General features: G+C 36.9%; 6 protein-coding genes across 7 annotated transcripts; 3 read left to right on the top strand and 3 right to left on the bottom strand.

Moving 5' to 3' along the window:
* Positions 1–24,773: 24,773 nt before the first annotated feature.
* LOC306874064 (NEDD4 family-interacting protein 2-like) lies at positions 24,774–41,529 on the bottom strand. Its single transcript, XM_079423786.1, has 8 exons — positions 41,295–41,529; positions 34,322–34,484; positions 33,005–33,135; positions 30,777–30,864; positions 28,997–29,121; positions 28,775–28,841; positions 27,852–27,957; positions 24,774–26,430 (listed from the first exon to the last, which is right to left on the bottom strand). The coding sequence occupies exons 1-7, from the start codon at positions 41,328–41,330 to the stop codon at positions 27,854–27,856; spliced, it is 714 nt and encodes a 237-aa protein (XP_079279912.1). The 5' UTR covers positions 41,331–41,529; the 3' UTR covers positions 24,774–26,430; positions 27,852–27,853.
* A 5,718-nt stretch (positions 41,530–47,247) lies between these two features.
* LOC306874165 (tubulin alpha chain-like) lies at positions 47,248–61,102 on the top strand. The gene is made up of 4 exons (XM_079423992.1): positions 47,248–47,539; positions 58,580–58,802; positions 59,846–59,994; positions 60,076–61,102. Exons 1-4 carry the CDS (start codon positions 47,537–47,539, stop codon positions 61,048–61,050), a joined length of 1,350 nt encoding a protein of 449 aa, XP_079280118.1. The 5' UTR covers positions 47,248–47,536; the 3' UTR covers positions 61,051–61,102.
* A 980-nt stretch (positions 61,103–62,082) lies between these two features.
* LOC306873593 (serine/threonine-protein kinase 16-like) lies at positions 62,083–70,592 on the top strand. Of its 2 annotated transcripts, none has more exons than XM_079423009.1 (8): positions 62,083–62,135; positions 63,838–63,971; positions 64,738–64,957; positions 65,080–65,213; positions 65,749–65,869; positions 65,963–66,058; positions 67,605–67,726; positions 68,573–70,592. In XM_079423009.1, the coding sequence occupies exons 2-8, from the start codon at positions 63,886–63,888 to the stop codon at positions 68,712–68,714; spliced, it is 921 nt and encodes a 306-aa protein (XP_079279135.1). In that variant the 5' UTR covers positions 62,083–62,135; positions 63,838–63,885; the 3' UTR covers positions 68,715–70,592. The 2 variants fall into 2 exon arrangements, with proteins under 2 accessions (XP_079279135.1, XP_079279136.1); XM_079423010.1 differs by having other exon boundaries at positions 62,094–62,349; positions 68,573–70,307.
* An 8,109-nt stretch (positions 70,593–78,701) lies between these two features.
* On the bottom strand, positions 78,702–88,543 carry LOC306874343 (uncharacterized protein; the record flags this gene model as incomplete). Its single annotated transcript, XM_079424308.1, has 5 exons — positions 78,702–79,054; positions 79,116–79,507; positions 84,537–84,904; positions 85,808–85,968; positions 88,114–88,543. The coding sequence occupies 5 exons, from the start codon at positions 88,541–88,543 to the stop codon at positions 78,702–78,704; spliced, it is 1,704 nt and encodes a 567-aa protein (XP_079280434.1).
* Positions 88,544–105,568: 17,025 nt separating this feature from the next.
* Positions 105,569–116,961, top strand: LOC306873937 (bifunctional purine biosynthesis protein ATIC-like). The gene is made up of 15 exons (XM_079423523.1): positions 105,569–105,700; positions 107,864–107,990; positions 108,188–108,331; positions 108,806–108,894; positions 109,670–109,821; positions 110,666–110,822; positions 110,913–111,038; positions 111,146–111,253; positions 111,370–111,455; positions 111,553–111,642; positions 112,244–112,369; positions 112,622–112,714; positions 112,827–113,009; positions 113,573–113,728; positions 115,809–116,961. The coding sequence occupies exons 1-15, from the start codon at positions 105,685–105,687 to the stop codon at positions 115,926–115,928; spliced, it is 1,773 nt and encodes a 590-aa protein (XP_079279649.1). The 5' UTR covers positions 105,569–105,684; the 3' UTR covers positions 115,929–116,961.
* A 139-nt stretch (positions 116,962–117,100) lies between these two features.
* On the bottom strand, positions 117,101–138,221 carry LOC306873935 (fibronectin-like). The gene is made up of 45 exons (XM_079423514.1): positions 137,919–138,221; positions 137,518–137,643; positions 137,148–137,285; positions 136,905–137,036; positions 136,457–136,594; positions 135,727–135,888; positions 135,023–135,220; positions 134,713–134,895; positions 134,285–134,461; positions 133,543–133,695; positions 132,733–132,861; positions 132,370–132,510; positions 130,921–131,033; positions 130,400–130,568; positions 130,113–130,289; positions 129,764–129,892; positions 129,351–129,440; positions 129,031–129,225; positions 127,997–128,275; positions 127,595–127,858; positions 127,397–127,491; positions 126,600–126,768; positions 126,279–126,365; positions 125,631–125,822; positions 123,998–124,186; positions 123,804–123,893; positions 123,430–123,696; positions 123,234–123,350; positions 122,968–123,141; positions 122,710–122,865; positions 122,472–122,585; positions 121,930–122,229; positions 121,635–121,822; positions 121,418–121,505; positions 121,139–121,321; positions 120,718–120,807; positions 120,401–120,589; positions 120,203–120,292; positions 118,721–119,205; positions 118,477–118,615; positions 118,218–118,379; positions 118,011–118,136; positions 117,827–117,933; positions 117,600–117,689; positions 117,101–117,439 (listed from the first exon to the last, which is right to left on the bottom strand). The coding sequence occupies exons 1-45, from the start codon at positions 138,076–138,078 to the stop codon at positions 117,362–117,364; spliced, it is 7,218 nt and encodes a 2,405-aa protein (XP_079279640.1). The 5' UTR covers positions 138,079–138,221; the 3' UTR covers positions 117,101–117,361.
* Positions 138,222–144,179: the final 5,958 nt, after the last annotated feature.

Genomic DNA, 144,179 nt, shown 5'->3' with positions numbered 1-144,179 from the left:
TCTAAAGAATGTCCGGAATATTTTTTATTTATTTAGTTTTTCAAATGCATCACCAGTATAAAAGGGAAATGAAGAGTGTAAAAAGTGCTTGTTTGCATTTCAATGCAACTTTTATTTCAGTGTCCATATCCTGCTGAGTTAACTTTATCTATTCAACATTTCAGTCTAACTGTCACCTTTATTGTTTTTGTATATAATATCTAAGCAGGTTTAAAATGACTATAGAAAGAGAAAAATTAATTGTACTTTAATTAAATCTGAAATTTTAATGCAATCCAGATTTCCTCATTTTGGCTAAACAGCACAGTCACTGATTGGCATGAAGTTACAAGCAAAAAATAAATAAAATAGAATAAAATAACAATTCAATGTCTCAACTGCTGAGTCTATCAAAATGAGTTTCCTACCTGCATTTCTGACCTGTTGAAACTTTACCTGCATCATATTCTCTGACTCACTTATTTTGTCCTCGGTTATTTCCACACTTCCACAAGAAATCTGGTCTAAATTAAAATGACTACATATTATGTCAGAGGCTCTACAAATCAAGCAAGCAATAAATAAACCTTAATGTTGATGTTGTCTGGATCTGCTAAACCTCATCATCTCATCACAGGAAACTGACACAACCCACGCACACTATGAAAGGTCATGGCATTGTCTTTTCTCGTGATAGTGACAAACAATTGTTTTTCATAAAATGCATAATCAAACTCTGATGCAATAATGGCAACTAGCAATCAGACTTACATGAAGTCAGACTTGATTAAATAGTATCACATTCAGCTTTTAGCTAAACATATAAACCCCCAAAATGGACACTTTAAAATTGTCTTAATGTCATTTAATTGCATTGCACTGTATAAGTAGCATGCATTAACACAAGCACAACATTTCACAAAAATGATTTGGCTTAACTAGCTAAAGATAACTAATTTAAATGGGTCATATAATGCGATTTCTTTAGTGTGTTATGTAGCTGTTTGTGCATAAGATCTGCAAAGTTGCAAAGCTCAAAGTCACCCACAAAAGGATTTATTCTATCTAAAAGAGGAAGGCTGATCCAGACCGGGCTAAAACGCTTCATTCAAAGACGCCTCCACATGTCTACGTCACAATGTGGAAATATTTGCGTAATGCCGCCCAAATGTGCACGCAAAGAAAGAAGGCGTTTTTTCAGTAACAGCAGTAGTGTTGATGCAGCCATGTCAGGGAGACGCTGTGTGTTTCTATGCAAAAGTAAAATCACTTTTTTTAGCCTTTCGAAAGTAGATGCAATTAGGAATCAAGATTTGTTTACAACAGAACAGCACAAGCAAATGTTCGAATTTCCGACTTTGCTATGACAATCTGGCGCTTCTGAATCAGCGACTGTAAGTATGTTTTGTTATTAGTTTAAGTATTTGCTATTGACTGTTCAAATGCGGAGTTTTGCGCAGTGTAGAATAGCGCGTTGTGTGTGTGTGTGTGTGTGTGAGGGGAACAGGGTCACATCACAGCAGAGTGAACAGCCTGTCAGAAATCATAGCACGTCAGCTGTCTTAACCACGGCTTGTGTACTGCAAATACATATGAGCATCATCACTGTGTCACGTGACTCTGTTCCCCTTTCGGCTTGTACTGATAGTAAAACTAAGGACATTATTAACTGTCTTTATATTTACTTAAAATAGCATCATATGACCCCTTTAAGATACAGTATCAAGTAAAGTATGCCTTGTGGTATAGTCAAATGTTAGTAAATGCCATTATTAATATGTCTACCAGGACACCTGTGTGAACTTGAGAACAACTGACTTAATATATTCACTAACATTCATAAACACATCAGTGAATTAAAAGTCATGGGAAAACTAGTTAGAAAAGTTAGTGTAATCATATTTTGTCTACAGGGGGCAATTGCATTAGTTACAATGTTAAGACTGTGTATTAAGAACTAGTTTGACTGACTAGCAGTTAACCAAGTGGTAATCAGTCTTACTTTTCAGATTCAAATTAGACCAATAAACCATTTACGTAACTGAATTAACTTTTAAGACTAGTCTAGTAGTTTATGTAACTGGCCACAGGTGACACTCACATAATTCTATAAATCCATGAAATGTAAATAGAAATTTCTATGATGCCCAGAGGTGCAATCTGTGACTGATTGGACAATAAAGTCAGGACAGCACACTATCATACACAGCACAAAAAAAGTGACGTTCCGAGAGGTTTCCTGTAATGTTATTATATCAAACCAGCAATTTCCGAGAGGATTTGGGGCTGCTTCTCTAGGTCCTCAGGCACCAGGGAGGTCCAACCCATCCTACCAATATGGTCTGCGGGGAAAGCTGGTCCCAATATCTGCACACATGAAAACATTCCTCTGTTGATTTATTTTTAGACCTAATATCAAACAGATTTCCACATTGAGCAAGTCGGCTGGGACCGAGAGCGGCTGCACCCAATCCATGGAAGCATGGCCCCTCTGAAAATGAATGTCATTCTGTTTTTCTTCTAGGGATTTGAATTCTGTCACTTTCCACTCGTTTGGTGGTAAGCCAGCTAAGCCTGAAAAAGCTGTAATTTAAGGGACAAGCAAGCAAAAGATTTGTTTGTGACACAGGGAAAAGAGGATTGGCGTGTTGGAATGTGTAAAGTACTTTATTATTCCCACAACCCCATGAAATATCCTTTCACAGCCTAGTGTCGGATTGTTTAACGCACAGGACAGTAAATTACTTCAGACACAATAACAACATTTTTATAAAGAAAGCGGTTCTTGCTTGTGCAAAATGTGCCGGCACTGTTCTAGGGTCTTCTGGGTGGTCGCTCAGTGGTTCCTTACTGATCCAAGCCCACCTTCGTGTCACTGTGATATTCTGATCCTTAGATACGCCTCGGGTCCCTGCTTCAAAGAAAGGCAGTGGGTTTTCGCCTTGTTTTATCATCCGCCAAACAAAAATCATAAAGTCATTCTCTCCTCGACAAGCCACGTGATTTGAGGTATCATTCATGCCTATAGCTGAAACAGTGCAGTATGAGTTATGCACAAAATTGTAATACTTGAGGCTAAAGGTTTGTTCACATAAGTTTGAGCAAGCAACATTAATAATAATTTGCAATTAGAGGTGTTAAATACGACCCCAGGTACCCTATGTCCTTTGTCCCTCCAGGCTCACCTTGTCAGCCTCCCAGACTTGGAGTCAAAGCCTTGTCAGAACAGCACTCATGTCTCCAACTAGAGGAAACTGATCTCTCAAGTCTGTCACACAACTATGAAGGGGCCAGGGGCTCAAGTGTCAGGTTACCGGAGGCAGGTGCAAACCCACCACTGGGGCCACGAATGGCAAGTTAGGTGAGGAAGCGTGACTTTCCTGGTTAACATTCCCCACTAAGTGTCTTAAAACCTAGTCAAACCCCCTAAACCCTACCACAACTGGTGCGGTATTCACATAGAAATGTCTGTGCAGTATTCCCACAGGGTCGGCCCTGCAGAAAGAAAGTTGTAAATAGTATGAAAGATGGCCAACATGCCTTGGATTTCTCCTTATACCTGAAGAAAAAAAAGGACCCTCTCCTGCCAAAGGTATCGTCTGCGAAATTAGCACAGGTGCAAGGTTTCGCACAACAAAGGGCTCTTTGTGAGTAGCCATGATCATGTTTTGTGACTGGGTTTCAATTTGGGAAAGAAAATATAATATCTCAGAGAACAAACATGGTTAGTTTGAAAAGCATGGTTGCATTATATGGGTAGTGATAGACTACAATTAACACCGGTTGTTAAGAAATATGTCCCGGCTTACAATGTCATCCGCACATCGGGAACAGAAGCATGGGCATTTCTGGAGAGAGGCCAATCCAAACAGAATTCCTTTCGCTTGGCATTCCAGCTTGATTAATATTGAAGGTAGGGTCAGGCGGTAAGGTTTACTGCGCAAATAAAGTTACGCAAATGGCAAGACATTATTTCAAGTGCATAAGTGTGGTTCTTTCCTCGACAAATGGTGCCTGTCAGCATCAGTTTTGGGCATGTAACAGGACTCTCTTTGATTGCGGTTGTTTTTACACTACGCTACAATCAATAGGCGTGCAGCTAATTCAGCCAACAAGTGGTAAGTGTTCAATGTTTCTCCTCATTGACACACGTGGACCAGAGTTCCATGATGTGGCTTCTGCGAACAGCTGTCTGCAGCCAAAATAGGAAGTCCCTGTGGCCAGACAGCCCCATGTGCTCAGGCTGGAAAACCTCTCAACAACATCCTGTGGTCACCTGGACACTATGACCCAGAAGAAAGGACTCCTTAGAAAGCAGCCCCAGCAGCGGAGTCCTATCTGTGGGCCCCTAAGGAGGAGAAGACCTGCTATTCGGTGCGTGGAAAAGGAGGAAGGCTTTGTAAATAACATTCCTGGAATCCCCGAGCGTGCTTGCTTTGGAGTGCACTCCCCCTTACCAAAAAGGCTGAAGGGGAAGAATTGGATCACAGGCAGCCTTGGGTTGTCACCTGTCTGGGAAGTGAGGGGGATGAATGAAGACTTAACAGAAAATTAAAGAGAAGGAAGAAGGAGCGAGACAAAGAGAGAGAGTCAGAGATGGAGAGATAGAGAGAGAAAACCTCCCAGGTACTCTGGTACTTAATTACTTCTCAGAGGATAAATATTTCTTTAGTTACAGGGGTAGAGAGACAAAGAATGAAGAGCGATCCAGGAGTGATTATCTCTCCGTTTCAGGTGTTTTTGAACATATTAAGAGCTCTCATGTTACTGCTGGATAGCTCCCAGAAAAAACACACTACTGTATGTTAAGTGGAGATTAGAACAACAAACTGGCCAAATGAGGATACAGAGCCCTTTGGGTCTTAATTTTCGAGGAATTGCTCATTCAAAAATTAAAAATCATCCACAGTGCTGTGTAAAGCTTGATTCAAACGCAACAATATTTGACACTCTGAGAATGAAAGCATAGCGCCTGGTGGTCCTGTCTGTTTAGCACCGTCACAAAGCAAGTGAACGTCTATGATTAAATTTAAAGAACAACATTCTCATCGTCTGTTCATGGTAGCGGGCCCTGTGAGGGACGGGCATTCATATGGAAACTGTATGCAATTATTTACAATCCAAACCTATTCAGACTTGGCTGGAAACCATGTGTTGCCCCCCCATGGTTTAAAGCTTCCCCTTCCTGTCTGCACTAATAGCCTATTCATGGCAATGTGCACCTCAGAGACTGTTGGCTGGGCTGTTATTGGCCTTTATGAAAGTTAAGTGAACAAGGCGCATAGGAAACTATAGTGGGCTGCCGGTTTGCAGAGGTCCAACCTCATTGTGGCTTTTCTGTGCAGGATGGAAACATTACTCTGTGTGAGAGGTTTCATGTCTTTATTTGTGATAGTCAGCAATCTTCACAGCATGTATTGCTATGTTGCATGTTTTAAGAAAATAACAATTGTACAATTTTTGAAAATTGTAGGGTTTTTTTTTTGGGGGGGGGGGGGGGGGGGGGTTAGTGTAAATAGTTGCTAAGGCATTCTTGGTGGTTGCTCCTTGGTTCTATGGTGTTTTTAGCATTTTGCAATGTAGTTTGGTGCGCTTGGTGGTTTCAAGGGTCTTGAAATAGTTGCCAGAACATTGCTAGATGGTTGCTAATATCATGTTATATGTGGTTTTTAGTGCATTGCCATGCAGTTGCTAGGATGGTTGTGCACGATTCAGAAATTAATAGAGAAATGCATGTAAAACTCCAGTTCTAATCCTAAATTTAAATCGAATTTGAATTCATGTGGCAAACTGAATACAGAATTGCAAATATAATGTGTTAATGTAATTCGCTAAAATTCTAAGAAATCCATTCTAGTTGAAAAGCCAAGTTTTTAAGTAGTTTTAAATGATGGCATGTCAAAGAATCATAACAAAATTAAACAAAACAAAAAAGCAATGGTCAAAGGACTATAAGAGCTATGTTAAAATTCACCCCTCTGTGACAAACTTGACATTTCTCTGCACTGTGGGCGCCAACACAAGGTCCTCAGAAAGCAGAACGTCTGCTGAACCATCTTTACAGGACAAAAGGCATTCAGAATCATTAAAAAAACAGACCAGAGTAAACCTTTTCTCTCCTCTTCAACTCCCTGCACTTTTTTGGACGTTCCGAAGCGGCTGCCTTAAAACGGGGACACCAGATGCCGGAACAAACCGGCCGCTTCATTCTCACAATGCCACAGATTGTTGGTGCCCATTGCTTGAGAGGAGGAGTAAAAGGATTGAGAGAGGGGGGCATTGGGTGGCAGAGATAGGACTCTGCCAAGTGGTAAGGCTGCCAAGTGTTGGTCTGGTGATGGGCGGAGCTGGTCACAAAAGGGGGGCGGGGGACGTGGTTGCAGTGTGGAGAATAATACTGATTTTCAGAAGGCCTGTCGAGGCCATCGGTGGCATTTGGGAGCATCTTATTCATCACCGCCGCTCCCTATACGCAGAGTACGTAGTTTGCATAGGGCACCAACTCTCAGGGGGGGGCACCATCCCAGTTGCTCAAAAAAAAAAAAAAAAAACCCTTTCGTTCTATATTAGTATTAAAATTAACATATACATAAATAAAAATCTAAACATTAACATATATGTAATTATTAAAAAAATGCATTTTGCGGTGAACGCAGACGCAATGGGCAGTAGGCTAATCACACGTGACACAGCATTCCCACATCCGTGACCGCTCGTACCTCATGTTTGCAGCTGAAAGCAAATGATCATAATTGATGGACAGCTATGCCCGTGAAAAGACATCAGCAATCCAGCGCTGAGAAAACAATAAGAAAAAAAAGATGAAACCCATGCACTTAGGTAGGCTACATTCATAATCCTGTGAAACATTTTTGGCTGTTGACATTAATAACGTGTTTTAATGTCGGTAATAATTTAACCACCAACAACGCATAATATTCTCTCTGACTTTCCATGTTCCCTTACGAAAATCATCCATGGTTTTACTACAAATAAAACCAAAAATCATGGTTCTAGTAGCCATGTGTGGCAACCACAAATTAAATATGGTTTTGTTACTTCAAATACTAGTATACAAAGAAGTATTAATTTAATATTTTTGTGGTTATTAAAAACAGACCTAAGCCAACAACAGCCTTCAAAATGACTTAAAATACACTATATAAAAACAATGAGGCAATAATGATTGGTTAATTAATAATGATATGGTTTCATTGAAAAACACTGTTAAAATACATAATTTAATACAAAATAAACAATTTAGATATTTACATAACATATTTTTACAAATGCCTGTAAAGGGAGCCAAAGGCCTGGTAATACATTACAGAATGATCAAGTCCTTTAATATTGACCAAACATTTACGCTAATTCAAATATCCACTTAATCTTTCATATTTGGCCACCTTTTTGCCATAGAAATGCGACAGCCTCTGTCTTCAAAACATGTGGACATCACAACTCTTACAAAAATTAACCATGGTTTTATGGTAGTAAAACTGCTCAATTTTCTTTAGTGTGATTTTTGAATGCTTGAGAGTAAAAAAATCAATCAGACAACTGTATTAATAAAATAATAGCCAAAGGTAACTGTCTAGAGGTAAAATTGTAATTTGTAAATAATACAATTTAAATGACAATTTATTTATTTATTTACTTTTATATTTTTTTAAAGTTCTATTTTGACCCCTATAGTGGGTGTTATTTTATTTTTTATTTTTTTACATCCATAATATTTTGGGGAGGGGGCACAATAATGCAATTCTGCTTAGGTGCCATTTGGCCAGCAGCGGCCCTGATCTTATTAGAATGTCCACAACAACATAGTCTCAGACTAAAGGGATGTGCAATCTTTTGCAATAACTGCAATTAGAAATGTGTTACTAAAAGCAAAAATAAGTTGTGTTTTGCTAATGCAAGCATCACTATTACTAATGCTCACATACTTTAGGATTTGGGATTTTAATAACTAATAACTAACCCTAAGTATTGAACTTTAACTTGGGAGTGGGTTCTTTTTACTTGGGCCAGTAAGCTGCCTCCTAGCAACACACAAGGTCACCCTAGCAACCAAAGAAAAAAACAAAGCAATTAAATTGCAGCATCCCAGCAACCACTTCAGCTGAAAGTTTTTAATTGATTTTATTTATTTGTGCAATAAACGTTTTGCCAATTGCCAGGTATGCCATTTTTTTAAACTGCATACTATAATACATTTCTGTAAGAAAGCACTGATGATTTTGAGTTAAAGTACTACATAATAGCTGCAAGTATTAAAAATATATTTTTTAATTTAAAATACCTTGACGAATTAATATGTGATTTCTTTCGATGGAAGAAACCTTTTTTTCCGTTTATTTATAAAACCATTTATTTTATTTTTACTAAAATAATTGCATAAACTATGCCAATTATGAAAACTATGCAAACTATAATACATGTAAGAAAGCACTTTTGATTAAAAAATTTGCGAATGGCCACAAAAAGTAGTTGAAATGTATCTAGCCAAATGGAAACACCAGGTTCAGTACGCTGAAGCATTCTCTCTTTGTACATTACAGCGATGGCGCATAACACGAAGGCTAATTCCTCATCTAAATCCTCTGAGTGGATCTGAAAGGCGTAAGCCCAGACCTGCGGTACAGTGGGACTTATGCAAACGGAGGCCCTGTTCTCTTCCACCCTGCCCTCCCTCCCCAGCAGCCGTTCAAACCTCTCCATGCTTAGGAAGTTACTTATTAAGAACCAGCGTCAGCATGCAGTGCCAAGCTCCTTTTTTCTCCTCTGCCGCTTTGGCTTCTTTTCCCATTTCAATACCCACTGTCGTTGCCTTGTGTTTTTTGGGTTAGGAGGGGCGGTTGAGGGGGGAGTGCATGCCTGGAATGTTAGTAAGCGTCCTATTCACGCTAGGGGAGTGTTGTAGAGCAAAAAAGAAAATGAACGGAAAAAACCAAGCGAGAGTGGGAGAAAGACAGAGCGAGGGAGGACAAAATGCCCACAACAGACTTGATGTTGATCGCATTAATGCATTGGAGCGCTGGGTATGGTGTAAATGATTGAAAGTGCTTCCAGAACTTTTGCCGTTGGCGTTGACAAAGCCGGCTCTGTTTCCTCCCGCTGCACTGCAACCCCCTCCCCCTAACACGCATACACACACACACACACATTTGATGGTTGTTTTCTCTTCAATGTTTTTTTCAGGAGGGAATGGATGCAGTGCACGGAGAGGGAATAGAGCCAGGGTCTGTCCGCCAGGGATCGAGCCAGGGGCCTCAGTCAGGGGAGGGTGTGTTGGGGGACCTTTTCGAGATGCTGAAGAGTGAGCAAATGAGGCATGGATGGGTCAGATGGGTTGAGAGAGGAACCGGGCTTGACGAGAAGGAGGGGAGATTACAGGTCAGGGCAAAGAGTTGGTATAAATTAAGTTCTACCGTGGTACAGAATGGTACATTGTTAGTGCCAACAGACAGACAGCGGACGAACAATCCTAGCTTTGTGTCCGGTACTGGCAGAAGGCAACCTCTCTCTTTTTCCCCTGATTTCACTCTGGATGAATCCACTTTGGGATCCCGCTATCTGTGGCTGCATTTCAGAGTTATAGAAGAACCAGCTAAACAGGGAAGAGAGAGAGTGGAAAAAAAAAAAAAAAAAAAACCTTTTGATTAATGTGCAAGGGTTTGGCTCATCAAATTTATATTTAGTATGATTATATATATCTAGTTAATGGTGTTTGCAAAGGCAGCATCATTCTGACTGTCACATGACCAAATTAGACTCTTAACCATGAATATCAAACGGGTTAGTTTACCCTAAAATGAAAATTTATCTTTATGTTGTTCCAAACCTGTATGACTTGCGTGGAAAAGTAGAATATTTTGTTGATTGTTGAAGTCCAAACAACTTTGAACCCCAATGACTTTCATTGTATGGGCAAAAATATCTTCTTTTGATGGCTCAGAACATCCATCTATCAATTGCATAGCAGCACCAAGGCAACAACCCAGAACTCTTTTGCAATTTTTTTTTGTAAGTTTTGCACTGGAAATGCATTGGAAATGTACAAAACTCAAGCACTGCATCTAAAAATACTATGCAGTAATGTATTTTGTTAACGTATGATTAGATTTGCATGGCGTATGCACACAGACCGCAGGTTTGGTTTCTGAAAACTGAAAATGATGTAAACTACAACCAGTTATTGTACACTGTCATTTTTTCCATCCTCTAATATGATAACCATCACCGCCACAGCTGTTTTTGCATACCATATGCAAAATGCGCACCAACTGTTATGCCACGCATGTTTGCATGGTTGCTTTCTCGACCTAAGAACAGCACCTTTGACACACCAATTCATTTGCATTATGGAAAATAACTCGGTGGAATCAGGCTCCTCAAACAAATGTCACTTCAAGGCTGTAGTATGTGTGCGTGGATTATGCTACCCCTTCTGTATAACACACATTGTGTCCTTGGGCGCAGACTGCATGCTGTGTCTAGGTTCGGGGCAAATGGCTTCACCACGTGGAGTCAATATCATTTACTGGGGGCTGTTACTCAAGGAAGTGGTGTGGAAGCCCATTTCCACCACCGAATAAACAGTAAAAAAAAATTAAGGTAATTGTGACATCTCGCTTTTTTTTCTTTTTTCTTTTATAAAACAAATGTAAGATTATAGCTCAGAATTCTGATTTTGTAACTCACAATTGCTCGTTATAAAATTAAAATTGTGCAATTAAAAAAAAAAAAGGCAGAATTGTGAAACAAAACGTTTGTTCTTTTTTTTTATTCAGTGGAGGAAACAAGCTTCCATAAAGTGGAGATCCTTCTTAGAGGAAAAAAACTAAACAACATTATTAACCAAATGTGCACTAAAGACGGCCAAATTTTATGTGATATTGTTCCTGTCTTTCCCTGTTGAGAAAGATCATGGAGATAAAGAAAACACATGTTTGTACAGTTCTTAAGTTAAGAATTTGTGCTAATCAGTGGATTTATGATGGGCTTATGAGTCCAAATTTCGTCAAAACCAATTTGGATGGACAATGTGCAAATGGAGTCTTGACAGTGGTATTTCTAAACAAGTCTTCACTATTTTTTTTCTCAAATGCACATCTGGTTAACACATATGTTCCATGTTCATTTGTTGCACAGATGAGGCCCTCTACATAGCACGTGACAGATGCAAGTCTGAACGCAAATCATAGTTCACACATTATTTATTGCAACCAGCCGCTGGCATATTTTTGCACTGAACTCACTCACATGTGCTTAACATGCATGAATACAGCACACACAGTTCCCACACTGATTATAGAAAATCTACGAATGAAATTTCCGACAGAGGAAACCGTGCATTAATAAGTTGGTTGGCCCAGGTCAAAAGTATATAAGGAAATGCCCAACAGACAGTAATGTTGAGTACATTTTACATGATTGTGACCCTATGACCCCTCCAGTGTTTAGGAGGGCAAAAGATCATGAAATATTGTCATATTAAAATACATTCATACAATAAATATCTGCAAAATCTGATGGTACACTCTTAAAAATAGGAACGTCTTTTTTTTTTTGCAGCGATGCCACTGAAGAACCATTTTTGGTTCCCCAAAGAATCTTTCAGTCAACAGTAAACCGTTTTTAAGAGCCTTTTTCCACCATAAAGAGCATTTTGTCCAGTGGAAAGTATCCATGGATGTTAAAGGTTCTTCATGGAACCATCAATGCAAATACAAAACCTTGATTTTTTTTTTATTACAGACTCGTAAAGTTATTTCAACATAAACTGTGTAGCCTATTTTCCTGTCATGAATCTCTTTGGAAGTAATTCATCTGAACAATATGTTCCCTTTATCTTGACACTGGTGGAGATTCTGTTATAAAACTGATAACCCTTTAGCCCTTTTTAGGGCATTTCCCTTGTCTATTGTCTTAGGCTTGCGTAGCCCAAGGGAATGCTATTGTGTAGACGAGTACAACAAAGAAAAATCCTGCTGTTAACCTTATTCCAACCCCAGTGTGATGAGCACTCTAAGGTCATCGCTGGTGTGTAACTAACCTTTGAGCTAAACAGACAGATTTTTATCAAAAACACTGTGTGACCAATGTATTGCTCCTCTTCTTTGACTTGGTAAAATAACTTCCATTGATCATCTGATAAGCATGTGGTTGTGTTTCCAAATTAGACACTACAAGCTTTTCTTCATTAAGGGCTGTCAACCTTTTGACCTCGGCAGTACATGCTGATGCCTTTCTCACCAAAAGCACATGTTGTACTAGAACACATCCTTAAGCAGCTCTAAGCTCTGGGTTTTGTAAGAACCAATAAAAAGAGGGTTTGTAATCTCATGGTCCACAAAGACTTACAAGTAACTGAATATGGGAATCTTGAATATATTTTTATATTGCAGTAATATAGTGTGTAACCCTGGACCACAAAACCAGTTTTAAGTCGCTGGGGTATATTTATAACAACAGCCAAAAATACATTGTATGGGTCAAAATGATTGATTTTTCTTTTATGCCAAAAATCATTAGGACATTAAGTAAAGATCATGTTCCATGAAGATATTTTATAAATTTCTTACTGTAAATATATCAAAACTTATTTTTTTATTAGTAATATGCATTGCTAAGAACTTCATTTGGACAACTTTAAAGGCGATTTTCCTCAATATTTTATTTTTTTTTGCACCCTCATATTACAGATTTTCAAATAGTTGCATCTCAGACAAATATTGTCCTATCCTAACAAACCATAAATCAATGGAAAGCTTATTCAGCTTTCAGATGATGTATAAATATCAATTTCAAAAAATGTACCCATATGACTGGTTTTGTGGTCCAGGGTCATACAGTATATACATATATATATATATATATATATATATATATTGGGTGCTGGGGCTGTTTTGCTGCTTCAGGCAGGACCTGGAAGACTTGCTGTGATAAATGGAACCATGAATTCAGCTGTCTACCAAAAAATCCTGAAGGAAAATGTCCGGCCATCTGTTCGTGACCTCAAGCTGAAGCGAACTTGGGTTCTGCAGCAGTACAATGATCCAAAACACACCAGCAAATCCACCTCTGAATGGCTGAAGAAAAACAAAAGGAAGACTTTGGAGTGGCCTAGTCAAAGTCCTGACCTGAATCCTATTGAGATGCTGTGGCATGACCTTAAAAAGGCGGTTCATGCTCAAAAACCCTCCAATGTGGCTGAATTACAACAATTCTGCCAAGATGAGTGGGCCAAAATTCCTCCACAGCGCTGTAACAGACTCATTGCAAGTTATCGCAAACGCTTGATTGCAGTTGTTGCTGCTAAGGGTGGCCCAACCAGTTATTAGCTTTCGGGGACAAGCACTTTTTCACACAGGGCCATGTGGGTTTGGATTTTGTTTTCCCTTCATAATAAAAAACTTCATTCAAAAACTGCATGTTGTGTTTACTTGTGTTATCTTTGATTAATATTTTAATTTGTTTGATGATCTGAAACATTAAAGTGTGACAAACATGCAAAAAAAAAAAAAAAAAATCAGGAAAGGGGCCAACACTTTTTCACACCACTGTATATATATATATATATATATGTATATATATATATATATATATATATATATATATATATATATATATATATATATATATATATATATATATATATATATATATATATATATATATATACACTGAACAAAATTTTAAACGCAACACTTATTTTTGCCCCCATTTTTCATTAGCTGAACTCAAAGATCTAAGACTTTTTCTATGTACACAAAAGGCCTATTTCTCTTAAATATTGTTCACAAATCTGTCTAAATCTGTGTTAGTGAGCACTTCTCCTTTGCCGAGATAATCCATCCACCTCACAGGTGTGGCATATCAAGATGCTGATTAGACAGCATGATTATTGCACAGGTGTGCCTTAGGCTGTGCTCACTAACACAGATTTAGACAGATTTGTGTATATTTGTGTATAACAATATTTGAGAGAAATAGGCCTTTTGTGTACATAGAAAAAGTCTTAGATCTTTGCGTTCAGCTCATGAAAAATGGGGGCAAAAACAAAAGTGTTGCGTTTATAATTTTGTTCAGTATATATATATAACAGTAACAACTGTACAAAAGGCTAAAACAACCCTTCATAATAATCATTTCCATGCTTTTGCAAGTCTCAAGATGCTATTCCCACCAAGCAATATGTGGAAGTTAATTTTCAAGCCATTTCTCCAAAAGGTCCAGTTCAACTTGATCTAGGTCTCTTCCCAAACAATACAAATGTTTGGAGGAAGCCGGGGTGGATATAGCTCAATGACAACAGGCTGTGCATGTCTGTGTGTCTGAAGGGTCACAGAGACCCCTCTATGACCAGTCAGCCTGGAGAGCAGGTGGTTCTTATCATCGTCTTTCCAGTTTGACTGGGACACTCGCCACATTGTGCTCCGCCAAGTTTATAAACAGCACCTGTGGGATCGCTGGCCCCCCGGCTCAAACATGTGGTGGTGGAGTAGACCTTAGGGGAAGTTTCACAAAAATGTTTTGGAGCAGTTGTGCTTCAGCTGAACTGTAAGTGGACCAAATTAACAATAACTCAAACAAAAAAACAATATTGAATGTAATTTAAAAGTCATATGTCATTATCTAGAATCAGCTGTATCTTATTTCTTGAGTTTAAATTTATGCATGTATTTATTTATTTTTCTTAAAATGTATTTAATTTACTTATATTTAATTTTAATGGTTTTAAATTTATTTAAATTTAAAATAAATTTTTCATTTATTAATTTATTGTGGCCCTTAGAACACCATCTCAACACATTCACAGATTTGGAAGCATCATCATGAGTGTTTGCACATCTTTGCATAATTACCTAATTTGCATATGACACCTCTGTCATGGAACAGGTTCTGTGTATCACGTTGCAAGAGAGCGTGTTACCAGCTCAGGTCAGCAACATGGAACAGAGCTGTGGTGTAACTGTTATTACCACATGTAAATACAAACTGTCACTCAAAGATTTAAGAGAGTATAACATCCAGCACATATCTGCTTTAATTCATTGCACTAATTCTTAGTGTTAATCGTGCATTTAGTATTTTCACTTTTCACAGAAACACACTCTTTGCAAGAATGTTGTGTAATGTTGTGCATAACAGGCATTCTTGCATTCATTGTCACAGCAACAAATCTTGAGTCTCTAACTTCCATTAAACCGGATGTGTTCTAATTCAGTAGCTGCAGAAACATGTACATTTTAACGCTGAAAATACAATGCTGCATTACAAATTGCATTCAGGCACATCTCTGAATGCAATGACATGTGAAATTGCATAGCAATTTTGCATAGCAAGAACAATTGCATGCATGTTTGCACATGGTATGTTTCAAGCATAAAATGTTCTTTATAATTTTACCCAAAGATGAACAATTGCTGAAATTTAGGCCATCCATGATGTAAATGAGTTTGTTTCTTCGTCAGAACAGAAATGTAGCAGTACATCACTTGCTCACCATTTTGGATCCTCTGCCATGAATGGGTGCCGTCAGAATGAGTGACCATACAGCTGATAAAAACATCACAATTATCCACATGTAATCCACATGACTCCAGTCTATCAATTGTCACAATGGCTTCACAATGTGAAGAAGAAAAGCTGTGTGTTTGTGAGAAACACATCCATCATTCTAATTTTAAACCATCACTTCTGGCTCATAATCCATAGTAAAAAAAAAAACAATGCATGTGACTGTTTTCACTTGTAAACAGTGAAATATTTTTATATGAAATTTGCATATTTCCCTTCTGATTCAGACAAGACAACTATTTCACTGGAGAAAGCAATATTATGGATAGAGGACTCATATTTTAGCCTGAAGCGACGGTTGAAGTTAAAATATCTTATTGATGTATTTGTTTCTTACACACACACAGTTTTTCACTACATAAGATGCTAATTGAATTTATGTACTGGAGTGTATTGGATTGCATGTGTATAGTTGTGATGTTTTTATCTGCTGTTTGGACTCTCATTCTGATGGCACCCATTCACTGCAGAGGATCCAAAATGGTGAGCAAGTGATGTAATGCTATTTCTCCAAATCTGTTCTGATGAAGAAACAAACTCATCTACATCTTTGATTGCCTGAGGGTGAGTAAAGTTTAAGCACCGTTTTAATTTTTAACTGAACTATTTAAAAAAAAAATGTGGATTTAATCAACTTTGGTCCCAACTTTTGGTCACAGTCTGCCTTTTTAGATACCAACTACACTGATATGCTACCTAATCATCTGTTATCTCAAAGTGTTGCGATGTTAAAGAGCTAATTTTCTCCGGAAAGTATTTTGCATACTTCATATCATCGCCACACTTTAAATGTCACACTGTACGGAGACTCTAATGTCGATCCAAATGTGCCTCGCTCGTTCACCTCAGCCCTCTGATAAGTGGAAAATTGAGTTGAGGAAATGAAGCCCAAGTTGATTTTGGGTAGTTTAGCACCACCATATAATTGGTGTTCATTTGGTACCATAATTATGCTCAGGAAAGGACAAAAATAGTCATACTTGTCAAATTAGTAATGGCCCTATAAGTGGGAAGATAAAAGTTCCCCTGTTCAGACTGTGTTTATTAAGAAAACACAGAGGTGGGTTGTGAAGGGTTTAGCCACCAACACCACGGCGGTACAAGCGAAACTTGCCACGTGTTATGTTCTGCCTCATAAATATTGTTACAAGCCAATGACCAGCATTCAATTTTCAACGTGAAGTGCGAGTCAATAAAGGAGGTAAACGGAATGGTTTTCATGTGTGTTTGTGAAATATCACACCCGATAAAAAAGCAATTCATAAACTTTCTGGGAAATGAATGTAGATGTTGGCCATAATAACGCTCACCATTGGAGCGCTGTGTCAGCAAGAGTCCATACACTGAAATACAATATTTCAATGAATTAATCAATAAAATATATTTTTTATATTATAACGTTTTATATTATATTATTAAATTGAATATATATTTTTAATTATATTTATATATATATATATATATATATATATATATATATATATATATATATATATATATATATATATATATATATATATATATATATATATATATATAGGCACGTGCACACGCACACACACACACACACATACAGTCATGGCCAAAAATATTGCCACCCTTGGTAAATATGATCAAAGAAGGCTGTCTGTGAAAATTAATCTGCATTGTTAATCCTTTTGATCTTTTATTTAAAAGAATTCACAAAAATCTAACCTTTCATTGGATAAGAATTTAAAATGGGGGGAAATATCATTATTAAATAAATGTTTTTTCTCAAATATACGTTGGACACAATTATTGGCACCCCTAGAAATTATTTTGAGTAAAATATCTCTGAAGTATATTCCCACTCATATTCACAATTTTGAGCATTTATGAACATGAAATTATTCAGCCATGGCTTCCTGTTTCACAGAAATATATACAGAGGGAAAACAAAGCCCAAATTCCCTTAATCATCCATCACAATAAGAAAAACCAAAGAATGTATTTCTGATGTGCAGCAAAAGATAACTGAGCTTCACAAATTAGTGAAGTGGCTTTAAGAAAATAGCTAGAGCAGTGAAAATTCCCATTTACACCATCAGGGCAATAATTAAGAATTTCCAATCAACAGAAAATGTTTCGAAACTGCCTGGAAGAGGACATGTGTCTGTATCGTCCTAATGCACGGTGAGGAGGAGAGTTTGAGTGGCCAAAGACTCTCCAAGGACCACAGCTGGAGAATTGCAGAAAATAGTTGAGTATCGTGGTCAGAAAACCTTAAAAAATATTGTCAAACAGCCCCTACATCACCACATGTTGTTTGGGGGGGTTTCAAGAAAAATTCTCCTCACTTATCCAAAAACAAACTCCAGCATATTCAGTTATCAGACACGACTGGAACTTCAAATAGGACTGGCTTCTATGGTCAGATGAAACTAAGAAATTAGCTTTTTAGTAGCAAACACTCAAGATGGGTTTGGTGAACACAGGGATAAAAAGTACCCCATGTGTACAATAAAATATACTGCTGTATTTTTGATGTTGTGGGCCTATATTTCTGCTGGAGGTTCTGGACATCTTGTTTAGACGCATGGCATCATGGATTCTATCAAATACCAACAGATAAATAAGTGACTGACTCTTATAATGAATCTTATAATGGGCCATGTTTGGATCTTCCAAACGTACAATAATCCAAACACAAACCTCAAAAACAACACAAAAATGGGTCACTGAGCACAAAACCAAGCTTCTGCTGGCCATTCCAGTCCTCTGACCTGAACCCTGTAGAAAATGAGTGAGGTGAACTGAAGAGAAGAAGCACCATCATGGAGCTGTGAATCTGAAGGGTCTGGAGAGATTCTGGATGAAGGAATGGTCTCTGATCTCTTGTCAGGTGTTCTCTAACCTCATCAGGCATTATAGGAGAAAATTTAGAGCTGTTAAACTGGCAAATGGAGGTTTCAAAAAGTATTGAATAAAAGGGTGCCGTAATTGTGGCCAATGTGTGGAGAAAAACATTTATTTCATAATGATATCCCCCCCCCCCCATTTTAAATTATTATTCTCCAAAGAAAGGTTAGATTTTTGTGAATTTTTTAAATAAAAGATCAAAAGGATTAACAATGCAGATTCATTTTCACAGCCTTCTTTGATATTTACTAAGGCTGATATTTATGGCCATGGCTGATATATATATATATATATATATATATATATATATATATATAGTTTAGTCAGTACTATGCCCATTTGATTTCCCAAATTTTCCTTTAATAAAAAAAACTGTACCATCAAAAAGAAAAAGAAAAAAAAATTAAAAGCTTCCAGGCAGCATTGGACGAACATACAAATGATGTTGACTCTTTTTGCATATCGTATGCGCTGAACCAACCAAACTGTTGCCATTACACTGCTTACAAACAAAGAAAGCATGTTAAATGAGCTACAGGATTGTGGTTTTTACTGTGGATTTGGTCTCCGCCGGTGATTCATTGCTCCTGTGAACATATACCACACCGCTAAGTTGTTATACAGCCTTGGACACGTTCCACAATGATGTCAAACAATATGCATTTGTCCTCTTTGTCAATACCATAATGCCTGGCGAGTGGGAGGTTTGTGGCAAAGGTTGGCCAGGTGGCGTCTTCTAAACAGAGTGTAAATGTTTACAGACGTTACGGCCTATTCGCTTAGCATTATTAGAGAACGTACACTAAACCACACAACGGCTGAATTATTATTGTATTATCGGATTATTTCATGTCACTATTTTGTCCTAAAGTTGACCCAGCTCGACCCAAGCGCCTTCGAATCCCCAGAAGTCAGAGAGAACTAATTGAAGAGAGACAGGGAAAGTTGTTTTTCTTGGGACAGCTGCACCGAGCTGGTCTGCACTGTCTGTATCAGATGTCCCCCCACACATCCTAATACAAATATTGTGCGGCAGTTGCCATGGTCACGACCAGGCAACAGCTGGCGGGATTCAGTTCACCTAGAACCTGTTCCTGTTGGCGTGAGTCCAGGCGCTCCGAGCTGGAGCTTCTTACCGCTGAATAGGAGATGCCACAGAATATTTGTTCTGCGTTTTAATTTTATTTCTTTTTGAGACCAATCCTTATATGATTATATTTTCGCTTACTACCAACATGCATCATTTTTGTTTGTTTGTTTTGTAATGCAGTTATTTAGAAAGACCATACAATTCTGTTATACATAGATGAAACCCAAATAATTGTTTAATTATTATTATTGTTATTATTATTGCTAGTTAGATGAAACATGAAACCTTGACTGCAAAAAAATAAATACAAATATTAATAAATAAACAAAATATGGCAACTTCCACACAATAGATATATTTTTTTAGATGATGGATAGATAGATAAAATATGTATATGATACTTAATATTGTATAATTTATATATTTTAATTATTTTAAATACTGTTATATTTAAATATTTTAAATAGTGTTACATCTGAAATATGCCTCCCAACAGGCATTATTTTTTATTTGTATTATTTATAAGTCATAATATATGTGTGTGTGTGTGTGTATACAGTCAAGGTTTCGTGTAGTTTGCAATAATAATAATAATAATAATAATAATAAAACTATTCACAAGTTGTAAATAGCGACTTATATCCATTCTTTATCTAACCAACTAACAACACTGAACGTACACGACGTGTACACTTTTTTATTTCCACCAGTCCAAGTAATGAAAGCATTTGAGGAGGTGCGAGCGTTCCTAGCTCGCGCGCAGGGTTCAGGTTACGGTTATCGGAAGGAATCTGCGAAAAAAGCGGAGCCAAGCGCAACTGCTCATCATCAGGACATATTAACCTTGTCAAGTGGGGGTGTACCAGGAAACGAAGGAGAGAGAGAGAGAGAGAGAATGGCTGGCAGGCAGGCAAGCTGGCTCCACTGCTAACTCAACACCACTGAGGCCTTTCCTCGCTCCTGAGGGAGTGCAAACACGATTCTCCTTTTACAGCCTCTCCTGTGCCAATACACGCGCATATCCTTGGCGTCAGTTTGTTGATGTCTTTTCACGAGCATAGTTGTCCATCAATTATGATCATCTGCATTCAGCCGCAAACATGAGGTGCAAGTGGTCGCAGATGCGGGAATGGCTTGTCACATTTTTTTTTTTTTTGGAGCAACTGGGATTTGTGCCCCCCCTAGAAATTCAAATGCCCCCCTGATGGAGGTGCCCTGGCGGTACCACAAGGGCACTTTAGCATCGGACCTCAAAGGGGAAGGGGCAGGTCTTTGATCACATTTCTCACCAAACTGCAGAAATCTTGCCAAAGTAACAGGATGACCCTCAGGTCAGAGTTGTAAAATCTCTGGCTCTGGGAATTGGCCTCTACAGTCTCCTGTCGAGCGTTGGAAGCTTAGAAACACACATAAGCAAAGCTTCGCATAGCAACAAGACGAGTCTTTATCACTAGCAAAGCTGAGGTGATTTATTAAATCCAACAGCTGCACTGCCTGTGATGTCGACCACATCTGTCCAAAAACCGTAAAACAATAAATTTTTATTTGTTTGCAAAATAGCACGTTCCTCAATAGCTTTGAAAATAGCGCTGGTGTAACATATGGCCGGCGTATTTTTAGACATATGTCTGACAGAGCACATTATGAAACTACTGTAAACATGGACTTTGAGGCACAAGTATAGCAAATTTGGTGGGAAATATGATTCATAATAGGTGACGAGTCCAAAACTCCTCATGTGCACTTGACGTTTTTGACAGTTTTAAAAAAAATGGAAATAAAATTCTTTAAAAAAAAAGAAATTCTCTTCACGCATCTCTGAAGATCCTTGGAGTAAAATTTAACTTTGCTGATCTCCTACTCATACCGAAAGCAGGCATACAGCCAAAGTGTTTGCAGTTTTCTGTCAATGGTCTAGAAAAGGCACGGATGTTCTTGCCAGAAAAACAAGTGAAAGCCAAGCCACTGTGGTGCTTTTCTTGCCCACTTGAAAGGCAGTGGATCTGCTCTTCATCTCCACCCCGGTGTTCCCTGAAGCTCCGAGAAGGCATGAAGGTGTCAGGGTTGCTTAGTTGCGAGAAGAAAACTACAGCTAGACAGCAACACATTTAATGTGGTTTACTATTTCATTTGTTCCTAAACCTATATACGTTCTGTTATTCGTCAAGATGATAGGTTTTGTTTTCAGCCTGTTTTTCATTGAACGTGCCGTTGAATGAGTCTCAACGAAAGCCTCTTGCGAGAAGCGTGTTGAAAAACACAGGTGGAAGTTTTTCGAAGCATCTGACAGGCCGTTGACAACGTACAAGAGAGGTGTGGCACCGTGCCATGCTGGCCCCGGGCGGCACTTACCCTCAACCCATCAACTGTGGCCAAACGCCTCACGCTGCATTCAACACACACACACACACACACAGACACAGAGAAACAGAAAGAGAGAGAAGCAGAGGCTTACGTTAAAGGGATAGTTCACTCAAAATTGAATACTCACCAGCCACTTTATTAGGTACACCTGTTCAATTGCTTGGTAACACAAATTGCTAATCAGCCAATAACATGGCAGCAACTCAATGCACTTAGGCATCTAGATGTGGTGAAGACGACTTGCTGAAGTTCAAACAGAGCACCAGAATGGGGAAGAAAGGGGATTTTAACGTGGAATGGTTGTTGGTGCCAGACGGGCTGGTCTGAGTATTTCAAAAACTGCTGATCTACTGGGATTTTTTCTAGGGTTTACAGAGAATGGTCCGGAAAAGAGAAAATATCCAGTGAGCGGCAGTTGTCTGGACAAAAATGCCTTGTTGATGTCAAAGGTCAGAGGAGAATGAGCAGATGGGTTAGAGATGATAGAAAGGCAACAGTAACTCAAATAACCACTCGTTACAATCAAGGTATGCAGAATACCATCTCTGAACGCACAACACGTTGAACCCTGAAGCAGATGGGCTACAGCAGCAGAAGACCACACCGGGTGCCTCTCCTGTCAGCTAAGAACAGGAAACTGAGGCTACAATTCACAGAGGCTCACCAAAATTGGACAACAGAAGATTGGAAAAGCGTTGCCTGGTCTGATGAGTCTCGATTCCTGCTGCAACATTCAGATGTTAGGGTCAGAATGCCAATAAATTCAACAACTAATTTTATGCAATGTAATATTTTGCTTGTTTTATGGAGAAACAACAAAACTAAATAATTATATATTTAAAAAAATGTGTGTGTGTATGTATGTATATATATATATAGAATTAATAAAAGTCATCTTGGTGGCTTTTTTACTTTTATAAATAAATATAAATAATTGTCATTTTTTTCATGGCTTTTTTAATGTTTTTATTTTAATGCACATAACTAGTATTACAAAGCAGCAACTACCAATACTAGCAAGTATGTAATATTTTACATTTTATGAAAGAAAAATAATTATACATAATGAAATATATATTTTTAAAAGGGCATTTTTATTTTACTTTATGCAAATGAGCAGCATCTACCAAAGAGTATAGCATTACTTGATGGCAACTTTACAACAATTAATTTTCTGCATGAATGCACATAAACCACTGTCTTGACCAAAGGGGAGAGATGAAAGCTGCTTGAATAAACTCCTTGACAACTCTCATGGAAAACGAATGACTTTGTCAGTTTGTCGCTATAAGTCACTTTGAACATCCGTTAACCCTCTGAGATCAAACAACGATGTGTTAATTTTGTATGGGATTGCTTTTTTTTTTTATCAATGAGTCTGTCTGCATTGCAACTGCAGTGTAGAGTGGAAGTCATCCTTACAATGCATCTACACTATAAATAAAGGGTGCAATGTGACCAAGATAGATCTGTTCATTTTGTTTTGTTCCATACCTCTACAGTGTCAAGGCCCAGCAATTCAGAGTGAACAGGGGAAAAACACATGCAGGCTGTGAGTGCAGGTTGAGACCCAGCCCCTGGCATTCCTCTCCGTACCTGTGCATGCTGAGGAGTGAGTGGAGGTGTGCCCGAGCTTAAGAGAGCCACTATTTACCCGCTGGGCCGGAAAGCCTCAAGGAGGAGGAGGAGAGGCCAGTGGGTGCATTACTCTGTTTAGACGTGGCCAGGAACAAAGAAAAAAAGCCCTGAAAATGCTCCCGACAGCAATTGTCAGCATGGCCCTTGTGCTTTCTGACACACATACTGCAGTTCACACATACATTCATTCTCTCTCTTTTTTTTATTGGATACATGTGACAGGATTAGCTCTGTATTGCGCTAGAGGGAAAAAAACATAAAAAAAAATCAACTTATGATACTGGATGTGGCATCAGGATGACAGCATATTTCTTTAAACAGCAGTACCATTATATTATTTGACCTACAATGAAATTAACTTTTCATTGGGAGTATTTCTAACCATATAAACACATTGTATGTCTCTCTTTTGCTTCAGATATTTAAATTAAATGAAGTCTGAGCATAATTATATACACTAAAATATTTTGCATATTTTATTCGAGATCACAAAATGTATTCCAAATAAATAATTAAATAAATCACTAAATCTAAATAATAATTAGAAAATACAAATATGTAAATCTAACAAAATTTATATAAAAGAAAAAAAAAAAATTTGTTGCAGTTTTGCCCTGAGCCCCTTTTCATTTCTGACCTTGACTTAAAATAATTTACATACATCAACGGTATGCGAATATAGTAATCTGTCAGTACCATGGTGTGTGTACATATTTGTGAATGATTGTGAGCAGTGAGCCATCCATCCAGAAGAAGGGACCGGAAAATTGCAGTCCACAACAGTAGTACCATGTGCCGACCGGAAAGACGTTATGTAAATGGATCACTCATTAAAAGTTTATTAAGAATAATAAACTCTGTCTTTGTGTGCGTGTACTTGGCAACGGGTAGAAGGGAAAAAAGTGCCACTCCGTGGAGATGAAGGAATAGCCTTGAGAAAATCTGTACTGTGGTGGTATTGTGGTACAAAGATTGTATCAGACAGTGATACTTTGATATATGTGACCTTGTACCACAAAACAAGTCATAAGGGTACATTTTTCGAAATTGAGATTTATACATCAACTGAAAGATGAATAGATAAGCTTTCCATTGATGTATAGTTTGTTAGGATAGGACCATATTTGTCTGAGATACAACTATTTGAAAATCTGTAATCTGAGAGTACAAAAAATATCGAAATACTGAGAAAATCACCTTTAAAGTTGTCCAAATGAAGTTCTTAGCAGTGCATATTACTAACCAAAAATGAATTTTTAATATATTTACAGTAGGAAATTTACAAAATATCTTCATGGAACATGATCTTTACTTAATATCCTAATGATTTTTGCAATAAAAGAAAAATTGATAATATTAATATAAAATGCAACACAATTCTGAATAAATTGTTTTACTGAACAATAATAAACAAAAGCATTTTGGCTTGTAAATTATGGTAAGGGTGCAGTTCATTTGTCATAAAAAAAATAACATGTAACAAGCAATCACAAGACCGATTATAAAATTACTATTTAGTCTGTAAATGCTGTATTTCAGAAGGATATGGACTATCACTTTAAGAAATATTATTACTACTTAAGTGTAATAATTGGTATAATTTACAACCAACCAATGAATTAAATACTCATAATTACAGTGGCATTATAAAAGCTTCAATAAATCAGAATAAAGAATGAGAATAAAGTCAACATGAAATGGCATTCGCAACCAATTATCCACATGACATTTTGGATTGAAACGACATAAATAATGGCTAGGAACAAAAAAGCATGAAACAAAAAGGTCCAAAGAAATGTATCTGGGAGTTCAAATTTTATTGGCATTATGCAAGACAAGAGAATAAACATAGCACACAATCATCTCTGCCGATCAGAGAATATCCAAAAGAATTATTCCAACAAAAGTTGGTTGGTTGTTTTACATACATTTAATAAATGTAAGTTGCCTTTTTTTTCCCCTAAGGTTTTTTTTGTTTACTGGATTAGTCGTTTAAACTGCTGTAACCGATTTAACCATGCATTTATTTTAATATCTGATATTGCTAAAGAGGCTTGTGATTAATAGAAACAAATGACAGTTGCATTCAAGTAACTAAAGTCATCTAGGCAGGTCACAGCTTGAGCAAAGTCACAACTTAAAACAACCAATAACCATAAAAAACAGGAAAAAATGAAGGTGCAAAAGGCAAATATATATTTTAGGAGAAGTACAAATTCCATTTCCAGTTTGAAACACATCAATGAAGTTTCTTAATCATTTACTATAAAGTTAAGCGAGACGCAACTTAAGAAGAAGAGAAACTGTGCAATTGTACTTTACATCGCCGTTAGCTAAAGTTATGCGTCAAATTCTATCTAAACTTATATATTAATACTGCAATGCAATCAAATTTGCCAAGGCCTTGGATGCAACAAAGCAAAGAGAATTAAACTAGTCTAGTTTCATTCGTCTAAGACTGCTAACTCGGGTTTGGTAAAAGACATTGCATAGATGTCTTGGCTGCATATTTCTAGCGATCTTCTGCAGTTTTTCCGACCCAAGCACACTAATCCATTCCTCTGCATGCAGTGTGTGATTAACCGTTTAACCGTAAAGGGACTTTTTTTTTTTTTGTCTTGTCCAAATCTAGTAATCAACCAGAAGTTTATGGGCTGACGCCAACTGGGCCGTTACGATGTGAAAACTGGATATTAAGAGCTGATTTGCACTCGTTGAGAGTGCAGAAAAACCTTCCGCTTCTACCGAGTTCAGTTCAGAACGTTTGGCAGAGATACTCCTTTTATTTTTTCTCCTCTTCCTCTTCCCCTCAGTGGGATCCAGTCCAGTTCATTTGACGGGTTGCAAATCATCAAGGAATTTCACATTAGGAAGGAATGTTTTGGTGAGGCGACCTTGAAAGAGACAGAGTGAATGAGAGTGAAGCTTGTTTTCTGGAGGTTTGCCACCATGGCCTTCATTGTGCAAACTCCATATAAGCAAGGTTATGAGAGCCATTATCAATGAAGCAAATTACATCCGGCTTGCGTGGCCAAGTGAACAAAAGTATAATCAGTTCTTGTGTTGTTCTGGAACAAATTCAAGCCAAGAAAAAATGTTCAACATGCTTAAATCTGTTTTTTCAAGACACAAATCTCATGTTATTTTATTGTGAGACCAATTACTAGTTTCTAATGTAGGAATAACTTTGCATGATAAATGACTTGTTTTAAACAAAAGTCTCACCATACCACAATGCCATTATAAATTTATATTCAACAAATTGTAAATTTGTATGACCAAAAATATCCCACATATCGTAAGCAACGCAGTCGCTGCACAAAATCATAAAATTGCAATCTTTTTAGAAAATAATCTTTTTACATTTTACACAAATTGTAATCTGCATAAGTCAAGTACAAACATTCAATCCTGCTATCAAAGTTATTATAAAAATGGTAAAACATATGTTAGTGAAGTTTATGAGAAATATTGCTTTGCTGTTCACAAAGACGGACTAAATAAAAGAATAAATAAAATGACTTTTTGTTCAGTCATTTGAGACCAACAACATATACATTGAGGTAACATATATGACATATCAAAAGGTCTTTTTTTTTTGGGCTATATCGCCCAGTCCTAGTCACATGTCCTTTCCCAGAATGACTGAAATGCACATGCGTTGCCTTCTATTTTCCTGCTTGGTTCAACAAATAACATGACAGCCACAGTAATTAGGTTCACCGCAAAAAATAAAAAAAGTGATCGAGTTGAAGTCTTGAGTAAGAGCAGAAATATTTAACCACATTTAGCAAAAACAAATCAGATACTACTGTAACAGTAGAAACATAAGAGTGCATGCCGATTCATCAAACCAATCTATAGACTGATATCAAAGAATAGAAAATGCAATTATTGCATTAAAGTATGATGGAATCTGCAAATAATTTCATAACTTTACAATCTTTTAATGCATGCACGTTTTGACAGAACAATGGCTGATAGGGGAAAGCCTCAGTACAGGCACTTTTCACAAAGATTTCAATAAATGAATAAAATGACCCTTTTTATTAAGTTACTTGAGAGCAATTACACAAACACATGAAAAAGTTGTTCTTGCTATTTGGTTTTCAAAAATTGCAATGCACCTCTAAAAATCAGGTATAATTAATATAACAAAACCTAATCAACTACACGGTCATTTTCTTTCCTATATACAATTCTTGACCAGTTTTCTGTTGTAAGAATTGTGGGTAAATAATTACACCTCTATTCTTGACAGAATCATGATTTTGGTTGTGTTCACATATATGTGTGTGTGTGTTGCCATCCTCACCTCTAATACAGGAGAAAGAAGCGGGTTCGGAGTGAAGACGCCATGCTTTCTGACATGTTACGCACTTTCAGGTAGTTCACGAACCCTCTGAAGAAGAGCAGGAGTCCTGGAGTGCAAGACAGACAGGTCATAGGTCAATAACTAGTTGCTCTAAAGCAAAATGTGAGGGGCGCTTCCCACTCACATCCATCAGACAACAAAAAAAGAAAAGTAATTGTACACCTAGCTGGTCTTAGGAAACAGCACTAATTCAAAATTCACAAAGAGAATATACTGCAGTATAAAGGTTACTGCAGCCATATTATTTCACAGAATTACAAGATTTCCAGATTTTCCAAAAGCCTCATCACAGCAGCAAGTACAATAATGCAAAGATTGTTGTTTATTAATATCATCTACTCTAATTAACAAAACGCATTTAGGTCATAATGCATTTATAAATGAAAACCAATGTATTTTGAAGTGCATTTTGAATCATGCAGTCATGCAGTCAGTCAACCAGCAGGTAGCACTAGAGTACTGCAAATTAATGACTAAAACTTCTTAGTAACTATTTTAGAAGGATTGTTCACCCAAAAAAGTCACCATTTACTCACCCTCAAGCTGTTCCGATCCTATATTGGTTTCTTTCCTCCGTTGAGCACAAAAGAAGATATTTCAATAGCACTGGTAAGCAAACACTCGCTGGTAGCCATTGACTTCAATACTATGCAAAAAAAAAGTACCTACTCGATTACCAATGTTCTTGAAAATATCTTCTTTTGAGTTTAACAGAAGAAAGTTACACAGGTTTGGAACAACTTGAGGGTTAGTAAATAATGACAACATTTTCATTTTTGAATGAACTATCCCTTTAACACTCATCCGGATATTATCAGATCATCAAACTATAAAAGTCCTACTTAATATAACATGAAACTCACCAAGAACAAGGAAAATCCACCAGAGCCAGTACTGCCCGTTGAAGTATCCAGTAAAGTAATCTGAAAACTGTAAAAGAGGAGTTTAATAATGATTAAACTCACATTCATAATATTTTTTAACTGACTTCAAGATAACCCCTGAGTTTTTGTAATAATTTAACTACGGGGATCTTATCCTCCTGTGTGGTTTGGAGTTAATCGATTCGTTACTAAGAGACTCACCCTCACAATGAGGATCCATTTGATTAGAGAGAGGCCAAAGCCACAGATGGCACCATATCGGCCAGCAATGGTGTTGGTCAAACAGAAAGACAAGCAAAACCCGATCCAGTTGAACAGAAAGGCCACTGGTTACACAAAAAGAGAGGCAACACTGCATTAATAAAGAATGACTGTATTTTAAAGTACATGTAAATACCTTCATTCCTAAATACGGATACTATTCTGTATTTTAATGTGCAGACCAACATCTTGAAAAACTGCTTACATGTCACAAAGATGGTGATACATTGTTAAAGTGTGACTAATCATTTATTAAACATGACTGGACTATGATCGACTGCACTGCAATGTGTTATGCTACTGACTGACCATAATATACAGTGAATAGAAAAACTTGAAGTGCAATACATCACAACTTCACCAGATGGCGCACACACATCATTAATGGAGGAAATCAACATGCAATGACCAACAAACACACAAAGGCTGTGACTGCTTCTGGAATCACATACTTCTCTACTATATAGTAAGTGAAAAACAATGGTTGGCAGAGTTAGTGTGTAATAATTCACAGTACACATAAACGAGTATGAAAAAAAGTACCTGGATGACCTACTACTTCCAGCGAGATTCTGAAGTGTGCATAAGATGGACACTTACTATCCTATGAAGCCATGGCAGTGAAGCCATGCAACCGACACGGATAGGTCACATGATAATGACAACATGGCATGTCCAGATTACATTCATACTACACACATACACTATAGACTTTCCCTGGAGGGCCAATCTGCTGCAGAGTTTAGCTCCAACCCTGATCAATCTCACCTACCTGTGATTTTCTAATGATCTTGAAGACTCTGATTAGCAGCTCAGGTGTGTTTGATTAGGGTTAGAGCTAAACTCTGCAGGAGTGGGCCAGATTTGAGGATCCCTGCTATAGACCATACATTTAAGCGGTTGCAGAGTAATACCTCCACAAGAGAGCATGTGATTTCAGATGCATTTCAGATGTTTCTAATGGCATACTAGTTCACTTGCACACTACACACAGTATATGCTGTAATCTGCATATCATCCAAAACAATTATGTCTAAGTGTATGCATTAGGAAATTCTATATCTTTAACTGCTCATATGCTAAAAGGTTGGTGAAAGCGTAGTAAATTGCATGTTTAATTCAGTCTAGTCTTCATTTAGTAAATAATGTGACCCTGGACCACAAAACCAGTTTTAAGTCACTGGTAAATATTTGTAGCAATAGGCAAAAATACATTGTATGGGTCAAAATTATCCATTTTTCTTTTATGCCAAAAACCATTAGGATATTATGTAAAGATTATGTTCCATGAAGATATTTTGTAAATTTCCTACCGTAAATATATTAAAACTTCATTTTTGATTAATAAAATGCATTGCTAAGAACTTCATTTGGACAACTTTAAAGGCGATTTTCTCAATATTTAGATTTTTTTTTGCACCCTCAGATTCCAGATTTTCAAATAGTTGCATCTCGGCCGTATATTGTCCTATCCTAACAAACCATACATCAATGGAAAGGTTATTTATTCAGCTTTCAGATTAAATAATTCAATTCATAATTCAAATTTCGAAAAATTGACCCTTATGACTGGTTTTGTGGTGCAGGGTCACAAATATGGTATTTTGCATTTTATGCCCAGTTTTGTGTAAACATGCCATTTTTATTATGATTGTAATAGTATGCTATTCTAAACATGCATATGAGCATAAGCATAAATCAAGCATTCTGCATGACTTACTGAAAAAGGCCAGCATAAAGATTCCATCATTTCCCACCCTCAGCTGATCAGCGTCACTGAAGTCATCCCGAACTGGAAAATCATCATCCTTTTTAACAAGATGATGAATAAAGAGAAGCATTTAGGAAGCAACATACACTGGCTCACAATTCAGCTTGGTTGTGATGCAACCTCAATGTTCACACATCAGCAACCGCACCAGCTACATAAACAACAGTGTACTAGATACAAAGATGTTAGCCAATCACAAACAAAGTCACTTTCTTATAGCAGATACAGTAGCACAAGCTGTGTGAATAATGCTGCATGCATTCAATCCTTGACAAATTATTGCAATTTTCTTTGAATTTTCTGAAAGACATCACTTTATTAAAATCACTTATCAAAATAATAAAACTTAAGACAACAGCATGGTGATATAATTCTTAAATCCATAGCCAGATTACTCACTTTAAGTACACTAGCAGCAGAGACAGGCTCTTCAGAGCAACCTGAGGTTAAGCATCTAGTTTAAGGGCTTGCATCAATAGATATTCTGTGCAATTATTGTTATTGTTTTGCTTGTAAAGGGAATAGTTCATCAGAAAAATGAAAATTATGTCTACTACTCAAACCTTATGTTGTTCCAAACCCATATGCTAAAGAATTATTTTGCATAATGTCTGTCTTTTCTATACAGTGAAAGTGAATAATGACCAACTGTTACGCTCCCAGTGCATTTTTACACCAGCTTCAACATCATTCATCGTTTGGTTCTGACATAAGTAAGTGTCGCATATAAAAAAAGATCAGCAAACAACAGTTGACTGCCGGACAACTTTTATGCTAAGTTTTTGAACTGAACTGCTCTGTAGACATTCACTTTCACTGTATGATTTCACTTTTGCACAGCATCAACTTTCTGCACAACATGTTTGTGTTCCACGGGTTTGGAATGACACAAGGCTGAGAAAATGGCAAATCTTCATTTTTGTGTGAACTGCTCCTTTATGATCCAGCCTACGCCTTTGGTAACCCAGCCCAGCTCCACACTGATACTCACAACAGAGCTGCTGAGGTTGTATAACAAGTAAAAGTCTTGAATAATGCTCTAATTCATTCTTTGTTTCTGAAGTGATTTCATAACAGAGCTCCAGCACTTGGGTGCTTGCACTTTCTCTCTCTCTCTCTCTCTGCATGTCCTCAATTTGCAATGGAGCTACTTTCCAAATATATATTTTAGAATAATTAAAATATATTTTTTAAATAAGTCTCGTGTGCTCACCAACGCTTCATTTATTTGATCAACAATATAGTAAAAACTGTAATATTGTGAAATATTATAACAATTTAGAAGATCAGTTTTCTATTTTATTATACATGTAAAATTTTAATTATTCCTGTAATACAAAGCTGAATTTTCAGCATCATTACTCCAGTCTTTAATGTCACATGATCCTTCAGAAACCAGTCTAATATGCTGATTTGGTGCTTAAATCATATTATTCATTATTAGTGGTCAATTATTAATTATGGTATTTATTATCAATGCTAAAAAAACTTTTTTGCTGCTTAATATTTTTGTGATACATTTTTTTTCAGGATTCTTTAATGAATACAATGTTTAAAACAATGGCATTTATTTGAAATAGAAGTCTTTTGTAAACATTATACATGTTTTTGCTGTCTTTCTGTATCAATAATGTATGGTGTCCTGAATAGAATTAATTTACTTACTTCAAACATTTGAGTGGTAGAGTATCAGGGTTTCCACAAAGATATGAAGCAGAACAACTGTTTTCAACATTAATAATTGTAATAAATGTTTCTTGGACAGAAAATCAGCATATTAGAATGATTTCTGAAGGATGACACTAATAGCTGCTGAAAATTCAGCTTTATTTATTTATTTTTTTCATCTTAAGAGTGTCCAAATACTTTTTTGTGGGCCACATAACATAACACTTATCTGTGGGATTCTCTTTCTAGGTCATGGCTTTTATGGCACACCACATCCTCAAAAAGGCTATCCTTATGTTACTGCTAAAAGCTAAATCACACATGATTTTAAGAGATGTCCCATTTCATTTTGGTCGTCATTAAATCATAGCACCATCACTACAGCAATTTATTTCCTTTGAGGGAATGTTTTGGACTGTACCGAAGCCGCAGTGGAAAGTTGTGCGAATCGAGGGCTTGGCGTTTGATTTTGCAGAACGTGTGGGTGCGTAGGCCGATGAGATACTCACTCGTGGAATGACCTCCACCGCTGAGACAGCCATGGCTGCCGCTTTGGCCTTCTCTGCCTCATCATAAGTGGGCAGAGACGTGGCAACGCTGTATGGTGGAGGAACGGGAAAGTCCCCCGGAAATGTGCTCTCTGAAAAGCAATAGAAAACACAGGTCAGCCATACGCCACACATTTCTAGCTATGAGTCTTCTAAACAATGAGTCTTCCTAACCGAAGTCAAGCATCACAATTACTATTGCCCATATTTAGAGATCTGACTAAAACCCATAACGCAAGCACCAAACAAAAACAGAATAGCCTGACTTTAGCTCAGTGAAACTATGCTATATAAAACATCTGCACAAAACAAAAGCAACAGATGTGCTGCATGACAACGCAAATTCATTCTCTGACAGCAGGTGGCGCTTATGGAACAGCAGCACAGTGTTTACTTGGTTACCGCTGTAAACAAAGCAGAGCTGCACTACTTTAATATGTATCATACAGAGGCAAAATGAAAAGAAAATATCATTAAACTTTTCTGAAGACAATGTTGACCTCAGAGATTCATTCACATAAACTCCTGCCCCTGACTGCATCACGATTCATTTAACATCTCAACTTACTTGATTCAACTGTATCATCACATATTTATAGATTTTTGACCGGGTTGGGGTGCATCGTTACATCCCTACTTAAAACAAAAGTTGAAATAATGCAACAAAAGCATATACCATTGATTAACAGCCATGGCGCTCACAGTAGGTCTGTCTTTAGAGCTTTGTAAGTTATTGTTAAAAATCAATTTCCCTATGCAGAAAATGAATGACATTTTTCTTCTGGAAGCAGACTGTTGCACTCAATTATCAATGTTGAAAACAGCTGTGCTTCTTAATTTTTGTTGAAATTGTGATTTTTATTTTTTCATAATTCTTTGAGGCATAGAATCTTTAAAAGAACAGCATTTATTTGAAAACTAAGTCTCATGTGTGTCTATTGCCATTTTTTATTCAATTTAATTCATCTTTGCTGAATAAAAGTATTAATTTCTTTGAAAGAATCGATGCTACTGACCCTAAACTTTTGAACAGTAACCAGCGGCAATGATGGTATTGTAATATTTGCATACTGAATTGAACAGAATCCGCATTGTGTTTATTTTCATACATAACGACTAGAAATAAAATCTTGAGTGCCATGGCAGCTGCAGCTGATGCATCATTTTATTTACGCATGTCGAAAACTTTTCTATTTTTACTGCAAACAATATCAATTTGTAATCTAGTAGATTCCAGCTCTTACTCTGGAAATAATAACTTTTTCCAGGTGTCTGTACCTGGTGCAGCTGTTGCTCCGAGTGCCAAGCTGGCATAAGGAGGAGGCGGAGCTTCCGTATCCACCGCGGGGTTGCTGATGCCTGCGATGGAGGCAGCGGCCTGGGAGGATGTGGACGGCTCTGCGCCAGCGGCCCCTTCAGAGGGATCGTCCTCATTGTGCAACTGAGGAAGGATAGAATCACAAAAGTTCAGACTGAAGAATCTTGTCGTTTAATTTAAGACCAATCTGACGAGGTCTTGTGTCTTGCGCTGGCTGAACTGACACCATGATTTACTCAATGAAGGAAGGATATCATCTAACGCTGCAAGGAACACGTCAACAACTTGGTCTCTTGGGACGCTCAACTTCAAGAGGGAAGGGTTGAAAAGTAGTACTGAATAAAACATTTAGTATTAAAAAGGAGCCTTGAATCTCAATCTGCACAAAGTGACCTGAAAATGTCTTCTGAGTGCTGAGGCCTCATGGTAATATGACAGTTTAAGATTGCAGGGAACGCACTTGGCACATCACAACGCAGTAAGATGCACAGTTGTCTGCCAACAAAGTTAGCTAACAGATTCACACGGTAACAGGAGAGCGGCGGTAATGCGTACCACGAGACCGAGGCACAAGGCTGCACCTGTTTGATGTGTCGTTAGAAAGCAATCGTCCAAACAGATATGAGCGATTCACCAGGATGAAATTAGTCTTTCATATTTTGGGCGGTTAGTAGTAATCCTCATAGTAGTTTTTTCACAAAACCAAAACGTCTGTAGTTCACACCAATGCTAAAATGCATGTGCTTATCTGCATGTGCTTTTATTCAAAAAGCATTAATATCAATATTTCCAAATTATAATTTTAATAGTAACTTTAACAAATTATAACATCAATTAACAAAATAGCTACTTCAACTCTAAATATCAATAAATGCCTATTAATATCAAATTGAACCAGATCGCTCTGAATTCTAATAGTTTTAAACTAATTAATTATGAAATTATCTCTGGGTAAGGCAATGGCATGGTTTTGAAAACAAATTTTAGGTACTGGCTCATTTCTAATTAACTAAATAAGTAACTAACTAAATAAATAAATGCTAAACTTATGTTATATTTCTTAAATAAACAGGAAATTAGATTTTTCAGATTTTAACAGAAAAAGTAGCTATTTTTTTTTTTAAACTCCTGAAGCTGGTTGCCTTAAACTTTAAAGTTAAAGCTGCAGTCCGCAACTTTTTTTGTTTAAAAATGTTCCGAAATCAATATTTGAGCAAGAACATAACCAGCCAGTGTTCAAAACTATCGTCTTACTTTAGCCCGATTCACAATGGTTATCTTACAATAATTTGAGTGGTACAGGTAGGTTTTCGCAGGAAATTTGAGCATGGCACTGTGTCATTACGTCACGTCTGTAAACATAAAGTTGTTGTCCCGGCTAGTAGGCTATCGCATGTGAGGATCCTGCAGTGGTGGATCATTTATAGCCTTTTCTCACAGCAGCTAGAATAATTAAAAGTATTTTTCATTTTGATTGTGGATTGTAATCCAGAAAGGATTATATGTTTATGAAACACATGTGAATGGAATTAAATTATATTCCAGTTTTAAATGTGCTTCTGATTACAGCCTGGGATTACACAAGATTTGTATTTTAAAGAAAACCAGTTCGAAGGGAGCATAGTTTGCTTTTTTGGGTTAAAAGAATTTCTTAATATGAAATTTGAATGGTATGACAAATTAGAGAGACTGTACAAAAAATTTAAATCTACATGTTAATACACCCTATACTCAGTCACGCAATGCTGATGTTGTTAACATTAATAATTTGAGAATAAAGTATAACAATAATAATAATTTGCACAGTTTGATGTGATATGTGCTAACCGATCTTTAGATTAAATCAACATTGGAAGAGCAATTCATGGTACTGCTTTTTTCCTCAGTTGGTCAGAACAAACATGGCAGACTTGTTACTTGTTCAGATGACAATATACGGTGAAAATTCTTATTTGGGTCATATATTCCCCATACAGCTGCAATACCAGGTTTTCAAACAGAGATGGCGACAAAGAGGCAAAACTCACGGACTGCAGCCTTAAAGTCTTTTCAACTTTTGATTTGTTTTTTTTTTGTTTTTTACAGTGCATCAAATTAAACCCCTGAATATATATATATATATATATATATATATATATATATATATATATATATATATATATATATATATATATATTTTTTTTTTTTTTTTTTTTTTTTTTTATTATTTAATTATAAAATCATTATTTTATGCTTAGCAGTGACACAGGAGTATAAGTCAAGGACATATTTTTATGTAGTCTAAATAATTTATTAAAAAAATTCAGCTCTGCTATCCTCTATGAAAACGTGAACAGAAACAGGATTAGAGATCCAGTGAGGGACAAAGTTCACATGAGAATGATTACACTGTAACATCAGGGCCACATCAAGGACAGCAAGAACACCAATGGTGAATAGTGCTCTCACTTTGCACGGAGGACAACCAACAGACAACCTGGATTGGCATTACATAAACACAACAACTGGCCAGAGACAAAGCAAGCATCTCCAGTGGTTGGCAATGGACTGTTAGAAGCGATATCATACTGGAGATAAATTGTACATATTATCTGTGTTATGGCTAAGACTGCACAGAATCAGATTGCAAAAAACTTTAAAAAGCCCTCACTTTGCCTCACTCAATGGCATTTAAAATCTTCACAGCAGAAATATTTGGACCGATTATTAAAATGTCACATTTGTTAAGAAGTAACATAACAAATAGAGAGATGCATTTGGATATACTGGTACAATATGAATTTAGATCTTTATATTAGAGGGTTTTTTTATTTATCGGTAGACATCGAATCTATATCAGCCGATACTTGATATTTAATTGTGCATTTACCCAATTTTTACATTTAGACTATATTGGCCATCTAACATTCATTTAGTCAGTTTTTAACTTAATTCTTAACAGTGTTACTAAATAATTAATGCAATATTTAGCAGAAATTAATCTCAATCTGAATATTTTTAATACTGTACATTATAATGTTGTGATGCCAAAATTAATTTCAAATGATTTTAGTTTTTAAATGTAATTTAAAAATCCATTTGTTGACACAAAATAGTGCAGAATTTCAACCAGCCCTTTATCATTAAGGCCCATAACATTAATTAATTATCGGTTTATCATATTGGCCACCATTTTAATATTGGTGTATCCATAACAAATAATTACATATTATATTACTTTTTATTTATAAGTCCAAAAAAGTCAGTTTAACATGTTGGTCACTATTGCTGAATTAATTGAAAAAGAAAAAAAAAGAAAAGAAAAAAAAAAAAAACATGAATAATAATAAAAGGCTATGCGATTTTGATTTTAGGGAATGTCAGGAAAGTCTTTCCTGATGAAAATGTGTTTGTTTATTTGCTTATTTAATGAGGAACAATACATATTCATAATACATAACATGTAAAATTGATCAGATTTAGCCAAATTGGCTCATTTTCATCCGTAGTCCCTTGGCAGATTGATGTAAAAGACAAAACACTGTCTACAAAGCTTAAGAGCTTCATAATTCCCAAAGTCGTCACACCACATTGGTCTAACAAAGAAAAGATTTCAAACCTCGCATAACTGCTGAACAATAATGAAGTCCAGTTTAAAATTGCACAGTTGCATAAAATTGCATTTCTGCTGTGTGCTGACTAATAACGAGTTCAGAGCAACAAAGATAAGTGGGAGACAGTGATATCATGGTAAAAGTATAATAAAAACAGATAAAGATGAAGGAGAACTCGTGCAGTGAGAGCTGAGCTATGAAATCATGCAGGAAGAGACTTCTGAGAATGGTTCATGTAGTAAAACCACAACCACCTAAATATCGATTTACCTTAAAATGGAAAAAGCAGCTATTCTTACTTGTTGACACATCTAAGAAGCGCTATTCTGCGGTGGTTGCTATAGCAACATTGGAACATGCAGCCAGCTCAAAAAAGTTTGTGCAGCTAAGCGAGCTGGGGTTTTTTTTTCCTTCCTAGAAATGATGAAAAGACTTCGAAAACACACAGAGGCCTGCTGGATGAACTACTCAACACTCCAGGAACATGCAATTGCTGTGCTCTTCTTTGAAAATATATATCAGAAAGTTCTCCTTGTTATTGACCGAGACCTTCAGAACAGAAAATAACAGAGTTTTTGATGAAGCATACAATAATATTAAGGCTATACAATATTTTAGCCTTATTCCCTGTTAGATAATAATTTACCAACAACTTCTGAAGCTCAAATCCAAAGTCTACAATCTGTGCGTAAATACTGTGATATTTACATAGCACTACAGCCCAAAAAACATGTTATTACCATGGTAATTCTTTGTAAGGGATATCATTTGTATTGTATGTTTATAAAAGATATTAGATTCTGGGATGCTTCACATAACGCTTCCCAGCTGAGCCACCAGATTTCCACAATAAACAAAAGGCCCCGGATCCAGATCACTTACGGTCCAGGCCTGCTCTATTGTTGAGAGTGGAAAACACACACACACACACACAAACCTGTGATTATACCACACTTGTGTTGTTTATGATACAGTAGAAGGTTATGACTCCAAACCTAACCAAGTGTCATCCAAGAGGACAGGACATTTGCAGCCAACGCCTCAAAATGCATTTCAACATTCCGCAAACAGACCTGACCCCATGAAATGCGTTTAAATATCCCAAAGACATCTATGATGCATCAAAATGCCTTTGAACCCACCTAAACGTACCAATAACAACACCCAAACACGATTAAAATGCTTTAAACGTTGTCGAGCATACCAAACACACCTATGATGCCTTCAAAGATAATAAACATGCCGATCATGCCTCAGAAAGTGTTTACATGATCTAATGGCTCAAAATATATTTTAATGTTTAAATGTTACACGTGGGCCTATGATGACGCCCGACATGCATTTGAAACATGCCTATAATGACTAAAAAGTGTTGCCTTTTAGCTGATGACTCAAATTGCACTGGAACACCACTGATGCTTTAAAATGTGTCATAACGATTGCTTCACGAAATCTGAGAGCTCTCTGACCCTTCATAGACAGCAAGGATCCTTACACGATCAAGGTCCAGAAATGTAGCATGGAGATGGGTAAAATAATCCATGTGACATCAAGGGTTCAACTGTAATTTTACGAAGCTAAGAGAATACTTTTTGTATGCAAAGAAAACTAAAATAACGACTTTATTCAACAGTTCATCTCCTCTATGTCACCCTAGCACCATTTTGGAGAATATCCGCTGGACAGAAATGGCGTACGCTTCTCTGAAGTCGTTATTTTAGTTTTCTTTGCATACAAAAAGTATTCTCTTAGCTTCGTAAAATTACAGTTGAACCCTTGATGTCACATGGATTATTTTACCCATCTCCTTGCTACATTTCTGGACCTTGATAGTTTATTTAAGGGTCTGAGAGCGCTCAGATTCCATCAAAAATATCTATCGGTCTTACGGGTTTGTGGGTGAGTAATTAATGACAGATTATTTATTTTTGGGTGAACTATCCCTTTAAAACTTCTCTCTATTCCTTAGTAAAGGTTTGTCTCAGCAGCTTTGTGAATAGGTTTTAAGAGACAACTCTTAGCTAAAAACTTTTACTGCTACTTAGGAGAACTCTTAGTGGTAACATAAAATGTTTTGTGAATGCGGGTCCTGAGTTGTTTCAACTGAAAGAAACTTGCACTGACTGATTTTAAAATCTTTTGTTTTAAGATGAACACCATTAATGCTTTTTTTCTAAGGCATGTTTATAAAAATGACTTAAATGTCTTATCTGAACTATGGCCTGTCTATGAAATCGGGCCTACATGTGATGTGAGCCACTCAAACTGTGTTGGAACGCCCCAGTGGTAACTCAAAAAGGAATGCCAAAATGCATCCAACTTCCCATAGGCCTATACGTCTGTGACAACTCAAAGTACATTTGAACACCGCTGAAAGCATAAAATATTCTGAGTGTACATGTGACAACTCCAAATGTATCTGGAACGCATCAGTGATACGTCAAAGTGCACCCAACGTCCCACACATGTCCCTGACGCTTCAAAAGCCATTTGAACCCCAAAATCTTAAAAGATTCTGTGTGTGTACCTGTGACAACTCAAACTGCGTTGGAACACACTAGTGATGGCTAATGGTCTAAATGCGTCTAGTGAACATTTAAACGAATCAACACTTTCTGTAAAGCCTCAATACAATGTGCAATATATATTTCCAATACGCCTATGGTGCCATAAAATGTTTTAAACCTTTTTATTGGTACAAAGCAGTCTTAGTACAGTATGTTCTTAGAAAAGCAACATTGTGTTTCTATGGTAAAACTGTAAAATGAGATTTTCATAACACAGTTTAATAAAACAAGTTCACCAAATAAGCCAGGCTTATTTCAGTTAGACTGACTTATTTTGAATCAAATCAAGTGACAATAAGTCAGTGTAACTGAAATAAGCCTGGCTTATTTGGTGAACTTGTTTTCTGAAACAGCCCTCAGATCTCCGGCTTGGTAATGAACTGTTCAAACAAGACGCGCTCCAGAGCTATTTTTCGTTGCGTTCTTGCGTCTCCGTTATTCGTAGACACATTTCATATGAACGTTTAATAAATCGAGACTCTCTGGTTTATTTTTAAGGGAAGGGAGGATGGCATTTTTTTAAGTTAGGGCGACAATATAACATGAGTTCGGCTTTGCAATGTTTCCATTTAGTCGCGCGCAGTTTAGCGGATCTGAACGCGTTCTGTGTGAACTCACGCGCACTTTGTAGCGGTGAAGATGCGGAAGTCATGAATGATTAAAGGAAATTGGATACAATGCCAGTAATCAGCAGCTCGGATATGTCAAGTCTATTGTATGTCATGGGATGTTTGATCGTCTTATATAACGATGGATGGGTGAATTAGACTTACCACTTGGTAGCGGCTCGCCGCCTGGTCCATTTTCATATACGGCCAGCCCAGCCAGCGGCGAATAAAACCTGAAGATCCTTGATTAATTCAAATTAAAGACAGCCCTCGATCATATGGCACCGGTCAGTCATAAACGGAGACGCTAGTTTCTCTCATTTACACAATATGTATGATTGAACGCGAACGCGCATACAGAGACAGTCACGAGAAACAAAGCGAGTGGGAGGAGATGTCCATGACGCAAGCGTGACGCGTCAAACTCTTTTTATTTAATAATATACAGAGAGATTTGAAAAATAATTATAAGTAGCTGTTACATTCTCACCAGGTATACCCAAATGTTTCATTTTCATGCAAGATAGGCTATGTGACAGACGAAAAAAAACAGGTTATTTTGATCGTTTGTTATTTGTATTTATTTATATATTTTTCAGTTTATTGAATGGAGTTTTGGAAATATAAAATGAGCCGTTGTTGTAGGGGTAGGCCTATATATTTATTATTCGTTTTATGTAATTCGAACCCTGTGTGTTTTTGGAAAACTGACAAAAGTTTACATTATTATTATTATTATTATTATTTAGTCATTTAGCAGAAGCAATCAATTGTAGTATTGAAACAACTAAAAACAGATCCAAAACTAATAGCAAAAACTTAATAAATACTACCTATACACATTTTAAAAATAAAGAAATTAAATAAAAATGACAAATGCATAAAACAAAATTTCAAGACTTAACATTTAAATGAAAAAAATTAAAAAATAAAGCTAAAAACAATTCAAAATATTAAAGAAAGAAAGGTATAAGAGTATAATAATGATTCTAACATAACACTAAGCCAAACACCAAAAAAAACCAACTATATATATATATATATATATATATATATATATATATATCCATTTAGTTTGTTGAAATATTAAAATAACTCAAATTAAATAAAACTAAAACTTAATAAAAGACCTATACAGACATAATAAATTCAGACATTATTTAACTAAAATTAAAATAAATAACAAATACAAATCACGACAGTATAGTTTATCAGTAATCCTAAGAAATAACACTACCAAACACACATGTTGAAAACAACAACTTAATTACACATAAGAAATGGTTATACAAACTGAAACAGAAGTGAAACAAGTAGTAGAAAAGAGGAGAAATAAAAAGTGATACTTATTATCATACTTATTATAATAATGCTTATTATCCTACATCCTTTTCCACTTGAATATTTGTCCTTGAAATGTACTTGCTCTTCAAGGTGACCTGATTATAAATGTTGTGTAAACACTGTCCTGTATTAATTTGAGCATATTGATGGCACCGTTAATTCACTGAACAGTTTCAATCCCCATGTGTTTATATCTTATCTGTCAAATTATAAAGGGAAGGTCAAAGTGACAGTGCAGTGATCCTTCAGTCAACAACTACCAGATTGCAGTTCTGAAATCAAGCATGCATACCTCCATCTACTGGACAAATAATGCCAAAATTGTGTACTGTAAGTTAAATATGACAGGATATTTTGAAATATAAATAAGTATATATGCAATATAATAATAATTATTATTATTATTTTATTTTTTTAAGATTTGAAGTTCGAACAGACTTATTTGAAAGACAGAGAAATGCTATCATATACAAAAAAAGTAAGGAACAGTAAGGAACCATAGATGAATATAAATATGTAGTTTATCTAAATATTTTTCAAAGTGGAGTATTACTTAATATAATTACCCCATCATGTGTTCAGACAATATTCTGTGATGTAGCAGTATGACACAAGTAAGCATATTAATGAAATGTAACAACATATAAAGATTCAAAAGCAGCTTAGCTCGTAGTTTTTAGCACACTGTTGATGTGATTTCTTTTACAGGCACTAGAGGGCCACCTTAGGCAGGGCCATAAACACTGTTTGTTGTCATGCAATGAAACGAGAAAGCAGGAAGACACGCACGCCAATCATCGCGTGATGCAATGACTGGTGATTTTAGATTATAAGAAAAAAAAAAACCTTTTGAGTAGGCCTACTTTTTTGGAGATGCTTATAAATAAATAAAATGAAATTATTCCTAAAGTAAATGGCCTTGGATGTTTGTAGCCTATATACTGTATATTATGATATAATCCTTTAAAAACACATGCAATTTAATCATTTTATTCCATTTTTAGGGTAATGTAGCTTACCATAATTGCATAAAAATAAATCAACTGCAAAAAACTTAATTTATGTGGCTATAAATATAGCCCAAATGTGGCCCATATGGGACCAACAAATAAACAATAATGGGTAACCTAACTGGGGCCCACATTCAGCCCATCAAAGTGCCCACTCTGAGCCCATGCCCAGGACATGGACATGTTGGCTGGGTGGATCTTTGTTCTGCACTGAGGAGCTAGTGACTGCAGCGCCTGACCTAGGCGGCTGGTCTCGTTTTGCTCTTGCTGTACTTTGATGGCACATGTGATCGTAAGGTGGCCGATCAAATGCCGTTTCTCAAACCGGAAGGCTGCATCCTCTAGAGGTTGCAGTTGTAGGCTGCATACATCATCAAGCCTGGTTTATTTCAGTTAACTGAGCATTACATTTGTGAATCAAAAGCATATTACAACAATGTACACTTAACTAAGAATAATGGTCAAATTTATAACTGTTAATTCATATTCTAAAATAAGATCTTCTTTATGACGTATACAGCCTAAAAATACGACCTCCGGGGGATGTAGATGCTCTTTTTTGTTGTTTATTAATTGTATATATTGAACAATTAACATTCAAAAGTATAAAAAAATGTTACAAGCATGGTGTTAATTTTTCCTGGAAGAAAAGGGGAAAAAAAGGACTACAATAAAATAAAATAACAAAATAACAAGGAGGGTAGGCCTATATATCAATAATCACAATAGGCTTGCTCGATTTCATGCGGCTGCCGCATGACAAAACCAATTTGCGTATTAGATTAAAATATCTGGATTAAGTTGTCTAAGATGACTGTGCGTTCCCGTGGTCCCTAAAAAGGGCAGATGTATCGATACTCGAAACCATGATCAGCAATGCAGCGATTGGCTGGCGGCAAGACAACAACGTAATGACATCATATCATTAAAAAAGACACCTGACGAAAAACTTGACAAATTTCTGGACCTTTATAAGGAAACAGCCAAGCAAACAAAACTACATAAATATTATAATAGATAAATGAAATGTGCACTGTTTTTAATTTATTTGTATTTTTTTAAAACTGTAGTTTTAGTAAAACTGGCTGTGTCTATAGTATTATAGACTACACAACATTATATATATATATATATATATATTTTTTTTTTTTTTTTTATTATTATTATTTTAAATTATTGCGGTGGTTCAGAATTAAAATATCCAGGAACCGTTGCTAAAAGTTAATGCTCTATCGTGTTGGAAATATGCCCTACACCAAACCCAACCCTAAACCTACCCCATAGTGTTAACAAATGCAAAACTGATATAAAAACGCATTTGTTGATGCAACCGTGGTATGTGAACTTCCTTATATGCAGATTTGAACAGTTTTGTCGAACTATTTCGCACCTGGTTTAGAATTTGCTGCTCTCCTCCTGAACTATTATAATTGTATTTTTGGTATTATAACCACTGCTCTAAATCATCAGCAATTTCAACTGCAGCCTGAAGGCTTTGATATTGTCTACTAGATATTGGCCTTGTCATAAGATAAGGAATCGTTTTAGACTAATATTATTAATTTGTTTTCTATCCCTTTGAATGGAAATAAATGCATTGATTGATCTAATTCATTTTTCGGTCAGAAATCTTGGTGTAATCTTTGATGACCAGCTGACCTTCAAAGAGCACATTGCAAAGACTGCTCGTTCCTGCAGGTTTGCACTACACAACATCAGAAAGATCAGGCCCTTTCTGACAGAGCATGCTGCGCAACTTCTTGTCCAGGCCCTGGTTGTTTCTAGACTGGACTACTGCAATGCTCTTCTGGCTGGTCTGCCATCAAACGCAATCAAACCTATACAAATGATTCAGAATGCAGCGGCACGACTGATCTTCAACGAGCCCAAAAGAGCGCATGTTACACCTCTCTTCATCTCCTTGCACTGGCTACCAGTGGCAGCTCGCATCCAGTTCAAGTCACTGATGCTTGCGTACAGATCTACCACAGGCTCAGCACCCTCCTACTTCCACTCACTATTACGAACCTACATCCCCTCCAGAAGTTTGAGATCTGCTAGTGAGCGATGCCTTGTGGTACCATCACAGAGAGGCTCAAAATCACTCTCCAGAACATTCTCGTTCACCATTCCTGGCTGGTGGAATAATCTTCCCACCCCTATCCGGAACGCCGGATCCCTGGCAACCTTCAAGCAACAACTGAAAACTCATCTCTTTCGGCAGTACTTGACTTCATCCTAAACTCAAAAAAAAAATAAAAAAACTTTCCCTCTATCTTTCTCTCCACCTACTAGCTTGTACTTATTTGAACAATGACTGAGACTTGGTGTTACGAGCACTTCCTCTGTCTGACTGCCTCTTCAAGATGAATCGCTTTTTGTATTCCCCAATTGTAAGTCGCTTTGGATAAAATTAAATGTAAATGTAAATGTAAATTTTTGTAACTGTTGTTTATTGACAGTATAGTTTTAGATAGTTAATTTACATGTAAGTTTAACGAACAATTGAACATATATCAGTGTGATAACAACTACCTTAAATGACCAAAATCATATTTCGGAAAATTGTATTGGAAGTGTAATTTATTTTTTTATTTTGACTGAAGTCCCATTCGTTTACATGGAGAGGGCGGGGTTTATGTCCTGTACTGCAGCCAACCACCAGGGGGCGATCAAAGAGCCCGCAGCTTCACTTTTAAGGACGAGTGAGACACACCCGGTTTGGGACAACATAAACATCTCTATCCCTTTAACCCTCCGGTACTGTTCTGTTCAACAGAGTTGAGTTTGTGGCAAAACCATTTACGGTGCATGTATTATTTTATTCTATGCTTGATACTTTTTTCCCCACAATAACTTGCATTTGGGAATGTGGACAAAACCATACATACATTAAAAACATACGCCAGCAACACATGAGAATGCATCAATATATTTATAAATATGCAAATAAATGTTTAAGGTTTCAGAATAAAACTTTAACTGTTGGCTGTAGCATTTCTATCATAAATATGAGGCCAAACATTACAGATTAAATGCAATTAAACATTAGATAAACAATGGTTTGCTCGTGATGTAAAGTGTAACAACAATCGTCAGGCCACTAGCACCCTTTGCTGGCATTTGTTATAATACATAAAATACGTAAGTTTATTGTATATACATTTCTTAATGTATTGTAATAGTGTTCATCAGTAAAACAATATGACTACTTACTTTTGATACTTTATTTCAACCAATTATTTTTGCCGCATTATTACATGTATTTAATTTGTCCTAAAAGCTATTGTTCACTTATCTTAATTACCAAAAATATACAAATGAATGAAATATTTAGCAGATGATTAACAAAATAATCATTACTGACAGCCCTAGTTAAAACATTTTAAAATGTGCATTGTTTTTAAATTTGTGATTAGAACAGTATTTTCCATATATTATTATTTTCCTGTCATATATTATATTTTAATTATTATGTTTGTAAATAGTACAGAGATGACATTAATGACATACAAATTTGTATGCAATACACAATTTGTATCAAGGATATATTCAATGTCATCAGAACACAGGGAAGTAAAATAAAAAATTTAATGATTGATAATAAAGATAACAAAGAAAATAAGAAAACCTAGAAAAAAACACATGAGGGTAAGATATTAATTCATTGTGGTGGCCATGTACTTCTCTACTGCGTTGGTGTCATGCGTCTCCTTTGGAAGGCAATCCGTGGCATGATCCACTCGCCATACTTTTGTTTCCAGGCGGAACGTTAAAGAACGCGACACACACACCTCCCGGAAATCCGACACTTCTGCAGTGTTTTCACTTTTGGGTGCCATTGCTCTATGCGCCAGACGTTTAGCCAACGTTCCGTGGGCGTGACATGTGAGGCTGAGACCACCCCTCCTCTCTGCTGCTGTAGTATAAAAGCAACCTCCTGTCAGTGCGACGCTGAGACTGTCTCACTCATACCACATTGCAGGTGCGCAGTGAGAAGGCAAGTGATCTTCAGACTATTTCCCCGGCAAAAAATCCCAATTCTAAAGCAAAATGGTGAGTAGAATATTATTTGTTAATAGTTAATTGTACTGTACTCTAATTTTACTGAACTTTTCTTTGCCTGTAAGTAAACCTATTGAGCAATCACACACATATTAGGTCACACTGAGCTAAGGATATAGTATGCACATTTGATCTACTTCATTGAACTAGTGATGGCGAAGCTTTCATCACAATTGACCATATGCACCATTACTTCCTGGTTTTAGATAAACCAGCTCAGTCATTTCCGGTCAATTTTACTGTGCCGAAAGGTTGGTTTCTCTACGTAAACCACGTTAATCCAGTCTAAGAGGACAAAATATCCATGTATACTGTATCAGGAATGACAAAAGTGAATATTAAATTTATGTGGTGAGTCATTGCTGTGATTGACAGTGGCAACAGAATGAATCACCTGACGAGCCGATGTTAAAATGGAGCTGTGCATTAAGTGATTTAGACTAAATTCAGACTAACTAAACTACAGCAGGAAGTCTGTGTTGGATAAAACGATGTAAACATTTCAAAATATTCAATGCATTATTGTTATACCATCTTATTTATTTTGTATTTAAATAATTCAGCATTATAGGCTGTTGTCTGGCCTTATTTATTTATTTAAATTACAAGTGACTGTGATTTCCTGCACTTGCTATGCTTTATACTTCAGTGCGAAAAAGTACTAAATTTGTTGTAATATTTATTTTATAGACGTGAAAAGTGAAAAAACTAGGCAGTTGAAATGGCAGCTGCAGCCAATGATTGATCCTGTACTTCCAACTTCTGGTTATAATGGTAATTTCTAGGGATGCACATTATTATCGGACTGATATCGGAATCGGCCGATAATGGCTTTAAATGCAAATATTGGCATCGGCCAGATATGAAAGATGATGCCGATATGTCTTGCTAATAAGAGGAATATGTAAACTCGCATGTGCGCAGGGTGTGCTAGTGATACGATCACAAACATAACACTTGTAAATTAAATACATTTTATATATACTGATTTATTTATTAATGTGTAATGTTTTATTTTTAAAACAAATCATGAGCTCTAAAAGCTTTTCAGAATTTTTACAACTCTTTTGTTTTATAACATCTACAAGTGTTAAATCTTAAAATAAAATGTTAGTGTTAACACTGCATCTTTCTGGGGGGGGGGGGGATGCAGCGATTTATTTATAGTTATTTTCAATGCTTCAATGTACTGACAATTTTGTACTTCAATTCAATGTACTGGCATATCGGATATCGGCAAAATCCAATATCGTGCATCCCTAGTAATTTAATTTTCTTCTTAAAAAGTTTTTATTTATCGCCAAGACACGTTTTTGGCACATTTCTTCATGTCGTCTTCATGAATGAAAAGTGAACTTTTAATAATGTGAATTTTACTGCATAGAGTTGAGAAACAAAGGCTTTAAAATTTTCAAGGTTGCGCTCGCGCCGCGGTCCCGGGGCGGACATTACCACAAAAGCCCTATTGGTGCCACACTTCAGCTTTGTACACCGAAACGAGAACTGGAACAATTCTTTCATCCTCTATTACTGGCAGCGAACTATATTAACGCTAACATTAGTGGAGTGCCCTGATGCTAGTATTTCCTGTCACTGTTTAAGTTTAGAGATGAAGACTGATATCTAGCGGTCGGGATATGAACTCAAAATGAAACAACTGCCATGAATCTATGAATTTTTTTATCGATATTCCGTTTTGGAGAATCGATACAGTATCGCCAAACAAAATATCGCGATACTCGCGTGTATCGATATTTTCTTACACCCCTATTGATTATCGAGGATACAATTACGACGTCTTTTAAGAGATTAGCTTAACTGCCTAAACAGTTACGATAGTGTTTATTTGTCAGCATTTAAATGTACAGTTACGTGTTTTGGTACTTTCCTGGGATTACAAGACCCTGCATATAAAATATGTTCTTTAATAACATGAAACTATATGTTAATGCCGCTGTCATTATTTACGGTGTCGCAATTATTTTTTTTCTCAGATTCTGACAAGAATGAGACAGGAGAGGTTTCTGTCAGAGTCTCTACCTATATAGCACACATAAAGTGAGCTTCACTGGAAGATTATGAGCTGGCTTACCTTTATACGGAAGTTCTAAAAAGCGCTTCTCAAAACGGTTTATGCTGACACCATCTAGTGGTCATAAAAATGAATAACTTCCAAAGTGTTATGTTCCATTACAGCCTCTGGTTTCACGTCTGGTTCTACTGATTCGTTGACAATGACCATTATTTATATAGAATATAAAACAAAGTCATTCATTTGTGTCGGTGTGTACTTGCACTAAGTAAAATAGATAAAACATAAATTCATAAATTAAATCTATGATCTGTTAATTTGAACTCTGCCTCAGTCCTTAGACTGTTATTTCATGGCCAAAGTTCATTTTTGAGCCCATTATATACATTTTGATTTAAAAAAAAAAACAATGCTAACACATAAAAATGTAACAATGTAAGGAAACCGCATTGAGGTTCGCTTCGTTTTAACCAGATACTGAAGCAGTCACGTGGTTTTCAGGCGAATGAAGCTTCGGACGTCATAGATCATGTGCTTTTCTCAAAACGAATCAAGCTCAGAGACCGTGCTTCAATGTGAAATGTGGTGATTTTGTGATACAAGCTTCGGAGCTTCCGTGTTGAACGAAACATCACTACATTGAACTTTAATAATATATTAACAAAAATAAGAATGGGAAAGAATTCTAATGCTCTTGATGACTCATAAATTATAATTGCATCCATTAGCAGCAAAATAATGTGTAACCTTTTTAGAATTATTGTTAAATGTTTATACAATATATTCCTGGGAAATAAGCATTTATGCAACTGGACTTTTGAGAACCATTGTGACTCACTACTAGTCTCTTTAAAGCTGCATTCCGTAACTTTTTTTTTTTTTTTTTAATTTAATTTTTATTATCCGAAATCAATATTTGAGGAAGTACAAAACCAGCCAGTGTTCAAAACTATCGCCTTACTTTAGCCCGATTCACAACAGTTAGTTTATAATAATGTTTTCTAATTTGAGTGGTACGGGTAGGTTTTCGCTGGAAATTCAAGTATGCTGCTGCATTATTACGTCACGTCTGTAAATCTAAAGAATTTGTCCCGGCTAGTAGGCTATCGCATGTGAGGATCCTGCAGGTGGTGGATCGTCTCTAGCCTTTTCTCACAGCAGCTAGAGTAATTAAATGTATAATTTTGATGGCGGATTGTGATCCAGAAAGGATTGTTTATGAAACGCATGTGAATGAAATTAAATTATATTCCAGTTTTAAATGTGCTTCTGATTACAGAGAGCCTTATTGCACAAGATTTGTATTTTAAAGAAAACCATTTTGAAGGGAGCATAGTTTGCTTTTTGGGTTAAAATAATTTCTTAATATGAAATTTGAATGGCATGACAATTAGATTAGACCGTACAGAAATTGAAATCTACACGTTAATACACACTATACCCATATACTGATGTTGTTAACATTAATAATTTGAGAATAAAGTAATAATAATTTGCACGGTTTGATGTGATATGAGCTAAACGATAGTTAGATTTAATCACCGTTGGTAGCACGATTTATTGTAATGCTTTTTTCCTCAGTTGGTCAGAACAAACGTGGCAGACTTGTTACTTGTTCAGATAACAATATATGGTGAAAGTTTTATTTGGATCATATTTCCAAGACATAGGCTAGAATCTGTGATTGCAAAGTACAGTAAATATCCACACCGGTGCAGTGACTGACTGCTACACATACTCCTCAAAACATTAGATTCATCCGCGCTGAAGCCGTGCTGGAGTACAGCCCACGTAAAAAAAGATAATTCCCCATACAGCTGCAATACCAGGTTTTCAAACAGATGGCGACAAAGAGGCAAGACTTACGGACTGCAGCTTTGAAAGTGGCTACTGAAATGGATGCTTAATGTTTAATTTGACTTTTATATGCCATATTATTTTTTTATATACCTGTGTGACCATACTTTACCACCACTTCATATTTACAGTATGGAAACTACTGAGAGCTTTATGTCTTAAGTAGTGCGGTTATGGGTGTGTTTGTCATTTTACTGAACGCTGATGTGGCTCTCAGCATATCTGTGTGTGTCCCATGATCCAGAAAATAGTCACGCTGGTTGAAAATATGTGGAATAATAATAAGAGAAAAGTGCATCTTACTCAGAGTAACATTGAGCAATAATGAGCTGTTGTTCCGAATTCCAAGGACAAATGGTTCTCGCATTCTAAAGGTCCTAAAATCACACCCCTGAGGCATTTGTGTTTGTCTTTTGGGTGCTTTGGATGCCACCATGACCTTTAGAAACATTTCATAAGAGACTGATTGTCATCAACATTAATATTTTGCAAGCTGGCTGTCTAAAACATGTTTGTGACATGAAATGGCTAGTTTATTTTATTTATTTTTTTATATCTCATGAAAAGCATTTCTGTTCTCTTCTTTACAACTCATGAGGTAATGCCATGCACAGTAAAGTTAACAATTAACAAACTTTAGTCTGTCGGATCTCATTTGTAACCACAAGTCACTTATTTGCTTTTTTGCAATCATTATACAGAATAGATTGAAGATGGAAACAAATGTCGAATTCACTTATGTAAATGAGTGAATTTGTGAGTTTTAAGATAATTATTTCCGTTTAAGTCAACATAAATTGACAATGTTAAAGTAAATACTAAAACTAAATGATAAATTTAGTTGTTGTTATTCTAAAGAAATAATCATTTGTAATCATTCACCAAAATAAAATGGCTTGCTCCACCCTTTAAAATAATTCTATGACAATACCTCGGACAAGTCAGTTATGATGTCAACAAATGGGCAAACAGCTATTTGGGCGTTGTTTTACTAAACTCCTTTTTAGATATGACTCTATTCTGAACAATCCAAACAGTTCCCAAAGAATAAAATCAGAGTAACATGGATGCATGCAAATACTGTTTCATGTGTAATTCTATGCCACTAGCACAACCTAATGGAATTGCAAAAATAATTATTGTCTCCAAACATGTTTCCCAAACACATTTATGGCATATTTCACTCGTGAGGTTTTAAAAAGTCTGTGGCCATACATTTCACTTTCCATATATGTTGAGAGAATAAGAAATTGAGTCAGCAGAATTGGTAAATTAAGAAAAAAAACAAAATTGGAAGACAAGATATCAACTCGCTGTGGGGTCAAAAGATGAGCAAAAAGGGCTCATGGGATGGTGTTGAAGGGTTAGGGGGGGAAGAAGAGCTAGTGGGGAAACATGACTTGTAACAAACCATAAATCACTTCTAACCTGGCTGCCATGCCCAAACTAGGCAGTCCCATATGCCTGTGTAATCTACCATCCCCCTCCCCACTGACTCACCAATAGACAGAGAGCAGAGTCTGGATATTTTTTCTCTGGCTGATGTAGGACACCTCTTTGCAGCGCAGGCACAGATTTAGGGGCCGAATCATTACAGAGCACTTTTATTGCCACCATGTGACTCTTATTTTTGCATTGGTGTCTTCAATGCTTTCATTACATTTTGTACTTCTACCCAACGTCATTTGCATTTTATCAGTCTATGTCCTGGGAATCAAACCCATGAGTAGGGATACAGAATCATACCTTCACATACTGTATACAGAATATGTCAAGGAATATTTGATTCTGGAACTCTAATATTTTATTTATTATTGGCCAATCACAATATTCTGTCATCAAATCTTTTGAATGACAACCAGTGCTTCTTTCATCACTCCTCACACTTTTATTTTTCTTGCATAATGAGATCCATTTATTTATTATTTGATGTGTATTATATATATAATCACTTTGCATCATGGTTTATTATTTGTTTTTTTTATATAATAACTTCTTCTATTTTGCAATGTTAATGTTATCGTGTTTTGGAGATTGGTATTCTGTAAGTGTATTTTATTATATTTTATTTTACACTTTCGTTCAGAAACCTGAGGTTGGTTTTTATGTTTTTGAGTTTCTTATGCTAACCAAAGCTGTTTTTATTTAATCTAAATTACAGTAAAAACAGCAATTTTATTATATATTAGGCCTATTACAATATCAATAAATGTTTTGCATTTTAAAATGTATTTTTTGTAATGCAAAGGCCAATTTCCAGGCTTCAGGGTCACATGATCCTTCAGGAAAACGTTCTAATATGCTGATTTGATGCTCAAGAAACATTTCTTCTTTCCCGTGTCAAAAACAGTTGTGCTGCATTATATTTTTTGGAAACATAGAAATAGAACTTTTACTTTTGGTTAATTTAATGCATCCTTGCTGAATCAGTGTTTTCTTTTTTTTTTTTTTTCAACCCTGTTCTTTTGAATGGTACAACCCGAACTCCGGAAATGTTGGGACGTTTTTTAAATTTGAATAAAATGAAAACTAAAACACTTTCAAATCACATGAGCCAATATTTTATTCACAATAGAACATGGATAAACATAACAAATGTTTAAACTGAGAAATTTTAAATTATGCACAAAATGAGCTCATTTCAGATTTGATGCCTGCTACAGGTCTCGTAGTTGGGACGGGGGCATGTTTACCATGGTGTAACATCTCCTCTTCTTAAAACAGTTTGAAGACATCTGGGCATCGAGGTTATGAGTTTCTGGAGTTTTTATGTTGGAATTTGGTCCCATTCTTGCCTGATATAGGTTTCCAGCTGCTGAAGAGTTTGTGGTCATCTTTGACTTATTTTTCATTCAATGATGAGCCGAATGTTCTCTATAGGTGAAAGATCTGGACTGCAGACGGGCCAATTCAGCACCCGGACTCTTCTACTATGAAGCCATGCTGTTGTAATAGCTGCAGTATGTGTTTTTGCATTGTCCTGCTGAAATGCACATAGTCTGGAGGGGAGCATATGTTGCTCTAAAACATTATATACCTTTCGGCATTCTTAGTGCCTTCCAAAACATGCTAGCTGCCCATACCGTATGCACTTATGCACCCCCATACCAACTGAACGTTGATAATGCGCTGGAAGGTCTCCCTCCTCTTTAGCCCGGAGGACACAGCTTCTGTTATTTCCAACAATGTCAAAATTGGACTCGTCTGACAGTAGAACACGCTTCCAGTTTTTTGTTAACAACTGTTTGAATTTTATTTTGTGGAGCAGTAGTACAAAACAAAAATCAGCTGTACAAATTTGAAACCCACCCCTTGGTAGACTTTAAATAAATAAATAAAATAACAAATAATAATAATAAACACATTTCAATTTATAGTTTTCACGTCAGATCCATGTATATGAGAAGTAGAGAGTTCCATTGAGATGTCCAACAAATACACAGTCCAGGTTCGTCTGTCCATTGTGTGAGGAGGATTCCAATGGTTGACCAGCAATTATTTTGCTGCTGTGAGAGCAGCTAACAGTAAAGATCTTTGTTGGACGGACAAGCTGAAGTCCCAAAAGTCATTCATGAAAAAGTGGCATGGAGTCAAACATATCTCAGTACGCAACAAATATGATGGGTCCTGTGAGAGCTGAGTCCAAAAAAGGTGAGAGAGAAAAAAAAATGCAAAAACGTGCCTAAAATTCATTGGGAACAGAGATTACACTTAGGAGAAGACGACAGATTCATAAAATGTTTAATGTCTGGCAAGATTCTGGAAGGATTTTAAACCACTATAATCCTAGCTATCTCCAGAGTGTTTACTTTATTATGAGTCCATTGCGGACAATGAAATGGAGTACTGCCTGACAAAAGGTTATTATTGTGGAAAATAGGCGAATGCCTATGCCATTTTGTACCTAGTTGTGAACGTCTTTCAACAACCCTCCTTGTGGAGAGGAGATGGGTTACAATGGGACCAAACCGATATTTACACTGCCTAAGCGGAACTCCCGAAAAAACAAGATGCTTCAATTTATACGGATAAACAATAGATTCCTCAATTGCTCTAAGACACCTAAGCGTCAGAATCAAACCAAACTGCTAAAGGGCGGAGGGAAAAGGCTTGAGCATACAGTCTAAAATTAGGGAAAGAAAGATCTCCATGTAATCTACAACGTTGTAAGGTAGTCAGTTTAATACGAGGACGTTTCCCATCCCATATATCCGTGAAACACATGCATCTAGTTTATTCCAGTAGCCAACCGGCGGAGCGAGAGGAATCATGGAAGAAAAGAAATTGATGCGCAGGAGAACATTCATTTTAATCACTTATATACGGGCCTGAAAAGAAGTAGGAAGACGAGACCAATTTTCCAAATCTGAGGATACTTTGGCTAGAATATTTAGACTATTTCCAGCAGCAAAGGAGAAACATCTATCCCCAATTACTTAAAGTTTTGAACCAATGGAATAGATATAGAATGGGACATGGAATCAATTTTAGAATTGAGGGGAAGTAAACATTACTCCAATTAATTTTAAACCCAGAGAGAGATCCAAAATGGTCAAATAAATTCAACACATGAGGAATAGAATGTGACGGCTTCTCCAAAAACAATAAGATATCATCAGCAAACAAAGAAATATGATGAAGAGTATTCCGTATATTTATGGGACAAATAGTTTCAGATTGTCAGACCGCTTGAGCTAAGGGTTCCAAGGATAGGGCAAATAACAGAGGAGACAGCGGGCAACCCTGACGAGTACCTCGATGTATAAAGAATGGGTTAGAGTGAACAGCACCTGTGAGAACAATGGCTGCTGGATACAGAACTTTTATCATATTGATGAAATTCAATCCCAGACCCAGATGCTGTAGAACCGCCCATAAATGGTTCCATTCTAGCTGATCGAAAGCTTTCATCGCATCTAGAGATAATACTGCGCAAGGGGAGGATAAACTATTATTTGAATTAATAATACAATATAACATGCGTAAGTTAACCGAAGCCGAGCGAGATTTAATGAATCCTGTTTGGTCATGATGAACTAGCCTATACATAAATGTATCTAGACGACGAGATAGTACTTTAGCATATAATTTAACATCAGTCCCTATCAAAGAAAGTGGCCGGTAACTAGAACAGGAAGTCGGATCTTTATCTTTTTTTAACAAGAGAGAAATAACAGCTATATTAATAGATGGGTGAAATTAGTCTTGAGTAACTAAAAAATTTATCATATCTAACATGAGGGGGCCTATATCCGACCAAAAAGTAGTATACAATTCGATTGGAATGCCATCTATGCCTGGGGATTTCCCCTTGTTCATAGATCGAATTGCTGACTCCAGCTCCTGAAGAGTGATCGGTTCAGCCAGGTATTCCGAATCTGAATCTGACAGCCTGGGTAAATCAGACTCGTCTGACCGTAGAACCCTCTTCCACTTTTTGAAACGGTCCATTTTAAATGAGCCTTGGCCCACAGGATATGACGGTGCTTCTGGACCATGTTCACATATGGCTTCCTTTTTGCAAGATAGAGCTTTAGTTGGCATCTGCAGATGACACGGCGGATTGTTTACTGACAGTGGTTTCTGGAAGTATTCCTGGGCCCATTTAGTAATGGCAATGACAGAATCATGCTGATGAGTGATGCAGTGTCGTCTGAGGGCCCGAAGACCACGGGTATCCAACAAAAGTCTTTGGCCTTGAGATTTCTCCAGTTTCTCTGAAACTTTTGATGATGCTATGCACTGTAGATGATGAGATTTGCAAAGCCTTTGCAATTTGACGTTGAAGAACATTGTTTTTAAAGTATTGCACAATCTTTTTACGCTCTTTCACAGATTGGAGAGCCTCTGCCCATCTTTACTTCTGAGAGACTCTGCCTCTCTAAGACAGCCCTTTTATAGCTAATCATATTACAGACCTGATGTCAATTAACTTTAATTAGTTGCTAGATGTTCTAGCTGTTCTCTAGATATTTTCGTTTTATTCAAACTTAAAAAAAAAAAAACACAAAAACGTCCCAACATTTCTGTAATTTGGGTTGTAGTTTATATAAACAAATTTATTTTGAATGAAAATGTGTTCGTTTTTAGTTCATAAAACTAATTTTCCATTTTGTCTTCTCCTTCATTTGCTTTTTCCCTCCATTAATTTTCAACACTTTCCAACACCCTTTTAGAACACATGCTATAAATTCCACATTAGGGTGTAGCTCGCTCTCTCATCTGATATGAACCTGTTGGGGCTGTTGTCGACACCTCAAGCCTTTTCATGCGTCTTCAGACTTGCAAGGGAGTGTGTGTGACGAGCAAGGGAACATAGTGTTTGTGTAGGGTCTCTGGTATGTGTGAAAAGAAAATAATGGCTATGAGGGTTAGTAGGTCTGTCTGCCATATCTGGCAACTGTCACATCATAAACTCTTCCCAGGACGAGTCTTTCAGGAAACTCCCTTTTCAAACAAACAGAGGTGTTTAACATGCTATAATATTAATTCAAGCCTGGCTAGGACTTTATCTCAGGGTTGTCATCTAGATAAGCACAGACCCTGACGACAAACATGTTTGGGGGCTTTGAGAGATTGAGCCAACACTCTACTCTGTCCTGTCAGCTGCAGATGTCAGCGGTTGGTCCATTACAGGACAATTTGTTTTGTTTTTTTGGGGGTTTTTTAGCTTCTGCCCCCTGGTGGGCAAAATGAAAGTTTGAAAATGGGAGACTTTTATTTTGAATTTGTTATTATGCGGTTAAAATCCTGTTGTTTATTGTTTGTGTTTGACATTTTTGCATCTTTAGATATGGAACAGAAAAGACAGGAAATTGAATGTGTATTATGAAAGTAAATATAGGGTTGATTTTGATTTTAATATTGACTTGAACCACTAAATGTTCTATAAAGGTAACAGGGAATGTTCAAAATATTCTGGCAAGGTTCTGTTAAAGTTATGAATAAACATTGAAAAATCTGTACATTTTGAATATTCTGAAATAACGTTTTCATAACTTAATGGGAACATTCTTCTAATAGGCTTTTTTTTATTTTTTTTCGCTATAGCTGTAAGAGGAACACTGTGGAAATGACCGTCACCTAATATGTTATGCAATGCCATGCAACATGGTTGTTAATAATCTGTTTTCTCTCCACAGCGTGAATGTATCTCTGTCCATGTTGGCCAGGCTGGTGTCCAGATGGGGAACACCTGCTGGGAGCTGTACTGTCTGGAACACGGTATCCAGCCCGACGGCCAGATGCCCAGCAACAAACCAGTGGGTGGCCATGATGACTCCTTCACCACCTTCTTCAGTGATACTGGAGCTGGCAAATATGTACCCCGTGCCATCTTTGTAGACCTCGAGCCAACAGTCATTGGTAAATATCATAATGGTGTTTAATTTGTATTTGTCATTTTAACATTGGGAACGTAAATGAGTAAAATCATTGCAGCATTTATAGTAGAAATAACCTTTTCTGGCACACTGTAATAATGCTCTCAACAAAAGGGTAACAAAATGCTGTGATGGGTCCCAATTAGTCACAGGTTTAATTTAATAATTTTTTTATTATTATAGTCAGATAATTTGTAGTAATAATAATAATAATAATTTATTGTAAACCGTTTTCATTTTTACATAAATTATTACAATTATTATTTTATTATAATAATTATTAAACTAAATAAAATAGTTTATTATTAGTAGTATTGGTATTAGTATAAATCGCATTACCTTGAGAGAATCTGGTTTATATTACTGAGGATTAAATGTTACTCGTTTTTAGGGGTCAGATCAGTATTAATTAATATTTTGAATTGGCTTTTTATTTTAATTTTAGCTTAAGTTTTAGTAGTTTTTGGAAACTGATATAGTTCATTTATTCTCATAACGGTCAGTGATATTGTATATGTATATTTTATAATTTAATTTGAATTATTATAATAAAACTCTTTTGTATATAAATAATTTCACTTAAATGTAAATTGTTTTAAATTATTTTTCATAATAAAGTATCATACTTTTGTTTATTATAACACAACTTTCTTTTCTTTTTTTCCGGGGGATAGAGGTCAGGATCAGTGTTTTTTTTTTTTTTTAGTATTATTCTTATGTGATTTATATTATTTTTTTTTTGAGTTGGCTTTTATTTTATTTTTAATGTTAGTTGAAGTTTTAGTTATTTCTAAGTTTTTAAATATTTCTGTTTATCTTTAACAAGTTGGCAATGTTTCCTTGGTAGCTAATTGAAATAAAAATAAATTAGAGTTGTGTTTTTCATCTAATATTTATATTTTAGTTTGCAGCTTTGTTTAAATTACTAAGAATGGTTTCAATAGTTTTTTTTTTTTTTTTTTTTAGTTAACAATAACGGCACTGGTCAGTATTTGGTTTTATGGTATTATCTTGCTATTCTTTCAGACGAGGTCCGCACAGGCACCTATCGCCAGCTGTTTCATCCCGAGCAGCTCATCTCAGGCAAAGAGGATGCAGCGAATAACTACGCCCGTGGGCACTACACCATTGGCAAGGAGATCATTGACTCTGTATTGGACCGCATACGCAAACTGGTAATTACTCTTACATTTACTTACAAATGAGCTCAGCATAACAGAACATAAAATGCAACTGTTCTCCCTTCTTCCACACAGGCTGACCAATGCACAGGGCTGCAAGGTTTCCTGGTCTTCCACAGTTTTGGTGGAGGCACCGGCTCAGGCTTCACCTCCCTTCTGATGGAGCGTCTCTCTGTTGACTTCGGAAAGAAGTCCAAGCTGGAGTTTGCCATTTATCCGGCTCCACAGGTGTCTACAGCTGTGGTGGAGCCATACAACGCCATCCTTACCACTCACACCACCCTGGAGCACTCCGACTGTGCCTTCATGGTGGACAACGAGGCCATCTACGACATCTGCAGGAGGAACCTGGATATCGAGCGTCCCTCCTACACCAACCTCAACCGGCTCATCAGCCAGATCGTTTCCTCCATCACCGCCTCTCTGCGCTTCGACGGCGCCTTGAACGTCGACCTAACGGAGTTCCAGACCAACTTGGTGCCCTACCCTCGTATCCACTTCCCCCTGGCCACATACGCTCCGGTCATCTCCGCTGAGAAGGCCTACCATGAGCAGCTCTCAGTGGCTGAGATCACCAACTCGTGTTTCGAGCCCAGCAACCAGATGGTGAAGTGCGATCCTCGGCATGGAAAGTACATGGCCTGCTGTTTGCTGTATAGAGGAGACGTGGTGCCAAAAGACGTCAACGTCGCCATCGCAGCCATCAAGACCAAAAGAAGCATCCAGTTTGTGGACTGGTGTCCCACTGGCTTCAAGGTGGGCATCAACTATCAGCCCCCAACGGTGGTTCCTGGAGGAGACTTGGCCAAGGTGCAGCGAGCCGTATGCATGCTTAGCAACACCACAGCCATCGCTGAGGCCTGGGCTCGTCTGGACCACAAGTTTGACCTGATGTATGCCAAGAGAGCCTTCGTGCACTGGTATGTGGGTGAAGGCATGGAAGAGGGAGAGTTCTCTGAGGCCAGAGAAGACATGGCAGCTCTGGAGAAGGATTATGAAGAAGTGGGCATCGATTCATTTGACGAAGATGGGGAAGGGGAAGAGTTCTAAAAGTGTTGTTTTTTACCAAATAAAAACCAAATAAAATAAAGCTTTTAATTTTGTTGTGGTTCTTTTCATAATTTGGTGTCTTTGTCACATACAGGCATTTTCTAAAATACATCGGTCCATAGACACTTGGTTAAAAACCCTGCTTATGAAGACATATTACTACAATTAATCATATCATATTAATGATTAAGATACTTATTATTATATTAACTATTAGTAATGATCATGTTAATATTTAGGCCTAATAACTGTATTATACATAATTATATAATATTAAAAAGCCATAATTTAATAATTTGTTTATATGCTAATATTACAATTTATTAATAATTATTAAATTTAAAAGGTGTGTAGCCTATAATATATTGAACTGTAAATCATGCTAACGTTTTATCTAGCCTACTAGAAGAGCCTTAATATGACGATATATAAACCACAATAAATTAAATGAGAAACATTTACACAAATGTTTTATACCTAAACTCGTGAGTAACTTTTTATAGTCCTACACACTTACATATTTAATGTGTGCATTACAAATAATTACGTAATATTAAAATATAACATTGCAATTATTTCATAATTATATTTATTTAATTTGAACTGTAAATTATTCAACTTTTATCTGTTTAATTATAATTAATTTAATTATAGACCACAATACAGATAAAAATGTTTTGTTTTTTTTTACCTAGATTTATTGCAATAACACTAACAGAGCTCAGATTAGGCCATAGTTCAATTAGGACATTTAAGTCATTTTTATAAACATGCTTTAGAAAAAACAACATTACTGGTGTGCATCTAAAGACAAAACAAAGGCACTGATATGTTTTAAGATCAGTCAGTGCGAGTTTCTTTCAGTTGAAACCGCTCAGACATACTATTTAGTCTAGGACTAGGCTTAAGCCTTTTTTGTGGAACCGGGGGTAAAAGCAATAAGCCCTTTTCCTAAATGGGGATGTTCTTGGGGATGCACTAGCACTGTATGGGTTAAATAGGCGGTCGTAAGGATGCATAACGCTGACGTTTTCTTTGTACCCGGAAGAAACCGGAGAAATCAGCGGAGGAGAGCGTCTCAGAAGGTAAACCGAGTCTCACTTTAATCCTTCTCTTAGACCCATATTAAATGGGTCGATTACAACAACAAATAATGAACTAAAAAGCTAGTCTACATCTGAATGGCTCGGGTCTCGCTCGGAGAATGCAATGCTGTTGTTCTGGAAGACGCCACGTTCACAGCAGACACGAATTCACGAGTCCATCGAGGTTTACATCAATTATCGTAACGAATTCACGGTAAACACGTTACTCTATCAAGCGCCATCTGTAACATTTTCGAGGGCAACAGCTAACGTTATAAAGGTAAAATAGAAGGAGCCAATCAGAAAGGTCCCTTCTTCACCGTGAATCATTTATTTATTTAATAATTTATTATTATTGTGAACAGTATGAAGGAGTCTTGTGTGAACAGAGGCAGTATTGAGTCGACTTGACATGTTGGTCTAAATTGGCTTGCATTTAATAAATAATTTAATTAATAGGCTTTTGTGCCTTTTTCATGTCGCTTTACAGAAATCAAGACAATTAAAAATAAAAACGTGTATGGTTTTTATAACCAGAGTGACACTGATTTCCAAAGGGCCATGCAGTTAAATAATGCAATAATCCAAAATAACCTCACATTTCATCAGCAGATAATGTCATTGATTTGCAGTTGATATAATCAATTAAAATGTCACATTTTAATGGTTGAATATAAGCTTTTGTGCTTGCAATAATTATTATTTAATAAATGTATATAAATGCATCATAGATAGATATAATTTCCTACTTAAAACATGCCATACAGAATTAAACTGTAAACCAAAAGAGAGAGAGAGAGAGAGAAACTTAAATATTGTTATACTTTCCCGTTCATACTTTCATATATAATTTGTACATTTTAACATTGTGTAATTTATTTATAAAAATAAATAATAATAATAATTTTTATACTAACTTGCAATTTACAGAAATCAAGACAAGAGGATATGCTTAACCCTGTTACAGATGTGTGGTTTTTGAAACCGCTGGGATATTGAACATTTCTCCAGACACATTCCCATAGGGTCATAGAGTTCTGTATTAATAATGCAATATTTATTCCAACATATGCTGAAATTAAAACAAATTGTTACCAACACATATGTGAGCCTGGAGCACAAAACCAGTCTTAAGTCTCTGGAGTATATTTGCCAAAAATACATTATATGGATCAAAAATATTGATTTTTCTTTTATGCCAAAAATCATTAGGATATTAAGTAAAGATCATGTTCCATGAAGATATTTTGTAAATTTCCTACTCTACATATCTCAAAACTTCATTTTTGATTAGTAATATGCACTGCTAAGAACTTAATTTGGACAACTTTAAAGGCGATTTTCTCAATATTTAGATTTTTTTGCACCATCAGAATAGTTGTATCTCGGCCAAATATTGTCCGATACTAACAAACCATACATCAATGGACAACTTATTTATTCAGCTTTCAGATGATGCTTTTGAAAAATTGACCCTTATGACTGGTTTTGTGGTCCAGGGTCACATATGCCATTGATTTGCAGTGGACCAAAACAAAAATGCAACGTACTGAATCTTAGCCTGGTGCATTGCCAACCTTTCAGTTACAATCTTACACATTGTTCCATTCTGAATATGGAAAGGACAGAATAAATGAACAAGGAATAGAATAAATTCTGAAAAGAATATGAATATAAGTAATCAAGTCTTGATCTCTTGCAGTGCCTCTCCTCCATTCATGGTGGATTTTAATGCAATGCTCCAGAGAAGATGGGACAAGCTCTGTGTATCTGCTCACGCAGTGCCATCACCATTGACAACAAGAGATACTACTTCATCCAGAAACTAGAAGAAGGGTAAGACTAGTCAACTGGACTAGCCAGTCCTCAAAACACTTCAAAGCTTACTGGAATTGTATGAGCCCAACAATAGGAAAAAATATGGTTGAATATGGTTTTACCATTTAAACAATGCTTAAAGTTATTACCATTTATTAGATATAATTAACAGACACTTTTATCCATAGCTGTTTACAAATAAGAAACATCATGTGCAGTTTCTCATGATTCAGATTATACATTATTGCAATGCACAAGCAAAAAAAAAAAAAAAAAAAAAAGAATAGTTTAAATAAAAAAAACAATTGTTTGAATAATTTTTATTTTATTTTTAATATGCGTTTTAATTTTAGCAAAACTTCTGGTAATAACAGAGGGTCTTTAGTTGAGGAACAGAGAGAGTAAAGATTTTTGGAAGTGGCTTGGTGTCTCATTGTGAAGAAACAGCCATGTTTGTTCATTAACTAAATTGCAGGAGGAGCTAATTTTGCATTTTCATTCATGCATTTTGACATGCTTTTATCTAAAGAGACATACAAAAAAGAAACAAAGCAACTGGTCAAAGAGCAAACAATTGTTGTAATATACAATAATGCCAGGTTTATGAAACAACTAGATAAGGACATATGGATAGTTTTGTGTGTGTGTGTGTGTGTGTGTGTGTTTTCATGATTATACATGTCAGTTTTCATGATAGTTTCCTCAAGTGAAATGTATTAGATAAAGCAACTGGTCTCATAAGAAATAAATGTCTTTCATTCTCTTCATTCTTTGCTTCTTCTAGAGGTTTCAGCTATGTAGATCTGGTTGAAGGTGCACACGATGGCCGCTTCTACGCTCTAAAGCGAATCCTTTGCCATGACCGCGAGGGCCGCAAGGAGGCTCAGACCGAGATGGAGATGCACCGCCTTTTCAACCATCCCAACATCCTCAGCCTGACCTCACACACCTTCATGGAGCGCGGCGCCAAGTGTGAGGCCTGGCTGTTGCTCCCATACATTAGTGTAAGTGGACTGTGTTTTGTTTTTCCGTTCCAGGCCTCTAACAAGTCCAAGAGTCCAGTGACTTCTGAGAGGTGCAGTATGCCATTTAAAAGTGTTTCATGTGCTGAATTGTTCCTGTGCAGAAGGGAAGTCTGTGGTCTGTTCTGGAGAAGCTGCGGGATAAGGGGAGCTCTATGCCCGAGAGCCGCATACTACACATTCTGCATGGCATCTGCGAGGGCCTCAAAGCTATTCATGACAAAGGCTATGCACACAGGTACTGAGAGTAAAATTCAACTTAAACCCAAATTTGGTAAATTATGTTATTAGTTTTGTCTTTGTTCTGCATTGAAGGTGAAATTTGGGAAAAAGAACATGTTGCTTAATAGTAATTAATGTAATTGGTAACACTTTGATTTTTAAAATAGCAGCAACAATATTTGTGGTGAAAGATGCAATGTTCAATAAATAAAGATTGTATTCATAAAAATAATCATCAAAGAGAGAGTGAAGTCAAAACTTTACATACACCTTTCAGAATCTGCAAAATGTTAATTATTTTACCAAAATAAGAGGGATCATATGCATGTTATTGTTTATTTAGTACTCACCTGAATAAGATATTTCACATAAAAGATGTTTACATATAGTCCACAAGAGAAAATACTATTATAACTATTATTTTCTCTTGTCACATTTATATGTAGTGTTACTGATGAATCAGTTTTAGACTCAATAATGCCGCTGTCATATCAGTTTGTTTTTTCCTGTTGGTATTATTACTCTAACATGAGCTGTATTTCTGAAAACAGGGACTTGAAACCCACCAACGTTTTACTAGATGAGAACGATCGCCCTTTGTTAATGGACTTGGGCTCCATGAACAAGGCCAGGATTGAAGTTCGAGGGTCACGGGAGGCCATGACAGTCCAGGTTAGATCAGAAAATGGTTCAGCGGCACTTATCAAAAAATTATCCACAAATCAAAACAATAAATGAATTATGTTTTTACACTTTCTCTATCAGGATTGGGCCGCTCAGAGGTGCACCATCTCCTACAGAGCACCAGAGCTCTTTAATGTGGAGAGTCACTGTATCATTGATGAGAGAACAGACATTTGGGTAATTCTCTTTTTTCAGTCCCTCCAAGATTTTTTTCGATTCTGCGATTGCTGAATTTATCGCAAAATCAAGCAAACTACGCAATTTTCGCAAGAGCTCTCAAAATTTCGTAATTGCCGCAGATTTTGGGCTAGACGTCACCGTGACGTCATCGCAACGTGCATTCAGTCAAAGGTTGTTTTTCAGTTTGAAAAATGTAATAAACAGTCTTGCATTCTCATCATGCCTGGTTTACAAGAGCTACATTGGACAAACAAACCGAAAGCGGAACGAACCTGCTCTACTCGTTTGGGCTACGCGGTACAGACCGTTTATCTGCTCGGGCCGGAGCCCCGGGCTGGTCTCGATCACGCGGCACCGTTACACACAGCGCTGGGAGATGCAGTGAAGAAAGTAGTCGAATTCGCCGCACAATCAATAACATCTCTGTCAAATCTTGTGAGAAGTATTCAAATTTGGTGCAGAATTCTGTTAAAGCTAAGGATATCGGAACAAACGCCACTGATGTGGAAACCAGGAAAAACATTGTTCAATAAACACATCTCCACCATTCACCATAGATTTAACATAACTACTGGAACAACTTGTGGCAGAAATGGTCTAATGTTTTCGAGTGTTTTTAAATGCTTCACACAACTTTTCCCAGCACTTCAAAGCTTTATTACCAAAGTTATTTGTAATGTGATGACATTATTTGTTCATCCTTTATAGGTTGCCTCCATTTATAAAACTAAAAGTTTCATAATGTAGGAAAGCAAACACTGCTGCTGCTATAATAAAGACCTATTTTGAATGTTTACGTGCTTTTCTTCTCTTTCTGCTCTCACTTGCTGTGGTGGAGCAGTTATGAAGTATTGTTCTTTTAAATACTTTCCAGCATTTCAGAAATAAATACAGTACAACAGTTACGTACGGTGTTTGGGAGTGCTCAAAAAGGGTCTAAACGCTGAATTTTAAATCGATTTCGGATTCGGACGGCTATTAAATTACCACATGACCTTGGTGTTTGTCAAAAAACAGTAGGTAATTTGGCTGGGGATTTTTACAGGGGTGGTGAGAAAAACACCGGCATCCTGGACTCGGACGGCAATTAAGTCACCAACTACCCCCTGTAAATCGTGAAAATCACTTACGTCCCCTGAGAAACAATTGCTGTCCGAATAGGGATTTAGAGATGTATTGCAGATGAGCAAACACCCAAAAAAATACGTCTTGCATATGTAAATGCAGACATCTTGGGGGGACTGTTTTGTATGTGTGTGTGTGTGTGTGTGTGTGTGTGTGTGTGTGTTGTACGGGTGTTATAGTTTTCCCTTTTCAGCTCTTCTTTCTCAAAACAACATGCATTACAGAATTCTGCAACAATCAAAACCAACCCATGCCATGTTGTTTTATTGCTGTTCAGTGTGTTCAGTTATGTCTGCGCAGGGCTAATGTTAGCAAACTTTTGTCCTTTCATATCTCTACTCCTTCAGATCAGCATAATGTTATGTCTATGACAGTCTGTTGTGTCTGCTGTAGGTAACCTTTGTATTTTCTGCTCTAGTCACTAGGTTGTGTGCTGTACTGCATGATGATGCTGGAGGGACCGTATGACTTGATTTTTCAGAAGGGTGACAGCGTGGCTCTCGCCGTTCAGAATCCAGTCTTTATTCCACAGCCGTGCAGGTGAGCTTGAGGTCTTTCAGGGCCATTATTGTGTCAAATTCAGCCTCTGTGGACCTCATTGGAAAAGGCAGCACTTTGCAATATCAATTCAGTGTTTTTGCTCATAATCTTCAGTCGAATGTCATGAAACATACTTTAATGTAATATCTTAAGTTGTATTATAATATTGTATTTTGAACAAATTTTCCCTTCATTAAAAAACATTGCTTAAATGTAGAATATTATTTTTTTATATTATGTACTCATTTCCCCTCATTATATAAAAGCACTTACTTAAATGTGAAATGTTGTATTTTAAATAATATTATATTTAAAATATATAGTATTAAAATATATATTAAATATAGTATAATATTATTTAAATTATTATGTATGTAAGTTACACAATTTTATGTAAAACTTTAAATTAAATTAATATGAATTATTATGTAAGTTACACAAATTGTGTAACTTAAATCTGGGATATTACATTTAAAATAATATATATATTTTTTTAAATACAATGTAATACTATAGTTTGAATAATATTTGAATATTCAATTTTAAACTAGTTTTTCCACATAAAAAACAATGTCTTAAATGCGGAATGTAATATTTTTAAGTATATTAAAAAAATAAGTATATTTTGTTTATCATATATTATATTTTAAGTAATATTCAAATATATTTTAAACAAATTATAACTAATTATATTACAAACTGTCATGTTTAGATTACATGTTCAAATGAATACTAGTCACTTTTAACAGAAATCTGCTTGTTTTTGAACACTTTTAGTCATGGAATGTGAGGATAGGTGCCTGCCAAAGAGACATCCTATCTTTAGCATATTTTTATCTTTGACAGTTATTCTCAAGGTCTTCAAACCCTCCTCAGCTCCATTATGGTGACCAATCCTCAGGAAAGGCCCAGAATCAGCTGGGTCCTTGACCAGGTCCAGAACCTTGGGGACTCAAACGGTACAGACGTAGATACCAACAGAGTATGATGCTTCCACTGAGATTTCATGTCTGTTTTCCAGTGGACTCTGGACATTTTGGACTATGCACTCAGACAAAAAATAACCCACTGAACTCACAAGCCTTGCAAACATTTGCTCTGTCTTACTTCAGTGAGCTCAGCACGCTATGATTACACACTCGAACACGATCTCACTAGCCTTCGCAGCAATGTCTTGTATTTTCACCCCAGAATCCATACTGAGCAATGAAATTATGATTCTGGAGTAAAATATGAACGGGGCATGTTCCTGATTTTGTGGGATTCACTGTTATGGCATACAAACCACACAATAGAGGGCAATAGCTCTATTTGCTGTAATGGCTGCATTATCACAGGCACCGGTTATGTATCATCGAACCAGTGGTTTTCAGATTGTAATTTGGCTTATGTGTCTTTTTGCATATTTATTACCATGTACATTTTAAAGAACCAAAACCAATATATATTTATGAGGGTTTTGATTGGGATTATAGCTGTTTAAAATGACATTAGTTAGGTTATTTAAACAACAGTTCTGCTGGTAAAGCAAGACATCTGAGGTTTTTGTGGGACTTTGTGTTGCAAAGGCCCCAAGATAAAGCTGTGTTACTGCTATTGGACTTAATTTGTGAAACCGATTTCTGACTAAATGTTTAGCAACATCTCATGCCTATGTTGAAAAATAGTTCTGCTCTTGTTTGATGAAGGAAAATGGCTGAAAATTTGTGGATTAAAGAATAAGTCATTTTAAGCAACTTGTTTGGCTATAGCGCTCTGCTTTTATCAGCAAGTTAAAGTGGTGTTAGTTGTGCGATGCTCAGTATTTCTTTCAGACTTGGAGAGGATGTATAAAAAATGGTCATACCTGTGAAAACTTGTTAATGCTAGTTCACATTACTTTGCAAAAAGCATGCGTCCATTTTTCTTTTTTTAACAGGTACAAATTTGTTTCACTTAGTATAAGTTTCTTTAATGGCTTACAGTATTAAGGTGTTCTTTAAAGGAACCATGTAATATATATATTTTAAATGTATTTAAGTATGCATTTTAATTGAGAAAGAAATCCACATGCCTAGAGATAATTTCTGCATTCAGTTATTTGTTTATCATGTCTGATAAGGCTCGGCCAGTGAGGATGAATCTCAAAATAATGTCTGGGTCAAATTGTATCCCAAATATTTGCAAAATAATAATAAATTATATTTTGCATAAAAAGAAATAAAACTAATCCTGTTTGTTGGACCATTACTTTTTTGGCATTGTGTTCATATGACCCAGACATGTTTCTAAGAGATATATGCATTACATGCTCTTTCATAATTTAGGACTAAATTAACTGAAGCATTCCATATATACATAATATTCAGATTTACTGATTGCTTTGCGGTGGCTCTTCTCACTTTGACTTGGATTTTGTTGTTTCGAAGGATGTTTTAACTTACACATGAAATTCTGTCCAGGTTTGCTTCTGTTCAGAAATTCTTAATTATGCAAGCTTGTTAATTTATAGGATATAAGACTGAAGACATGTATCTTGGCATTCATTTACGTGTTTCTCTTTCCTTTTATAAATGGTGAATAAAGTGTGACTGAAACAGCGACAGATGGAGTCGGTTAGGTTTTCTTGAAGGTTTCAGTATCACCACTCGGGGGAGATGTTGCTCCAGTTGTGTTGTGATCTCTAGTGGACAGGCGTAGCAAACTGAAAACAGGGTTTGGTGAGTATTTATTGACATTTTGTAATGATATTCTTTTTGACATCTGTAGTGCTGAGTCTTTATGCCCCAGAACACTGGTAATACCATGGTGTTTTTGAAACTAATATCATGTTATACTACAATGTACTTTGAACTTTTATACCACGTAAATAAATGATGTGTTTCACAAATATATTACTCATATAGTTCCATGCATGGCATATATGAAATTACATGGTATTGCCATCTGATGCATCATTTTATAATAGCACTCTCTGATAGAGTCGTGTGTGTGTCTATATATATATATATATATATATATATATATATATATATATATATATATATATACACACACACAGTCTCTCACAGAAGTGAGTACACCCCTCACATTTTTGTAAATATTTTATTATATCTTTTCATGTGACAACACTGAAGAAATTACACTTTGCTACAATGTAAAGTAGTGAGTGTACAGCTTGTATAACAGTGTAAATTTGTTGTAGAAGTGAGTACACCCCTAAGTGAAAATGTCCAAATTGGGCCCAAAGTGTCAATATTTTGTGTGGCCACCATTATTTTCCAGCACTGCCTTAACACTCTTGGGCATGGAGTTCACCAGAGCTTCACAGGTAGCAGTGGTGGTCTTGGAGGTGTTTTTGGGGTCGTTATCATGTTGGAAAACTGTCCTGCGGCCCAGTCTCTGCTTCAGTATGTCACAGTACATGTTGGCATTCATGGTTCCCTCAGTGAACTGTAGCTCCCCAGTGCCGGAGGCACTCATGCAGCCCCAGACCATGACAGTCCCACCACCATGCTTGACTGTAGGCAAGACACGCTTGCCTTTGTACTCCTCTCCTGGTTGCCGCCACACATGCTTGACACCATCTGAACCAAATAAGTTTATCTTGGTCTCATCAGACCACAGGACATGGTTCCAGTAATCCATGTCCTTAGTCTGCTTGTCTTCAGCAAACTGTTTGCGGACTTTCTTGTGCATCATCTTCCGAAGAGGCTTCCTTCTGGGACGACAGCCATGCAGACCAATTTGATGCAGTGTGCGGCCTATGGTCTGAGCACTGACAGGCTGACCCCCCACCCCTTCAACCTCTGCAGCAATGCTGGCAGCACTCATACGTCTATTTCCCAAACAAAACCTCTGGATATGACGCTGAGCATGTGCACTCAACTTCTTTGGTCGACCATGGCGAGGCCTGTTCTGAGTGGAACCTCTCCTGTTAAACCGCTGTATGGTCTTGGCCACCGTCCTGCAGCTCAGTTTCAGGGTCTTGGTAATCTTCTTATAGCCTACGCCATCTTTATGTAGAGCAACAATAATTTTTTTTCAGATCCTCAGAGAGTTATTTTCCATGAGGTGCCATGTTGAACTTCCAGTGACCAGTATGAGAGAGTGAGAGCGATAACACCACATTTAACACACCTGCTCCCCATTCACACCTGAGACCTTGTAACACTAACGAGTCGCATGACATCGGGGAGAGAAAATGGCTAATTGGGCCCAATTTGGACATTTTCACTTAGGGGTGTACTCACTTTTGTGGCCAGCGGTTTAGACATTAATGGCTGTGTGTTGAGTTATTTTGAGGGGGCAGCAAATTTACACTGTTATACAAGCTGTACACTCACTACTTTACATTGTAGCAAAGTGTCATTTCTTCAGTGTTGTCACATGAAAAGATATAAAAAAAAATATTCACAAAAATGTGAGGGGTGTACTCACTTCTGTGAGATACTATATATATGTATATACACGTGTGTATGTATATGTGTGTGTGTATATATGTATATATGTGTGTGTGTGTGTGTATATGTGTATATATATTGGAAAAGTTCCAAATGCACACAGACTGAAGTTTTAATTGTGATGATTTAGGCTCACATTTAACAAAAACCCACCAATTCACCATCTCAACAAATTAGATTTCTTCATAAGACCAATAAAAAAATTTTTTGTGAATTGTTGGCCTTCTGGAAAGTATGTTAATTTACTGTATATGTACTCAATACATGGTAGGGGCTCCTTTTGCTTTAATTACTGCCTCAATTCGGCGTGACATGGAGGTGATCAGTTTGTGGCACTGCTCATGTAATGGAAGCCCAGGTTGCTTTGATGGCGGCCTTCAGATCATCTGCATTATTGGGTCTGGTGTCTCTCTTGACAATACCCCATAGATTCTCTATGGGATTCAGGTCAGGCGAGTTTGCTGCCCAATCAAACACAGTAACACCATGGTCATTGAACCAGCTTTTGGTACCTTTGGCAGTGCGGGCAGGTGCCACCCAATAAAAAAAAAGGGAACTGCAAATGATCCCAAGCACACAGCCTCATCTTTAAAGAATGGTGGAGGTGGTGTCATGGCATGGGCATGCATGGCTGCCTCTGGAACAGGCCCTCTCAACTTTACTGATGACTTAATGTATGATGACAGTAGCAGAATGAATTTGGAAGGGTACAGAACCATCTTGCCTACCAATATTCAAGAAAATGCCACCAGATTCATTGGGAAGTGCTTCATATTGCATCAGGACAATGACCCAAAACACCCTGCCAGTTCAGTAAAGGAATTTATAAGGGCAAAGAAATGGAAAGTCTTAGATTGCCCAAGTCAATCTCCAGATTTAAATCCGATTGACCATGAATTTCACCAGCTGGAGAGGAGAGTAAAGGCAGAAACTCCCCAAAACAAGCAACAATTGGAATTGGCTGCATTAAAGGCTGAGAAAGTATTTCAAAGGATGAGACCAAGAGTCTGGTGATGTCTATGGGTCACAGACTCACTGCTGTGATTGTGTGCAAGGGATCTGCAACTAAATAATAGCTTTTAACCTTTTATATCTGCCTCATGTTTAACTGTCCCAATACTTATGCTCACATCAATGAGTGGGATGAACTCTAAAAGTGCTGTTCTTTTTATTTGGTAAAACATGTACAGTATGTGTTGAAACGGCTAATAATAAAATGTGACATTCTGTAGTTTTGTCTCATATTCATATTTTAATCATATTTGCAAATGTCTTGACTCCACAGCCAACAGAGCAATTTTGTCTTTACTGTTCCAATACTTATGGAGGGCACTGTATATATTGCAGACGGAAAAATAATTGTTTGCAAAGAAAGATTCTCTGTATGCCATATTACTTAAACCGTGATGTATACACTTGTAATATTAAAGAGTTGCAGCATTCAATATTAGATACATAAGTGTTGCCTCTTTTGAAAAAAGACAACTGAAATTTTGAATTAATTCAGAATTAATTATAATCATTAAAAAATAGTTCAACGACAAGCATATTTTAGAATATTGACAGAAATACAATACATTTATGTTGTAGAAACATAATGGTGTCAAAGCAAGGAATATGAACATGTTCTTTAGACAGAACTTTTGTTTTGGACAAATTAATTCAAATTTTCTCTGCTGCTGACCTGAGGAGGGCATCCAAAAAAAAAAAAAAACTGTGACTGATGGCTGCTTTGCCTCTCTAACAATGTAATTTTTTTAATGTTGTTTATTCAGTGGCTGACCTTCACAAAAACAGTTATGTCAATGACCACCTACCGAAAGTCTGATCAAACCCCTGATTGGTCTCCGCTGTTTTGAACGTATGAAACAATTATTACAGGCTGTTTAAGCACCTGAATTTATGGTTCACGGGGGTTGTGAGGGTCAAAAGTGACGTTCTGACTCAATGTTCATCATAATCAATCTCATCAATGACCTTACACCACCGACGGGGAACAGAGAGGCCATAAACTGCATATGGACACACGTTCCCCTAAACATCGCAGTTTCAGACAGAGAACGCAATGCACAGACATCGATACAGTTCCAGTGGGATGAAGTACACTTTAATTAGCATTTCCTTTCATGCAAACTATCCCACTTAAGTCCAGTTGGCCCTCTCTGGATAATCATTCATTAAACATAAACGATGTTTATGGTCTGGGGAGCGTGTGGGACTGTCCTCCATTGGCCGGCCGTCTCTGCTTTCATGATCCCGCAGGCTATGAAATGATGTCATATTATAGTCCACATCAAGGTCAAATGAAACCTACCTTTGTTTTGTCTGAGGCAAAAAAAAATTTGTATGTTAAATCAAAAAGCATACCTTATATGTTCATGGTTAGGGTGATGTTTGCAGTCTTGTAGATGACTATATGCATTTAGAACATCTCCAGGTTGCATTTCACCCCAACAAAGGACAGATATTAATAGCATAAGGAATATGAACATATTCTGCATTGTAACATTATTTTCTTGATGATTAAGCATATTTTCCCCACAAATCCCCATTAATTAATATGTGCTAACTGTGGTGCTCTGTTTATAATTTTTTTTTAAAGCAGTCAATGCATTCATTTGCATCATTTCCCCCCAATTACAGTAATGACAATTTTTAAGAATTGAGCATAATGTCATAATGCTATCAATCAATAAGTTAAATAAATAAACGCAATTTTACTAATTTATTTATTTGTTCATTTAGCTATTCTGTGGTGGTCTATCATGTTGAAACTACATTCATTTGGTGGTAGACTGGCTTATTAACCATTTAAACTAGTTTACACCAGCTAATGATCACCAGCTTAAAACCACATAAAACCATCACCGGACAGGATCTAAATTATCTGGATTTTCCAGCAAGTCAGTTCACTCTTTTGTTTGATTAGTTGATGACTGGCCAAAAGAGTCTAAAGTTAATGCTTATTTTTTTGTGCTTTGTTCAAATCACTAACTCTATAATAGTCATGCTTAATACAAATACATCATCCTGGTTGCAACCAATTGGTCACCTATGCTATACCAACACAATAAACCATCTCCTGCTTTATTGATTTAGTGATGAATCAATTAGTGAATTATTTAATTAGCCAGGGATTATGGGTCAGTGTTGAGTGCCTTTGATCCTCCGGAGTTTCTCTCCTTCAGTAAATCACAGATGTGCCATAAAGTCCACAGGGAGGGGTAAATACAGTGTCAATGCGTCGCATTTGGTGAAGTTCTGTTGCATTGATTGGACCTTTTTGATTGACACCATTTCTTTTATTCCTTTCTGTTTATTTCCAAGTTTAAATTAGACCATCTTGCTTTATTGGACACCACTGGGTTGAAGTTTACGTCTTTAAAACAGTCATTGCACAATCAGCTATAAATATAGCATTCGCTTTAGGTTTAGCTAGGCCGAACATTGAAATTAGTCACTAGTGTATAAAAGTAAACATAAGCCGTTTTCTACGTGTACATTCAGAAAACACATCTCAAGGATATAGGCCGATTATTTATTGCGGCAAGGAAAAACAAACACTGCCTTTTGCTGACTCCAAGCCAATCATAATCATTGTGACGGGTAGCTAGTCGCTTATCTTGATTATTAAGCCACATTTCGCATCTGTTTGATAGATTTCCCGCAAGCATAATAAATTCCTGTCCCGAACACAAGCTTGCATTTAAAGAGAAAAGGCTGAGCCTTTTTCAATAAAGTTTATTACTAAAACTTGGCCTTTTTGTGTGTGTTTGAGCTGCGGTTAAAGTCGGGACAGATGTGAATTTATGGGGCCAGTCTCTCATTCTCTTACCTTCCCATTAGCTTAAGTGACACGACAAGGCCGAGGGAAATCTCAAGCAATAAGGGTGATTACTTTAAAAGATCACACAATCTGTTCAAATTCCCGTAATGAGTCTGATTGATTAAACTACAGGGTATAAATATTTTACGGTGTCATGTCGCTCAAGTTATTGTTGCTGATTTGCCGGCAGACAAATTGGTAGAGTCGCATTTACTTATTTCACTATGAAACTGACATTTTCATGCGGATAAAAGGGTTGGAGTTCAAAGCGGAGCCATGTATAAAGTCGGGATATCTTTGATGCTACATGTTCATGGCGTAATGGTGAGAAGATACCGGTAGTCAGCATTTCTGTCCGTCTTGTTACATATACAAGCGTACGATAAAACCACCTGAAGCATTTCATTGGATATATGTTTTATATATGTTCTGCTTAAAAGGCAGATTGAGTGTTTTGCTGTTAATAATACTAATCAAAATTTCTGACATGACTAATTATATTAAAGTGTTTGATAAGCCAAAAATCATTATTAACATTTGAAAGGTTGGAACAAACCCATTAGGTGGTTCTCCATAGTCCCATGAATTTTCTAGTTGATTTACTAGGCAACAATTAAGGACAGTGATTTAAAAAATAAAAATACCAAAAAATTATTTAATAATGTATAAATTATTATAATTTTTTTTCTATCTAGGCAGGAATCCTGGTACTTCAAAGAAAAAGAAAACAAAAACTGCTGTTGAGCGGGTAAATTAAAATAAGAAATCGTACTCTGTTACTATCGTAACCTTGGTTCCCTGAGATACGGAACGAGTACTGCGTCTTGATAAAGACACATATGGGAAAAAGCCTTATTTCTCCTGAACTGAAGCCTTATTCAATCACGCAGTGAAACTGTATGACTATTGGTTTGTGCTGTGTATAAAAAAAACGAACCAATGGGTCGGCAGTGGAGCTGCACGAAGGTCAGGGGCCTGAGTCTGGTTCAATTTGCCCGGTAAATGTGCTGCTCTCAGAAGGCACCCTACCAGAATGAAGAGGCACTGCGAGGAGAGACCTCCTTGGTGATTTATATAGGACACCACGGACATGTTGTCTGAGCGGATCAGCACATGGCATCCTATTAGGTCTGGCAGGAAGAACTGGCAGGCTCAACATACTGCTAGAATCTCCAAGCAGTTGATGTGAAAGCCTTTCTCTGCTTTCGACCAATGGCCAAAAGTCGGTTTGCCTTCGCACAGCATCTGTCGTGACAACCTTCCTGCTGCAGACCATTCCCATGGCCAAGTCCTTCTCCATCTAGCAAGGGTTCTTCCAGGGGGCCAAGGCTGTTACACAGGCCTGGCTCACCCTGATATGTAGGCGTCTGTGACACCATGCATGGGGTGGAACCCGTGGTTTCAACCAGCGTTGAAGGGGCCGCATGCGAAGCAGGCCCAACTGTAGCACTGGCGATGCTGCGGCCATGAGGCCCAGCCTCCTCTGAAACGCTTTGATGGGGCAAGCGGTGCCACTCTTGAAGGAGACCACGCGTTTCTGTATGGCCAGAGCGCGTTCTGGTGCGACCACTGCTCTCATCTAGGCTGAGTCTAGAACTGTTCCCAGGAACTACACCCGCTGGCTGGAGGACAGTGCGCTCTTGGCGAAATTGACTCTGTGCCCCAGTCGCTCTAGGTGGCTGAGGAGAAGGGTTCTGTGTGATAGTAGCTCCACCTCTGACTGGGCCAGAATGAGCCAGTCGTCGAGGTAGTTGAGAATGCGGATTCCCATCTGTCTTAGAGGGGAAAGAGCCACGTCCATGCACTTCGTAAAAGTGTGGGGGGCCAGAGACAGTTCAAAGGGAAGGACCATGTACTGATAAGCCACTCTATCGAAGGCGAATTTCAAGAATTGTCTGTGATGGGGGGGCTATCTGGATGTGAAAGTATGCATCTTTCAGGTCCAGAGAAAAGAACCAGTCCCCTGTGCGAATCTGCGAGAGGATCTGCTTTAGCGTGATCATCCTGAACGACCTCCTCATGAGGGCGTGATTCAGGCATCTGAGATTGAGGATGGGCCGGAGGCCACCATCCTTTTTGGGGACGAGGAAGTAACGGCTGTAGAAGCCTGACTCGCTCTGAGCTGGAGGAACCCTTTCCATAGGGTCATTTGCACCGAGGTGGAGACCACGCCGCTGAAACGCGGGGGTCCTCGAGCGAATTGGAGTGAATGACATTGTTTTATTATCCCCATAACCCACTCTAACACTCTGGGGATAGCCTGACAGGCCTCGGCCCGCGTGGCAAGGGGTTGGATAAACTCGAGTGACTGGCAGCACGGGGGCAGGGCACTCGTGAGGAACGGCAGAGGAAATTTGCTCTCTTTTTGAGAATGTTTTTGTTTTATTTTTCCCACTATCACAGCGTGCGGTTGCTTGGGTGCTTGTACTGGCCTTGTATTGGCATTACAAGTTTTTTGTAAAACTTTTTTTTTTACATTTCCCTCTGCACCCGGAGATGAACGGGGTGAAAAGAGGTTTAAGAGAGGCTGTTTGGTGGGCGGTCCAGCTGTGGCGGGACTTGGCCCTCTCCTCTTCCTGTCCTCTAGATCAGGAAGACGACGGAGGCACCGGGTCCAACGCTATCTTAGGTCGGGGGCCCTGGCGCTTTGGAAAGGGGTGGCGTCTGTACCACAGGTCCAAAGAGGCCGTTAGGTAAAATCGGGGCATCAAGGAAGGGGACCTTGTCTGCATTCTTGATTTCCACCAGCGTGAGCCAGAGGTGGCGCTCGAGCACCACCAGGGCAGAGGTGTGCAGCCACTGACTTGTTCAAAGGAGGCATCTTCTTGTATCCCCTTTCTTCAGCGCCGTCAATCATAGTGAGGGCGGATGAAGCGGAAGTACGGAGGCGAGCAGAGTATGGGGAGCCCCAAGTTCTCGTGAGCTCGTCGTAAACTTCAGGGAAGAACGGCGTGGATCGCTGACGAGGGGCCTGATGGCGCCCCGGCAGGAACCACTCGTCCAGACGGCTGCGAGAGGGCTCCTCTGGTGGAGACCACTCCAATCCCAGCTCTTCAACCGCTTTTGAGAGGACACGGAGAAGTTCGGCATCCAGGCAGGAGGGTGGGGTCAGTTACCGAGCCCAACAGCTCCTCTGCGTCCGAAGCTGCCAATGACATGCTGTCATCGGCCAACTCTTCGTCACTTCCACCAAACGAGACCAGATCGCTCGCGCTGGCACAGGGAAGCTGGTCAGGTTGGGAAAAAAGGACGGGAGAAACCTCTCTGTGTGGCGAGAGCGAGGCACGCAGGATCTGAGCCGCTTTTTTTCTCACAGGTCCCTGGGAGGAAGAAAATGGGAGGGCCCAAGGTGCGGAGTCGCTTTCTGAAAAGAAAGCTATCCGCGAGCGCAGAGAGGCAAGACTGATGTTCGTGCAGTGGGAACAATCAGATCCAGCGAGCGCGGCGTCCGCATGGGATTTCCCCAGGCAGCAAACACACTCGTTGTGGCCTTCATTGGCGTGCAGGGGAGACCTGCACAAACCGTTATAACGGTGTGGCATTTGCAACAACGGCGGCTCTTTTAGATAGTGTAGATCTCCGGATGGCGGCAGCAGTCCCCATTGGTTCATTTTTTATACACTGCATGAACCAATAGTCATGCGGTTTCACTGCGTGATTGAATAAGGCTTCAGTTCAGGAGAAAAAAGGCTTTTTCCCATATGTGTCTTTATCAAGACGCAGTACGAGTGGAGTATCCACAGGGAAACTGTGATTTTTATAACTTATTTTGCTTGTTTTATCTTATTTTGTCAAAAATAAGTTATCATGAGGCTCTCTACTTGAAAACCACTGCCAGAATCTTAATTAGTAAACTTCAGTGTGTAGTTTCTCCCAATAAATGGCATTTCAGACTACACACATGAATGACACCTCAAATCATGTGACTTGAGTGACTTCTAGGGTTTCCTTAATGAAAATTAACCATGGTTTTACTAAAACGTTACACTAACCATAGCTTAACCATGGTATTTGTAATTAAACTATACAAATTGCATAGTCAATATCACAATATTTACATTTTTACTATAGTAAAACCATGGTTAATTTTCTTAAGGGTGGTTGTTACTTTTCTGTTATAAGTATTTTCAGAATAAGGAGGAAAATTGTACAAGACCCACAATTGCATAGGCAATAATCATCTACAAAAAATTACCTGTTTATATTATGAAGCATTGTCTATTCTTTTTCAATTCTATCTACTTTTTTCTTTTTATTATAAAAATAAAATAAAATTGCAATGTGTACTGCATTGGACTTGTCACAGCACATATCATTGCACTTTTGTTGATTTGATTTCTTCAATTGTGCTCATTTGTAAGTTGCTGTGGATAAAAGCATCTGCTAAATGTAAATGTAAGAACTAATAACATGCAGCCTAAAAAAGTAGGTAAACATGTAAATGCATGAAAACTGTTGCACTTAGCAACACTTCGTGGTTAATCGTCTTTTCCATTCTGTGACTTCTTTTCCTTTTTTCACATCCTTCATTTCATCTTCCTTTACAAATAGGCCTATGGAAAATAATCACCACTTCGGATTATATAAAATTATCCACATAAACTGTAGTCCTCAGTATACCTAGAATCAGTTTTTGCTCACCACACTGAAAACATTTCAGGTATAGATTTTTAAAGAAAATGTAACTGGCATTTGCCTGTGCAAAAAACTTGCTCGTTCTCAGTGCTTTTAACAGGTCGTTGTTTTTAAGATGTTGTAGGTGTTTATGGGCCCAAATCAACAGCGTTTAAGTAAAAAATGATGGTCTGGTCTCAAGATATGACTTGGGTCCCTCCTTCAATTTTTTCTGCTATTTTAATGTCAGCCATGCAAGCAAAAATATTACCACTTGTGTGTGCCATACTTTCTCTCCTCTCCTCAAACTGCTCAAACTGATGCATGCAACTCAAAGTCATGTGTTTAATTCCCAGAGGATGCATGAACGGATAAAATTTATACCTTGTAAGTCGCTTTAGATAAAACTGCCTGCCAAATGTAATGCAAATGTTAATGTGCAGTTTACCTAATCAGACTGTACAAGGTGTCCTTCTCTTGACTTTAAAACCTATCCAGTGTGAAACTTTTGAGGGTTTCATTGACAGCTCTCAAGTTGTAAAGTCCTATGATCTCCCGGCAGGAAGCGTATGTTATTCACCTTACCCGGGAAATAAACCTGTGTAGTCCAATCTCTGAAAATGAGTAAACTCACTCAGACTGTCCTCGATGTCCCGGTCTGGTTGAGTTTTAACAAGGCAGAGGCACCTTTCTGAGGCCAGTTAAAAATGCATTTAATCACTATATAAACATGCTGTCCCGGAGCCCCCATGACAGCGAAGTTGTGCCATCTGCACTTGTTCTGCATTTAATCACTGCCCTCATACGAACACTCAGTAAAGTGCCTTTTTCAGTCGTATTCCCATCATTTAGCTTCTTTTTTTTCAGCTTTTTTTTGTGCATAAATGTAATATCCGTGATGACATCACCACCAAGGGCCTGATTACTTTACTTCCTCTTCATTAACTTAATTATTTGACTATCAGTAAACCCGCTTGAGTAATTCATATTTGAGAGGCTGGGCTGTAAATAATCTCTCTCAGCTGGTTTATTATGGGCAGCAGATTTGCAATTCTCCAGCATGATAATCAGCCTCATTGGTTGTGTCTGAATCTGAAGACAGCTGTCTTGCTGCCCATTAAGTCAGTGACTTAAAGGGATAGTTCACCCCCCAAAAAATCCTCATTAATTGCTCACTCTCATGTCGTTCCAAACACGTAAGACCTTTGTTCATCTTCGGAACACAAATTAAGATATTTTTGATGAAATCCGAGAGTTTCTGAGCCTGCATATACAGCAATGCAACTGGCACGTTCAAGGCCCAGAAAGGTAGTAAGGACATCATTAAAATAGTGGTTCAAGCATGAAGTTATGAAGCTACGAGGATATTTTTGTGCACAAAGAAAACTAAAAATAATGGCTTTATTCAGCTATTTCTTCTCTTCCATGTCAGTCTTCAGCACGCGTTCACAAGAGTGCCATGACGAATGCACTGATGTCACACGGACTATTTTAACAATGTCTTTACTACATTTCTGGGCCTTGAACGTGTCAGTTGTGTTGCTGTCTATGCAGGCTCAGAAACCTCTCGGATTTCATCAAAAGATATCTTAATTTGTGTTCTGAAGATGAACAAAGGTCTTACAGGTTTTGAATGATATGAGGGTGAGTAATTAATGTCAGAATTTGTATTTTTGTGTAAACTATCCCTTTAAGTAATTTGCTTCTTTCAACCACTCCATGAGATGCAATTTTGTCTCTTAAGTAGGCTATTATTCTGTTAAACATATATATTATATTTGTAAATACAGTATGTTTAGATAAAATTAATACAGATTAAGTAGGTATTAATTTGGTAAGAGTTTTCAACCATTAACCACTAAAGTTACATCATAGCACGCATTTTTACGCACCCACGCTCACAGAAATTGCGTTGTCCTGAGGAAACCACAGCAATACTTCACTTCTCGCGTATGCACTGTTGTGATTATACGTGGGGACATCGGAAAAAAAAACATAAAAAGAACTGTCATTATTTATAACATTTATATCAAAAAAATATATTTTGGATAATTAACGATCACCTTTAAAGTTGTAGTGTAGCCTACTCTTCACGCTGTACAGAATGTTACACAAATATTACTTGAATTCTTACCTCCATATAGACTACTGCCTCTGAAAGGAAGCTTTATTCAGATTTTGAACACAATCATTTCCACAGTTTTGTTTTTCATTTATTTGCAGATATTTACAGCAACAAATATAACATCGCTAGCAGTGTATCGACCTCCCTTGCATCTTTCAATGGAAATAAATTACAGACTTTGACTTTCTTAACATTAAAGTGAACAAACATTGAGCCACATATGAATGTAGAAATATACATGCCTCCAGCTCTTTTCCATCACACTAGTAAATGATGCATATATGAGAGGTGCAGAGAAGGTAAAAAATGGCATACATTTAATGCAAATAAATATTTATATGCACGTTGTACCTTTCAACAAAACAAAAATATAAGTGAATTCTAATACAATGTATTTCAAGCTGATTTAATGCCTTTTAGTTGTTCTGGTTTGACACCATGTGAAGCTACCTACATTTGAAAGACATTTTGGTGTACTATAATAAGTCTATCCTTGAATTGATTGGATTATGAAAAGTGCCTGTTTCATACCACGACCACCAGCTTTCTGACCTGGACATGGAAGCTGAAGGTCAAACTCACCCTCCAGAGAATTTCCAGGGGTAATGCATCTATTTCAGATCATTTTGTCATTTTTTGCTATTAATCTGGGACAGTAAGACAGTAATTTGTCTCAAAAAAGATGCTTACATGTACATGTACACTAATGAATCTTGCACAATAAGACCAGATATGTATTAAGAATGGTCGTTTAGATTTTCTATTCACTCTTAAAACCAGCACTTAAGAAAGTTTTAATTTACAGAGTTATTGTATGTTTAGTGGATGCAGCTACGAAGCAAAAGTGTGTTACTGCAAAAACTGCACATGTCTGATGCTATTTACAATGAACAAAAACAATAAATTAACATTTACGTCTTGTAGAAACAAGACATAGCTCTCAGGCATAAATATTATATTTATGGTATTGAATGAATACTATATACACTGCATTCAAAAGATTGGGGTTGGATATTTTAATGTTTTTGAAAGAAGTCTCTTGTGTTCACCAGGGCTGCATTTATTTTTGCTTAAAACTGTAAAAACAATAATTTTGTGAAATATTACATTCATAAACATTTTATTTTTTAATATATTGTAAAGTTTAACTAATTTTTAGTGTTAAATGATCCTTCAGAATTCATTTTGTACATCATGTAGATTTAATGAATAGCAAATATTTCTTCTTTAATATTATTATTATATTTTGTATGTTGAAAACAGTTAAATGTTTAGTTTTTGTGAAAATCATGTTACTGTTTTTCAGGATTCTTTGATAAATGAAAAAGTTCAAAAGAACAGAATAGAATTATTTGTAACACTATTCGCTGTCACTTTTAATAAATTTAATTCATCCTTGCTGATTAAAAGTATTAATTTCCTTCAAAAAAATAAAATAAAATCTTAATGACCCCATACTTTTGAACGTGTGTGTGTGTGTGTGTGTGTGTAGAGAGAGATTCTGTGATGCACTTTGTTATATGCACATTAAATATAATAATACACAGCTTGAATGTGTATTATTATATTTAATGTTTATTCTGTTTGAGTTTCATTGGCACCTGAACTTACCAGCACCATCACATATCGGTGAAAATCATTCTGTGGTTGGCTTTTCATGTGTCTTTCAGTGGCTAAATAGTTTGGCATTTATAGTCTCTGTTCTTTAATTTTACCGTTGCCACAGTCAGACCACAGCACAGGGCTGTAATGCTGCTGTGGATTTATGCAGTTTCAGTTTCGATATAAATATCTTTGCATAACCCTGCCCCAATCTTCCTGTCGCCTCCTCCCACCTCCTCCATGTCGTCCTCAGAGAACGGGCTGTCAGGGTGGTATCTTAGCACAGATGCGTGGTGCAGAAAGTCTGTGGAATGTGGTACATGAAGGTTGTCGTTTATGAATTTGTGTTGCCCTTCCTCCTCATCTTCCTCATCATCCTCCTCAAGATCGTCCTCTTCCTCATGCTCCTCCACACTCTGAGCGATGGCCCTGCGGCCGTCCCTTCCTGGCCTCTCATTGGTCGATTTGGTTCCCCCGCGTTGACGATCAACCTCGACCTGCGCGGCCTGTTCTTTAGCCTTACGACTGCGTTTCCACTTCATTCGGCGGTTCTGGAACCAGATCTTCACCTGTTTTACATTCAATCCCAGAAGGTTAGCAGCAAAATAACCATTTTCTTCCAATAAACCAATAGAGATGTATAGAAAATAATTTATGGGATCATGTTTTTTAGACACAATCATGGTGATACGGTGTAGGCTATGTGTCAATGCTTTGTTTATTTTGTTTGTCCATCCTAATGAGTAGAATTTAAATATCACAATAGTAACATGATCATTTTACTATTTATATTGGACAGTGTAAAAAGCATTGAATATTCAATGCTATTTACTGTACTGTTAATTGTACTGTTTATTAACTGTACTGTTAATATGGTAACCATTTTACATATATAATTTTTGAAAGAAATTAATACTTTTTTCCAGGAAGGATCAAATTGAATTAATCAAAAGTAACAGTAATGACTAGACAAGATTTCAATGTATCAAAAATCCTGAAAATGATTCACAGTTTTCAGAAAAATACAAAAAAATTAAAAATACACACACACACACACGCATATCTATATATATATATATATATATATATATATATATATACATATATTAATGTTGTTAAGAACTAGAAATGTTTGAGTATCAAGTAAGGATATGATTTCTGAAGGGTCATGTGACACTGAAAACTGGAGTAATGATGCTGAAAATTCAGTTTTGATCATTGGAATGAATTACATTTTGAAATATATTAAAATAGAAATCATTTATTTATAATTGTAGTAATATTTCACAATACTGTTTTTTAATCAAATAAATGCAGCCATGGTGAGCATAAGTAACTACTTTTAAAAACACTTAAAAATCGTGTTGCCATGTTTTTTTCCATAATGTTTTTTCAAGATTTTTTCATAATCTAAAACCTCGGTTTACCATTTTTTTTTTCTCTGACTTTCTCTGACTTTCACACTCCTTTACCTGTGTCTCAGTCAGCATGAGCGATGTGGCCACCTCGAAGCGTTTGGGTCTGGAAAGGTACTTGTTAAGTTTAAACTGGTTTTCCAGCTCCAGTAGTTGTTGACTGGTGAATGCTGTCCGCGGCCTACGACATTTACCCATCAAACCGGACTGGGGGGCAGCTGTAAAACAAATAGAAAGAATGAGGACATTAATAGATCCTAACATAAATTATGAACAGATTACACACAAAAGACCTTTAAATGAATGTTTCAATGTGTGGTTTTAATGCTAGAATGATTCTATAATGAGTGATTGTTAGGTGGCTTCCTGCTGGTCACATTCAGGTGATATTCTGTTACTCAGATGTGGTTCAGATCTTTAGGGTTGGGAGTTTGTTCAAGCCTGGGCACTGCTAACAAGTGCAATTATTCTGCTGTAGTTTAACATAACTATATTCTGATCTAATAATACATTTTAAACTAAAAGCATAAACGTTTAGCAGCATTTTTACTTAAAAGCCTGTACTAACATCATTGCTAAAACTGTAAATCTGTTCCAAATTAATAACAGGCCTCTTGTGCCTGTATATAAAAATTAAGCACCAGCCAAAAGGGATGCAAGGTACTGTAATCCACGTAATCCACGTTTTATGAGATTTTTGTCTCTTTTATATAATGTCAAGGGCTTGCAGGGTCAGACACACACACACACAAAAGAAAGCCCAGAATTTGCAGCTATCATTTACCATAATAGCTTTACAGCAGCTTATTGTTAAACACAGAGGAAGCAGGGCTGGGCGGCCATAAAACGCAAGAGCAAGCCATTAACTTAATGAAAATTCAATGAACGCTTTAGGGATTTTATTGATGAACTACAGTATGTTTAAGGTGTTTGTTTATAGTTTCTCTCACACAAAGACAGCTGACATTTATGGCTTTATAAAGAAGCCAAAAATAAAATGATATTATTACAGTTTGGTGTAAATCCTGGTAACACAGTGTGGACCATTGTTCAGTTAGAGTCTCAGAATGACTTTATTGTTGAGTTGTCGTTTCTTTAACTATCCAAGGATAATATAATCTTTCAATCATGTCTATGAAGAGTGTAAAGTCTGGTAAAATATATTGGCTATTCGTTTGTTCACAACATATTATTATTGTTGTTTATTTGATTATATTATGTATTTAAAATTTCTGCTTTCAGTTTGAAAAAAAAAATATTTCCCTGTATTTTAGCTGTTAGCTTTTTTAATTGCAAATAAATTTAGAAATAACTAATATATAGTCATAATTTCCTGATACTATCTTATCATTTAGGCACCTAGATTGTCATATGTAATTCAGCAAACTAATTTCGCCACATGTGACCACCATGATTTCAGTTTAATAATCCATCAAACAGGAGTTATAAACATCATAATTGCTTAGTGACAAGTTAACACCAGGTCTTTCAAGAGTCGCAGGTGTGTAAGCACATCTCTCTCTCTCTGTTTGCTTTTCCTCACCTTTGATTATGTTGAAAAGGATTTCATGAGCTTTTACAATATTTGCTTTCAAACTGACAATGGCGGTAATGCAACAAAATTTGATGTTTGACAGTAATGATGCTGTAATGATGGAGGTGTACAAATAATAAGGGAGATCTTATTCTATTTCCCCCCCATATATGTCAGCTGCTTTTTACATTTTTAATTACATAAAAACTGTAATTTGCTCATGTGAATTGGGAATTTCATAACTGGAATAAAGCATTATTTCTTTAGAAAAAAGTTCAAACCAGTTTTTGAACTTTAAGTGAACTTTAATAACTTTGAAATAATATTATAATTAAAAATAATATTATTTTATTATGTATTTCTTTACGGATCATTCAGTTATTGATATTTAAACAGGAAAATGTCAATAAACTAATATATATTTTAAATTCTATATTCGGTATAGGTTTATTCATGTGTAAATGTACATCAGGTTTTTGAATTTAGATTATTATGTTGAGTTATGAATGAAAGGTTAAAAAGTGTCACTCAGATTTCATGAACAACAAACATTATTCAATATAATGCTGAACAGAATTTAAATTCATGCATTCAAAATAGTAATAAATGTAATAAAACTTTCATTATTCTTATGCACTTAAAAAAAAGAGATTAAAATATTTTGCTATGAATTGTGAAAATTACTAGCATTTCTGAGTGAAAATTGTTACTTTTTTTGTGCATATTCGATTTTCTATGGACAGTAACTTTTGATGTGTTAAGAAATATGTAATGTTTATTAGTGACTTAATAAATTGTTACCCACTCATCTGAATGCTACCCCACTCACAGGTGTAATCGGGCAGTCGTGGTACCATGATGCCAGCTCGTATCCAGTGCTCCAGCGGTAAAGATCCGGCCATCGCCGCCGCCTTCAGCTGCTCCGGGTACGGCTGCGTCAGCTGCGTGAAACCCGAGTACGCCAGGGCAGGGTGTTGACCTCCCAAAGCTGAAATGGGGTACATTGGCGTCGTGTACATGCCTGGAAGCGAAGTGAGTCCTGGGTGTGGGAAATTGAACAGCCCTGGTTTAGGTATGATTCCGGTTTGGAGGTGTATGGTACCGGGGGTCCCACGCGGGGACGGTGTGTCGGCGCGCCTGCAGGACATCGGGCTGCCCGTCGGGCTGTCGCTGCTCAGTCCAGGTGATACTTCTCGGGTCTCTCGATGTGGTTCTTCAGCCAGAAGGGCGTCGATCCTGAAGTTCTTTGATTTTTCCATTGCAACGCTTTTAGGGTGTTTGGAGTTGCAGGAAAACACTTGGATAGCTGCGTTTTACGCACAGACACATGCGTTTTAGTCGCGATTACTGATACCTTCTTTTCTATTAAAACTAAGATATTTAGAGTTTAGTCTAACTGATATTTACCCATCTGGAACCATGAGACGCCCAGAGTAATTAAAGCAGTCTATCAATAAACTTTTACGCACAGAAAAATAAAACTCGCCCAGAAAGGATATGAGCGCTCAATCGTACTTTATATATTGGCGCTCTCTCTTGTTTAGAACTGTATCTCTGTCACCTGCTCTGCGCCCTGAACCTCCCCGCGCGTTCCCAGCTCACTCATAACGCCTGTGTGGGAGCTGATTGGCTGCAGAGGATGTCCTGTGGGAGTCGATTACTTGACATCTTTCTAATTAACTAATCATACAGTACAGACACTTCGAGCACGTCCTCGGACTGAGATGTGTTCCTCAACCAACATCAGAGCGGAGCCATATGCGAAGTTTCCAAAGTGCCTGTCATCAGGCGTTTCTCATCCTTTCTGCATGTGGCTCACCAGTAACTCACTTAATTGCACTTATTGCAACTTTAAAGGTATCCCTAAATCATCAGAAATCATAAAAATAATAATAATAATTTATTGTCGCTGTTTATTTACTTATTAAGATGATGATGCTGATATTATTTCTGAGACCTGAAACATGTAAATCATAATTAAAAAGTAAATGTATAATATAAAATATAATGTATTATTATTATTATTCAGTATCTGATAAAAAAAAATAGAATCTCACTGAGCAGTTGTCCAAATTGTATCCTAATTATTAAACGTAATATGTGATGTAATATTTTTACGACTTAGAATATTTAGACGAGAATCTCGGCTATAATATCAAGATAATTGCATTTTACGACCTCACATTAAATGTAGTCCATAAAATTGTGCATTAGCCTATATATTTGTGATTTACTCTTATCAGTGCGTCAAATATTTACAGTCTTAAAGAGTTTGATAAAAAAAAAAGTGTCCGTTAACGTCCTTTGGTGACATCTGTATCTAAAGTAATTGATTTGATTGAAATATTTAATTATTTAGAATGACTACATTTTCCAGACCGTTTTGATTTAGACATAAAATAATTTTAAATTGAAAGTCAGATCAGGTAGAAATAGCTCTAACTACATGCATCCAATATCCAATATAGCCAACATTAATAATAATGATAATAGGCGAATAATAATAATTGCATTTATTAATCTTTTGAGATATCATTGCTTTGTAAATAAAATTTGTTGGTAATTTTCATGGACTTTTCATAGCATTTATCATATGAGGGGTCTTAAGATGCCTTTAAATAAATTTAAGACAAAACAGATACGAAAAGGCGTAAACAAGAATAATTTCCGACCGCATAAACTTCGTGAAATAAATAATCATGGTTGTAGAGTAAAAATAAAACAATATAGTCTGCAATCTTCTGTATCCAAGTGCAAACACTCCGTATGCTATGCATTAGGCTATATGGGGAAAAATACAAATAATAAAAACGTTGTAGATGTATAAAATAAATAAATGAAAGGCAATCCATTCAAAACCTTCATTTCATCCATGAACTGCTTGTCGTAAACACGCAATAAATCGAGACGAAATGAATTGAAATTCGCAATTGTTATTTTAAATATTGCCTACTACACGAAACGGCAGTGGAAGGTGGATTAATAACATGGAAAACAGTCTCTACAAAGGGGACATGAGGCCGAGACTAATATATTCTCCTTGACCCGAGAAGATTGGAGCGGCCCGCCTCTCTATCCCGCAAATGAGCGCCGGTCTGAGGTCCAAACATAGCGTGTGCTCCCTAAATAGACAGCACGTTTTTTTTTTTTTTTTTTTTTGCATTAGGAATACGATTTAAAAATAAAAAAAATAAAAATTACAACACAAATGCTGTCCAGATAGGCAGCTCACTAGGTTTGATAATTTGCTAATTTGCTCGAGAGAAATCATATTCCCATGCAGCAACCTCTCCCTCCCCTCGGTCGTTGCGCTGCTTTTATGATTTAAAAGTAATTTAAACAGGCCGGCCACTGGTAAATCCGTCATTGGCACCCCGTGACAGAGGTGCGCACATTAAATTGAATCAATGCAAGCGGTGGCCCCGCTCAGGGCTGTCGCATGCTTACCAGTGAGTCAGTGCAATGACAGCCAATGCTAAAACAAGACGACATATATAGTACATAAATGCATAAATGACTGTGGTAGCTGAGAATTTTTATTTTTTTATTAAAATGTTTAACTAAATGTTTAAATGAAACTGATTTACAGTATTTTGTAAAGGTAAACAGGTGAATTTTACTGTATTTTATGATGTTCTTAATACAAAACATTATGTCTAAATGACCTTGCTGTTAGGTGACTTAATAGACATCTACCTTTTGTTTCAGTTAAGAATCAAGTTTGTCTCAGATGTTTCTACTTCAAATTTCCTTAGCTTTAAAATGAATGTAGCCCAATAAATATAGTCCAAATTATTTAGTTAATGACTTCATGAGAAATGTTTTAGTTTTTTATTGATATTCCATTTTAATTTTCAAATTGACTACAGATGGGATGTTTGAGCACAAGGCATTTTTGAGATCATAACTTTTTATTTCAAGTTAAGTTATAGTTACTATAACTATACTATAACAACATTGTAAAAAAAAAGTTTAATGCAACCAGCTTCAGCAGATTTGAATTAAACTTTGCCTAAACTTTTAAGTTGGCTCAACTTTTTTTGCAGTGTATGGTTTACCAAATAAATACTGAAGATATAGATGAGTTTCTTCATCTTAACAGATTTTATTTATATAATTTTTTTTTCAGAAATTTAGCATTACGTCACTTGTTCACCAATGAATGCTCTGCAGTGAATGGGTGCCGTCGGAATGAGAGTCCAAACAGCTGATAAAAACATCACAATAATCCACAACATCAATCCAGTCCATCAATTAATATATTGTGAAGCAAAACCCTGTATGTTTGTAAGAAACAAAGCCATTTTACTTTTCAGGGGACTATTTTAGAAGGAAGCAATGGTTTAAAAGTTAAACATTTCTTAATGATTTACATCTACATCTTTGATGGCCTGAGGGTGAGTAATTTTCAGCAAATTTACATGTTTGGATGAACTTATCACAGTGCAGTCTCTATATTCCCTTCAAAGTCAAAGTTTATCATTTAATTTTAGGCCTGTAAACTTTAGTACCTGTCAAGTTTACAGAACATTAAAGGCCTTATCACCGATTACAGGCATATTTTGTGGTCATTATCGCAGCTAAGCAAAGATATTATGACCTCTCTTTGATCCTCTGTCTGAGTCAGCGGTTTCTTTTATTTCAATGGAAATGAAACAGACGTCTGATCAGCATGACCCAAATTCCAGTCCAGTATGGTTATTTTTTATTTTACACTGCAAAAAAAAAAGTTTTGTCAAGTTTGTCTGGAGCAATAATAATATCCTGAAATAGTAATATTTGCTTGCACAAGCTCAACCACTTATATCAGAAAAAGAAAAATCGAGTTTATTATTAGATGTTTTCTTAAACGTGTGCCATTCACAAGCCCTTTTAGTGTACCAACTTTTGAAAAATGAGTGTGAGGTTTCATCTAATGCATTATACTAATTATTCCTGCTCTGAACACATCTCTGAGGACAGGTGCTTTCCTTGCATTGCTTCTGAACGCTGATAAATGTCCAGCTTTTACCCAAATGCCAGAAAATAACTTAAAATCATTATTTATCAATGTTTTTGTCCTCGATTTGTACCTTCAGTGTAATTTGTGCAGCTAAACTTAATATGCTTTTATCTGTTGCGGCTCATCGAGACTCATAAATTCATCTAGGCTGGGATTAAATGATGTGGCTTTATTATGTTGATCAGTTTTTCCATGGCTACGATGACTCTGTGATGGCTCAGGAAGTAGTCATTCGTTCAGATAAGATGACTTCAAAGATTATCATGACACCTCTTGTCCTCTCAGTCTAAAAACATGGTTATTTTTACACGGTAACTTTTTTAAATATGGTAATTTTTGCAGTATATCATACAGTATATGTATTGACTGAATATTTATTAACATTATGTATTGTTTAATTACACATTAATTAATGTTTAATATTAACTTAATTTTTTTAAGAATGAAAATTGTATTGTTGATATTGCTTTTATTACAATACCACTTTTAAATTAATGTTTTAAATAATTTCACTCTTGGTTGGAGTGGATGACTCCAGGTGCAGCGCTAACATCTGACATGACAAACTGGCAATTTATTACAAAATATTCCAAGTGTGCCTTTTTTCCCCTTCCTTAATTAAATATTTTACTCTAAACATGTTTTGTTGAGAATATTGTTTAAACTGGTCATCAATTATTTTTATTTTTTCCCTGTGTCCTCATGCACTTTCTATCCTGTTAGTCTTTTGTGAAAACAAGATGTTTTTTGGCATCATCCTCCAGGAAGAACAGAATAGAATAGAATCAACCGTGCAAGTTTGAAGGTCTCACAAATAGTAAAAGCATCATGATGTAAATAAACAGAGCAACAAGAAATAATACAATAATATGAAAATTAAAGAAATTTGTTTGATAATTTAAAAATGGCAAAAGATCAAGTTCTCATGTAAGAAAACTTTAAAATCTAGTATAATTTAGTACTATAATATAATACAAAACAATACAATATAATATATAAATAACAATAAACTGTTTTGCAGCAAATTCATGTTTAAAGGTGTTACAAATAGTAAGCATTATAATAATCTTACAAAAAAGCAAATAAACATATTACAGAAATCTGTTGGATCATATCAACATTTGAATCCTCTTGATATTCTAAGATAATGTCAGTTTTTCACTCATAAATGGCTTTTTTTATCTTGATCGTTCACTTATCGTTGTTACATAAGCAATAAAAATATAGTTTTGGTGTCTGGACCAGAGCATATTTCTGAAAGTCTGGTATTTGACTAAAAAAAAAAAAAACTTCCTTCAACGGTTCTGCAGATCAGGAATGAGCCGCCTGTTTGTTTTTTCCACGCAGGTAACAAACACACCTTACGCTTCCAGAGATGATGTGAGGTTTATGGCGGGTTTAATGGGCCGCCTTTAACAACCAGGTTTTTTTATGGCCCCACACAAGGGCCTCATTGTGTGCTTGTAGATAAACAACCCATATTGTACCAATCACACACAAGAAGACATAATTACTTTCACCCTGATATCCCTGCTATCTCAACGCACCATTATCTCTTCCCTTAAGAGAGAAGCCTGAGGCTTTGAAGTTTCCTTTCTCCCAGTGTATCCTGCTGTCCGGTTCCCGCTCTCACTAATCTTTCATTATCTCCCTGGCTAGGCACTTGCCCACAGCATATGTGCTAATTGATGTTGGTTTTGCGATGGATTACAATATATCACCTTTGAAGCTGGGCGGCAAAGTGACATATAAAGTCAATGAGGAAGTTAAAGTCATTAGCACACAGTAAGTGTGGCCTTTATTGGCTAATTTGTCTGAGAATGGCAACCTTTGGTTGGGATGGAGTCGGAACGCTTTCAACTTGTTACAGGGAAATAATCGAAACCTTATAATGTCAAATATAAATTCGAGGCAATTATGGGAAAAAATTAACCGTCACTGTAGCATAGATTCACTGAAAACGGTTGCCTTTGGTTAGCTTGCATTATAAATGACTTTAATGCAAAATATTACAAGCATTACATTTAAATTGCCATCGACTCTACCGTGCGACTCCACCGGGCAGGGACACCGGCAAGGGATAGTAGTATCGCTTTTTATTTCATTTTTTAATTTATATGTTTATTATTGAAATGTTGTTATATGCATGTGTCAATTTTATTTAATTTCTTTATTTTCTTAAATATGTGTGTATATAGTATTTATAGAGTTGTAACTTTTTAGTTTTAGTTACTTTTTCTTATTTGTAAGTCGCTTTGGACAAAAGCGTCTGCTAAATGACAAAAGTAAAGTAAAGTAAGTAAGTAAATTAATTATTGAATTCAGTGGATATAACCTGATAATCGTTCCATAATCACTGAATGACGTGGCCTTTGGTCTTTTGATTACAAGTCATCATGATACTTGATCAGTGTCATGCTCAGTTATATCATCCAAATTGTTAGTGTACTTCTTAACCATAAATAATCAACCCTTAACCATAAATAATAAAATGCGTAATAATTTGGTGTGTAACTGGTCCCACCATTTGTGAATAATACATGAATAATAACTACACACAACACACTTACAGTTATTTTAGCATGATTTATAAACATTATAGTTTTTATTGATATTTTGTATAATAATATAAATATTTCACTTTAATTTTAGTTTGTTTCAGCTATTTTATGTGCGTTTGTCAGTTGTATTATTTTTTTATATTTTCTAAGTAGATTTTAGAGTTATTTTAATACTTTTTTATATACTATTATTATATGAAATAATTTTGAATTAGCTTTTATGTTTATAATATCAATGTTAATTGTTTAACATTTTTATTATTAATGTGGTTTTGTCAGTTTTTATGTCATTTAATTTCAGCTTAATTTTATTTATATTTCAGTCTTAGTTTTAGTCATTTTCCTACTTAACTTACACTCAAAAAAAATGTTGTAGAAACAATTTTCACTCCGAAATGGCAAATAATTGGCTAACAAAGACATAACACCTTGAATTAAATGTGAAAGTTTTAATTAGAACACACTGAAATGGTATTTTCTTGTAAAACATACTCCAATAACCTTTATTTACAATTGAAATAATCTGAAATTATATTTATTTATAGTATTTTATAGTATTTTTATAGTATATTTATTATAGTTAGTTGCCAATACAACCTTTTATGATTTTTCATGTAAATTTAAGTTTGTAATCTCATATTCATATTATGTTTTATTACAGCTTTATTTCAATTTCCAAAATGATTTTTAATTGTATTAGTTAGCCATTTTCTTCAGAGGATATATTTCATACTTTTCAAATATTTGAACTCTTTATCATAAGCAGGATAATTCTGATACTAACCAATAAGATCATTTGTGTCCTAGACACAATGGATTTTCTGAGTAGTTTGACTGAATAATGCAGCTCAAGTCATTCTGTGAGAAGGGTGAGAAACATCTCCCGCATAGACATTGACCTCTCTTTGCCTCCCCAGTCTGAAAGCTTTATCTCCACATCTTACGAGAGAACAACCCTCAGAGAACAATGCACCACCAGCCCTCTCTATTCTTCTATTGTCTCTCTCACACGTTCCCTCTAATGACCTGCGAGAATTGAAGACTTCCCAGACAACAATTGTGACAGCTCACACAGCGCCTAAATGGCTTGATTAATGATATAGGCATGTTATGTTAAAATGTGAGTGTGTGTGGGCAGCAGATGCTGACACCATCTATTAACCACTTCAATTTGTCCTTGGTAAAAATTTGCATGGATATGCACAAACAGGACATCTATTTAACCATACAGAAAAGTGGACATCACACTGTCTGATTATGATAAAGAGTGAAAGAATAACCATCTGTTGGTCCAAAATGGACATTTTGGTGGACATGTGTTGAGTTAAAGTATTTGTGAAGAAAATTTATTTTCAAAAGAAACATACAAGATCACAGTTGATTGTATCAGTGATCTTTGCCAAGGTTCAGTAAAATTTTGAATTCTTAAGTTAATTAAGCAACATTGGAAAAGTACTTTTTACTTCTTTTTACACAAGTTATGATCACAGGAGCAAATTATTGATCAATGAAGACTTTAGCATGGTTCCTTGCAAAATATGACCTCAAAATATTTTTACTGTAGTGCATGACTAATAAATTCATGCATTTTTACATTTGCAGCATATAACCAGCTCCATATGGCTTTTCTGATATAGTAAACTTGCTCGGTAGCTCACCTGGTACAACACTGCACTTGTTAAAATGGCAAGGTTGCTTCAGCAAATGTGTTGTTATCTCACGTTTGCTAAAACTATTGGTTAGAATCAGGGTGTCACGGTGCACACACGAGGGAGGAACCAGGAACACGCAGACGAGGATGTAAACTCAAAACACAGTCTTTACTGGACATCAAGACATGGCAGGACAAGGCAAGGCTGACACAGACAGGAACACCGGGGAGTAACTAGTAGACCAGACGACACGAAACTGAACAGGCAGGAACTTAAATACACACGCTAATGAGACGAACACGGCTAGACAAGAATTAACTGATGATTACATATGACAAGGACAGGAAACAAACCAAATATAGGCACAAGAGGCAGGAACACAATACAGACACACAACAGTTCCCTTACACAGGGTAGGATTTAGTGGAGGTAGGTAGTAAATTAATTTCAAACACAATGGATCATTAACCTTTTAGCGCCACTCACATTTCATTTCTGAACTGCTGCAATGCGAACATCATAATAAAAGTTTTAGACATTTACTACCTGCAGATTTCACTTTGAAAGTGATGCGAAAGCAGCATAATGTCATTTAGCAGAAATTTTTTTTTTTTTTTTTTTTATGCAAAAATAGAAATTGTGTTCACCCAAAAATGAACATTTTTGTCATCATTTGTTTACCCATATGTCGTTTCAAACCACTGTGATTTTCCGTCTTCTGTGGAACTCAAAAGAAAATATGTTGGGTCCAAACAATTTCTCCATTGAACCAAAAAAGGTTATTGTATGTCACATGGAATACTTCAAATACGGACTATAATATGGTTAACTTTTATTTTAGTCTTATCAGGATCTTAAATATAGACTTCTAAGAGGGACATAAATTATTTCAGTGCTATGAAAATCTGATTTACAATATCTGAGTAGAAGTCTGTATGAGTAGCTTTATGCCCAAATTATTGACCTGATAGATTGAGGTTATAGAGTTAAGTCTAACGGTTTTGCCAATAGGAACCCTGTTGAAATTGAAACATGTGCCAGTTTTGCATTTCACTGCTGACTGTCGAGCTTTGACGACTATAGGATTGTGAAATGAAAAAATCAATTACTCTGTCAAGCTGACGAATTTTATTAAATTCCTCATAAATTGTCTGGACAACAAATAGCTTTTTGGTGGCAGTATTTCGATTGAGTGTCTGTGTCACCTTAGCTGTGATCAAATGGAGTCCAACATCTCACTCGAGCTCTTATTGGATGACATTCATCAACAGTTGCTAGGTAAATGCCACAGCATTGGTGAGTGGCAGCATTAGAATTCAAGAGTACGAAAGCAATGAACCTAATATTGACTTCTGCTTTAATCATTATATCATTTATGAGCACACGTTGCCACAGCTCTCTGCTGTATGTTAGTAGCAAGACAGCTGTTCCTTTTTGCTTTTTAATTAATCACTGCACCTATACAAAATATTTTTAAACTTCCTCAGTCATGCATTTCTAATTTTGTGTGATTTTCTCCTGGGGGTATTTTTAAAGAATGTTTTACAACTATTTTACTACTGATGTAAAAGATATAGAATGTAATGTGAAAGATATGACAGATGTGTAATGCAACAAAGGTTAAACAATAAAATAGAATACTTTAATTTAAATGAAATTGTTTACAGGAAATCAGCTATTTCTTTGCTATCATTCACCACTCTTTTAATTTTAGAGTGATATAAAATCCATTTAGATTATATTGAAATGAAAATATCCTTCTTACTGTTTTTTTTTCTGAAATACTTTATTCACTTTAAAATAATAGGCGTCATATTTAATTGTAACTAATATATAACAGAATTGTAATTATAAATCATTGTTTAACAATATGATTCAAAAAGAGAAAATTCTAGATTTCATTAATTTTACACATATGGCAGATAAATAATAATAATAATAATGTTGAAGTCCTTGATTAATAAATGAGAGATAAAATCAAATTTATGGAAATACAACAATTTAAACAAATAGATAAGATAAATAAAATATTTTTGGCTTTTTTCAACTGTTTCTTTTATTTAAATAAATAAAAAAAGTAAATAAATAAATATTTCTTTAACACATTTCAGGATGTTTTCTCTCATGGACTAGTTTTTCCCAATCCTTGGATCTCTCCTGGAAACTCTGCTGAAGATGAAGGCAGTCAGCGATGTCATTGATAGATGCGGTTGGGGGATATAATACTCAGTTCATTTCATCAGTAGGGTTAATTAACTGGTGCTCGATTGGACCTGAGGTTAATCTGTGTGCCGATCTGACACATTGCCGTTCATCACTGCATCCCCCTCTCCTCCTCTCTCACGCACCTGTCCAGAGGAAGACGGGTCAATTAGTTCATGTCTTTTTACACAGATGGCCCTGGATGCCGGCAGCTAATTGACTGAAATGAGAAGCAACGCCCACCTATAAAACACATTCAACATGTTTAATCAAGGCAGTGCACACTGCCAAGGATTAGGCTTCTCTTTGCACACACTAATACAAATGAAGGGAAAATTAGTTTTAAATGCCCCCCAAATGCCATACAATTTTGACTTTGGGCACTTGTTGATTTAACAGAAAATCTGCCACATTCTTTGTAAGGTTGTGAGAATTTACTTATGTTTATATAACTTGTAATAATCCTTGAAAATGTAACTTCTTATTAATTAGGTTTGAGAACAAAGTAACCTCATTTATTGAGTTTGACACGAATGTACCTCAAATCTAGCAGCTTGTTGATGAAAGGTGTGCTATTACTTTTCTAAGCAATTTTAATTAAGATTATTCCTTACAGGATGAAATTAAATTGGTGAATCTGCATTATTCCTTGAGATGATAAGATAACATTGCTTACTTTCCTTACTAACATTAGGATTTAAAGAAGACCATTGTGTGCCTACAGATGGAGACATTTTCTCAAAAAGGTTTTACAATTTTTTTTTTTTTCACATTGCTGCACATGTGATATTGCTTAACAATTTATATCAAGACTATTGTATTTCAAGTTATCAACAAGGCATTGAATTGAATCCATAGGCATAAGCCAGACAGTAATGCTATAATATTCAAAGAAAAAAAATAAGTTCTTGAAAGAAACAGAGATTTTAACCAAATGGTTTAATGAATAATTTTTTGACTTACCCATAAAGTCTGTTGCTTGTTTCGTTCCTAAATGAATGACCATTTTTGAAGGAATATTGAATGAATTATTCAATGGCTCAGTCTTAAAGCCAGCTATTTGTTTAATTCCTAAATATATCAGCTTTTGAACGAATCCGTTGAATGAATGAGAAAGATTCAATGATCAATAAAGACTGTCACTTGTTCAGTTTCTGAATTTTTGACCGTTTTTGAATGAATCGTATGAATGAATGATTCAATTACTCACTCAAAAAGACAGTCACTTTTTTGCAGCATACTACTTTTACTATTTCTGCCATATGACTATATGGTGGTGAAGTATTAAAAGTAATATGCTAGTACAGAATTGCAGATTTAGCAAGTTGCTTATAAATCGGTTGAATGTATGAGCAAACGAAGATGTCACATGACGCCACCTACCGAGTCACTGAAAACTCTCCAGCACCAATGAATGGTATAACAGAAAATGACTCTGTTTTACCCATGCATTAACCACAAACACCTAGCATAAAAACGTAAATGACATGGACATTTCTGTAATGCTTAATACATCTCCCCAGACAGGTAAAATACTCTTGTGCAAACCTTCAAGGAGATGAATTTATGTGCATATATGTGCATGCATATGTGTGAACCTGTGTATCTTGAAAGATTACACCCCTCATTTATCAGAGCACTTCAGCTTGTGGCAGAAGGTTGTAATCCAGAGTGGAACCATCCACTTGGTATAATTACAGCCATTAAAGGTGCTGCCATCCTGAGTTCCATCACCTCATTCAACTATTGCTATATGTTCCTCTAAAAATCGATTTACCAAAACTGATAATAAAGGTTATTCAAGCAACAGTAATGTTTGCATTTCCAAATAGCAAATTGGATTTTCTGAATTATTACATATCACAGCAATCAAACAGACAGCATTATAAATGCAACTGCATGAAATGCATCATTCATACAGTGATTTATAAACTTGATATAGCTGTAAAGAAGCGAAAAATACCATTAAACACTCTCTTATAGGTTCATTTTGACCATTTGACAAATAATATCACTCTTATCAACCGTTCTTTGTGTCAACATTCCAGCAAGGTGTTTAATGCAAATGGTCACTGTAATCATGATAAGTGATACTAAAAAGTAACTGGATGAATGTGTGTGTTTGTGTATGCAATGAGATGAGAGGATGAACAACGTCCGGGGGACAGATAACAGCGTGTCACTCCATCTTTGCATTTGTCTCCTCACACTCCATCAATATGAAGCGGCTGTCAGCTTCCTATTTCAGGAAAATTAAACGGGCTTACGGTAAAGATGCTCTGTGAGGGAGGGGTGTGCATGAATTTATTGGTTTGTGTTTATAACCTCTGCTTAACACAAATGCAAAAGTGCCTAAAAAGACTTAAGTGTTTGACAGTTTGTGCAGTTGAGCACATGGAAGCCTGGGGCTAGTTGTCACACTTTTACTACAGTGAAAAAGTACCTTTTTTCATTGTATTTTAATTTTTGATACAGAAAACAAAAAGATACAGTCCACTGAACACACACCGACAGTAAATCAATAAAGGAAATATTGAATGTTTCACATAAAATATAATTAATTATTATAATCATAAATTCTACCTTAATTATATACAGTATATATTGAAATAGATTTTCATTTTTATTCTTTAAAAATTATTATTAAATTATTGAATTATTATTTGTTGTTGTCAATTTTTTTGTAAATTATATATTATTTGTAAATTAAATATTTTAAAGTTAAAAAGTTATTTAATGTCCTTGAGATACTTTTATAGTGTGAATTTTGAATTAGTTTTTTTTATATTCAATTTTTATTAATTTTGATACATGTTAATGTCATTTTTATTTATTTATGTATTTGTTATTCTATAAAATTCATTTTTATTTTAGCGTAACTTTTAGTTGTAGTTATTTTAGTATGTCAAGTTTAATTAACTTGGCTAGATTATATGATAAATAGCTATAATAGTTTTAGTTAACTATAATAATACTGAAATACAGCTCTTCCTTGTGTGACAGCTAGCCCCAAAATCCTCTATTTGAATGCATTTGTGTGCATAGTAATAGTGCATGTTTGCAAGCCATTACAATATAAAAATATATGCACACACACACACGCTTTTCTTGCATGAGATTGATTGCCTGCAAAGCAGTCTCATGCAGATGGCATCTCTCCTTTTGACATGATAATGGCTCTAAATTGATGAAGACACCTCACTCATTCTCTACCAGCTCACTGACGGGCCTTACCCAAACACTTCAACCTGCTACAACTACCCATCAATCACCCGCAGCCCCTCCCACCTTATGTCCACACGCTTGTCCATTTTAATCAGCTAATTCTCTCCTTCACGTCACCCCCGTTCACCGATACAACACTGTGTTTTGCCCATCTTCCCTCACACTTAATCTGCTTTAATGAAGTCCTGATCTGCCAATTAGACACAATCACAGCAGAGCAGAAGATAAATGTAACCACCACACTGATCAAGAAAACAAACAAACAAACAAAAAAACAGTAAAATATATACAGACATGGTAAGCAAGGACAGTTCAAGGACTTCTGAGGTTCTGTGGCAAGGTTGCAGGATTTGTACTGTAGGAGGTGACTTTATTATCAATGAATCAATGAAACTCCTAATGAAATGTTGGAAACCAATTCAGTGTGACATTTGAAACAAACCCTAACCCTAAGTGTTAAACTGTGTCCTAAAATATGAGTCCTCTATGCATAATATTGCTTTCTCCAGTGAAAAATCATCTCATCTGAATCAGGAGAGAAATATGCACAGATCAAGCACTGTTTACCAGCAAAAACAGTTGGTGGAATTTGATGTGAAAGGACAACAGAAGATGGACTTTTTCATTGGAGTAAGCGTTATTATGGATTATGTATTTTGGCCAGTATAACATTTTAATGGTGCATTTTTCTTTATTTTATTTTTTCTTACAAGCACACATCTTTTCACTTCACAATATTTTAATTGATGGACTGGAGTGGTGTGAATTACTTGTGGATTACTTTTGTGGTGTTTTTATCAGCTGTTTGGACTCTCATTCTGACGGCACCCATTCACTACAGAGGATCCATTGGTCAGCAAGTGATGCTACATTTCTCCAAATCTACTCCAATGAAGAAACAAACTCTTTTAATTTTTTTTTGAGTGAACTATTACTTTAAATAGCATGCTACCTCAAATAATATCATGTTAACCTCATCAAATAATTTTTGCAACAATGTTGCACAAGCAATCCAGAATATTTGACCGTTATGTTGCGTATGTAAGTGGGTTTCAAAACATATGTTGTTTTCCTTGGTCTAGGCCACTTTCTCGCCTACCTCAGCATTTTGCGCTCCTCGACTAAGGAGAGTTGTGATGCATTTAAGAGCATCAATAACATCCAACCTGTGCTGACCCTAAGGCAAATAAAAAGTTATTGATTCCCCCAACCTCATGGCACCCTTAGCAAAAGAGATTTTTTGTTGCCCCTGATGAAACACTTTCATCTAATCACTTGGCAAAATCTAAAGAGGTGGATTGTGGACGGCTATAGAAATAAAGAAATAAGTAATGCCTCTGGAGATAGAGTGCACACCTTGGGAGATGAAATTAGCCTGAAGCTGTTGCAAATCAATGAAATCGATGCAATCAACTTAACTGACATAGGTGGCGCAAATCGTCCAGTTGGGGTTCACTCGCTCGCAATTCTGTCTTAATTGCCCTCCGGGGCCAAGCTTGCGCATGCCATTTATTCACTTTAATTAAATTACAAAGACAGGTTTCCAAAAGTCGTAAGAGTGCTTGGATGGGCACAAGCCCAGTAATTAAAACGACACCCTTTTTGATTACTGGAATGTGCCCTAATGAACTCATTATGTATTTTAACCCAAACACACCAGTTACTGAGCTGGCAGAAGACATGCGGCTTACTGTAAAAACTCAAGGCTTTTGCAGAAGTAAATTATTTAAGCGCTCCTGACGAGGGTCTTTACATTTATTTCGCACCCTGAAAATAAAGTGGTACTTGGGGATGTGGCCTAGTTGTTTGCACACATGCCGTGGTGCTTGTGTGGCCAACCTGAGTTTGATTCTGGGCCAGTGTTATTTTTGATACTATTGTTTTCACTAATATTTTGGAATTTATCTTTCCCATTTTCATTTTCATTTTAGGTGCTGTTTTATGAATTTTGTTGTTTATTGTCATTTGTATTACTTTTTGTGTTTTAAAAATGTCTTTTTTTATTAATTTCTTTCGGTTTTATTTATGGTTATTTTAGTTTATCCAGTTCATTAAAATAAGTTTTTATCTGATTTCATTTTAGTAAGTATTTGTTTTTATGTAATGAAAATGTTATTTTATTGTTTTAGCTTTAGTAATCTATAATAACCCTGAATTTGACTGGTTGCCTTCCGCCAAATGCCTTAAAAACATGTTACTACATATATATAGCGTCATAGTATTACTCATGTTCCTGCTCAATCCTGATTTGATTTCAACTATAACACATATAAAACCAGTCCATATAAAATATTTAATATATGGGGGAAGGGTAATAAAGGGAAAACACTACACTGGATTGACATAAATGGCCAGTGTGTATATATATATATATATATATATATATATATATAAATTATTATTATTATTATTTTAATATAGAATATAAATTAGCCACCAATTCAGCGAAATGTGAAGTAGTGAATTGCCATGAGATTAGTCTGAGATTAGATTAGATTAGATTAGATTAGTCTGTCCTGAATGTATTTAAAACACTGTTTATTATTATTATTACATGCATGTAGGGTTCAACCATATGATAAATAATAATAATAATAACAAAACATGGTTCAGTTGTTTGCCTTTGAAGTTTGCATCATCTACATTATTCTCCTGCCATAAAAGAACAGGTGAAATTCTTCTCAGGATGTAAAATATGTACAGTAGTTACAACTTATATTGTAAATATACCAAATCATAAATCCTTTGACTTCCACTCCTCACTGTTTTGTTTTTAAAACACATTTAATGTTTTGCTTGAAACTTTAACGAAACTTTCTTTAATCTACTATACCTCAAAATGAGCTTTTCAAATCTTACTTTACAATTAAACTATTCTTTTATTAAGTTGCATTGTTACATTTTAGGTGGTCTTCATTAGAAACATTCACATTTTTATTTAGTGAAATGTTGTTTATTTACAAAAGTGCTTGTGTTCTCTTAATTGATATAAATGGCTTTTGTATATTTTGTTATCAGATACTTTGCATTCAGATATTTGGTGCCATTGAATGCTACAGTAAAAGAGCTTGATGTTTTGGGATTTTCAGCTCCATTTATTGAGATAAGCATGAACTGCTCATGCTCTACTGGTTCAAAAGAGGACATGGAGGACAAAACAAGGAGCCTGTTTGTGCTCGAGGCGCCATCTACTGGTGCATTCAGGTAAATTCATTCAATTAAATCTCATGTTTATTTCAATGTAATTTCTATATGTACTTGTAAATTAACTTAAAGTGTTTGTACAAAAACCATGAAAACATAAGAAACTTCACTCCCCACATGAAAAAATATTATATTTATAGTAAATACTATAGTCAAGTGTATTATACGGTATATTACAGTATTTACAAAACTTTGTTAATGCATTCACCTGTTGGAAAAAACTCGGGGGGAAATCTGCTTTTTTTATTTCAACTGCAATTAACATAAAATTCTTAAAGATGGTATTCTTTGCATATATATACGTTTGCTAATGCATTATCGTTTGTATTATATATGCGTTATTTATGATCACTTTTCTGTAATAAAACGAAATACAACACTTCCTCGTCTTATGTTAAAGTGGGAGTGTCGTTTGATGTAAAAACTACATTTCCCGTCATGCATCCTCGCCGCCTCGCGGATAAAACTATTGCATCCACGTGCTTTGATTACCACCTCGAGGTGCACGAGACACTACAGCACAAATCTCAGATTTACCCTGTTTTACCTGCAGCATGGCATCCGAACTAGGTAATCTTGTGTCTTTTTTACCTTCTGCACGTTGCTGCCTACAAATCAAATGCTTTGTGTTGTGTTTGTTTTTGTTGTCGCAGTGTCTTGTTGAGCAGTCACATAACTCACTTTACTGACATTAAAATGAAACTTTATAGACAATTTCAAATTTAGAAAAGAGTTTGTATTTGGTTTTCATTCTGAAAACTAGTAAACAATACCAAAAACACCATGGTAATACTATGCTTCGTGATTGAATACTATATCAGAATCAGAATCAGAATCAGAATCAGAAAGAGCTTTATTGCCAAGTGTGTTTGCACACACAAGGAATTTGTCTTGGTGTTAGGAGCTTCCAGTACAGAAAGTACAAACATAGTGCAGACAACATATAATTAAGGTGATAAAGAACACTAATGAAGAGAATATACAATGATTAAGGATAACAATAGTAATAAAAATAAAAATATACAGAAAAGAGACATGACCATAGACAGAACTCTGAATGTGCATGTGTCCTATGTACAGATGAAGGTTTGATGAGTTATTTACAGATGTACAGTACCGGGGTGTGTTATGTATTGTTCAGGTGGGATACGGCCTGGGGGAAAAAACTGTTCTTGTGTCTGGCTGTTCTGGTGCTCAGTGATCTGTAGCGCCGGCCAGAGGGCAACAGTACAAAGAGAGAGTGAGCTGGGTGTGAGGGGTCCAGAGTGACTTTCTTAGCCCTTTTCCTCACTCTGGAGGTGTAAAGTTCTTGGAGGCTGGGCAGAGGGGCACCGATAATTCTCTCAGCAGTCCTAACTGTCCGTTGTAGTCTTCTGATGTCTGTTTTGGTAGCTGAACCAAACCAAACAGTTATAGAAGAACATAGGACAGACTCGATGATTGCAGAGTAGAACTGTTTCAGCAGCTCCTGAGGCAGGTTGAACTTCCTTAGCTGGCGGAGGAAATACAGCCTCTGCTGGGCCTTTTTCGCAATAGAGTCAATGTGATTGTCCCACTTCAGGTCCTGAGAGATGGTGGTGCCCAGGAATCTGAATGACTCTACTGAAGTCACAGTGCTGTTCATGATGGTGAGTGGGGGGAGAGCAGGGGGGTTTCTCCTGAAGTCCACTATCATCTCCACAGTTTTGAGCGTGTTCAGCTCCAGGTTGTTAAGACTGCACCAGACAGCCAGCTGCTCAACTTCCTGTCTGTAAGCAGACTCGTCACCGTCCTTGATGAGGCCTATGACTGTAGTGTCGTCCGCAAACTTCAGGAGCTTGACAGAGGGGTCCTTTGATGTGCAGTCATTCGTGTAGAGGGAGAAGAGCAGTGGGGAGAGAACGCAACCCTGAGGGGCGCCAGTGCTGATGGTGAGAGTCCTGGATGTGAGTTTGCCCAGCCTCACTAGCTGCTGCCTGTCTGTCAGGAAGCTGGTGATCCACTGACAGATGGAGGAGGGCACAGAGAGCTGTCTCAGTTTGTCTGAGAGAAGGTCAGGTATGATGGTATTGAAGGCCGAGCTGAAGTCCACAAATAAGATCCTTGCATAATTCCCAGGTTTGTCGAGGTGTTGCAGGATGTAATGCAGTCCCATATTGACAGCGTCATCCACAGACCTGTTTGCTCTATAGGCAAACTGAAGAGGATCCAGCAAGGGTCTAGTGATGTCCTTCAGGTAGGCCAGGACCAGTCTCTCAAGTGACTTCATGACCACAGACGTGAGTGCGACAGGTCTGTAGTCATTAAGTCCAGTGATTTTGGGCTTTTTGGGGACGGGAATGATGGTGGAGCGTTTGAAGCAGCGGGGAACTTCACACAGCTCCAGAGATCTGTTGAAGATTTGTGTAAAGATGGGGGCCAATTGGTCAGCACAGACTTTTAGACAGGCAGGTGAAATACCATCTGGTATGCTATTATATTTGAATGAGTCTGGCTACAGTACCATATTATCTAAAGGTATTGCTGTTTTCTAAACCCTGGTATCACTCACCATATGTACCATGGTTTTTGGGACAAGGTGTTATGTAATAACATGGTTTTCTTTGAAATACTACCCATGCAGTGTTTTGTTTTTTGCATGAATTGTTGCACCACTGATTATATGGAAGTACATTAGAGTTTACTGTCTGAAATCGTGCTGTTACAGTATTTAATGAATACTTGTGTATGTGACTAATTGATGATCTCTTTCAGCATTGCTGAGTGTTTCTGATAAAACTGGACTGGTGGAGTTTGCCAGGCGTCTGGTGTCAGTGGGTCTGTCATTAGTGGCATCAGGCGGCACCTCCAAAACTCTCCGAGATGCTGGACTCACTGTCAGGTCACACTTTTTTTTTTTTACTGCATATCATTTAAATTTATCTATAGCTGCTGTGATTTGTTTAATACTACAGTGGTACTAAGTCTTGCAGGTATAACATTGTGTTAAAGGGGGTTCAAGTACCCCTACTCTTCCTCTTGTCAGTTTAAAATGTTTAATGTTGTGTCGTGATTATGTAATTTAATTTTTTCCTACAGGGATGTATCTGATCTCACTGGATTCCCTGAAATGCTTGGAGGAAGAGTCAAGACCCTTCATCCTGCTGTCCACGGTGGTATTCTGGCCAGACAAACTCCCTCTGATAAAGCTGATATGGAAAAACTAGGGTTTAGTCTTGTCAGGTAATACTGTTCAGTAAGCAAACAGTGGTAAAACCACGGTCCTTGTTTTGCAAGTTCTGCTTTATTGATTTTATTGAATTCAGGTCATGTTGTTTCATGTATGATCGTCATGCGACACCAATACACACATAATCCGTTTTAGTGGTGCTAACATGCGTCCATTGGCTTTTTTTGTTAGAAGTGGAGACTCGGCATGGTTAATCTAATCACTGCTAATTCAAATAGTGCCGCTGTAGTGTGACCAAAAGTCTTCATCTCACTTACTGGCTCTCAGCCATTTAGAGAGAAGTTTGATTGGCTGACAGGGTCATATGATCACTGTGAACTATGGATTATAGTAATGATACAATCATGTCATGCTTGACTTCTAGTCTGCATTTTTTTTGTTAATTGTAGTTGGTAAATAATTTTTAAATGATTAAATCAAGAGAATAGACAGTAGTGCTTAATATTTCTGTGAACTTGTTTTTCAAGAGTGGCTGTGTGCAACCTTTACCCGTTTGTGAAGACTGTTGCATCCCCCAGTGTGACTGTGGAAGACGCTGTTGAGCAGATTGACATCGGTCAGTGCACTGTTAATGGCTCACAGGGTTTTGATTAAAGGGCTTCGAATTGACTCCTTATTTAATATTTGCCTTCAATGGTTTTTGTATGTTTAAGAAATTTGATGATGCAAGGAAAACTTTTAAATGTGTTTTAGAATAAGGATTATAAGCAATATTATAAGTGTAAGAGTCTACTAAACTAGGAAATTATGCATTCAAACTTGTTAGTTGAGTCTTACAAAGACAGCCCAGGATATATTTTTCTGTAAAAATGAAAAGAAAATATATTTTTCAAAGATAATTTTTTTTTATAACAAGTAACCACTTGCTTCTAAAATTAATCTTCGTTGTTATTTAAAAAAAAAATGCATATCACATTAACTTTTGCATGCAAAACATACATACTTATACAGATTTTTTTTTATAATTTTTCTACATTCAGTAAAATGAAGCTTAAGAAGGTTTTAATTTATTTTAGTCAAATAAATGTAATTAGTGTAATCATTATTTGTGTTAAATATGTTGTATTGTTGCAAGTACTTTTAAACATTTTATTTCAGCTAGCTTCCAAGGCAATATTTCTAATTTCCGTTTAAGTTATAAATTTTTATCTAATATTTATATTTTGTTTAGCGGACAATTTTTAGTAGCTTTAGTCTATGGTGCTAATTACTATGGATTGAATTTTGGGAAATGCACTTAATTGTCCCTTTTTTTTTTTTTACTTGATTAGCCTTTGTGAGATTCACCCGGTTAACAAAACTTTCACTATTAATCCCACAATCATATTTAGGTGGAGTTACTCTTCTTCGAGCAGCAGCTAAGAATCACGCCAGAGTCACTGTAGTCTGTGATCCGTCTGACTATGATGTTGTTGCCAAGGAAATGGAATCTACCGGCAACCATGATACCACAATGGAAACCCGCAAAACTCTTGCACTCAAGGTAACCATGACAATTCTATCTGAAAGGAGGTTTGATTAAACTTTGACGACCCACTTTTTGGCATTTTGTCACTTTTAGTGGTATTTTTGCCCTGCTTAAATTTTGACCCATTGACTTCTCACGTTTAGCTGTGCCAATAACCCTTTAAAATAAACAACACAGCTGTGAGATCATGAGGCGTTTGCATGTTTTTGATCAGATTGGGATTGAGATGATTGCTGGGGAAAGTTGCATCTAAGGTTATCAGTTGGGACATTGTTAAATAAAAGTATTTGTGTTCTTATGACCTTTTTAAGATAATTTTTTATTTCTATAAATATTGTACAAAGTTTTCAACACAATTTCTTCAGTCTCAGATGATCCCTCAGAAATCATTCTAATATGCTGATCAAGAAACATTTATGATGATCAGTTGAAAAAAAGCTGTGCTGCTTCATGTTTTTATGGAAAATTATATTTTTCAGGTTTCTTTGATGAATAGAAAGTTCAAAAGAACAGCATTTTTTGAAATACAAATCTTTTGTAACAAGTCTTTCCTGTAACATTTTATCAATTTAATGAGTTCTTGCTTAAAGTCTGAATACAACATAGTTTGAACTGCAGCATGTACTTAAAACGGTATAGAATTATCATTTTAATGTCAACATTTTTATGTAACTGTCTCATCAAATTGTCATAACATATTAGCACCCCTTCTGTTTAGACATCTGCTTTAATCCTCGATAAACCCATCAATCGGCTTACGGTTTCTATTTTGATTAACAAGAACCCCAATTTCAGTTGTTCAAATGTGACTTTAGTTAACTTGGAATGCATGTGTGAATTTATATTTGTAATATCTCAGGCCTTTACACACACCGCTCAGTACGACGAGGCCATTTCTGATTACTTCAGACGTGAATACAGTCGAGGAATTTCCCAGCTGCCCCTGCGGTACGGCATGAACCCCCATCAAGCACCTGCTCAGCTCTACACGCTACGCCCAGCACTTCCACTTACCGGTATATAGGATCACATATACTGCTACCACATCAATATTCAACCACAAAACAGAATATTAATATTCTTCTACATTTCTGACTTGGTCTCAGTGCTGAATGGATCTCCAGGCTTCATTAACCTGTGCGATGCTCTGAACGCCTGGCAGCTGGTGAGAGAGTTGAAGAAAGCTCTTGGGTTGCCAGCTGCCACTTCATTTAAACATGTCAGCCCTGCAGGTATGCATGCAAACTTGTTTCTCAGATGCAAGTTAAGCTCATGTCTTTCTTGTAGAGTTTCAGGAAAGGGCTTAGACAAACATTTGAGACACATTTTCACCTTTCAGGAGCTGCAGTTGGTGTCCCTTTGAGCGAAGAAGAGGCCAAGGTGTGTATGGTGAATGACATGCTCCAGGATCTCACCCCTCTCGCCACTGCATACGCCAGAGCCAGAGGTCAAACTTCTGTCCATGCATCTTCATTTTTTTTAACTTTAGTAATAAGAAGAATAGAAGAATGAATCATCAGACGTGTACTTCGGCATGTTTAAGCCTGAAAAAATATTTTGTAGGTTCTGACAGGATGTCCTCCTTTGGAGACTTCATTGCTTTGTCTGACATCTGTGACGTCCCTACTGCCAAGATCATCTCCAGAGAGGTGCGAGAGAACTTTTTGAATCGCATCATATTAGCCTCTTATTTAACAAATGGATTTATTTGTACATTTTATATAAAACTTTACCCAATTTCTTTAGGTGTCAGATGGAATCGTTGCTCCTGGTTATGATGAGGAAGCACTGCGCATTCTCTCCAAAAAGAAGAATGGAAACTATTGTGTCCTTCGGGTAAACTATGCTTGTTTATTGATTAAAGAGACGCAAGAATTATTACTTAATTTGCTCCACCGTTTCCCATAGCATTTTCTTTTTGGTCAATATATAAATTTGTGATTGTATACAATAAGTTTGGGGTCAGTAAGATTATTATTTAAATTTTTTTCTTGAAATAAGTCTCTCGTGCTCACTAGGACTTCATTTACTTGACCATGAAAACAGTACTATTGTGAATATTACTACAGTTTAAAATAGCTGTTTTATTTTAAGATATTTTAAAACGTTATTCATTCATGATATGGCAAACCTGGATTTTCAGCATCATTCTTCCAGTCTCACATGACCACTGATTCTTCACATGATTCTTTAGAAATCACTCTAATATGCTGGTTTGCTGCTCAAGAAACACTTCTTATTCTTATAAATAATTTGATTATTATTTTTCTTTTTTGAAATACTATTCTTTTGTTAATGTAAAAGTCTTTACTGTCACTTTATTAATGATTTTTCAGAAGAAAAAAAAAAATAAAATCTTGCTGGCCCCAAACTTACCCAAAGCATATGTGCTTTAACTCTAAGCCTGCATAATGTAATTGTTATAATTTTTTTTAAGATGGATCCTGAGTATGAACCTGATGACGAGGAGGTGAGAGTGCTGTTTGGTTTGCACCTCAAACAGAAGAGGAATGGAGCTGTCATTGATAAAGTGCTCTTCAGCAACATTGTGTCAAAGGGCAAGGTGAGAAACACTAGTATTGTTTTATGTGTAATTTCTGATTCTAATTAGGCAAATTGATCAATGTTTTCAATATGCAATTGATTTTGTTATTACACTTGTGAAATACACTTTTTGAAACCATGTTGTATAATAAAAAAATTAATTTTTGAATTACGATTTGATTGGACTGTGGAAAGAGGGCCGTGATATTAATGTTAATATGTAAAAAAAAAAATATATATATATATATATATTTTTTTCCCCCCATGAAAGCTCTCTGAGAGTGCCCTACGAGACCTCATTGTAGCCAGTATCGCTGTGAAGTACACTCAGTCCAACTCTGTGTGTTATGCAAAGGATGGTCAGGTAACCAAAAACTTTCAAAACAAAAAGTTTTAATTTAATTTAAATGCCAAAACATGTAAATAGTTGAAAATTAGTTATACAAAATTGTGTACTACGTGTGTGTGTTTGTTAGGTGATTGGCATCGGTGCTGGGCAGCAGTCTCGTATCCACTGCACTCGGCTGGCAGGAGACAAGGCTGATAACTGGTGGCTCAGGCACCATCCACGAGTGCTCAATATGAAATTCCGCAGCGGAGTTAAGCGTGCAGAGATGGCTAATGCCATTGATCAGTATGTCAGCGGAACAATTGGAGAGGTAGTTTATTCAATAATTGGTTATTTGTACTGGTCATGTAGATATGTATTGGTCAGCCTAGTTAACTTGGCGAATATTTTTTAAATTACATCAGCCAAAAACCATACTTGACAAGTTCCAAAAGCTACAGTACTTTTAGTGAATAATGCACTTTTTCTGTTTTCAAATAATTTGTGGACTTGAAACTGAGAGTGATTGAGACTTTGCAAACATGATGTTTATTTAGTTTGTCATTTTGTGACATTTGGGATCATGAAAGTGTAATGCTTTTGAGCGAATCTCATGAAAGCTGTCAAGAAATATGTGGCTTATTTCACACCTAAATCCAAATTAAATATAAAGATGATGTAATAGGAATTTGGTGTTTTATTTCATGTAATGCTTTGGGCGGTATAATAAATCAAATACAATATAATTATTATTATTAATGATAATAAACACCGTCAGGCAAATCTTGGACATTTATAAAATCTTAGAAATAATTTTATGCACCACGGTATTTTTGTAGATTGCTGGGCCATGGAGTTTTTCCTAATGATATTGAATGTTTTTTTGTTCATTAGGGTCCAGACATGGAGGTTTGGAAGGGTCTGTTTGACGAGGTGCCTGAGACTCTGTCAGAGGTTGAGAAAAAGAACTGGATCAGTTCTCTGCAGGCTGTGGCCCTCAGTTCAGATGCTTTCTTCCCCTTCCGGGACAATGTTGACCGTGCCAAACGGGTAAACACCCTCTGCTAGTATTGCCAAGCTTAAGTCATTATTCATGTTTTATGTTTTATTCACACTTGTATACACCATCAAATTTGCTTGTTGCTATCCAGGGGGGAAATTTTTTTTTGATCCCCTGCTGATTTTTTTACGTTTGCCCACTGACAAAGAAATTATAAGTCTATAATTTTTAATGGTAGTTTTATTTTAACAGTGAGAGACAGAATAACAAAAAAATCCAGAAAATTCCATTTCAAAAAGTTATACATTTATTTGCATTTCAATTAGTGAAATAAATATTTGATCCCCTATCAATCAGCATGATTTCTGGCTCCCGGGTGTCTTTTATACAGGTAAGGAGCTGAGATCAGGAGCACTCTCTTAAAGTTAGTGCTCCTAATCTCAGTTTGTTACCTGTATAAAAGACACCTGTCCACAGAATCAATCGATCAATCAGATTCCAAACTCTCCAAAGAGCTGTCCAAGGATGCCAGGGACAAGACTGTAGACCTACACAAGGCTGGAATGAGCTACAAGACCATCACCAAGCAGCTTGGTGAGGTGAAAACAGTTGGTGTGATTATTCGCAAATGGAAGAAACACAAAATTAGGGATGCACGATATTGGATTTTGCCGATATGCTGATATTTTTCAACTCATTTTGGCCGATACCAATATATTTCCTTTTGTTTGGAAACAACGCCAAGTCTCTCCTGTGCAAACATTTTAAGCAAAATATTCTTAATTTTGGTTAGTTTTTAACAATAACTTATTTGGTAGAATTAAATAAACAATAATGAAGATTTTTTTTTTTGTCAATACATTGTAGCTTTGAAAATAACTATAAATAAACTGTATATCAATCACTGCATTTTCCCACCCAGAAAGATGAAGTGTTAACCCTAACATTTTATTTTAAGATTTAACATTTGTCGATGGTCTAAAGCAAAAGAGTTGTAAAAACTCTTTGAGCTTATGATTTGTTTAAAAAATAAAACATATTACACATTAATGAATAAATCAGTGTATATATAAAATTATTTAATTTACAAATGTCATGTTTGTGAATTTTTTTTTTTCATGTAAGCTATAGCTTCTGACCATTAAATCAAAACATACTCATTTTATGACATCAATTACTGCTTTATTTAATCAGAAGCACAGTCTAAATGTTATTTGTGTAGGCTATTTTACTTTTAATTTAATTAGAAGTAGGCTAACAGCGACCCCTACAGATGAAAACTCCTTACCGAAGGGGCATTAGGACCGGGGAGAGGCTGTCACTGCTGCCCCTGCAGGTGCTATTACTGTTTACTCTATCACACACCGAACGTGTCATTCTGTACATGCTTTCACAGATTAAATGTAGTGATCCAAAAGAGCTAGTCTAATCATCATTCAAACTTTGCTTCAAGAATGAGCCACACAGCTGATGTGATCTAATCACTAGCACACCCTGAGCACATGTGAGTTAATGTATTCCTCTTATTGGCAAGACATATCGGGTTAACTTTTCACATTGGACCGATGCCATTATTTACATTTAAAGCCATTATCGGCCGATTCCGATCCGATAATATCGTGCATCCCTACACAAAATAACTGTCACTCTCCCTCGGACTGGGGCAAGATCTCACCTCGTGGAGTTTCAATGAACATGAGATCGGTGAGGAATCAGCCCAGAACTACACGGGAGAATCTTGTCAATGATCTCAAGGCAGCTGGGACCATAGTCACCAAGAAAACAGTTGGTAACACACTGTCGTGAATGCCCACTACTAGAAACATCTGACCTCTGTGATTGTTATGTTTTACAAAGGGGTCAAATACTTATTTCATTCATCAATTTATAACTTTTTTTAAAATGCATTTTCCTGGATTTTTTGTTGTTGTTCTGTCTCACTGTTAAAATAAAACTACCATTAAAAGACTGATAATTTCTTTGTCAGTGGGCAAACGAACAAAATCAGCAGGGAATCAAATAATTTTCCCCCCACTGTATTATACATTCCTTATGCTTCTTAAGATGGCATATAAATGGTGCATAAAAGTGACTGTGATTAAGTGGTTTTCTATTTGTGTGTGCTTTTAGAGCGGTGTGGAGTATATTGCTGCCCCCTCTGGCTCTACTGCAGATGAGGTGGTCATCAACGCCTGCAATGAGCTGGGTATTACCCTGGTGCACACCAAAATCCGTCTTTTCCATCACTGACAAGCGCTACAAAACATCGTTGAATACAAATATTCAACTAGTTTCACTATTACGAAAGTATAGGGTTTCTTTTTCGATGCACATCATTTACTGTGATTACAAGTTGCTACCCATATTTCATAACAGTCTAATAGCTTACCTGTCCACTTTAACATTAACTCAGTAGTTTTACTATTTGAATTTTGAAAATTCTTTTTGTACTCCTATCCTAAAGCCAAGAGCACAGTGACATTGTTGCTAAATAGTTTGGAACATTATTCAATAATGCTGATGTGCTCAGAATAAGACGATCCACTACTGTTAACATACTTTTGTTTTCTTTGCATAATTTGGAGAGCTGCTTGAAATGTTGAGAGCTGCTGTATGAAACATTTGCAATGTGAAATTCTCTCTGTACACTTCTTGATGCATTCCATTGTGCTACCTTTAGTGTCCATGAGCATTACAAAATAAAAACACAAATCAGATATAATAGATTGTCATAGATTCCATCAAGGGTTTATTTGCATTTGTTGACATGTTTTGTTTTTTTTAAGGTGTTTGCTTTAGAACCTAGTTCCAAAATAATTTGTTCTGAGTGACATTTTATAAATACAATTTGTCATGACTCTTGCAATATATCAGAAAATGAATTTAACAGTAGTGATAACTGGTGTAGACAGTAGGAAAATGACATCAAATGAGACAAATATAACATTCTATACAATCCAAAAACGTCTGAATGACGGGGAAAAAGTCAAAGAATTTAGAAAATTCAAATTTGGATCAATCTAAAAACAGTACTGACTCTAAATAATCAATGAGCCATGTAGAAAAAAAAAAAGATATAAAGACACATTGAGACTTGATTTTTGGTACCTCAGTGTACCCCCAGTGGTGCTCTAACAAGTCTTATAAAACAGTGCTTATTTTTACTACTTTGTCTCATATTTCCCACTATATCAATTCATAAAGACTGAAATCCACTGACAATAATGGTAAGGTAGTATTTTGTAAATTTAATTGGTTAGAAAGCTATATATATATATTATATTATATAAATAAAAACAATCTCTTCACATATTAACAGAGAAAGTGCACTTTCCCATTGTACTTTAGGTATCATGTTGACAAATGGTTTTAACTGACTTCAATAAGAAACATCTTGTTTTAACATTGCAGTAAATTCTTAAATTGATGTATAAAACACACTAGCAAACAAAAATGTAAAAGCCATTGAAATTCCTCAACCAAACAACAGTCAAAGGCTGTGAAAAAATGCAGCTGTTGCTATGGCAGCAGCAGCTGGACGGCAGTGGAGACTGAACAAACTGGGAGGTTTTAAGGCAGTATGTGATTAGTATGTTCTCATATAAAATCACATCTTTATTACATGTCCCAATTAAATTATGCATGAGGGGGGCAGAAGGTCATGGTGCAGTTTGGGCAGAATTTTACTCGCTGGGTTTGGCGTTGGCCACAGCATCTGCAAGAAGCTCAGGTCGGAGACATTCAATGGGGCATTGAATTTTCTGGAAGAAAAAAGGGGAATATGTTATGTAATGAAAAGCAGAAATATTTATCTACATGCATTCAAATATGTGATATACTGTATATTGTCATTGCACATTTACCAAAAATATAACACTCTTGCCTTTTGAAATGCTTGCATGATTGAAAGCTGATACTCACCATCCGCTGGCCTGTGTTTAAGCGGACAGGTTTGAGCAGGTCAGAGCTTATCTCAGCACCAGGCCTTCTGCAGTTCTCACATCGCCAGCCCTGAGGAGCAGCACATATACAATGCATTTTACCAGACTCAAGCATATGACTTTGAAACACCCCCTCTGAATTGCAAATTATTACATGTTCTGAAATTTTCTTTCTCTATTTTGTTGTAAAATACATTCTGGTCTTACCTGCTGTCCTCCATAGCATGTGCAAGTGCAGATGGCCCCTAAGTATTCTTTCTGCCACTGGTTTCCAACCTGGTACATCTTTCCGTCATCGTAACATATGGACTCATCTATAACGAAATGCAAGATTTTTAATTCCACTGATTGGAAGAAACATGACTATACATTGTTTAGAGGAAGCACTTACGTGGTTCACACTTGAACTCTCCTTTGCCATTGCCCAAGCAAGTGCAGCTCATCAAGTGACCGTTTTCTGCCTGTCGCTCCCACTTTTCACCAATGCGGTAGTTGTTTCCATTGTCATGACACCATTCTGTGTAAAAAATTATATTTCTGCATTCATACAGAATCGTCTACAGGATAAAATCCACCATTTGATCTCCAAGTTACTCACTGGAAGAGTCACATCTGAAATGTCCACTTCCCAAACCGAGACATTTGCACCAGAGTTTAAAGCCAGTGTCAGACATACGCTCCCATTCCTCTCCGACATCATGGTGAGTGGCTGTGAAGGTGTCATAACACGAGTCTTTGCTAGATGAACTGTCTCCTGGAACTGTTGGTTTTAATGGGATCAAAATCAAGAAACGTTAAGACAAGCATCATAAGCATGTGTATTTTTAAGCCTTCATCAAAGTTCGTTGATCCTTAACCTGTGTTTCCAGCGGTGACAATTTCCTCCAAAATTTTGTGTTTGAGGGCTCCCTTCAAGGCCTCCACAATGACATTATAAGAGGCACCAGAGGTAAGACCGATTAGGGTGGCGCTTGTGGTTGTTCCTGGGACACGCATCTGCAAAACAAGAAAGGGTGTAGGGTAAGGTGATTAAGGAAGATTTGGGACCTTTTTCTTTTGCATTCATCTAAAAGTTTCTGTAAATCCTTCCTAGGTCTTCACCTGAAACAACATCTCATCTGGATGGGTAATGGGCTGACAGGACACCAGGTAACCAGAACTTTGCTGGTAGGGCTGCCATGAGATGGTGGTCTGGGTCTGGGCCTCCTGCGGTCTTTTAGTCTTGTCTTCTGGAAAACCAAAAGGATGGCCATCACCAGGCCTCTCACTAACCTGAATAATTTGAGGCACACGACCCCCATCGGGTCCCACATTGGGGATGTAGACTAGGGTCTCCCCAACTTGAGGCACATAAGGCTGGGGTCGGGGTTGGTTAGGTTGAGGGATTGTTTGACGATGGTGAGGCTGGTAGCCTCTGTTGGGTTGACTGGGCCGGTTATTGAATTCTGTGAACTCCACATGCTGCCCGTGTGCATCAGGTGAGTCATGCCCAGTGGGACCCACTGCATGACCTCTGTCAGGCTCAGGCACATCCAACTTGTCTGGGCCACCGTGGTGGGGCAGACCGGGCAGATCAGAGGTCAGCTCTGGGCGGGAAAAAGGTGTTAAAAGCAAAGCAGCAGGTAAAGAGGCAGCCACAGTTGCATCTACCAGCCAGTAAGACACTAAAGATTCAGTCAAGTAATGACAGTACTTGCTGATATCATTTTAAAGGACAGTTGGTCCAAGAATTTTCTCAAAATTCACCAATGTTTTACAATTAAACATTGAGGATGATGTGCATTATATAGTTAAACCAACATATTGAGAGTCAAGTTTCAAGTTTGTGTCTTCAGCTGTGACAAGTTGTTGGATGTTTATTTTGAGTTTGTCTGTTTGTTTCCTGCCCATTGTGAAATCTCATTTTTCAAAATTCCAGATTCAACTCTTTATTAAGCATCCAATATGTTCTCATTGGCTGTGGTTTTGTAACATTGTTAATGGAAACTTTTGCATCACATTTGGTTTGGATATATTGTAAGATTCAGTCCGAGAATACACTTCTCCTCAGAGTGAAAACATTGGTGAAAGTCTGGACCAGCCCTTTAAACACTTATCAAAGGTTTTGATCACAGTAGTCCAATGTGGGAACACTTAGTTTGAATAATTTAAACAGTGTAGTGATGAGCTAGCAGTCCAGTCAGCATGGTGCATCAATTAAGCAACGTTAAATGCATTTTTATCTACATTTTGCATTTCAGTTCTGAGTGAATTTCATCATTAAAAAGCTAAGCACTAAGAAAATATATGGCTTAGCCAAGTATACTACTAAAATGCAAGCCAGCGCAATATCAAGCTTTTATAAAATCCAGTGTAGGCTAGTTCAACAAAATGTGCTGTATTTATTTCAATTGCTACTGCAGCAGTAGCGATTATGCTTGCAAAACACTTTTCGCTAGCTTGCACCATTCAGAAGCAAAGCAAGGGAGTACACCTTATGTTTCAATATGTGCATTAACAGTCTGTATTTACATTTATCCTTTAAACAGACAATTTTATCCAAAGCGACTTACAAGTTAGGAAAATCAATGTTTTTATACTTACGAGTTGTGGCCGTGCCAACCAGTGGTGCGCTTCGCTGGCTATTCAGTAGGACATAGATCTTTATGATGTATTCTGTGCCTGGTTTAAGACCTGTTATTAAAATATCACAATATGGTCGCATAGTGCATTATAAATTTAGTTTCACAAGCCTGATTTACCAACATCTATGTATACCACATGTGGTATTCTTGGTCTTACCAGTGATGGTTGCGTAGTTCTGGCCAACATTAGGGTGGGGTGTAAGCTCACGAGGCGAGCCACCTGATTCTTCATAAGTGATGTAATATCCTGTAATTTGTGTTGGAGGGGCTTGCCAAGTGAAGGAGATGGAATGGGGGGTCAGCGAGGTGAAGTGGAGGTTAGTCGGAGATGGAACAGCTGGCCGAGCTGTGACGATATAGGACGAAAATAAAGGTCATACTGGGAAATTTAAATCAGTTCATTTTCAGACTTAATGCATTAGCATTAATACAGTATATTAATCTTTCCACATTGGCAGATTTGCTTAGTTGTACCTGTGTTTACAGTCATTGTGAAAGGAGGGCTTCGAGTATTTCCATTAAGTGTGTACATGTTGACCACATACATGACACCTGGCTGCAAACCTGAGGCATGGAATACATTTCTGTCAATAAACAGCAATACTCCCAACATGTTTAAAAAAAAAAAAAGTTATAAAAAACATATGTGTTTTATCCCGATCAAACAGGATGCAACATTTACAATAAACTAACATGGAAAGCCCATAGATTTTAGACGCTACTGTGATGGTAATAAAATGGTATAAAATCTTTAAAGTAACTCTGAATACAATACAAATACCATGGAAGTTTATAATACCAGAGCCAGTTTACTTTTTGAGCAAACGGAGCTTAACCATTAATGTTGAAACAGATAGCCTATAAGGGGCTATATATGGATTGTATGGTAACCTACCAGTGACAACGTAGGTACGGCTGTCAGCAGGAATAGTCTGCCTGAAGGTGGGGTGACCTCCAGTTTTGGGTGTGGCTTCAATAAGGAAACCTGTCATTGGCTCATTATTGACAACACGCCATGTGAGACTGAATGAAGTGTCTTTCACATCAGTGATACGGACTTGACGAGGAGGGGTTATATCTGTGTAGTCAATGAGATTATAGTTTCCATTTAATATAGGAAAACTACTAAAAAAAATCACTCAACTGCAATACAATATATGGGTAACCCACTTACTGTCAGCAGTGGTGCATTCTCCAGAGAGAGGAGAACTACTGTATGAACCTCTCAGAGCATAGACATGAACCTCATAAGCGGTGGCCACCTGTAAATAAACAACAGATATTTAGGACAGAAATGTCCAAGTCATGATTCAATAAATACCTTTTCTACTTTAACTTGTGCCTACAAAGATAAAATGTATTTGTAAATTACAAGAAGGTAGACCTATTACCATAAGCCCAGGCACTAAGACTTGTGTGGAGTCTGGTGCAACATTCATGTCTTTGGCTGGGGCATGATGATTCTTCGGTGATACCACCACACGATAGCCAGAAAGCCTAGCAATGGGTGCTTGCCATGCCACGACAAAAGAAGATGGACTAATGTCGAGGAACTGTATATCGGTGGGAGCAGGGATAGCTGGGAAAGTTAAAGGGACAAGAATCAGGACGGATTAGGACAGGGACTCAACCCTATTACCTAATTGACTAGCTTGAAAAGCTAAGTTGAATTCAGACAGGTCATACCAGTGGGCTGAGTCTCCTCATGGGTAGTTTGCTGAATGCCCTCAAGTGTACGGACTGGGTTACGTCCTTTCATGGGAATGACTTTAATGTTGTACATGGTTCCTGGGCGCAGACCTTGGAGAACCACACTGTTATCACGGCCACTTACAGATGGTTGGTACTCCCTTTCTCCCTCCTCTGGACTAGAGTACAGAACCTTGTAGGAGGTCACTCCTGTAACCCGTGGAACATCCCATGTCACAAGCATGGAGGTGGAGTCCACATCAGAGAAGGTCAGATCTCTTGGATGCTGTAAATTTGCTAGAGAGTTGGAAGGAGAGAGTTAAGGGAGTATGTATAAGGTGGCATTGCATAGTGGCTAAAGCTCAGCACTGTTAACTAGAAGGTTTCTGGTTCGAGCCCCGTAAGCAACAGCAATGAACTCTAATCATGGACCTCTTGAGAAAGTCCTTAACTCCAAGTTGTTCCAATGGGACAAGCTTAACATGATGATTTCAAAGGTTAAAAAGTTAGGTAGGTTAAGAAATCTAAAAACCACTAACCTGTTGTAGATTTCCGGACCACTGGGGTGCTCTCTCCTTCTTGGCTGAGAGCAATCACATTAATTGTATATTCCACTGTGGGCACCAAGCCACGGATGGTCATTTCTGTACGTTCTGAAAAGGCAGATATAGAATAGTTATTACATCAAGTCTAAGTACTGAACCACTTCTTCCAAATTAACTTCATGGTTATGAGTAGTAATAAAAGGTAATGAATGTAGAACAAGTAATGTCTCACCAGGGCCAACCAGCTCAGAGAATGTAGGACCTTGCCCACCCTTGGGGGTCCCTGTTACTCTGTAGCCTGTGATGGGACCTCTAGCTGGGCTCCAGCGGACAGTTAATGCATTGTCTTGAATATCAGAAACATCTAAATCTGATGGGGATGGAACACCTGAGAGTGGAGAAAAAACAATACAGTCACAAGAAATTTGTGGTAAGCTAATGGTCAGACACTATAATAGTTATAGATGTCTTGTTGAGCATGAGTACTTACTTCCACCTGCAGTCCTGTGTGTGATGATGACTGGTGTGCTGGAGGCTGGGCTGTCCCCTCTGCCTGTCACAGCATACAGCGTGATGGTGTAATCGGTATCTGGACGCAGGCCCTGGATGGTGGCAGTAGATTGTGTTCCTGGAACAGTGAACTCTCTGGGTTCATCTCTTTCACCTAGGAGTCAATGAGAAGGAATCAGCTGCATTTACAAGTTCAGGTGAACTTGCAGAAACGAAATACAACACCACAAAGACACTTAATCATACCCGTTTCACCATGTGTGATCTTGTAGTAGCGTACAGTGACTGCAGGGGCATCCCAGGAGATGGTGATGCTAGTGGGAGTGGAGGACGTCACGGCCAGGTCAGTGGGAGCATCAGAGACTACAGGAAGAAACAAGAGTTGTGTCATTATACCTCACAAATATGACTAAACAAATCCTTAACTTTTTTAACTTCTTACCAGTTGCTTGAGTTCCAGTAAGTGGTAGACTCTCTTTATAGCCACTGACAGCATAAATATAAACAGTGTACTCCGTCTCAGGAGCCAGGTTCACCAGTGTGAAGTAATTTCTCGTTGGGGGAAGTCTCTCATCTTTAGCGCGCACACCACTGGTTGGCTGATAGCGTAGACGGTAACCTGTAATGACAGCACGTGGAGCCATCCAGTGCACGGTAAATGAGTTTGTGGAAACATCAGAGAAGTCCAGATTTGTCGGAGGGTCCAATTCTGTGTGGATGATGGGAACAAAATCAAATGGAGGAGTCAACAGACTAGAACAGAGAGTGGTAAGAAAACTAAGAACTGAACACCATTTCTTATATCCAAATACGTACTTGTTTTCTGAATACCAGTTACAGGCTCACTCTCTCTGTCCTCATAGATGCACACTACTTTTACCAGATACTCTGTATTTGGCAGCAAGTCTGAATTGAGAAAAATCTGAATCAGCAGGTGAAATGTGTTTAGACTGTAAGATGCACATGGTTGAAATTAAGATCTTTAAATGAAAGCATCAGTAAACCCTTACTCTGAAGGAGGAAGTTATTGATGCCACCTCCTACATTGACTTCCTGAGTGTCGTCATCATTTTTTGTGGGATGGTAGCGGATGACAAAGCGGCTAATTTCAGATGGCTGAACAGAAGGGGAAGTCCATGACACACGCATGGAGTCTGAGCCCACCTCAGCAAAGTTCACGTTTGTGGGGGCTGGAATAGCTAAACAAGATGGGATCGAGAGACAGTGAACTTCTAAATGAAGTCAACACTTTATCTGCATTAAAATAAATAGCTAAGAAATGTGTTATTTAAGCTTTTATTATTAACATGAAACAGGAATACAGTAAATGCAAACATTATGATACCCCACCAAGTGGAAATTATAATAGTGCATTCCCCAGAAATGCAAATGCAAACATGTACGTTGAAATGCATCAATATTCACATATAAGCATATGATTGATTCAAAAGAGTTTGGAAAATAGCAAATTGATCATCTTGACTAGCCGGAATTGTAAGTAATGAAATGTAGTGGCTTGAGTGAATGATGTTTGAGGGATGAGGGTCTCAGCCTCTTGCTTATGTCCATATTCTCCATTCCCCCCCCCCCCCCCCCCCCCCTATGTAGGACCTATGTAGGATAAGGCACCAGTTTGGGTTTGCTGTGTGATCACCGAGGGCACACTCTCCGCCTCATCTGTAATGGTGGACACACTGATGTCATAATTGATGCCTGGCTCCAGTCCACGAATGGTATAATAGCTGACGGAGGAGTTCACCATGTCCTTCAAAATAGGAAAATTCTGGCCGGCCGTTACTACCGTAATATGGTATCCAGTAACTGCCGGGTAATTTAGCCTGGTCCATCTAATTCCGATTGTGGTATCCGTGAAATCAACAAAGCTGAAATCACCCACCTTGGGCACTTCTTTAATTGGTTTACAAAGTTGCATTTATAGGAAAGGAAGAGAGAAGACAAGATACAGAAGCAATGACAATGACTAATTAAGACGAGCAGCAAATTACTTTTCTCATGCCATCGATGGTAACAAATGATTAATCATCAGAAGAGACATGCACACAATAATGGAAAATAAAAAGGCTTTTGATTTGAATGTCATACTACAAAAAAGAGAAAGTACCTCTTATAATAAATCTCTTATCTAGCAACTATTAAATTCAATAGATATTTTCAAACATTTAAAACCAAAAGTGAAACAGCCATGCTTGTTGAGAATTACACAATTATTTGCATGATGCACAAACAGATTAAACAACACCAAAGACTTGTTGGAAAGAAGAAATTACTGGATTTTATTAGAAGTTAATATTCTAATATATTAAATGCAACTTTATGTTTTTATGGATCTTTGCAGGGTTCGTGTGATGCATCTACAAGGATCGGTAGCATCTTACTAGAGCAGAGGCAGAATTATGTAGTTCACTTTTGATATTTCAGAAGTATACTTGTGATCAACAGTCTATTATTCAGATATGCTTTAAAAGCAGCAATTGGCATTTTTGTTGGCTGGGTGTCTTGAGAGGGTGAATTTCTAAATCTATGTATCCATAATCAGGTGATTCTCTGGATCAGACATGGTGGTTTTGATCCAGCAGAGCATGGCTTGAAGTTGAAATTTGTTTACTATAGATGGGGTCTTACCTGGTGTAACGGTGGTTGAGGTAGGCTCACTCTCCAGATGGTTTTTAACAGTGTAGACGCTGACATTGTATTCAACGCCAGGACTGAGGTTCTCAAGGGTACATGAGGTTTCATGCCCTCGAACATTCTCCTCTAGAGTATTTCCACGCTGCCCATTGGTTGGTGTGCATGTCACTCTGTAGCCAGTGATATCTGAGAGGATAAAGGAGATATTGCAAGTATAAAAATAGAAATGGGTACTTACAAAATAGTATAGCGACAGTAATAGGGTCCAAAGATGGTATTACCATCTGATTACCATATTCATATACCATAGTATTATGAATATAAGGTTCTTCAAAGAATACCATAGTGTTGACCAATAATTTTTTAGTAATACCATGATTAACAATGTATAAAATTACATGCTATAAATTAGAATTAAATGCATTAAATGTAATAATCATCATAAACACATGAAATATGTAAAAAGACAAAGAACAGTGGGAGGAAAGGATGACTGGAAGAACAGATAATTCCTGGAAGAATTTAACCTGATTATTTGAAATGCTCACATACACACAGCCTACACAAATAGCCAAGGTCCACCAGCATGCTTCAAAGAAAGGCTGAACAGGGATAAGAAGTGGGTGTACAGTCAATATTTACCCGGACTTTTAGTGCTGCTCCATTTGACATCGAGTTCACCGGTGACAGGGTTAGACACCACATTTAGGTCAGTTGGTGGGGATAGGGCTAATGTGACAGCAAAGAGGAATGAAATCCAACATTATAAAATGTATATAGTACTTATATATAGTACTTACTGTATATTACAGGCTAGAAATCGCTAAATTTTGTTTTAATCTCTTTCAGCAGATCTACCAGACCTCTTGTCTTTGTAGCTAGTCAAACAAAACTATGCATTTGAGTTCTAAAACATTTCGGACATTGTCAAAGTTACTTGAATTAGACTTATCAGTAACTTACATGTCACAGCTTTGTTAGTGATAGGGTTGCCATGCTTTCGGCCATTGAACAAGGGTTGCATGCTGTAGATATACTCCAATCCTGGTGTCAGACCAGAAAAGTAAATAGTGCCTTCTCCAGAGGTCACGTCTCTTGGAGCCTCACCACCTTGGCTGGGCCTCACAGACATCTGAGAGGAGACATATTCTTGAGATTTTTTTTTTCTGAAAATGTATAAGCAAAACTCTGGTAATAACAACTTATGGTGAAATATGGTAGCTGTCCAAGTTGGTTTATCAGCCTGAACAACAACTGTTCTCTAGGGCAACCTAGTGTTCCATCTATGACCATTAATTACCAACTTGGACCAATTTTGTCAGCCATTAGGGACTGAACGCCGGTGGGCGGGGCCTATGGTGAGAAGATGACTATTCGTCAATGTCTTGCTCTGGAGGCAATGTTTCTGCAAACGTCTGCACCTTGGTGACCTCACCTTGCCCCAATGGATCCAAAGCGAGCTGTTTTTGGAGCTTGATTAAATAAATGCTTTGTTTGCAATGAGGAGGATGTTTTAAGCTATGAAACTTGCAGGATGTTTTAATAGTACAAATATCTCTTATATGCCAAAAGATCAAGGCAAATTTGATTTCTCATGTCATGACCCCTTTAAAGTATGGTGATGTATTTTCACAATTCCTGGGAACAATATGCAAAATCTCTAACGTGCCATCCAATATATAATTTTTAGTTTTTTCACCTGTTTTACACAACAAACTAATAATGTGGTAACTAGAAAATTGTAAATACAGTATTTATACCCTATAGCTGAATCGTGGTACTGGGGTCCAGGTAACAATGATGGCTGTATCGGTGACATCTGTGCTGAACCGAGGAGCATTACCTGTTGGCTGAGCTGAAGAACAAAAGCACAAAAAAAGAGGTTTCCAAAATGGGTTCTGGAGAGCACTATTACTCTATTGTTTCACCTCAGGAGAAAAGGTAGAGGGGTTACACACATGTTCTGAAGACATCAGTGACTCCCTCACTGAGCGTGTTCCCTTGATCTGAGTGCAGGGTGACCATGTACTCTGTGTCAGGCTGAAGGTCGGTGAGCTTGTATTGAGACTCGGAGCCGGGGATCCTCAGCTGTTTGGGGCTGGAGCTGCCCATGCTGATGAAGAGACGATAACCTGTGACCTGAGCTCTGGGGACAGACCAGATGACCAGAGCGCTGTCATCAGTGATGTCAGTGAACCGCAGGTCAGTAGGGGCATCGGGCTCTGAGAAGAAAATGTGGTGAAAAGTTGACCAAGATGCTATGTATAATATAAATTTAACTATAAACAGATTCAGCTTCTTTTGTTAGTTGAAGATTAGAAAGTGATCAGCTCAAAGACAAACATATGAATGTCACCTACTTGTAGATTGCTCCCCAACCAAAGGTTCACTCTCCACTCCTCTGTTGACTGCATAGATATGGAAGCGGTAGAGTGTGCCAGGTTGCAGGTGCGTGAGCTCGGAATAAGCATTCTGTGTCACAGGAAGCTGAAGGGCTCTCTGGGCCCGGCCATCTGTGCTTACGGGTGCAAAGGTCACGCGGTATCCTGAGACCTCTTTAGGAGGACCAACCCAGGTGATGGTGATCTTGACATCGGTAACTTCATAAAACTGCAGGTCTGTGGGAGCTTGGACCTCCTCTGTTAATGAGATGGAAAGCAAAATTACAATCTTTCAGAGCTCTACTACAAGGGGAGTTGCTTGAGCAAGCTAGGATTAGGAGTCTGTTCAAATCCCTAACCGTAAGTAAAAGCAAGATAAATAGTGATGCTTGATATAGTACTACTAAATATTTATTTAATTGGGAATGTCTATATCATCAGTGCATGCTTTCGTGGAGTTAAAAACGAATACTCTGTTAGCTTCAAGAGAGAAAAGCAAAATCATGCAAAGCAGAAAAGAGTCTTCACAGTTCTCATAAGGAAGTTGCCTCAACTGGCAAGACAAGAACAGAAAGACACGCTCAAAGCTTCCCAGTCCATCCTTATAAGGTTGTTTTGGCTCTGAGAATGCACAATGCTCAGGCATTTGCTAGAGTCAGCTCTCATCGAGGAGAGACAGAGAACTGGTAGACATCTTTACGCGTGAATAAGAAACTTGGGCACTTTCACAAGCTTAGGAGAAAAGTAAGCAAAAGCCTCTTAATAAAGTTGTTTGAACTCCAGTACAGACATAAAATACTAAGTGTTTGAGAGAAAAACACCTTGATGCAAACAGAGGTAAGAATACAAATTCTGAACTGAAAAAACAAAAACAAGAGATGAGTCAATAAGCATAAAAATGAAGCAGAGGTACAGGCTGCAACATGCCTCAACCTCTTTCTCAATGTTTCCTGTCACTTTCTACAATATCTGTCCAATAAAAGGATCCTAAAATGGATCATCCGAACTCTTACCAGGCTGTTGCTCTCCAGCAGTGCTGACCTGTAGAACCAAAGGTTTACTCTCCAAGTTGTCTTCCACTGAGTAAATACTGACATTGTATGACAGGCCAGGTCGAAGGTCACCCAGTGTCACAAATGTTTGAGTCTCAGGGAGGATGAGCTCAGTACTGCTGCCCTCGACCGAGGGTGTGTACACCACACGATAGCCTGTGTAAACACATTACATGAAAAAATAGTTAAAACCTATTCCAGATTCATACATTTTCTGCAGATGTAGTACAACTTTAAAGACAATCTTAATGCAGGAATGTTGGTTCACAAATGTTACTCACCAGTTATAGGTGCTTGGGGTTTGGCCCATCTGATCGTGATGGCTGTCTCCTGTACATTTGAGACCTCATAATTAGTTGGAGTGTCAGGTGCTGTGAATAGACAGATGATTCATTTGAATGTGCAATGCAAACTGATCATTTTATTGGATGGATGTTAAATATGTATGTAGTAAATTTTGTATTGAGAAAAAAAAAAGGTTTATTTTGTTGTCGTAACCAACCACTTCACGTGGCAACCCACTGTTAAGAGTTAAAAACCAACAACAAAAATTGATCAACAAAATAATCATGTCAGTAATGAACTTGCTGTTTGCTATGAACATACTATGAAACTAATTCATGCCTGCTAGGAAATATTCATGGCTGTTAAATGATTTCAAAATTAAATTTTGGCACAGTGATGGATATCTTACCAGTGGTCTGAGTAGTTGTCAGGATGAGATTTCTATTTCCTTCTGGATTGACTTCAAAAACTTGGACGTTGTACCTACGGCCAGGCAGAAGATCTTGAATGTTCACTGATGTAGCTGTTCTTGGGAGGTCTGTGGAAAAAAAGGAAAATTATGAAGTCAATAAAATTTTACAAAGCCACTTTCAAATCTGAATTAATTATAATTGGACAAGATTGGTATTATAAATGTAGCTTCTTTAGCTCAGAATCAGGCTAAAAATGAATTTTTGAGTTTTTCACTGTTGTCCATTTGAGCATTACTATTTCTCCTATTAATTTTGAACAAGTTGCATGTCTCCTATAATACTTACCAATCACATTTTGTGGGGCTCCATCCTCAGAGAGTTCATATTGCACTCTAAATCCAGACACTGTCTCAGATGCAGATACCCAGGAGATGACGAAGCTGCTGGAGGTGATTTCGGTAACGGACTCTGAGGTGTCCACTATTCGTGGAGGCTGGGTGGTCTCACCCTCTGCTTTTTCCACTGCAGAAACGGAAATATGCTGGATGAAGTTTTCATGTTTTATTTCAATAGCAAAGTTTTTGAAATTGCTAAAGGAAAGAAAAGAATTGAACATAAAATAATCTACGTACGAGAGCCATACGTAGTGGTGAAGTCAAAGCGAGTGACCTCTCTCGGTCCGTAGCGTTGAATGCTGATCAGCTGACCTTCATAGGTCAAACCTGGTTTAAGCCCTGAAATAGTGTGTGAGTTGATGTGCCCAGGAATGGTCACCTCCTTCCAGGGTGTCCTTGTGTTTTTCTGTGAAAGGAAAACGTTACACAATTCTGAAAAGCCTCTTTCTTTTAGTTGAATGCACAATTTTGCAACTTTCCACTGAAGTCAATGTTTCATCATGTGAGACTGAAGAGTAAATGTATGTTTTTAAGTTCAAGGAGCTTGGCTTGTTTGTGTGTGATGAAATCTCATCCTGTGCTTTTAGCATAGGCGATCATCCCTTGCAGACAGAGGTACACAAACATTCAATGAAGGGACAGGAATCTGGATTACAGTCGATGCTTTTGGACTCTTCCTTATCAACATAAATTGTCACTATAAAAAATCTAGCTCTGAAAATCCTCATAACATGAGACTGCAAAACACAAAGACTTACGACTCTCCACTTGAGGATGTATTGCGTAATGTGGGCAGACGAGGGAGCGTTCCATTGGATGGGATGAGAATTTGGCTGATTTCCAGCTTCTGTGATGATGACCCGAACAGGAGCTTTTGAGGAGGAGGATACAAATGAATGATTGTTAACTGATTAGATAGTTTCATATTGTAAAGTGCATTTACTCTGCAACTGTATTTAATACAGCATATGAGACAAAACAGGTGATAAACCTACTCTGAAGGAAAGACAATCAAAGAAAGGAGAAAAGTCTTAGAAAACAGTCTTTGTAAAAAGTTTGGATAAGACAGTTGAATCTGGCCAGATGTCTGAAAATGGAACAAAATTACCCCAGTTTGTCAAGTGAGGGGTGTTAAACAGTCCGGAGGATGATTGCATGGGTGCAGTGTTAAAAATCACACCTGGCCATAACATTCTGCACCCACTTTACCCTTTATCATCCCCAGGCCTTCACAGAGTTTGGTTAACAGCTGCATGCAATTCAAGGAAGTGAGGTCATTTTGAACAATTCTAATGTCTAATGTCCTCTAATGTTCAATTCTAATGTCCTCTTCACCTCTGGCAGAAAATATATCGGTCTTTGTGGTGTCAAACCAAAATTACACAAAACAGTAAGATGGTAACCCAGATACAAATTCACAGAGGCCCTTCAAAAGTACAACCTTCAATATACAGTGCTAAAGACAATCATTTACTGTGACGGTCATAAAAATACAGCTCACACTTTCCTCAAAAAAGGCCAAAGCTAACAAACGGCAACCTGTCTTGCAATACTACAGGCCATTTGGAATCGCAAATGAACAGCAGACCATGGTATTAAAAGCTATAGACGGTATTTGAGAATCACATTTGATATTTTGCGCCATAACCATAGAATTTTTTTTTTTTTAAATTTGCAAGTGCTCTAACACAATGGCCTCAAAGGCAGGATTGCCAATGAAAAACAACTGTTTCTCACACCACGATAGCATAAGGCTACTTTTATGGTACTTTCTGAAGCTTGACAGCCCCAGTTACTTCATCTACTTTCATTATAAATAAAAGAGCAGCCTGGATATTCTGCTAAATCCATGTTCCATAGAAGAAAATGAAATATACATAAACACTTGTCCCATCTGGCTAACTTCAAATGGTTAATGTTCCCCCTGTAGGGACATTTGAAGGAGGTTGACATGCTACATCTGCTGAATTTCAAAGAGATTGTTGATAGTAAACGACAGACGAGAAAACCTTCAGTGGGACCATTTGAGACTTTAAAAAAAAAAAAAAAAAAAACTTGCATAATCAACTGTTAATCAAGTTAAAGGAGGATAATTGCGGGAAAGTGACTGTTGGCAACAACAGATGTCCTGTTTCTTGCCTTTGAATTCACAGTCATTTTTAGTTCTGTTAGCTAGGTCTTTTTTTGAAAGTAGTGAGATCTCTTACTGGTAGACTGCAGAGGTTCACAGGCCAGTTCTCCAATGCCGTTACCATAGCAGGAACATCTATATGGGACGCCTTGGATGACCTTGTTCCAGGTCTCGCCAGTCTGGTAGAACACCTTGGTCTCGGGTTCCTGGCACTGGTCTAAAGAAAAAGATTAAATGGTTTTTGTAGACAAAGTAAAAAAGTCTTTCTTTCGTTACAACTCTGACTTGTTGACAAAACTATTGTTTCAATCAATTGAAGGAAACATGGGCCATTCACGCTGTAAAATACTTTGATCATAAAAAAGGAAGTTCTGACATTTTGAGAAAAAGGTTAGAAAAAGAAAACTTTAGAGAGAAAAATTAGAGAGTTCCGGCTTACCGATGGCATCACATTTCCAGCGGCCGCGACCTTGGCCAAAGCATGTGCAGTTCATCATGTAGCCCTGGTCATGACGCTTATCGAAGGTCTCGTTAACATCATATGTCTGTCCATTCACAACGCACTGGTCTGAAACAGGGAACAATTTTTTTGAGTAACTTTATGATTAATATGAGTGACAAAAAGGGAGATCTGGAAGCATTTTGGGAGATCTGCATCCTCTATACTCCCAATTTTAATTTGTAGGCAGAATCTACAAAGTTTTAGACATTATCTAAAGACTGGTAAAGACCTTCATATTGTTAATTCTAATAAAAAAAATATTTCCCCAAAAAAACAAAACAAATGCTGTTCTTTTGAAAGAATCTTAAAAAGTGCATATGGTTTCCTACAAATATTAAGCAGCACAACCATTTTCAACAGTGATAATGAACAGAAATGTTTCTTGAGCAGCAAATCAGCATATTAGAATGATTACAGAAGGATCATGTCACACTGAAGACTGGAGTAATGACACTGAGAATTCAGCTTTGCCAGAGCAATAAATTACATTTTAAAATATATTTAGGTAGAAAACAACTATTTTAAACTGTAATAATATTTTACAAATTTTGCTCAAATAAATGCAGTCTTGATGAGCATAAATCTCATTGTAAATAAATTAATAAAGTATACATAAGAATATATATTTCATGTATTTCTTATTTACTATATTTCATAATGTCATAATCTAATGTCATGTCCAGAACTACTTTTTGAAATATCAGTGGTATATTTGTAAAATAATTGTGTCTAGGAACATCTAATGACCTTTGAGCTGAGTGTGGGAAATGCAGTTCCACTCTCCGCGTCCATTGCCTTGGCATGTGCAGCGCATCATGTGACCAAGCGTGTCATGGCGTTTGTCCCACTTGTCACCCACACGGTACATGACATCATTAATGGTGCAGACTTCCTCATGAGCTGGATTAATATGAAGAAAGGGAATTTTATGATTGCATAAAATCCATCCAAATACTTACAACAAGCACATCTATTCTGAATGCACATAATGTTCCATGTCCATTCTGATCTCATTCTCCCTGGAACTCAGCCAGGAACTATGTCTGGTCTGGACCGGAGCCAGGCTTAAAACCCTGACAAGGGCGGACCCCATAGATCCAGTCAGCAGAGCCACAAATCAGCACCCCATTACATGGCCAACTCCCTTAATTGCTCTTAAATATATCTCGAGAACTCATTTGCAGGCCACTGAGTGTCATGGCCTGAGCACATTAATGACCAATTAAGGCCAAAATAGCTATTACTGTCTATAAAACCTGACTTCAGCTGAATGCATTAAAAAGAACCAATAATTTAAACGATGACAACACACAGTTATGTGTAATCAAAGTTAGGTAAAGTTTCAATGTGCTAATTTTTTTTAAGCAATTCGTGTATTTCCACTGCCATGAGCTATTTTCTCTGTTATCCATAGAGTAAATAACTTCTTATTGTAGTGAGCAAAGCCAGTACTGCTGTTGGAGATCTAAAACGATTAAAACATGCTCACCAGCCATGGGACAGAATCCGTATTTCCGATCTGAATCATAGTCAGTAGTGGTACCACACCACTTCATGCCGTCACGACGGCCGTCAGATGTGCAGTCGGTGTAGTTGCGTCCATTATACTTGAAGGGAAACTGGCACAGAGCACCATTTGAATTTCCTCCACGAGTCGCCACAAGCTCTGGAAGGCCAAAAAAGGAACAATCAGACAAACCAAGAATGAATCTTGATTCATTACATTAATCTGCACCCTAGTGAAAATGTTTTGTATGTTGGTTTTGACCAAGGCCTTGCACCCTTGGTCAACCAGTTTTACCAAGAAGACCATGCAGTGTGGCTATGCTGGTCTAAACCAACATAAACTGCGTAATTTACTGGTTTAAGTCGATGTATTCAAGGTACATAAAGAAATAGGCTCTGAGATGCACTTACGGTTCCTTCGGGTACAGAATGAGTACAAGCCGTCACTATCATAGTCAGATGTAGTACTGCACCATAACTGCCCATTTGTTCGGCCCTCAGAGATGCAAGAGTAGTGGGTGTTCCCACTAAAAACAAATGGGAACACACATGGCTGCCCACCGGAGTTGCCACCGTAAACAAAGGACTGTCCTTCTGCATAAATCAAGGAGAGGACAGCATTAATAATGGCACTGGGGTGTTTAAAATATTCAAAATGAGGGGTTCAAGCGTACTAAATTTGCCTGAATCCCTAAATTAAATTGAAATAGGTAAAGGTCACCTTGCTCTTCACAGCTGATTCCTCCTCCAACACAAGTGCAAAGCATCTCCTTGCTGCCCTGGCTTCTGATCCAGCTCATGCCATTGGAATAGTACACACTGGAATCAGTTTTACAGTTGCCCTCCTCAAGAAGTTCAGCCAGGACATCAACTTGGTTCATCACTGGTGAAACACTATGAGTCGCGGAAGAGCCAGAACCTAGTCACAAAAACAAGCTGCTGAAGCTTAGAACAAAACTCCCCTGTAGGAATAAATATTCCAAAGGCTTCCTATTGGAATTTTTTTTAATCAAATTTAGGATCATGGGAACTAAGGTCCTATTGAAATTCCTTCCAAAACCTTTTGACTATATGTACAAAAGATTATTAATCAACTTATTGGTCACTTGGGATCTATGTGCCTTAGGATCTAGATTTTGTTTTATGTTATTTGTCATTCCTTGGAATTCCCATTTGGATCCTTTCAGATTTTTTTTTTTTTACAACAGATATTCCAATAGGTTTCCTTTGGTTTATGTAGTGAGCAGATGGCTGCTACACACTTATGCTACATATCATCTAGGCAAATCTGGCCTACACTTTAACAAATGGTGCACCTTTTGTTGGCTTTAGTGTAATCATGTGAACATTAACTCACAAAAGCATGGGGAATTGGAATTAAATAACACATTTCCATCTATCTGACAGCAGATTTTGTACACGTACCAATGGCAGGTGTTGCATGGGAAGCAGTATATCTGTCACACTTCCATTCTCCACGACCGTTGCCTGTGCAAAGACATTGCAGAGTATTTCCATTGGAGTCCGTTTTGGTCCAGGTCTCACCAATACGGTATGAGGTTCTAGTATCCTGGTCATTACAGCGGTCTGGAAAAGACAATTAAATAATTTAAGGTGACAAATGGCGCATAGCAAACATGGAAAAGCCTCTTTACTAAGATACATTCACATTTAGTCATCCAACCCTTTTTTTCCCACTTTTTCTTGGCACAAGCTTGTTTAGGAAACATCTCCACACCGTCACACTTCAGTAGTTTGTCTTTATTTATGACCCTGATGAAGTGTTTTCGGACACTTTCCAAGCAGAGAAGGTGAAGGAAGTCAAGATCGTAATAGTGTTTGTTCACCCACTCCACTTCCTTTCACTTCAAGACTTCAACTTCAATAGCCCTAGAAAGTGCACACTGTAATTTCCTTGTGCATGCTCCCATCCAGCTATAGGGAGCTTGCATCTCTGCAGAGCTCATTGGTAATTATGTAATAAGGGTGTGTCACGCAAATAACTACAAAGCCATGAAAGGAGGCATAGATAATTCTGTGCTTCGGAGAAAAAAACAGGACCTTAGAAATAAGTAGGCGTCTACAAGCAACAAACACAACAAAAAGGCGCTTCTACTGATGCTGAAGACATGCGATATTGAAAACAAACTCTTACTTCTGGAGGTGCAGGTGATGCGTCCGTTGCCCTCTCCCAAACAAGTGCAGTCGACTATCATCCAGCCTTGATAGGGTTTCTGCCATGTCTGGCCAACCACATATGAAGATCCTAGCGCGTCATCATAGCAACGCTCCGCTGTGAAGATACAGTAAATTTAGCATCTTGTTCTTTCCACTTGGGTGTGGCATGCCAAATTTCCGAAAAGAGTCACATGTAATTTCATCACAGTGCATATACACATTACCAACCAAGCAACAAACAAATATCGAGGCATTTAAATACATACATAAAAAAATGTACATAACATAAAAAATATTTAAATAGTTATACCTGCTCTGTAGCTGTTTGCAAACAGCTTGACTAGCCTATACAGATTTACAGGAATAGCTATTTGTCCAGAATGTTTGCAAAGACAAATGTACAGTACAGGTAAACACTGACTCACCAACTGGTTTGCAAGTCCACTCTCCCTTTCCATTGCCAAGGCACACGCATTCAAGCATGTAGTCTCCAGTGTCGTGTGGTCGTGTCCAGGTGTTTCCGATTCTGTAGGAATTTCCTCCTTCATGGCAGCGATCTGTAAACAAGAAAAATAGGTTAGTTTAGTAATGGGGATTTTTTTTTTTTTTAAATGTACAATTTTTTGTTTTTTTTCTCTCTTCTTCTTCTTCTCCTTTCTTGGACTTACTTGCGATGGTGCAGCTAATTTTGCCTTTGCCGGACCCAATGCATGTACAGTCCCATATCATGCCATCCTTCGGTCGCTCGTAAGTCTCTCCGACTCGGTAAGAGCGCGCATTGTGTTTGTCATAGCAAGTCTCCTCGGCTACAGGTGACAAAAACGAGCAGATAAACCATACGCATCTCTCCACCTACATCATACTGAAAATGCATCACCTAATAAAGCTTCACATTAAATACAGAAAATGACCAAACAACTCGTTCAGCGCGCATACAGAACGTGCGTAATTGCGCATTCTTGCTCACTCACAGAAAATCATAAATGCATACTTAAACATAATCTCAGAATAAAAGATCTTAATGATAAAAACGCTCACCTGCAGGTTTGGATTTACACTTGACCCCTGAAGCCCCTTCACAAGTGCAGATGAGAGTGCTGTCCATGTACTGACGCTCCCACTGGTCGTTCATTCTATAAAATCGACTGTTGTCGTTGCAGCCATCTAAAGTTAAAAATACACTTTTTAACACACTTTCTTTCTTTCTTTTCCTTGTACAGTGGTCTTATTTCTGATATAAATATATAATTTCTATTAACTAACATGCAGTACTAGCACATTAGCTGTTTATTAGTACTTATAAAGCACATATTAATGCCTTATTCTGCATGGGCGTATTCTACATTCCATCCTACCCCATACCTACATTTAACAACTACCTAACTAACTATTAATTAGCAAATTATTATTTCTCCAAATAAACAATCTGATGAACTTACTTTCATGGATTGATAAACTCCTTGCTTCCTCGTAGACCGGGTCCAGACGGATTTGTTGCTGCGATTGTCTTTTACTTTTCCCTGCAGATTGTGGCATACAGTGGACAGATCCCCCGATGCACAGCAGGAGCAGAAGCCTCTTTACTGAGATACGGGTCATTTTCACCCGCTACGGAGAACAACTGTGTCAATGTGGAGTATTTTCTGTTGCGCACTAAAGAGGAAGGCGCGGAGAGGTTCGAGGAGGCTTATTGTCTTTGCGCACGGTTGTATTTCAGCTGCCTTTCCCTGACTGTACTGAACCTCCGCCGTCCAGCTGATGTGGGACGAGTGCTCTTTTAAAGGGGGATTTTATCCAGCCCAGTGAGAGAGAGAGAGAGAGAGAGAGAGAGAGTGTGTGTGCATGTTTATGTGGTTTATGAGGACACAAATTTGTATAATGACATGGGTATGACAGAGGTATTACAATATGAAGGTGGTTTATGAGGACACTGCCTATGTCCCCGTAATTCAAAAGGCTTAAACATACTAAATGGTGTTTTTTTGAAAATCTAAAAATGCACAAAGTCTCCTGTGAGGGCTAAGTTTAGGTGTAGGGTTGGTGTAGGGCAATAGCACACACAGTTTGTTCAGTATAAAAACCATTACGCCTATGGAGAGTCCCCATAAACCACAAAAAACAACATGTGTGTGTGTGTGTGTGTGTGTGTGTGTGTGTTTGGGGGCTTGAGGGGAGGGATCTCTCACCCTTTCCAGTCTACTATTACTAAATTCATATTTTATATATGGTTCATTGTATTTTTTTAAAAGTTAGAATTATATACTCTTTATACATGCTAACATTTTTTTCAAACATCAGAGCAGTACATGTAGATTAACGTATGGATATATGACAATATATTAAATTGTTATTAATTATAGAAATTTTAAACCAAAATAAATAAATTAAATAAAAAGCATTTAAAAAAATAATATATTTTTATTTATATATTTATTTATTTACAGTCACGTACTGTGTTTTAATAAATTAACAGTTTTAGGACCAAAAAGCCTTTGAACAAAAATAACTTGTGACTTGACAAAATCAGGGGTAATTTAGAAGGTGTAACTGTGGATGGTCAGTTGTATTTTATAGAGTTTGTCCTAGATGTTTTTTATTTGCTTAGCTTAAGATTTATCCTCCATGCTGAATAAAGTGGAAAGAGAGCAGAGCAATTCTGGGCATGCTGTTTACCCATCATGCCTTGTGTTCTTTTTCATGGGTGGAATTATGCAGTGTTTCTGGTGCACGTTTTTGTCTAGCCTGGGTGATTCTGGAAGTCACTGAGTAGAAAGGGGGGGGGGGGGGGGGGGATTTAGTACTCTAAGGCACACAAACAAACACTTACAGGAACTGATGTCCAGTACCTGGTGTCCATGCCTAGGCATGTGACTCAACCTCATTGCCCACTATGTCAGCAGTCTACTGCTGCAAGTTTGCTCAGTTTTGTCATCCAACTTTTCACATCTGCAAAACACATCAAAAGCTTTTTAGTCATCATTTGAGAAGATCATGTAAGCTTTCTGTCCGTAAAGCAAAAGAGTCCAAACCAAGTACTACAAGACCAAGATATTCATAGATATTCAACTCTCACATACATTTTTCAGTTGAACTTTTCACTAAGAATATATGCTAATATAATTTGTAATAAAAAGGTTGTATGAAATTACAAAAGAATGCAAAATAAGAGTATTCTGTATACAGTATAACACTTAATATTATGACATATTTTACACCTTTATGACTGAATGCAGCGATTGACCAATCAGAATCAAGCATCCCACTGAGCAGACTAAGTTTTTATTCAATATTTATTCTATAAAAGTGTATTTATTGTAAATCATTTTTGTATTAATACACATTATTGAAATACTTTATTAATAAATATCTACTTCAGTATATTATTGAATTAATATTGTATATTGTTTGTAATTACATTTCAGTATACTTTTTATATATTCTAAAATTATTTCTGTAACGGGGTGAACGAGAGACGTGTGCATCCATTTGCAAGCTTTTATTAATAAACATAGAAAAATAACAAGCAGGGTCAAAAACACCAGCAAACGGGTATGGCACGGGCAAGACACAAGAGTAATCCAAGGGCATGTGTGGGTCCTCAATCGGCGAACAATATCCAGAGGGCTTGAGAAGAGGGATAGTCCGATAACCTGAGCAATAATCTAAACGAGGTAAACACAGAGTCCGAAACGGTGAGACAAGGGTAAATCCACGATACAAGGGCGGGAAACAGGAAACGAGGCCATAGACCAGACCAGACCAGACCAGACCAGACCAGACCGCTAACACTATGAGTGTTATACGCAAAATAATACTCTGCAAAGACAGCGTGGACGTTCAAGGCTTATAAAGCGTGTGTAATCAGTGCAATCAGCTGTGTGATCAGAGCAATGTGAGATTGGTGACAGCTGTGTGTCGTCAGTGCAATGGGTGATGGGAATTGCAGTTCGTGGGTGAAATGCAACAGTAGTGTGGTGCAAAAGTCAATGTAATGGAGGAGTGACCTGGTGAGTAAACGGAAGTCCACAGACCAGATTCGTGACAATTACAAACATCAGAGAAGCTCATGTATTCCAGTGTGAATATAAAATATATGAAAGTTTTCTTACTATTTAAACATATTTTAAAGCATAAAGCAAGCAAGTTTTCATATTATATCATGTTATATTAAATTAGAAGCAATTGCAAAAAAAAAGCATTTCAACTTGATGGTCTCCAATTGTATATAGAATGTAATTAAATATTTGACTTCACAACTAACCAATCAGAATGAAGCATTCAACTGAGCAGCATAATAAAATGTTATTTAATTTTATTTAATTAATAGAAAAAAAGTCACCAATTAAAATCCCTGTGGGAAAATTAAACATGCCCTTAGACATAAAACAAAGGCTGCATTACAGTGAATTTTAATACAATGAAGAAGTTCGGAAGAGGTGGCATGAGCCTGTGTGAATTATTTTAACTTAAAGAACAAAATAAAATCAGGTTTCCCTTGTGAAATATTACAATTTGTACAATGCTGTGCTTGTTAGGTGTCCAAATTCTTTTTCATAACACTGTATATGGCACATACGCACAACCACTTCTCTGTATGAAGTCGTCTCACACCCCATTTCCAGTTACAGTACAGGACCTTCTGAATCAGAAGCAAACAAGCACTCACGCAAACACCGCAGGCGTGGAGCAAAAGTACACTGACCATCTGACAAGTTCAAAAACCTAATGATTCAGAAGTGAACTGACATAACAGGCCGTTACTCACCGACAGACAGGTGAGCTTATCAAGACAGAGATGTGGCCTCTACACGTTTTTGCTTCCAGATATTTTTTCCTGTACATTCTGTGCAAAACTGCAGTCTCATCACATTTTTTTATTTACATGCTGAAGAATCAACAGAGGATTAGCTTTTTAAACAAAATGTCACTGAGAAAACCATATAGTTGTATAACAGAGTGGATTTATATAGGGTAAGTTTGATATAAAGTCAGAGTGATTGTTTTGTACATCCACTCCATAGCACTTTTGCTGAACTTTTCCCCTTAAAACTTATGCAAAACAGGACTTCACTGACAGGTCCGCCCGACATTCTCCAAAGGTGTGCAAGCACTCTACTTCTATTAGTGCAACAAGACATTTGCCTTCTCTTTCATGCATACTGTAGATGTTGCAATAGACATCTATAGTGATTCTGTGAATTCAAGCTCAATTCATTTAGTTTAAAACGTCCTTTGCATCTACTTGATTATAAAATGAACAAACTGTAACCCTGCACAGTTAGAGGTTTCCATAGTTGTGGATGCAAAACAAAAAATATAAGATCCAAAGTAGTTTATGCAAAAAATATTAATAAATATGATGTTTTAATAACACACTGTCAATAAATTAATTATAAATTATAAATTTATTTATTCATTTTTTAGCATTTTAATTAGGTTAGATCATTTTAAACAACATTACTTATAATTATTAATTTATACATGTCAGCATTACTTTTATTATTATTAATGTTAATTATATCAATTATTAAATAATATTAACTATATCAATTATATTTTTAATTATTTTAAAATTGTTGATATTACACAATTATTCATATATTGTTCATGTTAATTATATCAATACATTATATATTACAATACTATATTAATTAGATTAATTATTTTATTAATTACATTAATAATAATATATAATTGTAAGTCATCCTGAAGCCACAAGTCGGCCATATGAGCTGTCAAAGTATTTAGAAAAATATGCATATATTGGTTTCAGATTTTTAAGTTTCTTCTTCTTCTTCTTCTTCAAAAAAGTTAATGTTGGCATCCCAAGATTCACATTTTGTGTTGACAAACCTTTGTATTTTTTGTTGGAGCAGTTAATACAGATTACAGATAGTTATAATAAATATTGTTTGTATCTCCAATGTAACAATTTAGTTCTTTAAATGTTCCAGTAACACCATCTTTTCTCTTTCTTACAGTGATGTTAGTGCACAGGCACAGATATATCCCAGAGCACTTTGCTGATAAATAACCTGACATTCTCTAAGACTCCCAGACGGTCCACATGCTTCACTTGCCCTCAAATTCACCTTACCTGAGATCAAATTCACAAATATGATTTTAATTGATAATATGCAGTTTTCTGCGGTAAGAGACTGAATCAGTCTTAATCTACTGTATGAGACTGACCATCCCACGCTGACCATAATTCCAAATTATTCACTGCTTTGAGCATTATTAACTCATTGTTTAAATATTAATTTTGAATTTCTCAGTTAAAGCCTACACAAATTATATACAGATGCCATACTGCAGATAACAACTAGCATTTTGTAGTTGAATTTGCCAAGCCATCTGAAACATTCTCATAACATTTCATAACAGCTTTATTCTCCAGATTTTTCATATTCTGTTGGCAAAGTTTGAGTACTTAAAAGTATAATGGTCAATGCAGTGTACAAACCCAAGAACTCAAGAATTTCATGATGAAATATCTCCTCCCAAACTCCCAGAGTTCATCCCTAAAACACCAGTGTCTGTGTCATCGGCCCCTTTTGGCAGCATTGGGTTCAAAATATTGTAACACAGTGAAGTTAATAGTAATTTGTACAGAGCAATTCAGCATGTTAGCGTGATTTCTGAAAAATCAAGTGACACTAAACAGGAGTAATGATGCTGAAATTTTCAGTTTTGCATCACAGGAATAAATTACATTTTAAAATGTATTACAATAGAAAACAGTTATTCTAAATTGTAATAATATTTCACATTACTAAAAAAAAAAAAGAAAATCTTACCAACCCCAGACTTTTGATGAGTTAAATAATTCCAAAAATCAGTTTAATAAAAACAAAAACCAAGAATAAGCAAGAAGATAAAATTCAGGGAGGAAACAGGAAACACAAGAGACTTCTGACATTTCAAAATAAAAGACACATCTACTATATTTATCTCTTAATGTTGATTAGATTGTAAAGCATTTAAAATAACCTACTGTTAAAATGTTTGGGGTCAGTCCGATTTTTTGAAAAATAAATTAATACTTACAATCAGCAAGGACACATTAACTGGCAGTGGTAGTAAAGACATTAATGATTTCAAAAAATGCTTCTATAAATGCTGTTCTTTCCTAAAAATAATCCTGAAAAACGTATAATGGTTTCCACAAGAATATGAAGCAGCACAACTGTTTTCAACATTGACAATAATAAGAAATGTTTATTGAGCAGTAAATCAGCATATTAGAATGATTTATGAAGGATCATGTGATACTAAAGCTGTAACCCTTACAAAAATATACCATGGTTTTATTATAGTAAAACTGCAGTAACAATGGTTTTCTACAAATATCATGGTTAAACTATGGTTAGTGTAGCAAAAACCAAGGTTACTATGGTTTAACTATATTAACCATGGTTTTTGTTTTACCTGTAGGGAAACCGTGGTTCCCTGTCGATACTCCACTCGTACTGCATCTTGATAAAGACGCATATGGGAAAAAACGTTTTTTTCTCCTGAACTGAAGCGTTATTCAATTACGCAGTGAAACTGCACAACTATTGGTTCGTGCAGTGTGTAAAAAAACAAACCAATGGGTCGGCAGCAGAGCTGCACGAGCCTATGGCGATGAAGCCCGCCAGAGCCTGCCAGAATGGGCGGAGCCATCTGGCTATATAAGCGGCCGTTTCACCATAGGA

The sequence above is a fragment of the Barbus barbus genome (assembly GCF_936440315.1).
Source record: "Barbus barbus genome assembly, chromosome: 8".
Lineage (NCBI taxonomy): Eukaryota > Metazoa > Chordata > Actinopteri > Cypriniformes > Cyprinidae > Barbus > Barbus barbus.
This window is presented reverse-complemented; position numbering and strand designations above follow the sequence as displayed.

Excerpts from the sequence above, each read along its gene's own strand:
- LOC306873937 (XM_079423523.1), top strand. Across the intron at positions 108,895-109,669 it reads TGTTGAGCAGATTGACATCG|GTGGAGTTACTCTTCTTCGA; the intron begins GTCAGTGCACTG and ends AATCATATTTAG. Across the intron at positions 110,823-110,912 it reads CCCAGCACTTCCACTTACCG|TGCTGAATGGATCTCCAGGC; the intron begins GTATATAGGATC and ends ACTTGGTCTCAG.
- LOC306874165 (XM_079423992.1), top strand. Across the intron at positions 58,803-59,845 it reads CCTCGAGCCAACAGTCATTG|ACGAGGTCCGCACAGGCACC; the intron begins GTAAATATCATA and ends CTATTCTTTCAG. Across the intron at positions 59,995-60,075 it reads TGGACCGCATACGCAAACTG|GCTGACCAATGCACAGGGCT; the intron begins GTAATTACTCTT and ends TCTTCCACACAG.
- LOC306873593 (XM_079423009.1), top strand. The coding sequence starts at position 63,886 with ATGGGACAAGCTCTGTGTATCTGCTCACGCAGTGCCATCACCATTGAC. Across the intron at positions 64,958-65,079 it reads TGTTGCTCCCATACATTAGT|AAGGGAAGTCTGTGGTCTGT; the intron begins GTAAGTGGACTG and ends GTTCCTGTGCAG. Across the intron at positions 66,059-67,604 it reads ATGAGAGAACAGACATTTGG|TCACTAGGTTGTGTGCTGTA; the intron begins GTAATTCTCTTT and ends TTTCTGCTCTAG.
- LOC306874064 (XM_079423786.1), bottom strand. The coding sequence starts at position 41,330 with ATGAAAATGGACCAGGCGGCGAGCCGCTACCAAGTG. Across the intron at positions 34,485-41,294 it reads CGGCGAGCCGCTACCAAGTG|TTGCACAATGAGGACGATCC; the intron begins GTAAGTCTAATT and ends ATCCTTCCTCAG. Across the intron at positions 27,958-28,774 it reads GTGGATTTTCCTTGTTCTTG|GACTCCTGCTCTTCTTCAGA; the intron begins GTGAGTTTCATG and ends CTTGCACTCCAG.
- LOC306873935 (XM_079423514.1), bottom strand. The coding sequence starts at position 138,078 with ATGACCCGTATCTCAGTAAAGAGGCTTCTGCTCCTGCTGTGCATCGGG. Across the intron at positions 137,286-137,517 it reads GTGTAAATCCAAACCTGCAG|CCGAGGAGACTTGCTATGAC; the intron begins GTGAGCGTTTTT and ends TGTCACCTGTAG. Across the intron at positions 121,823-121,929 it reads TGAGGAGACTCAGCCCACTG|CTATCCCTGCTCCCACCGAT; the intron begins GTATGACCTGTC and ends TAACTTTCCCAG.